General features: G+C 44.6%; 7 protein-coding genes across 13 annotated transcripts in view; 2 read left to right on the top strand and 5 right to left on the bottom strand.

The window, feature by feature from the left end:
* LOC115146893 (G protein-coupled receptor kinase 3) overlaps window positions 1-13,108 on the bottom strand; it is a 74,376-nt gene extending 61,268 nt beyond the window's left edge. Inside the window, exon 1 of the mRNA XM_065004723.1 lies at window positions 12,986-13,108. Within this exon, the coding sequence (XP_064860795.1) occupies window positions 12,986-13,098 (113 nt within the window). The 5' untranslated portion in view covers window positions 13,099-13,108. The remainder of the gene's footprint in view (window positions 1-12,985) is intronic.
* A 3,025-nt stretch (window positions 13,109-16,133) lies between these two features.
* Window positions 16,134-19,544, bottom strand: LOC115101051 (beta-crystallin A4-like). Its single transcript, XM_029620217.2, has 6 exons — window positions 19,485-19,544; window positions 17,884-17,930; window positions 17,131-17,249; window positions 16,811-16,952; window positions 16,548-16,690; window positions 16,134-16,352 (listed from the first exon to the last, which is right to left on the bottom strand). Exons 2-6 carry the CDS (start codon window positions 17,920-17,922, stop codon window positions 16,205-16,207), a joined length of 591 nt encoding a protein of 196 aa, XP_029476077.1. The 5' UTR covers window positions 17,923-17,930; window positions 19,485-19,544; the 3' UTR covers window positions 16,134-16,204.
* A 5,671-nt stretch (window positions 19,545-25,215) lies between these two features.
* LOC115101049 (beta-crystallin B1-like) lies at window positions 25,216-28,598 on the top strand. Its single transcript, XM_029620213.2, has 6 exons — window positions 25,216-25,290; window positions 26,092-26,233; window positions 26,752-26,870; window positions 27,222-27,354; window positions 27,565-27,707; window positions 28,195-28,598. The coding sequence occupies exons 2-6, from the start codon at window positions 26,111-26,113 to the stop codon at window positions 28,370-28,372; spliced, it is 696 nt and encodes a 231-aa protein (XP_029476073.1). The 5' UTR covers window positions 25,216-25,290; window positions 26,092-26,110; the 3' UTR covers window positions 28,373-28,598.
* A 979-nt stretch (window positions 28,599-29,577) lies between these two features.
* On the top strand, window positions 29,578-74,098 carry LOC115101047 (putative golgin subfamily A member 6-like protein 3). Of its 7 annotated transcripts, none has more exons than XR_010459894.1 (5): window positions 29,604-29,668; window positions 30,132-30,253; window positions 30,744-32,121; window positions 60,712-60,901; window positions 61,011-74,098. XR_010459894.1 is itself a non-coding variant. In XM_065004722.1 (4 exons), the coding sequence occupies exon 4, from the start codon at window positions 66,795-66,797 to the stop codon at window positions 67,275-67,277; it is 483 nt and encodes a 160-aa protein (XP_064860794.1). In that variant the 5' UTR covers window positions 29,675-30,253; window positions 30,744-32,121; window positions 60,712-60,901; window positions 61,011-66,794; the 3' UTR covers window positions 67,278-74,098. The 7 variants fall into 7 exon arrangements, 1 of the variants encoding a protein (XP_064860794.1); XR_010459896.1 differs by lacking the exon at window positions 29,604-29,668 and having other exon boundaries at window positions 29,675-30,253; window positions 30,744-30,898; window positions 31,101-32,121; XR_010459897.1 differs by lacking the exon at window positions 29,604-29,668 and having other exon boundaries at window positions 29,675-30,253; window positions 30,744-31,217; window positions 32,025-32,121.
* Window positions 32,116-33,695, bottom strand: LOC135562387 (jeltraxin-like). Its single transcript, XM_065004721.1, has 2 exons — window positions 33,303-33,695; window positions 32,116-33,061 (listed from the first exon to the last, which is right to left on the bottom strand). Exons 1-2 carry the CDS (start codon window positions 33,561-33,563, stop codon window positions 32,903-32,905), a joined length of 420 nt encoding a protein of 139 aa, XP_064860793.1. The 5' UTR covers window positions 33,564-33,695; the 3' UTR covers window positions 32,116-32,902.
* Window positions 74,099-78,146: 4,048 nt separating the features above from the next.
* LOC115101045 (uncharacterized) lies at window positions 78,147-82,008 on the bottom strand. The gene is made up of 4 exons (XM_065004720.1): window positions 81,841-82,008; window positions 81,350-81,548; window positions 80,520-81,279; window positions 78,147-79,092 (listed from the first exon to the last, which is right to left on the bottom strand). Exons 1-4 carry the CDS (start codon window positions 81,935-81,937, stop codon window positions 78,754-78,756), a joined length of 1,395 nt encoding a protein of 464 aa, XP_064860792.1. The 5' UTR covers window positions 81,938-82,008; the 3' UTR covers window positions 78,147-78,753.
* A 15,714-nt stretch (window positions 82,009-97,722) lies between these two features.
* LOC115101044 (claudin-4-like) lies at window positions 97,723-99,472 on the bottom strand. The gene has a single exon (XM_065004719.1). The coding sequence runs from the start codon at window positions 99,201-99,203 to the stop codon at window positions 98,556-98,558; it is 648 nt and encodes a 215-aa protein (XP_064860791.1). The 5' UTR covers window positions 99,204-99,472; the 3' UTR covers window positions 97,723-98,555.
* Between the last annotated feature and the right edge of the window lie 44,707 nt (window positions 99,473-144,179).

The raw sequence follows: 144,179 nt of genomic DNA, 5'->3' as shown, positions 1-144,179 counted from the left end.
CACACACACAGGAGAGGAAAGTTACCACACACACACACAGGAGAGGAAAGTTACCACACACACAGCTGCAGGAGAGTAGAGCACGTTCCACATGGCAGCACATTGGCCAGACCGACACCTTGCCTGAGAGAGGGAGAGATCTTAGATGTGTCTATTACTGCCAGTGAGCCAGTGGCACGGGCGTGAGAGAGAGAGAGGGGGCGAGAGAGAGAGGCAGGGTAGGCGAGAGAGAGAGAGAGAGGGAGGGTAGGCGAGAGAGAGAGAGAGAGAGGGTAGGAGAGAGAGAGAGTAGGCGAGAGAGAGAGGGTAGGAGAGAGAGAGAGTAGGCGAGAGAGAGAGAGAGAGAGAGAGGGTAGGAGAGAGAGAGAGGGTAGGCGAGAGAGAGAGAGAGGGTAGGCGAGAGAGAGAGAGAGAGGGTAGGCGAGAGAGAGAGAGGGTAGGCGAGAGAGAGAGAGAGGGTAGGCGAGAGAGAGAGAGGGTAGGCGAGAGAGAGAGAGGAGAGGGTAGGCGAGAGAGAGAGAGGAGAGGGTAGGCGAGAGAGAGAGGAGAGGGTAGGCGAGAGAGAGAGAGGAGAGGGTAGGCGAGAGAGAGAGAGAGGGGGCGAGAGAGAGAGGCAGGGTAGGCGAGAGAGAGAGAGAGGGTAGAGAGAGAGAGAGGGTAGGTGAGAGGGTGAGAGAGAGAGAGAGAGAGAGAGAGAGGGTAGGCGAGAGAGAGAGGGTAGGCGAGAGAGAGAGAGAGAGAGGGTAGGCGAGAGAGAGAGAGAGAGAGGGAGGGTAGGCGAGAGAGAGAGAGTAGGCGAGAGAGAGAGAGAGGCGAGAGAGAGAGAGAGGGTAGGCGAGAGAGAGAGAGGCGAGAGAGAGAGAGAGAGGGTAGGCGAGAGAGAGAGGGTAGGCGAGAGAGAGAGAGAGAGGCGAGAGAGAGAGAGAGAGAGAGGGTAGGCGAGAGAGAGAGAGAGAGAGGTAGGCGAGAGAGAGAGAGAGAGAGAGGGTAGGCTAGAGAGAGAGAGAGAGAGAGAGAGAGAGAGGGTAGGTGAGAGAGCAGGAGAGACGGGGGGGGGGGGTGAGAGAGAGGGGGGCGAGAGAGAGAGGGAGGGTAGGCGAGAGAGAGACAAACCGTTTAGAGACAACCAGCTTCTGTTGTTTATTGTATTGATTAATTCAATGGGATTTATTTTGTTCTCTCAGAAAAGCACTTCAATTGCAGACCTACTAGAGTTGGGCAGGAGGCCAGGCGCGCACGCACACACACACACACACACACACACACACACACCACAGCTTATTCGAGATTCTCTCGTGGATCGTTGTTTCCCTGACATCATTAGTGTGGTGTGAATGGTTCTGCTGTATTGGGCTGGACCAGACCTGGCAGGTTCAGATAACACTGAATAACAACAGAAAGGATAACACTAGAAGACGCTAACTAGCGTGGCATACGCCAAGTTTAACAGTGGTTGATAATAGTGGAGACGCTAACTAATAGCTCGTTTTTAACACAGCGGGCAGATGCTAACTAAACCTATAGTAAAATAGTGGCTGATGCTTAGCTAGAGAAAATGCTAACTGCTAGTTCATAACATACTGGTTGATGCTAGCACCAATGCTAACTGCTAGTTTATAACATACTGTTTGATGCTAGCACCAATGCTAACTAACCTGTAGTAAAAGTGTCTGAGGCGCGCGAAGACGCAAACTACCAGTTTAAAACCCGGCGGCTGATGCCAGTACAGCACCAATAAACCCGAAGTAAAACCAGGGTAGGAATTAAACAAATAGTAGCAGCAGTAACAGCGCTGGTCCTGGATCTGCCTACGGAGGGCCAAACTGTACCCAGTCCAGTGTCAGTAATAGCTCTCCTCTGCTCTGTCTAACTGAGCCACAGGAACCAGGATACAGGAAGTAGACTCTTCCTCATTCACTGGGGGCCCAGGGGTGAGTCATAGGCCTGCTTGACTGCTGCAGAAACAACAAGCCAGCGAATCCCTGGTGGACATGACTTGGATACATCTGAATGGGTAAATAAGCAACTTGGAGCCGATTCCTGAGCAGCCAAATCAGGTGAAAAAAGGCGGAGCTGCTACGATTCCGTAACAATCCAACCATTTCAGATGCATGAAGCACCTCGGCCGTAGGGAGGAGCGGCCGTTTCTAGACAGAGCCACGGAGAGGCTGTATTCCAGGCTGTCTCACAACCGGGCCGTGATCTGGAGTCCCCATAGGGCGGCGGACAACTGGGCCAGCGTCGTCCGGGATTGGCCGGTGTAGGCTGTCATTGTAAATAAGAATTTGTTCTTAATAACTGACTTGCCTGGTTAAATAAAGCTAACATTGAAAAAGGCTTTATTTTTTTAAAGACAACACACCGGCCAATCAGAATCCACTCTCTGATACAATAGCCAATAACAATCCACCAACTCCACTTACTAATAGTTGAATAATTCCCATCAAGGATTGAAACGGATAGGACTTGTATACTTCAGATCATTGAGAGATGGAGAGGAGACGAGGAGAGGAAGCTTCACACTCCCCACAGCCCCCATTTGAATCTGCCTCCTGCAACTACCCCCCCCCCCCCAAGTCATTCCTTCCAGTTGACACAACACACATCATCTCTCGTCTCTCCCTGATCCCGCTCAAACAATACAGCGCCCCCCCCCCCTCTATCCTGGACTCCTCTCTATAGCTTCCAGTGCTGCCGTCAACATCCCACCCCTGTCCAACAGGCGAAGCCTGGAGAATGTAGCAGCACTGCGCTCTCTACAACGTCACACACACACACTACCCTAAATACACACCTCGAGAAACACACAAACAACTCTTAAGACGACATACAGTGCCTTGCGAAAGTATTCGGCCCCCTTGAACTTTGCGACCTTTTGCCACATTTCAGGCTTCAAACATAAAGATATAAAACTGTATTTTTTTGTGAAGAATCAACAACAAGTGGGACACAATCATGAAGTGGAATGACATTTATTGTATATTTCAAACTTTTTTAACAAATCAAAAACTGAAAAATTGGGTGTGCAAAATTATTCAGCCCCTTTACTTTCAGTGCAGCAAACTCTCTCCAGAAGTTCAGTGAGGATCTCTGAATGATCCAATGTTGACCTAAATGACTAATGATGATAAATACAATCCACCTGTGTGTAATCAAGTCTCCGTATAAATGCACCTGCACTGTGATAGTCTCAGAGGTCCGTTAAAAGCGCAGAGAGCATCATGAAGAACAAGGAACACACCAGGCAGGTCCGAGATACTGTTGTGAAGAAGTTTAAAGCCGGATTTGGATACAAAAAGATTTCCCAAGCTTTAAACATCCCAAGGAGCACTGTGAAAGCGATAATATTGAAATGGAAGGAGTATCAGACCACTGCAAATCTACCAAGACCTGGCCGTCCCTCTAAACTTTCAGCTCATACAAGGAGAAGACTGATCAGAGATGCAGCCAAGAGGCCCATGATCACTCTGGATGAACTGCAGAGATCTACAGCTGAGGTGGGAGACTTGCAACAATGCAAAACGTTATGTTTGGCGTAAAAGCAACACAGCTCATCACCCTGAACACACCATCCCCACCGTCAAACATGGTGGTGGCAGCATCATGGTTTGGGCCTGCTTTTCTTCAGCAGGGACAGGGAAGATGGTTAAAATTGATGGGAAGATGGATGGACCCAAATACAGGACCATTCTGGAAGAAAACCTGATGGAGTCTGCAAAAGACCTGAGACTGGGACGGAGATTTGTCTTCCAACAAGACAATGATCCAAAACATAAAGCAAAATCTACAATGGAATGGTTCAAAAATAAACATATCCAGGTGTTAGAATGGCCAAGTCAAAGTCCAGACCTGAATCCAATCGAGAATCTGTGGAAAGAACTGAAAACTGCTGTTCACAAATGCTCTCCATCCAACTTCACTGAGCTCGAGCTGTTTTGCAAGGAGGAATGGGAAAAAATGTCAGTCTCTCAATGTGCAAGCGACTTACAGCTGTAATCGCAGCAAAAGGTGGCGCTACAAAGTATTATCTTAAGGGGGCTGAATAATTTTGCACGCCCAATTTTTCAGTTTTTGATTTGTTAATAAAGTTTGAAATATCCAATAAATGTCGTTCCACTTCATGATTGTGTCCCACTTGTTGTTGATTCTTCACAAAAAAAATACAGTTTTATATCTTTATGTTTGAAGCCTGAAATGTGGCAAAAGGTCGCAAAGTTCAAGGGGGCCGAATACTTTCGCAAGGCACTGTATATGCACAGCCCCAAGCGTGCGCGCACACACACACAGAGCTGAAACAAACAAATCCACACACACACACACACACACACACACAGCAAGCTCAAAATACAAACGGCTCTATTTACTTGCCTCACGGTTTCAGAACTGCCTTTACAAGACATTTAAAAGCTCACATCAACGCTGGCTCTCAGCACGCTTCCTCTTTCCCCCTCTACATCTCCCTCTCGGTAACTCCCTCTAGTCGGATTGTCATCATAGCCAATTCCAGGAGAGCACACACATTATCCCAGTGATAATCTTTTAAATCCATATCAAATTAAAAACAAATCATTTTCATAAAGCCGGCCAGGGATCAGACGGGTCAGATCTAGTAAGTGTTTCTGGGACGGCGGCGGGGTGGCACTGTAGGCTAAAACAGTCACTATGTCCACTTGAGCCGCTTATGTTTGGAAGGACTAGCCTATGTCACAGCCCACTACAGTAGCGATGTTGCTGACCCTGGCCCGATGGTATTAGTGCTTTCTCTCAATCTGCTCTATTAATTCCCGCTGTGCTGTATGGTAATCCTGGCTTTAGTACACACACCGAGACAGAGAGAGAGACAGACAGAGAGAGACAGAGCGACAGCGAGAGAGACAGACAGAGCGACAGCGAGAGAGACAGACAGAGCGACAGCGAGAGAGACAGACAGAGCGACAGCGAGAGAGACAGACAGCGAGAGAGCGAGAGACAGACAGCGAGAGAGCGACAGCGAGAGAGAGACAGCGAGAGAGACAGACAGAGAGAGAGACAGAGCGACAGCGAGAGAGGCAGACAGAGCGACAGCGAGAGAGACAGACAGAGCGACAGCGAGAGAGACAGACAGAGCGACAGCGAGAGAGACAGACAGAGCGACAGCGAGAGAGACAGACAGAGAGAGAGACAGAGCGACAGCGAGAGAGACAGACAGAGCGACAGAGAGAGACAGACAGCGAGAGACAGCGACAGCGAGAGAGAGACAGCGAGAGAGACAGACAGAGAGAGAGACAGACAGAGCGACAGCGAGAGACAGACAGAGCGACAGCGAGAGAGACAGACAGAGCGACAGCGAGAGAGACAGACAGAGCGACAGCGAGAGAGACAGACAGAGCGACAGCGAGAGAGACAGACAGAGCGAGAGAGACAGACAGAGAGAGACAGACAGAGCGACAGCGAGAGACAGACAGAGACAGACAGAGCGACAGCGAGAGAGACAGACAGAGCGACAGCGAGAGAGACAGACAGAGCGACAGCGAGAGAGACAGACAGAGCGACAGCGAGAGAGACAGACAGAGCGACAGCGAGAGAGACAGACAGAGCGACAGCGAGAGAGACAGACAGAGCGACAGCGAGAGAGACTAATGTAGCGTAAATCATAAAGAGCAGGCCATGTATAGCTTACTACTTCAGCCGGAGTTAAAGCAAACCCCACTATCACATGTTCTTTTATTACAGAAGAATAGCATCTTATCTCTTATGCCCTGTAAACAAATACCTAACGGATGATTAGCAATACAATTCCCATCTACACCTAAGCTCAATGCACACAGATACAACACACAACCACACACCTGCCTAGAAAGCAATAGGCTAAATCCAGAGATTGGCCTCTGAAGAGCAACCTCTTCCAAAGCTTATTAGATGAGGCAATCTTTTCCAGTCAAGATTGACACCCGCACACTTCTCCTGACGTGTGTAGTGGGATCGACGCTACGAGGGACAAAGGAGGAGTCAAACCATCTGAATACCGATCCCTTCGGAAGTAAACAGGACCTTCAATGTTGGGGCAGGAAACGTGCTCTCCACAGGGGGGGAGGGGACAGCAGGCCTACTCCGTTTCACTTTCACAACGCAGCTCGTTAACTAGCTCGGAGCCTGTCAGAGCTGGGACTGTGAGAGGATGAGGAAGTCACAGAAGCCTGACTATGACTGGATAGAGCACACATAGGCACTTTCGGAGAAGTTGCCTCGCTAAATTGTAAACACCGACACTCACAGAATTAGCTAGCTAATCGTTTCTCAGTGCCAGAACGTCTTTTTATCTGAATAGCTAAGCACCCGATTCTACTAATCAAAGCCGTGGTTGAAGACTGATGACATAATACTAATCCGGTGCGTTTACTGCTCTGCTGGAGCAAAAGCCTGCACCGCCCACAGTGGAAAAGACTCTGGTTTCAATATGAGACCAGTGTAGAAAAGTAAAGAACAACAGTCTAAATTTGGTCTAGGTTGTAGTCTGGACCTGTTCATTTACAACATTTATAGCAAACAACAAATGAACAAGGGGCTTTTGCCAAATGGCCATGGTCAGTCCAGCCTGCCCTGAACACACACAGTGGGGTTTCTGTCAGCACAATAGCATCCATTTGTAGGCCAACTTTGGCCCGGTTCGTGATTTGATTTCATCAATAGATGTGACTAAACGCATCACGTATTGAATTTCACAACAAAAAAAAGGGATGTTACGGATATTATTTTTTTGACTCTGTATCGTATCGGTGTTGACGTTAAATCACAGTCGTGTTTTTGCACTAGTTTGCTGGGCCTGCACCAACACGCTTCCTTCATGGCTCTGTTCTCCATCTCTAGAGCCAATTTGTTTTCAGCACTTTTTTTCCGTCCATGGCTGAAACGCGTGTCCTCGTGGCTCTCTCGTCCCTTCTGCAGCAGACACACGGCCAGAAATGTGTTTTTTCCGTCCATGGCTGAAACGCGTGTCCTCGTGGCTCTCTCGTCCCTTCTGCAGCAGACACACGGCCAGAAATGTGTTTGGGACATCAGTGCAAAGGCTTATAGAATCGTGAGAATCGCTAAAACATATCGCATCGGCACCGAAGTATCATGATAATATTGTATCGTGGCAATTCCCAGCCCTAGTGTTTTAATCATAATAAATGACCGAAGGTTCAAGCATAATAGGTTTCTGGGGTGTTCCATGCTCAGTCAAGTACAATGTACCCCCTTGGATATTTGAGTCTCCCTTTCCAGGCAGGAGATTTCTGTGCTACCAGTCTCCTCGCTAGCACTTGCGGCACACTCGAACGGACGCTGAACAGCAACCTAGCGTGTGAACAAAACGACGTGAATAGCCAAGAAGCACCAGGACAAAGTCTCACTTTAGGAGACTTTCTGGTAAATGCATGTGCAGTGGGCTTCTAAATAATTAATTTTTCAGCACTTCACTTATACATCCCCATCTGCACTACAGCTCCCGTCAGTCAGTGTTGAGGTCTGTCTGCACTACAGATCCCGTCAGTCAGTGTTGAGGTCTGTCTGCACTACAGCTCCCGTCAGTCAGTGTTGAGGTCTGTCTGCACTACAGCTCCCGCCAGTCAGTGGTGAGGAGGTCTGTCAGTCTCCCGTCAGTCAGTGGTGAGGAGGTCTGTCTGCACTCCCGTCAGCTGTCCACTACAGCTCCCGTCAGTCAGTGGTGAGGAGGTCTGTCTGCACTACAGCTCCCGTCAGTCAGTGGTGAGGAGGTCTGTCTGCACTACAGCTCCCGTCAGTCAGTGGTGAGGAGGTCTGTCTGCACTACAGCTCCCGTCAGTCAGTGGTGAGGAGGTCTGTCTGCACTACAGCTGCAGTCAGTGGTGAGGAGCTGTCCACTACAGCTCAGTCAGTGGTGAGGAGGTCTGTCTGCACTGTCTGCACTACAGCTCCCACTGTCTGCACTACAGCTCCCGTCAGTCAGTGGTGAGGAGGTCTGTCTGCACTACAGCTCCCGTCAGTCAGTGGTGAGGAGGTCTGTCTGCACTACAGCTCCCGTCAGTCAGCTGTCTGCACCCCTCAGTCAGTGGTGAGGAGGTCTGTCTGCACTACAGCTCCCGTCTGCACTGTCTGCACAGCTCCCGTCAGTCAGTGGTGAGTGGTGAGGTCTGTCTGCACTACAGCTCCCGTCAGTCAGTGGTGAGGAGGTCTGTCTGCACTACAGCTCCCATCAGGCAGTGGTGAGGAGGTCTGTCTGCACTACAGCTCCCATCAGGCAGTGGTGAGGAGGTCTGTCTGCACTACAGCTCCCATCAGGCAGTGGTGAGGAGGTCTGTCTGCACTACAGCTCCCATCAGGCAGTGGTGAGGAGGTCTGTCTGCACTACAGCTCCCATCAGGCAGTGGTGAGGAGGTCTGTCTGCACTACAGCTCCCATCAGGCAGTGGTGAGGAGGTCTGTCTGCACTACAGCTCCCATCAGGCAGTGGTGAGGAGGTCTGTCTGCACTACAGCTCCCATCAGGCAGTGGTGAGGTCTGTCTGCACTACAGCTCCCATCAGGCAGTAGGGCGCTGCTGCACAAAACACCAGGGGTGTGTTCGAGCCTCGCAACGGAAACAATTGACTGTTTAAAGAACCAAAATGGAAGTAACAGACCTCCCCGTTTTCGTTCCGTTTGCCTCCTATTGGTTCCTAGAGTAAATGGTGTCTGTTGCAAGATGTTTCCGCAAAACACAAAACATTTTGCAACGGAATCCGTCTAATGAATTCACCCCAGGGTTGCAAAACCTTCAGATAGAAATATATAATGGACAGACATCTAGCCCATCTCCAACTTCTAGAATAGGCAATAGGTCTAAAGCTCTTTTCATGACAGTTATATCTGCAACGTTACAGAAAGCTCACATATAGAGACAGTATTTGGTAGAATAGAAATGACCTGTGTCAGGTAGAGTAGTGAATCATGTCAGCTCGATACTTAAAGTCTCTAAGCTAGTTGATGAACAACAGGCTACCTGCCATTTGGTAAAACGTTCAGCACATCAGCAAGGCTCACTCGGATTAATGCAAACGTATCACATTATTAGAAACAACTTTGAGGAAGACATTGGATCTATGTTCGTGGCTCGCCACCACGCTACATATTACAACCGCGAAAAGTCCATCAAGCAATAGACGGAGACAGCATAACATGCTGTGCTTCTGAAGCTTTGAGGCTTAAGCTTGGGAAGGGATTTTACAGCCATGAGCCTAGGCTACAGACACTTCTTAACATTTTATCCCACGTTCAGCATGTCCATCCTCTTTTAGCTCTTCAATTCACATTTGACATAAACACCCTGAGAAACTGACGTTGAGAATGCCACCGATGTCCACTCCTCACCAACAAAAGACATGGCCACCAAACCCTCCACCAGATCATTCTTCCCCGTGTAGTCTTGACTTCCTACTGTAACAGACGAGACACTCAAACCCTGACTAGAATTTAAATGTACAGCTAATAAGCTAAACTGGTGTGTGTGGGTTTGGCAGAGGAAGGTGTAGCCAAATCTGAAAAGGTCAAATTGGTTTTCTGTTATAGTAAGGCATTTTATTTGTATTTTTCTCAAATATCATAACTTGGTGGGAGCTCATATTAATCCTGTTTCACAAGTGTGTACTACTGCGCATGCGATTTTGATTTTTTTTGCATATCCCAACTCTCCCTCAGACACCCTCGAGGAGTGGGTCACGGCCAGGGTCATACCCAAAGTGCTTATAGCAAACAGTTTAGCATGAATCGTATCTAAAGGTCACAGACAACAGGACCTTTCCACACTACTATACACCTAACGGGAGATAACATCTTTGTCTGGGCTGCACAGCAGTTAGCGCCAACAATAATAGCTGACAGAATGTGTTGCTATGGCGGCATCAATGGCCTCGCAAACACCACACACTCCAAAACGCAACATTTCCATCGCCTCGCATTTGCCTACAACATCCCAATGGTAGCTGCCTGCCTGTAAGCCTGTATTTGTTATTCAAAACCTGTGTGTTGATAAATAGTTCTCTTAAAACACCAGTGATTGAGTGGGCAGTCAGGCAATTGAAGGGGAGAGATACACAGAGGTGAACGAATGGATGTAGTCTGATCAAATCAGGCTGTAATACACAAGTAATTGTTATACACAGCCTGAAACTAATCCCTGCCAAATAGTGTAAATGTTGCTTACATGCCAGAATGGTTTAATAAAATTATATTTAAAAGATGCACTACGCAGAAATCGCTTTGCCATTTCCTGGTTGCTAAAATCGTAATAGTTTGCCTAATTTCACTTTATGTGACCAAGCAAGTATAGTGTAGAGAATCATTGCACCATCTAAACCGCTGTGAAATATATTTTCCAAAACTATATTTTCAGCTGTTTGAAGCTGGTGCATGAAACTGAAAGAAGCAAAAAAACAACAACATAAGAATAGGAGGCATAGAAATAATGCACATAGTACAGATGTACAGCTTCTTAGACTTGCTTTTAATGAGTGACATATCTATAACTCATATTTCTATATGAATTTGGTCAGGTCGCCCCAAAAAAGTGACATATTGCCGCTTTAAAAGCTTACTCTGATTGTCTGTGCGGTTTGTCCTTCAGCTGTTCTGGAGACAAAATAACCACAGGAAAGAATCATTTTCCCAACTTTTTAGAGAGCCAGTAGGTATATGGTTCTGTTCGTCAACAAGGTAAAATTAGTTTAATATTGGATATGATTTTTTTTATCTCGTCAATAGCTATTGAATCAAGCATGCAATGACAATGGTATATTCTGAATCAGGGGAAGATGAGGAACAACTGACACCTTTTTTTGTGCGACGTTTCTTTCTCCTCATTTCCAAGAAATCTAAAGTAAACTAAGCATCCGTGTGGATTGTTCTCCATCCTCCTGATTTGAAATTGAACATTTTCATTGTCACGGCACCCTTGGTTGAATAGCTATTGACGGGAGAAAAACAAATACATCCAATGTAAAACTAACTTTACCTTGGTGTCGAACAGAACCATATACCTGCCTCTCAAAACGTTGGGTAAAACAGCTCAGAAAACCAGAAGAGTACGTTTAAATGACATTTTATTCAACACTCTAGCTTGTACGGTGCATTTACATGATTTTGAAGACATTTGTTTCAGACAGGTAAACACATATATATATATGTTTTAACTGGGACAGTCAGTTAATTAAGAACAAATTCTTATTTACAATGACGGCCTAGGAACAGTGGGTTAAATGCCTTGTTCAGGGGCAGAACGACAGATTTAGCTTGTCAGCTCGGGGATTTGATCCACCAACCTTTCGGTTACTGGTTCAATGCTCTAACCACTAGGCTACCTGCCCCCTCCCCCCGGTTCATTGTGTATAACTGCCAGAGATGGGCAGGATTTATTTGACATGAACACAAAATATCTATTTCAATCACTTCGGAGTATTTACTAATTTCTCTTACACTGGGCTGAAGTACACACCAATGTATTTTGCAACAAGAGACTTTCAAGGAGCTGTAATTTATGGTTTCACATGTATTTATTTTTTGCACGCCATATTTTGTCACACCCTTTCACCCTGCATTGGTATCTGAAGCCTGATTGCACTACGGTGTGATAAAAGTGTATGCTAACATGAACTAAATATAAAACGGATATTTCAAAATGTACAATTGCAAAGCACGCGGAGTATAATTCTAATGAGCTCTGCCCCGAAACAAGGCCAATAATAACACCCAGTCAGCCCTTTCGTATTGTTATCTTTAATGATTTCTTATTGGTGTTACATTGTCGGGAAGGAACCTGCAAGTGCGCATTCCATTGGACAGTGTATATCAGATATCGTAGAAGTAATGAAAAGGTATGATCTGCTGTTCCGTCTTGGTGGGATCATTTTCACATAGAAACGTGGCTTTCTTGCAGACGCTTTCTTGCTCAACTAAGGTAGATAAACAACAACATATTAGTCGTAGCAAGAAAAGGTTTCTGTGAGCGTCACTAAGATGCTGTCGCTGTTCGGCCCGGATACTTGCAAATGTATCCTTAAATACAAAATACATGCATTTGAATTAAATACATTCCAAAATAAAAGTACTTTGTTGTTTATTTTTCGACACGTTGACCTTGGTGGTATTTAGCTATTCCCTGATTAATCAGGCTAGGGTGGATGCAGAAGACCCCTCCATCGATTGAGCTCTTCTACTCTTTCACCACATCATTCCACCATAAACAGATAGGCCTAACAGATTCATGTAGCAAATTTTATTTGTCACATACCCATGGTTAGCAGATGTTAATGCGAGTGTAGCGAAATGCTTGATGAACTGCATACTATTTATATTCAAAGCAACAAACAAAATAAATTAATAAATAGCTTCTGCCAACAGATGGTGGTGTTCGCAGGGTGGTAAAAATCTACTTTTTGGTCCACCAGCCGCAGCGGCCGCAATTTTACCGGCCACTTAAATGTCTGAAATATAATTAGAATTAAGATGAATCACAGAAAAGACTGTACAAATCACAGAATAGTGTACACCCCAACCTGCTTGCAGCACTTTAGCATTCAGATTCTCTCTTCCAGAGCTGACACACTCAAATATATATATCATTTATTTTTACCTCAGCTTTGGATAAAATAAACTGCTCCCAAATGCAATGCAGCTGGTAAGAATGGCCATTTTACCAGACAACGCCAAAATCTACCCGCATTGATAGATGACTCTTGGTCTGGTCTTCAGAACCCATCGTTAATAAGCATCATTAAAATGATATCATTCTAGGATGGCATTATGTCAGATGCTAATTGAACTAAAAGTGGATTTGAGGGATGGGGCCTCAGATGGTAGGGACCCTGAAGCCAGAGACAGCTGACGAATTGTTTCCTTTAGCGAGCTACTGCAACTGACTTGACACATTTGAATTAGGTTGGGTTTATCTCCCTACACAGACAGACGCACACCAATGACCGAGGCACAATATAAGGAGGATGAGCAATTATGTACCTGGGTTCAGGCAGTATGATTTTCTTGCTCGCCCGGGCCGCTGGAGTAGATTTGCTCTTCTCCATCGCCATCAAATAGCTGACATCGGCGAGAACTGCTTCGAGGTCCGCCATCTTCAACCTTGGGTGGACACCACACCTGCCGTGGGAACGTTTTTTTATTTTTTATTTAAGGAAAAGACGAAGCGAATGTCCACTGAATCTAGCTAGATCCAACCAGGGCGACCAAGACAGCTATGCGGATGACAGGAGCGACCATCCGAATGGAGCGTGTCGTTTTCTTCCTCTAGGTCTGACAAACACGGTCTCTCAAAACACAACCATTGTGACAGAAAAACAAACACACACAAAAAAAAAAAAATGTAGAGGAGATTGATAGCTCAATAGATGACTCGTTTATTGAGAGTTCACTCATCTGGGTGCGTGTTGTCTTCTTCCCATCAATAAGGTTCCGTTATGTGCAAAACGTGTGTTGCGGTTTCATGGACTCCGAATAGAAGCAGTTCAAAATAACAGCAGACAAGATTGATGAGATTTTCGTTTCTGCCTCTCCCCCACCACCACCACCACCACCACATTCAGAGCGCCTCACTTATTTAGATGGGCCACCTGCTAGATTTGGCTAACTAGCAAGCCAGCTAGTTAGCTAATAACTGTCAAAGCCCAATGATCCTGGATGATTGGTTTTTTATCTTCTTGGCAAGCTAAAAAATCATGTCAACCTTGCGGTATGTGCGAAGCTTTCAAGCTTCCTAACGGCGCCTTGTCGCCTATGCTTTTAACATAAAACAAAACATTAAGCGTCTACGAAGATGCTGCATAAAATCTATCGAAATGGCATCCGATGAAGACATCCCGTGAAAATGATGACAAGGGGAGAGAGCTAAAACAACAAGAGGAAGCCAGCTTCGCCTGTAATCACACAACAACAACAAATCGGACCACGAATGAATAGTCCAGATGCCGTATAAGGTAGGTTCACATGTATTCACCAAAACGAAGACTCGGGACAACAACGTACTTCTTCATCAGGAGGACATTTGTCGCAGAACACGTCGCCATATAGATGCAGGTTGCTAGCTGAATATCCAGGCCAGCGTGCAGAAAAAAACAACAATCAGCTAGATATCCGACTAAAAATCCCTCTAGCTAACAAGAAAACAACTATATGTTATTGGCGCTACGGTAACTATATATGCAATATTTAAACAAATCATGCCACGAAAAATCAGCCAGTTCACGTTAGTTAAATGTAGAATCTAGGGAGACAGGGTTGTCTACGACCAAACCGCTGTGCAAAACGTCGCTACTTCGGTAGCGAGTCGCTTACAGCCGCTTAGCAAGTAGCTAAACCCCGTGCTGTGAGCCAGTTCAATTTAAACTAACCCGCTAACATTAGATAATATACTGACTCGGCTAGCGCAGGTAGCTAGCTAACAGCCGCTTTGGTCGCGCCGACGCGAAACCCACTCGTGCAGTTAGCGATCTCGGCTAACGAATCCCGATCCTCGGGCAAACGCATCTCGTTTAAAAAAAAAAGACGGACCAAACCGCACACCATTTGCCGTAATCATTGCTTTTGCCCAGTGTCGTGGGCTCTGGCACGGAGACACCAGTGGCTAGCTAGCTGTTATGATGGGGGGAGGGGGCGTTGGAAGGAGGAAATTGGCTAGCTAACGTTAGCTCGGTGCGCCGTCCGCGGTCTCTCGCCACTGGGAGTTGAGTCTTTTCCCGGGCGACCAAACAACTTGCTAGCTAAACCAACGGGCAATGGGAGATAAGCTAACAACCTAAGTGCATGTCATTTCGTCTTCCAATATCAGCTGCCTGTCAGTGTCTTCCTCGGTCAAGTGTTGTGACCATACGTTTCTTTTCCTCCTCGTTGCGCGAGACACGTTCCTCTTGCTACAGTAGCCCGAATGGGATCCGGTACGAGATCCGCTGAGATCGGTGCATTCGGTAGAATCCGACGCCGAATGAGAACGTCCGATATCCTGTTTGTTTGCGTTCCTCAGAGGCACAGAAATTCTTCCTGTTATCCCTGGTGAGTCCGAGTAGAGACCGTTGGCTGAGTCTCCCGTGTGCAGCTGTGTGGTGGGTTTGTGTCTCCCCCCCCACCCAGTGTATTCTGTGTTCTCAGAAACGAGCGAGCTCAGCTACTGTGAAAGCCCCACTTCCTCACGCTGCGACCGAGAAGCCCGGAAAACATGTCATGGAGCCGGATCGCTCATGGACGGGGAACTAGGTGATTATAAATGCCATGTTACGAGTTTATTAAAATAAATACAATTATTTAAAATGAGCACTAGTCTGTTTAACTAAAAAAGAAAATGCATTATTTGTAACAGTGTTCAAAGAGGGCGGTAGGCACTGGGCACTCAGTATGGGCATCTTTTTTTAAATGACTAAAACATGAATAATAGATGGTTGACACATCTGGGAGATAACTAGCCGGATCAATCCAACGGACCATTCCTTGAATCATTAGACAACCCATTTGTGTATCTCCAAAACACTTTATTGTAGGCGTATGTTGGAGACCTGTTTAATCAGATTTTGAAGCATATATACACACGCATATTTAATTGGGACGTTTGATTTTCCTAAAATGCAGTAGGCATATGAATTGGCCAGTAGGCCTTAAATTATATGCTGCACTGTTAATAAAATACTAATTGCTGACGCATTTTGTTGGGCTTTACAACCTATACAACAGTGATTTATTTTTGGACAAGTATTTTACAAATGGGAAGCAAACATCTGATGAAAGCACTGCAAAATTGGGCTCCAATGCCCATCCCAAATGGTATGGGGGTCAGCCGAGCTTCCTCCAACCCACCTGACCCTTATCATAGCCTGTCTTCAAAGGCCACTTTGTCTCATAATTCTATTTAACAATGTACGTCATCACACTGTTATATTTGATTTAACCAAGCAATATTTTATTATTATATTTTGTCAATAGATTGATCTTTTTTTGTTGTTGTGTGTGATTACTGTCATGGAGACGTAGCGCCACCTGCTGGCCAGTAAATGTAATGTTTTCAGAAGCGCTCCAGCCTAAAATGTCTCAATAGCCATGTGGTTGTTTATTTGTTTGTTTGCCTTTAGCTATATTCAGAGAGGCACAAGCATGGACGGTAGGTCAGTGAGGTTTTATAAAGACAGTTTATTCAGCATTGGGTAACAGTGGGGTTAAGCTTGGGATAACGGTGAGAGGTTACTGCTGAATGCGGCGGATGGACTGGATCTGAGGGGTCTGGGAGTGGGAGCCGAACTCCCTGAAGTGCTTGTACTCGCCACAGTGACGGTCACACTCCATGATGTACTGGTAGCCACGGTATCCGGGGTACTGGTAGCACACGAAACTGGTAGGTAGAGAGACAGAAAGAGATTTCAGAGTCAGTTGGCGATAATGGATACTAATGAGGCTAAGGGAGTAGTCAAACAATTAGATTGGAGAGAGGATGAAAGCGATTTGAGAGAGGATGAAAGAGAGAGAGAGAAAGTGAGTGAAGTAGAGGGAGAGAGAGGTTGACTGTGGTAAGGGCCCGGCTACTCACGCTCCGGACTGGACCCTGAGGGAGCCGACCTCATTGTTGCACCAGCCCATGGCCTGGAGGGAGGGGTAGTCGTCGCTCAGCTCGCCCTTACGACCAAGGAAGTTCTCACGCTCATAAATGGTCATACGACACTCCCTGTGGTTCTGGAGGGGAGAAGACGGAGGGGGAGGGGGGGGGGAGTTGTCAGTCAAGAGGAAGAGTGTGGAATAGGTCGTGATAGAAGCAGATAGGAGTAGATAGAGAGCGGTAGTTTAGTTACTCACAGCGCAGGCAATGGGCCTGAAGGAGGTCATTCTCTCGATGTGGTAGGCATTGCTTCCTCCGAAGGCATCGCACTGGGGGTACTCTCCTCTCTCCAGCACAAACTGCTGGCCCTGGTAGGAAGCATGCTCGTAGCCAACCCAACTATAGGAGCGAGAGGGAGAAAGGGGGAAAAGTAAGACATCACATTGAGATCTCTCATTTTCCCATCAGCTTCTCTGAGCAATAGTTCTACAGACTGAAACCAGCGAGTGGATGGTCTGCTTTGAGTGTTTCTGCGGGTTGGGGATTTTTAAGTGTGGATTTGTGTGTAAGTACTCACGCTCCACTCTCCACCCTGAGGGAGCGCACAGTCTCGAACCCGAACTCCATCACATTGCAGCACTCGGAGGTGAACTCGTGCCGACGACCCTGGAAGCACTCCTCGTCGAAGACAATGATCTGAGAGAGAGAGACATGAGTTACATACTGTATCCGGTCTATTTACCTGGACAGGCTGCTGTAGGGGAGGACGGCTCATAATAATGTCTGGAATGGAATAAATGGAATGGTATCAAACAGGTGGAAACCGTGGGCTTGTCGTGTTCGACATGTTCCATTCATTCCGTTCCAGACGTGACTGTTAGCCCGTCCTCCCCAATTAAAGGTGCCACCAGCCGCCTGTGGTGTGCAGCCGGAAGTGTCTCTCCAGCTCTTTAGAGTTAATATGGTCTGTGATTCGTCTAACGCGGGATCAGAAAGAGTGTGCCTAGACCCGACCCTGCTGTCGACCAAACAGGCCCCTGTGACAAACGGTTTGTTCCTGAACTCAGGTTGTCACATTGATCCCAGACACCTGTTTCTCCCGCATCTCTCTGGTTTAAAGAGCTTTCCTGGACCACACAGACTGAGCTCAAATACTTGACAAAAATCCTTCTTTCCCCGCTTCCTTCCTTGAGGTAATCACTGATCTGCCACGGTTGGAGAGGTGGAGGTCAGAATTCCACTGCATTGCTTTTAGGTCACGGACGGATGTATTTTAAACATGTCCAGGGCCTTTGATATAATGCACACTCAGTCACCCAGTCTCACATACCTTCCAGTGGCCGGAGAACTTGGTGCAATGGTGAGTCATCTTGTTGTCTGGAATGAGAGAGGACAGATAGCAGGGTTGTTATAAACAATAGTACTTTTTACAACGAGCAGAATGTGACATTTGGACAATGTGCAACTCGGGATGCTAATTAGACCACTGAACGTTTCTTTCCCACCCATTCATACTCGCATTATACACACACACACACACACACACACACACACACACACACACACACACACACACACACACACACACACACACACTCTCTCCCTCACACACACACACACACACACACACACTCTCCCTCACACACACACACACACACACACACACACACACACACACACACACACACACACATACTCTCTCCCTCACACACACACACTCTTTCTTCTCATATAAACACACACACTGCCCCAGACACGCAACAAAGTTCGGCAACAAAGTTTGCCCATATCAAAAATACTGCCCATCAAACAAATTTTCAGGTCAAATATATATATATATAAATATATATAACAGAGCAAAGTAGCTGGTGGAGGGAGAAAATGGAGAGGCATTGTGTTTCATCCCCTATAATAGAGTCCAGTGGCGGGTTAGTACAGCAGGACTCCCTCCCTGTGTCATAAACTATTCATATTGTACCACCGCATCAATGCTAATCTACGCCCCATGGCCTGCTTTTATGTACTGAAAAGGCCCGTACAGCTCGAATGCTCTAGAATGTGAAAAGGCTGGTTTAACTCTGTATGCAGGGCTAAAATGCTTGGTTTAGCTATGTGTTGTTCAGGGCTAAAAGGCTTGGTTTAGCTATGTGTTGTTCAGGGCTAAAAGGCTTGGTTTAGCTATGTGTTGTTCAGGGCTAAAAGGCTTGGTTTAACTATGTGTTGTTCAGGGCTAAAAGGCTTGGTTTAGCTATGTGTTGTTCAGGGCTAAAAGGCTTGGTTTAGCTATGTGTTGTTCAGGGCTAAAAGGCTTGGTTTAGCTATGTGTTGTTCAGGGCTAAAAGGCTTGGTTTAACTATGTGTTGTTCAGGGCTAAAAGGCTTGGTTTAGCTATGTGTTGTTCAGGGCTAAAAGGCTTGGTTTAGCTATGTGTTGTTCAGGGCTAAAAGGCCTGTGAGGATAGTGTCCCAGCGAAGCCCAAAGCAGGCGCTGTGGAGTGACTGGCCTGAATAGCAGGACCATTGTGTGATGCTGGATTGAAAGCGTCAGCAGCTATTTACAGACCCTGTACTGGAATGAGGAAAGTCCAACAGACCAGGGGCCACATCTAGGATATTCCCCTTTAGGTCTCCTTTTCCTATATTCTTTTTTTTTCTGCCACTCTTTTTCGATTTTTCTCTCTATTTTCCCCCTTTTTTCTTCCGATTGTTCTCTCTCCATCCCTTGTCGGCCCCTGGTCCTTGTTCCCGGGGCCCAGAGTTATGCCCCTGGGCCTGCCTGGCTGCGGTGTGAAGTGGTGGCGGGCAGACCGAGTCATTATGGGGCCTGCTACCCTACCCTAGGCACTCTGCCCTGCTCTGTCTTCCTGCCTGCCTGGCTGGGTGGATGATCAGGCTGGTGCTATGGTTCTCTGGGTGGGACAGAGAGACTCACCTTGCTTTGATGCCCTTGGCTGTCCCGGAATGAGAGTGAGAGGACTCACGCGCCCCCACCCTTTTAAAGCCTCCCCTGGCAAAGGGCCACACTGAAAGCCCCAGCTCAGCAGCGGGGAGGAGCCTCTCTTTGTCCCTCCGACAAAAGCAGGGGTTAATCTATAGAGGGACTGAAGTGCAGACGCCACACTATCACCCAGGGCAGGGACCAGGGGTAGGGAGGAGAGAAGAGACAAGTGCAGGGTACTTGGAATGTCAAGGGGTGATGAGAGGAGGGGGATTCCCTCCAAAAGCCACGTACAGTAGCCTACACTTGATTTCTCTCTCTCTCTCTCTCTCTCTCTCTCTCTCTCTCTCTGCCTCTCTCTACCTCTTCCTCACTATCTCCTCCTTTCATTTCTTCTTTATTTCTATCGTTCACAATCACATCTCATGGGTTCTTGTGGGTCTCAGCTAACGAGCTGTATCCCAAGAGCCCTCATGGATGACCCTGTCCTCTCTGTTGACAAGCATGTCATGTCCTTTACTCACCTGTAGGGAGAGACCTGTCTGTCTCTCTGTCTGTCTCACTCTGGTTCACCTCACCTCACCTGCTTCGTTGCAATCCCTGCCCCCTATTTCCTCCCAAAGGACCGATAAAGTATTCTGTCTGTCTGTCTGTCTGTCTGTCTGTCTGTCTCTGTCTGTCTGTCTGTCTGTCTGTCTGCTGACTGACTTAATTGTTATTATGTCATCACTAATGCCTTTGGTCGATTGTCACGGTAAAAGGTTGACAGGACTGAAACCGAACATCTTCAAAATAAACGTACAAGTTCAACTTGTGCACGGTTGACTTTTTGAGACTGTTGATGACTGAGGCGCCGTCATTCCGTTAGCACCACCATGAGACACGGCATGCAGCATCGAAGGTGCGCATCTTATTTCGCCCTGTCAATTATTCATAGTTCATCTGCAGCATGATCAGGGCATGCGCCCCATGTTTCATAACACAGAGCAGCAGGAGGCTCCATTTGGTGCTGGAATGTGGACATCTCGTCTGGCAGATAGAGAGAGAAACATAAACATAGAGAGAGAAAGAGAGTGAATAAGCCGAGCCAAGAAATGAGACCGAGGACCAAGTTGGAAGAGGGTCAGCAGTAGGCAGGAAACCCTCAGACGGGTTACACGTCAACAGTGGAACGGACCACTTCGAAGAAAGAGAAATGGTGGTTATGAACTATTACAGTTGGTTAACCATTAGGCTTAACCAAATGGCTATTGTCATTTGTACTTAGGCTGTGTGTCCTTTTTATCCCGAAGGGAATATTCTTGTATTTCATTAACTTTCAGAAATATGTTTCAAAAAAAATGTTAGCCATCACAAATGAATCAATTCCAAAGTATAAATCGTGCCTTTTACATATGCATTCATTTCATTTGATGTTTAACAAACTGTTGTTCTAATGAGGTCTGTGTGTTGCTGGTGTAGAGGAGTCAGGCGCAGGACAGCAGATATGCGTGAATAAACGTATTTTACTCAAAATAGACAAAAATACAATGAAAGCATGCCCACATAACAGACCATATTACATACAAATAAACATGGGGGAACAGAGGGTTAAATAATGAACAAGTCATTGGGGAATTGAAACCAGGTGTGTAAGACAAAAGACCAAACAAATGGAAAATGAAAAGTGGATCCGTGATGGCTGGAAGGCCGGTGACGTCAACCGCCGAACGCCGCCCAAACAAGGAGAGGGACCGACTTCGGCGGAAGTCGTGACGGTTGTAGTGTTGTAGGTCAGTACAAAAAGAAGAAAATAATTACTCAAAAAAACAGCACTAAAAGAAGGTTGCTTACAATCATTTATTCATTCATGAACACATGTTGTTTTGACATGTTTTGACAAACTCTGTTATAATGCGTAAGCTGTTTATAACGCATTAGCCATAGCTGTAGTATTGGACATGGCTTTTGCATTAGCCATAGCTTTAGCATAGCCATGGCTTTGGTGTTAGCCATAGCTTTAGCATAGCCATGGCTTTGGTCCTAGCCATATCTTTAGCATAGCCATGGCTTTGGTGTTAGCCATAGCTTTAGCATAGCCATGGTTTTTGCATTCGCCATAGCTTTAGCATAGCCACAGCTTTAGCATAGCCATGGCTTTGGTGTTAGCGAGCACAGCGCTGCGCTGGCTGTTATGACAGCAGAGTGACGACCCAGTCAACCATTAGTCAACAGAGAAAGGAGCAGAGACTAGACTGGTACTAGCCTCCCTCTCTCTGACTGGATCCTGTGGAAAGATGGTATCTACGGCTGTATGGCTGCCTTTACACAGCCAGCTCAATTCTAAAAAAAAAAATCACTAATTGGTCATTTGACCAATCAGATCAGCTCCTTTTCCCAATAAAAATATCAGAATTGGACTGCCTTTGTAAACACAGCCTATGTTTCCGATTCTACACTGGCCTGCTAAGAATGATAAGATAACATAACAGAAGAATGACTCTGAATTACAAATAATACAGAGATAGATTTCCTAGACATTGATAGGTGCCCAGGTTTCCATGTAAAATTGGTCTAATGTATTTTTGCATTTTATCTGTTGAGATCATCATTTGCCATTATTTTATACACTTTTTTTTTGTACCCTTACTCAACCAACCTTTACTCAACTAACTTTTACTCAACCAACCTTTACTCAACCAACCTTTACTCAACCAACCTTTACTCAACTAACTTTTACTCAACCAACCTTTACTCTACCAACCTTTACTCTTCCAACCTTTACTCTTCCAACCTTTACTCTACCAACCTTTACTCTTCCAACCTTTACTCTTCCAACCTTTACTCTACCAACCTTTAATCTACCAACCTTTACTCTACCAACCTTTAATCTACCAACCTTTACTCTACCAACCTTTACTCTACCAACCTTTACTCTTCCAACCTTTACTCTTCCAACCTTTACTCTTCCAACCTTTACCAACCTTTACTCTTCCAACCTTTACTCTACCAACCTTTAATCTACCAACCTTTAATCTACCAACCTTTACTCTTCCAACCTTTACTCTTCCAACCTTTACTCTACCAACCTTTAATCTACCAACCTTTACTCTACCAACCTTTACTCTACCAACCTTTACTCTTCCAACCTTTAATCTACCAACCTTTACTCTACCAACCTTTAATCTACCAACCTTTACTCTACCAACCTTTAATCTACCAACCTTTTACTCTACCGACCTTTTACTCCAACCTTTACTCTTCCAACCTTTACTCTACCAACCTTTAATCTACCAACCTTTACTCTACCAACCTTTAATCTACCAACCTTTACTCTACCAACCTTTAATCTACCAACCTTTACTCTTCCAACCTTTAATCTTCCAACCTTTACTCTTCCAACCTTTACTCTACCAACCTTTTACTCTACCGACCTTTACTCTACCAACCTTTTACTCTACCAACCTTTTACTCTACCAACCTTTTACTCTACCAACCTTTTACTCTACCAACCTTTTACTCTACCGACCTTTTACTCTACCGACCTTTTACTCTACCGACCTTTTACTCTACCAACCTTTACTCTACCAACCTTTTACTCTACCAAATAGTTTTGGACTCATTATGCCCTAGTAGTGGATTGTCATCACAGCTATATACTTGACATTCTATGACACACAAACAAAACCCAGCCCCTCCTCCCCGTGGCTGCCTGAACACTTCACTTTATACAGTGACACTTCCCACAAGGCCTCATGTTGTCACTAGGCAGGAACCTGCAACTCTGCCTCAGGCTCTGGGCCACACATAGGTCACTATACATCATGCTAATGTATTGCTGCTCTATGTCTTGCTGCTCTTGCTGCTCTATGTCTTGCTGCTCTATGTCTTGCTGCTCTATGTCTTGCTGCTCTATGTCTTGCTTCAGCCTACACATATAGGTTTATATCTTAGATAGATATAGGTGATGAACAATCAATCGATCACGGATTGCGATGCACACGTCAACATTTTAAAAGTCATCCAGCGATATGACCAGTGATATTGACCTACAGTACACAGTGGAGACCTGCACTTGATTGGACAATGGACGGAGAAGACGAACATTGTCAAAAAGACCTGTGGTGGGGGGTGGGGGGTGGAGAGGGTAGATGGAGATGGGGTCGAGAGAGATGGAAGGAGAGAGTAGAGAGACTAAAGGGTTTGACATTCTCCTCCAGGTTATTTCTACTCTATTATTCCGCCTCTCTCTTCCATGTCGCCATCACCCTCCTTTGCCACACTTCTAGGTGCTTTTTAATGCTGTGGTGCTGTCTGTGTGTTAGCGTCATGTCTATGTGAAACGTGTGTGTGCTGTCTGTGTGTTAGCGTCATGTCTATGTGAAACGTGTGTGCTGTCTGTGTGTTAGCGTCATGTCTATGTGAAACGTGTGTGTGTGCTGTCTGTGTTTGGGAGACAAAAAAAGACAGTCTGTGTGAGATATTATCAGGTCTTTTACATGTTCTTTCATAATAATATTACATCATTTTACCTTTATTTAACAAGGCAAGTCAGTTAAGAACAAATTCTTATTTTCAATGATGGCCTAGGAACAGTGGGTTAACTGCCTTGTTCAGGGGCAGAACGACAGATTTGTACCTTGTCAACTCGGGGATTTGATCTTGCAACCTTTCAGTTACTAGTCCAACGCTCTAACGCTCTAACCACTAGGCTACCTGCTGGTTACTAGTCCAACGCTCTAACCACTAGGCTACCTGCTGGTTACTAGTCCAACGCTCTAACCACTAGGCTACCTGCTGGTTACTAGTCCAACGCTCTAACCACTAGGCTACCTGCTGGTTACTAGTCCAACGCTCTAACCACTAGGCTACCTGCTGGTTACTAGTCCAACGCTCTAACCACTAGGCTACCTGCTGGTTACTAGTCCAACGCTCTAACCACTAGGCTACCTGCTGGTTACTAGTCCAACGCTCTAACCACTAGGCTACCTGCTGGTTACTAGTCCAACGCTCTAACCACTAGGCTACCTGCTGGTTACTAGTCCAACGCTCTAACCACTAGGCTACCTGCTGGTTACTAGTCCAACGCTCTAACCACTAGGCTACCTGCTGGTTACTAGTCCAACGCTCTAACCACTAGGCTACCTGCTGGTTACTAGTCCAACGCTCTAACCACTAGGCTACCTGCTGGTTACTAGTCCAACGCTCTAACCACTATGATCCTTCTCATTTGAAAAATACGAATAGGGAGCAGAACTTTATTTTATTGATTGCTCTCAACTAACCAGATGAAGAAGAAGAAGATCAGTCCGGACAAAACGTACGTGAATGGAAATAAATTACAATCCCCCTTTTCTTAATCAACTTTTCCCACTTCAAAATCAAATGTTTTGCCATTTTGAATCATAAATCTTTTGTCTTTTCGAAGCTAAGCTAAGTGCTGGTGCAGTTTCACCTGTTAGAGTTAGAGAAAGATACAGAGTGTGTGTGTGTGTGTTAACTCCTTGCTCCCTCCAGGTCTATGCATTCCTGTGCCCTATATGCTACTGTAGCTTACAGGCCCAGCTCACTAACAGAGAGGGAAAGTGCCATTGTCAGGGCTTTCCATTGACAGTAAAGTGCCTACGGGCAGCGGGGGGTTCTGGTTGTTGCGATGACCCAGGGGGCTTTGGTCCAGACCAACTCTGATGACGCTGGTGCTTCTATTGTCCACCGAGCCCTTGCGTTCAGCCTTTGCCAGGGTATAAAAGCTAGGGTTCTGCACTGAGATGGCCAGCACGATCCAGCCTACCCCACACGGCACAGCAAGCTGTACACGCAGGTAAGGACACACCCCACACCAACTGAAAACAGCAGTCGATCCACAGCAGCAAACAGCGCACAGGGGCCCACTCCTCTCAGCCTACCATGCCCGGGTGTGTCACCCCCAGGCGGGGCTGAGCCCCTAACAGAGGCTCGGCCTCAGGGCCTACATGAGGCACTCAGACCCCAGGCTGGATTGGTACAACGGATGGTTATTTTCTCCTTGGAGATTCTGATCCATCCTATGGAAGTGTTTGGCCGCTGTTTCCTGCCTCAGTTAGTTACAAGACTAAGAAACAGATACACGAACAAAACACATTCAACTCTGTAGTGAGAACACACCTTTAGCTGATCTGTGTTTTGATCTTTTTTTCTCTCCCTGTCCCTCTCCCTGTCCCTCTTTCTCTGTCCCTCTCCCTGTCCCTCTTTCTCTGTCCCTCTCTCCCTGTCCCTCTTTCTCTGTCCCTCTCTCCCTGTCCCTCTTTCTCTGTCCCTGTCCCTCTCTCCCTGTCCCTCTTTCTCTCTCCCTGTCCCTCTCTCCCTGTCCCTCTCTCCCTGTCCCTCTTTCTCTGTCCCTGTCCCTCTCTCCCTGTCCCTCTTTCTCTCAATCGATCTCTCCATCTCCCACACTATTCTCCCTTTCCCTTTCTGCTCTCTCTCGCCCTCTTTCCCTTCTTACTCTCTTTTACTCTCTCTGCCTTCCCCATCTTCTTTCCTCTGACATGCCTCTCCTCTCCCCATCCTCTCTCATCTCTCCATTCTCCCTCCCTCCCTCTAACCCCTCTCCCTCAATCCATCCCCCCCCCACGCTCTCCGTCAGAATCTCCTGATTCCTCACCATGTCTCAGACCGCCAAGTCCGCCTCCAGCCAGGGCACTGATGTCAAGGACAAGGGAGCCCCTGCCCCTGCTGCCACTAGCAAGGCCACTAAGACCGGAGAACCCAGCGTCGGAAACTTCCGAGTGAGTCGCACACGTCCATTTAAAAATACACCACAACCCACTTGAGAGTAAAGTCCACCCGTTGTGTGAGCAGCAAACAGTTTAACGTTAGCCATTCTCTTTGAACTTTTCATCTGAGCCGGGCTAATTGACTACGGATAGAACATCGTTCGTTGTGGTTGGTAAATGTTGCTACTTAAGTCGGCGTGTCTTAAGATGACCCCAGAGATCTTGCAGCCGTCACAGCAGTACGGGTCGGCTTTGGGTTTTATAGTGGAAGGCGGTACAGGTAGTCCGAGGACAGGAAGAACGTCAGAGCTTTCTAACGGATCGACAAACTGAATGGCACAAACGGTAAAGGGCTCTGAGACCTCGTTACATACCTGCAGTAGTAAAAGGCACCAAATGCGCTCTAATTCTATGGCAAAAGGGTCAACATAGAAAAAACAATATTTGCGGACGACGGACAGTATCTCACCCTTGACCTCTTCCAGGGATAAATGGCATCTAACCTCTGACCACTCACTGCCCCCCTGTAGATCATGCTGTTCGACCAGGAGAACTTCCAGGGCCGAATGATGGAGGTCCAGAACGAGTGCATGAACGTGTGTGAACGCGGCATGGACAGAGTGCGCAGTATCATCGTCGAGAGCGGCCCGTAAGTGGACACACACACCTACAGGGCAAGATCACACACACACACACACACACACACACACACACACACACAGTCACACACACACACAGTCACACACATCCACAGGACACAATCAATCATCTCTACATGCTAGTCCAACACATAGGAAGACAAACTCAGACTGAGCCCAAAACATTTGAGCCCAAACACTGATGCTGTCATTTTTCGTGGCCTTTTCACGCACATTTAATTTTGACCTGTCTTCTAATCCCTCTCCCCCCTCTCCCCCTTGTCCCCGGCGGCCACCCCTCTCCCCCTTGTCCCCGGTGGCCCCCCCTCTCCCCCTTGTCCCCGGCGGCCCCCCCTCTCCAGCTTTGTTGCCTTTGAGCAGACTAACTTCCGTGGGGAGATGTTCATCCTGGAGAAGGGAGAGTACCCTCGCTGGGATACCTGGAGCAACTCTTACCGTAGCGACTGCCTCATGTCCCTCAGGCCCATCCGCATGGTGAGGAACACACACATTCCCGAAACACACACTGTCACATTTTCCTATATACGCTCTCTCACACACATTCCAAACATGACAGTGACGAACGAGTTCGCCGGAGCGTAAAAACAGCCGGTAACCAGGGCTAATACAGTAGCTAGTGAAGAGACCTTCCAGCCTTTTCCCTGACCCCCCCCCCCCCCGTCTCCCCTTCCCTCCACACCACAGGACAGCCTGGAGCACAAGATCTGTCTGTTTGAGCTCTCCGACTTCAAGGGCAATAAGATGGAGATCCAGGAGGATGACGTGCCCACCCTCTGGGCGCACGGCTTCACCGACAGAGTGGGCAGCGTGAGGGTGCCCGGCGGAGTGTGAGTGTACACACACACACTCGTACTTACGCACACACACCAGAAATCTATTTGCATGGATACTGGGACCGAAAAACCCTCACCTATATCGAAAATAAAAAAAAATGTAAAAAACATATCTGTAGGCTGAAGCAAGACATAGAGCAGCAAGACATAGAGCAGCAATACATTAGCATGATGTATAGTGACCTATGTGTGGCCCAGAGCCCGAGGCAGAGTTGCAGGTTCCTGCCGAGTGACAACACGAGGCCTTGTGGGAAGTGTCACTGTATAAAGTGAAGTGTTCAGGCAGCCACGGGGGAGGAGGGGCTGGGTTTTGTTTGTGTGTCATAGAATGTCACGGGTACATTCATAACTGTTGCACACTTTAAAGTGGAAACGCAGAACTCCAATGTGACTCATGTTGTCTCTAAAAAAACAGCCTAAAAATGACTATCAATCTAAATGTAACAAAACATGACCTTGTCTCCTTTCCTCCTCTCTCCAGGTGGGTGGGTTACCAGTACCCCGGATACAGAGGCTACCAGTACCTATTTGAGTGTGGTGACTACAGACACTACAACGAGTTCTGTGCCTTCCAGCCTCAGATCCAGTCCATGCGTCGCGTCAGGGACATGCAGTTCCACCAGCGTGGATGCTTCAACCTCACCTCCGCCAGCAAGTGAGCGACCTCTGGTGGATGCACGCTGTAACTGCAGCCAGCCAGCCCTCCCTCACTCAACCCGCCCATCGGGCGCTTTTTATTTCTCCAATCCTATTCCTCCTTTCCTTCCCTTCACCCACCTTCACCCCTCCATCCTAAAGGGATGGAACGGCAGCATCGTACCGAACGGAACAACCTAAATGACTTTTTATGATGCCAAATAATAAACATGTTTTGAAAAACTAGAATTCCTTTCGCCCTGGACTACTTTATTCAAAGCCTTGTGTTCACTGTGACAACATTTTGTGACAACATTTTGTGCCTCATTGTCCCTTTCTCTCTGTTTGATATTCCTTGTTTCTTTCTCTCTCTTTCCCTTTTTGTCTGTCCAACTGTATTCTCCCTATATGTCTTCCTTCTGTTCTTCTCTCTTCCATCTGTTGGACTGAGAAAGGACCATCTGATTAGTGAGGGGTTAAAGGCTGAACACAGCCCCTCTCACCCGCTGACAGACAGTCCTGGGCTCTCAGTAGATCTAACAGTAGAAATGATTATTGCCTAACAATGAGGATGCATGTAGATAAAGCTTTGTATAACGTTAATCAACGTCACCTTGACTCGGCTCGCGAGTGGCGCAGTGGTCTAAGGCACTGCATCTCAGTGCTAGAGATATCACTACAGACCCTGGTTCGATTCCAGGCTGTATCACAACCGGCCGTGCTTGGGAATCCCATAGGGCGGCGCACAATTGGCCCAGTGTCGTTAGGTTTTGTCCGGGGTAGGCCGTCATTGTAAATAAGATCTTGTTCTTAACCGACTTGCCTGGTTAAATAAAGGTTACATAAAAATGATAAAACATCTCTGAAGGTTCCGAGAGACCACGTTCTCCTCCAAAGCTGTTGTTAAGTCATAATTGACGCTTCCGCGTTGTGCTGTTTTATTTCCGATCGTTTTCAAAACCTCTGAAGATACACAGCAAGTGAAAGCAGATCTGCAATTTGTTGAAAGCACAACGGTACAGGCTTGGATGCACATCATGCTAATCAATAAAAACTTTTACATTTGCTGCTGTGTTTTGCTTGTTTACAGCGCCGCTTCATTTCATAGGGAAATTGTTGCGATGCGCTCGATTGTATCACCAAACATGTTATACTTGTCTGAATTCTATATGGGTCTGGTCTGCTTAGTTCATTGACTGTATATGAACCAGAACAAAAAATAGGGAGTGGGATGTCTCGCGTCCTCTTCCGTCTCTGTATGATTGCACAAGCAGCAGACTGAGCAGTCAACATGGCAGCACTTTTCAAAGCTAGAAAAGGTCCGTATTACAATCAATGCACAAACTATTGACGTGCTCATTTGTCTCTCAAATTTACAACGGGGTTTTTGTACTTGCTCTATTGGTGTGTTGACCCTTCGACAATAAAATAGACTTGGGACAGTCATTTTGTCGGGGTGATAAGCTCATTGGTCTATCTGTGCTAACACTAATGCGAAGTAACGACCGCCAGCTGCATATTTGAGTGTGTGGTTAGCTTCTAACCCATCTCTAAAATAAACCCAGTTATGCATTGCTAGAATTCAGATTTTTATAGGGGCGGTCAATAATAACTTCCAAGGCAACGTGAATGGGGTTCATGATCGCAGTCGTAACGTAAGCATCATTGACATAGCTTATCGTTCACAGAAACCCTGTTTGCGCTTGGCTGCTTACGTGGTTATCGATGTCGCAAATACACACGATTGGTATTGCACCGTAGTGAATATATTCACATTTCTAGTTTTCTGGTGTCACCTCAAGTCTTCACTCGAGCAGGCGCGTTCTCAATGGGACACGTTAAGGACGCGGTGGACGGATGATGACCTTTCACCTCGTTTACCGCTGTGCGGGTCAGCTAACCGGGTATGAAGATTATTATCTCCATTATTTAGATCCTGTATGTGTTCAGTATATCGCATTACATATTCCTGAGGGAATTTGCAGAGGTGAATGACTGTTCAGTAGCAAATGACTATTCTTTGTAGTTTGCGAGACACACAGCCTACATCCATCAGTCAATCCTTAGATTAAGAGAGCAAGGGCCTCAATCAAGGTTGCTATATAATAACTTCATCATCGGTAGGTCATTTTTCATGTCCACTTTTCAACCCTTACCCCAGAGGCAGGGAGTTGTGGGTGGGTGGGTGGGTGGGTTGGGTCCATTTATGATCATTGGTTGGGTGTCACACAGAATCGACCTGGACAGTTGGATTCACACAGGTGTAATGCAACACTGATAACTCTGTCTAACAATAGTGTCACGATGTTGTAAATTCATGCTAGACATGAGCAGGTCCTACAGTACTGAAGTCTCTCTCTCTCTCCCCATCCCCCAGCCATCTCTTTCTCCCAGCCCTTGGCCTGTGTGGCTGTAGATCTCTGTCCTCGCTAGCTGAGCTACCAGAGATGCATCAGATGATGAGACAGACCTGTAGAGACTATGCAGACAGAGAACTGGCTCCTATAGCTGGCAAATTAGACAAGGAGCACCTCTTTCCCGCCCAACAGGTACTCACACCACTAAACAGGAGGTACACACACACTCTAACACAGTGGTAATCAAATTTTATCAGCAGGGACCCCCAAATCTAATGACATAACAAATACCCCCAAATCCATTACATTTTCATCTCTCTTATCAAAATGAAAATAAACTAATACTCTACGTTTTTATTTGTCAAAATTTAACAATGCATTTCTCCTCCATCAGCCGAAGATGTAACGTGCGCTTCCCAAAACATCACGCAAAGAGAACGTTCGCTAAGTGTGTCGTTGATGCATGTGCGGATACTGATTGGATCGAAAGAGACAGCGCTGCTCTCGGGAGGTTGGATGATCTTTCTCCATTGAAATCTTACCTTAATTAACATTAGAATGATTCCACAATACTGATGACGGATCAGCTGCTAAAAAGATATCATCACTTTTATGGCAGCAACTATTGAGTCGGGTTATTCTAATGCTTACCCTATAATGCAATAAATCAAGATGTGTGCACATCATTGCGCACATGTTGATACACACCGTGAAAAATAGAGGCAAAATGACAGACGGTAGCATACAATTAGCAAAATAGAACTCAATTGAATGAACGTGACATCTATTTAAATATTATTGAAATATATAGGCCTGTCGCCTATACTGTAGACTAATTATCTTTTTAATGCAGTCATTAAGTGATTCACAAGTATCAACCAAGGCGCATCAATAAGTACATATTCTAATCTAAAGTAAGGGTTAGTGGCAATCAGTGGCGACCTGTCATTCAGGGCAGGTGGGGCTGTTTTGAGCCCCACATTTTTAGCCCCAAAAAATATATATACAGGCTTGCCTGTTTTTCATGTTATTTTGGCATTCATACAAGTCACATAGCAGTTTCCAAAATGCAGGTGTTTCAGCCTCGCTCAGTGCTTTCTGTGGTGGTGGGGCAAGCCAGCAGAAAATACAGAGCGATGCGCCGCGAAAACTTGACTTCAGTGAGTTCATGACAACTGGGAAGTCGGGAATAAAGGAGCTCGGTCTGGGAAAATACCTTTTGAACAGTCATCCAACTCGGAATTGTAAATCCAGCCTCTTTCTAGAGCTACGAAGGTCAATGACGTTCTCATGATTCAACCTTGTTTTTTTTTCCAAGTTCCCAGTTGTTTTGAAAGCACCATAAATCCAGAGATTGACAGACTTTGATGACAAAATTTGCCAACAAAGACCCGCCGTGAAAACAGCATAACAAGGTGAGTCCAAAAATGTATTTGCTGCTGCATAAATGATGTAATATACCAGGGAGATATGTACACTGTAGCTAAGAAAGTAATACTAAGTGTATGTTGTGTAGTAAGCTGTTAGTAGCCCATGTACCTCACTCTAATAATTTGGTCTATTTACACCTCTTAATTTCGCCTACTGTTCTGACTTGGTGGTGTTCATGTAGTCTATAACCTGTTTTAGAGAAATGTAATCATTGAATATTGTAAGAGCTTTCATTGTCTGCTTATATGCCTCCTTTATCTTTCCTATGGTTCTGACTTGGTGTACAGGTAAAACACTAAGAACGGCCCATGTTCTGAATTCTGTCGCTACTACATTTCAAAAGTTCTAAACAAATAGTTATATTGACTACATCTGTCCTAGCTTGCTATTGTCTTCGTCGAAATTACGGATTGCCTCTGATCCGCTTATGTAGGCCGTTTGTGGGCACCGTTTGTCACTGTTATAGCGCAATTAATGTATTGTTTAGTGTTGTGGATTTGCTGGCATGCATCCCACTTTTGTTATTTTTTGACCCACCAAGATTCACATGTTAAAATCGCCACTGGTGGCAATCACTACTCTCCCCTACAGCCATGCCCTCTGTCTCTGCTCTGCATTCTCACTCTTCCTCCATTCAAACTTTCTCTTTGTCTTCCTTTTAATTGGTCCTGGGCGCTGGTCGTGGCCACTGATAGGCTGATGGTCAGAGTTGTAGGGGTTTCTCTCCAGGTGAACCTCACCATTGGTGGAGTAGATGGCCTTGGACTAGGTCAGCACATTACCAGGGGTGTAGGACCAGTAGGACTGCCACCCAGACATGTAGGCCAGTATCCAGCTTGGGGAGAGGACTCTGTCCCACACTTCCACGTCAGTTACCTGCCCCTCAAACGTAAACACTTTCAAGACAGGAGGCCCATTGGTCACCTACACACGCACACAAAGAAATACAAATTAAAGTATTGCATAATTAGAATACATCATATCTACTAAAGAAAAACACTAATCTACATTATGCTGAATTACTTCATTAAACTCAGGAGTTAATAGATTGTTTCAGTAGCTCTCAAAAGTTGACAATCTCAAGTCATGTTGAGAGGCACTGGGTCAGCAGCGGTGCCCCACCTACCCCCCCACTACTCTCCTAACCCGCTTTCTCTCCTCTCACCCGGCCAAACACCCTCTTCCTGACGCTGACTGTCCCGCCTCTCCACACCTGGGCCATGCCTGTCTTTTTCTCCCAGGTAACACACAGGCTGGTCCAGGGGTGTGCCTCTCTGACAGCCCTGAACAGCTTATAGGAGCTAAAGTCCTGGGAGGAATCGATGGAGAGGTGGTGCGTCCCCCAATTATACCTTTTCAGTAAAAGGTTCCAGTTGTTCCCCTGAGTGAGGCTGAAGAAAGTCAATTCTTCTCCCTCCTCGGCCATGTAACGCAGACACACAGTCAGAGGAGAGGGAGAGGGGCTGGTGTAGGGATATGAGGTGGAGGATGGAGAAGGAGAAGGGGAGGGAGAGGAGTAGGGGAAACGGGAGGGTGAGGGAGCGATGTTTACAGTGACAAATGGAGGGGAACTCACCATGGTGAGTTCCCCTCCATTTGTCACTGTAAACATCTGACCACACAGGTTTAAGGTGGAGGGGCCTGAGGCAGAGAATCAACAAATCCATCAACCAATGTTATGTGTGTAGCACTATAATAAGTGATTTGTCACTAAACACTTCAAAGAACCCACACCTAACACAGTATCTGTGTGTGTGTTTGAATGCGCTACCTGATGGCGTTATTCGATATCTTGCCCCAGTTAGGCCCAACACCTACATCAGCACAAGAGCGTTAAGCAGCACCGAAACCATCTTCTTTTGTGAGCTTCGGCAGTGTGAGAAGATTTCGAGCATTAAGATCCTTACACCCGTCCTCAACAGCGTGTGCAAAAACAAAACAAAAAAAAGCTCTCAGATAGGTGTAGGTTCCGTTTCCCAGCAAGGCTTGCGAAAGAGTTTCGTTTCTGCAATGTCACGCAATTGCAGACGAACCACATTGACTCGTCTTTTCGTTTTTTTGGGGGGGGGGGTAACAAAACCAGGAATAGAATAGTGAGAAATCAAATAATGACCGAAACTTTGTTTTATAATTTATTTTAATTTTAAAATGTTGGTTTAATTGGAAGTAAACAGACCTCAGAACCCATAAGCTCCGCCCATTGGGCGTGGTGAGGCGAGTGTTTTTCCACAAGGCTGCTGTCAGTAAAAGCTTCATGTTTATTAGTTGTGTGCCCTCAAAATACTTCAAACTTAACCCTTGGAGAATAAACAGGTGCATTCTATACATTTGATATTTTATACCATACTCAAGGTGTTAGGGGACTAAATGAAACTTTGGTTCTAGTGTTATACCATGTATTCCATGTTATAAAAAGGACCCCCACGAACACAGAACACTTCATTTCATGAGGATAGAGATTTACCATTGCTGAGATATCGTATTATTGTAAAAGGTTGTGGACAGGTCCATGTTAATCCCTAGTTAATAATGGCACCAAATCACCTGTCTGAATTCTTAAATTCAACAATTTTGTCCAATATCTCAAGATAGGGTGGTAATATTGTTACAACATTTCCAGGGCTGATGTAGAATATACAAATAAAATGTGTGAAATTAAAATGCTATATTATTCAAATGAAGGAACTTAATATTCAAAGTAGGTACTACGGAATACATCGTTACAGTAAGTTAACCAAATAGCTACCCGGACTATCTGCGTTGACCCTTTTTGCACAAACTTTTTTAGAGTCACTTTATTCCTAGTTATATGTACATATCTACCTCAATTACCTCGTACCTCAACTCGGTACTGGTACCCCGTGTATACAGCCAAGTTATCCTTACTCATTGTGTATTTATTATTACTTGTGTTATTACTTTTCTACGATTTATCTACTTTCTTTCTCTCTGCATTGTTGGGAAGGGACTGTAAGTAAGCATTTCACCGTTGGTCTACACCTGTTGTTTAAAAGCATGTGACGAATACAATTTTATTTGATAATTTAAGCCCAATAATTTAAGGTACGATTGTCATATTATTAACAAATCTTCATGCAAAGCTGAGTTTGTAACAATTTATGAAATTAGAATACAACTTTGTATACTGTTTTATGCAAGTTAGATACTTAATATTCTAATTTGTCTGTACGTGAATTAAAATAATACAGCATGTTAAGCCCATTAATTAAAAGTAAGGTTGTCATATTGTTAACATATATTGATGAGTAAGGTGCCGCCAGTGTTGTAGTACTCGAGTCTGGTCTCGAGACACTCAATATTGTCTTGTCGTTGTTGGATACATTTGTACTCGGTCTTGACTCGGTCTCAGACAGAGAGGTCTGGCCGAAACCAGCAGAGTAAAAAAACTCACAATTATCAGCTTCCATTCAGTCAGCGCATAAAAAAGCTTCGCCAGGCCAAATATATACACTCCTTTCTTGAAACATTAATACAGTATATTAACATTCTTAATATCTATTATAGACATGTTGGCGAACCTATAGGCAGACCTTCAGTGTGTGACAGGTTCGTGATTATGAAAGGACAGTAACCGTAATGCGCTTTTTGTAAAACGCAAAGGGCCAGTGGTGTAGTGGAGGGTATACGCAGGTAATAAACCGTATATACACCCCCAGTGGGTATTGCGTATACTCCTTAATCCCTACTGATGCATATCAAAGTAGTGTCGTGGAGTTATATGACTGATCAAGTATGTGGTACAATAGAGAAATCATGCACAAAGTAGCCTACATAATCGCAAAGTACGTCAAATATATTCACATGCGCGCCGCACACAGCGCCTAGTTTCAGCGGGATATCATCTGCAGACAGCAAGAGTGTGCAGCTCTCAACTGGTTTTGGCTTGGAGACATGGATGGGTGGACAGAGGCCCACCCACTGGGGAGCCAGGCCCTGACCGCTCCACCCAATTAGATTGTTGTGGACTTAGACCGTCACATTTTTGTATATATTTTTTTTCAATTAAAAAAAGTGTTATTTTGAGAGTGAAAATCGGACAAAAAATAATAATAAAAAGCATAGGAAAACATATACTTTTTCACGCAGGGTGCCTTTACCCTCTCTGTCTCATCTCCCTTTACCCTCTCTGTCTTTCCTTTGCTGGTTGTTTGGGAACTTCTGGGAAAAATTTGAGTTACACCCACTTCTCCAGGCACCACTACACCACTGCATAGGGCCGATGGAAAGACAGCAGTCACACACAGCATGATGTTAGAGCACCACTACACCACTACATAGGGCTGATGGAAAGACAGCAGTCACACACAGCATGATGTTAGAGCACCACTACACCACTACATAGGGCTGATGGAAAGACAGCAGTCACACACAGCATGATGTTAGAGCACCACTACACCACTACATAGGGCTGATAGAAAGACAGCAGTCACACACAACATGATGTTAAAGCACCACTACACCACTGCATAGCGCTGATAGAAAGACAGCAGTCACACACAACATGATGTTAAAGCACCACTACACCACTGCATAGGGCTGATGGAAAGACAGCAGTCACACACAACATGATGTTAAAGCACCACTACACCACTGTATAGGGCTGATGGAAAGACAGCAGTCACACACAACATGATGTTAAAGCACCACTACACCACTGCATAGCGCTGATCTAAAGACAGCAGTCACACACAGCATGATGTTAGAGCACCACTACACCACTGCATAGGGCTGATGGAAAGACAGCAGTCACACACAGCATGATGTTAAAGGATAAGCAGTCTGACATAATAAGCCAGTAGGTCCCAATCATCAGAATACAAAAACACAACTATTAAGCATTTCCCAATCGAAATGTACAAGTATTACTTCCAATTGCAAAAAGAAAAAACATTTCAAATTTAGCACACAAAGTAACCGGTGACCTAAAGTTTAAAGTGGAACTGACAGCCTTTTAACTCATTTGCAGATATGAAACCAACAGACAATCATACAATATCAGTAAAAAATATCAAATTGCCAGTTAATGCTACAAAACCAACTTTATAAGAGGTTTTAAAAATAGGTTATATTTTACTCAGAGTTCCATGACGAACACTGAGGCATTGTTGGCAGTATAGATGGATGCAGTTCAATGCATGATTCGTATAATTCACTAGTACATTTCTTGGTAGTCCCAAAAATATGTACCAGCTGACCTGGTACATAGTTTGCTGCCTGCATTTGGGATGCACTGTTTCAGTTTCAATGACTCAATATTCTGGACAAAAACAGAAATGTAACTCAGGCTGGGAATGTCAATACAATCAAACTAGCAAGAGAAATGATCACAAGTCAGTCATAACATGGCTAATAGGCTAGCATATCTATTTATGTAGCAAGATGAAAACACAGAGCCTAACATTAGCTAGCTGCTAGGAGGATGTCATGCCATTGGAGGAGTGAGTGACTGACTTTTCCCCCTCATATTGTTTTTTCGGTGGCTACACACAGCTAGAGATACAGGTGTCATTTGGTTAGCTAGCAAGAACTTAAACGACTGTTATCCAGTTAGCGTACAGTATCTCTTGCATTTTCAAATTCACTATCTACTCAGAGCACTCTTGTCTGAGTGTGCCAGAGTGCAGAATAACTGATGAATTTACGAATGCGTAACACCCTCTGTATATGACCGGTGTCAGTTAACGTATACAAAAAAAGTAATAGTTAGTCAAGAAAGCTCTAGATAACATGTAAACAGCCTAACCAGCTCTGCTACTGTCACACCCTGACCTTAGTATTCTTTGTTTTCCTTGTTATTTTGGTTAGGTCAGGGTGTGACATGGGTGATGTATGTGTTTTTGACTTGTCTAGGGGTTTTGTATGTTTATGGGGCTGGACCCTTTCTAGGTATATTGTATGTCTATGGTTGCCTATATTGGTTCTCAATTTGAGGCAGCTGTCTATCGTTGTCTCTGATTGGGAACCATATTTAGGTAGCCATATTCTGTGGGTACTTTGTGGGTGATTGTTTCCGTGTTTGTTTCACCACACGGTACTGTTCTTTTTTTTTTTTTTCACGGTTCGTTTATTGTTTTGTACTGTTTCGGTTTATTCATTAAAATCCACTATGGACACTTACCACACTGCATTTTGGTCCGATCCTTGCTACACCTCTTTTTCAGACGAAGAGGTGGAATTCAGCCGTGACAGCTACAGTGAAAATGTTGTTCTCTCATTTGTCTAGAAGCAGCTAGCAAGCTAGCCAACTTTAGCCAGTTAGCTCGGGTGCTTGGTTGGGACGAGCATGCATTGGTAGGCAAGCTGCAGAAGGACGAGGAGGCTACAATTCCCCATTGTTTATCAGTTCAATTTTGACGGCCAAGTAGCTGAAAAAGTTTGAGAAGGTTTATCTAATGTTCCTTCTTTAGATTTTAACTAATCTTGCTCTGGCTAGCATTAGTTGTTGATCTTGTTGATGTTCATAACTGAGGGAGAGGGAGCCTACCTTTTTCATAGTTGTTTGATCAATAGGACTGTAAAGTTCCCAAATGTAAGAGGACTCCCGTGGTGTTTCCATATTGACAGTAATCCATTCAGGTGTATTTGGTGGGTTTTTGGTGAATTTTGTGTAATGATCTAAAGTCACGCTGTTCCAACTGCCTGTAAAAACACAGTGTATGTGGCAAACGGCCTGTTTGTAATAAAACGCTGATACACATTCTGACTGAGTGATAGGACACTTGGCTGCCCGCTGCAAATGGAGGACACCCAAAACCACTGCTCGCTGCTCCCAATCTGCAGCTGTGAGAATGTGCAGGGGAGGTATTTGCCCAAATCTATTTCGGCATATTAAAACACGTCAGTTTTTTTTCTAATCACGAGTATCATCCGATCCGACAATCAACTGTCAATTTACGGATACGATTACGAATATGTGTATGGCCATGTCGGCACACTACTAGTATATATTACAGCCATGTTGTATTCAGTAGCCCAACTGAGTGCCAAATAATGCACCCATCACTGTGCCCGTGCTGCCTGCATTCACACAGACACCACACAACCCACACGCACAGCATCCGCACACACAGCCTAACGCAGACACACAAACACACTTCTAAGCATCCCCACACTCACACACAGCCTAACACAGACACACACTTCTCACTAAGTCTGAAGTCTAGTAACGTAGCTTCCTTCCAAGATAGGCCTACACCTGAGATGGGTTCAATTGTAATGTTATTATTGGTGTTGATGAGTTACTCTGGTGATGGGAGGATAAACTGCACCGTTTCCAGAAAATAGATGGGACACATTTTAAATTCGCTGGTATTTATCTATGTTTTTATCGATTGGAGGGCTGTAGCCACAGAATTCTGGTAGTTTTTACTAGAAAGAATAAAACTATCCATCACAAAATTCGCAGCTGGCACAGTACAGCCAATGCCACGAAGCGCTGTCTCCCGCCCGGCTCGTTGCCTCGGAGAATGGCACACAGCTAGCAAACTAGCGCCTCTCATGAACGACGCATGACGTATGGGTGACGACACATGCATTTGGACCAATCCCTGACAACCCATACACCGAAACGTAACTACGAAGCTACCTTGTAACCTGTTATGTTTTCTTTCATTTCTGAATGACAGAAGCGAAGAAAAAGCGGGTTCGCTTATATTTCAGTCAAAAGATGCCTTATGACCGTGAAACACCTTCAGAACTGTCCCATACTTCTTGGCAATACAATGTCACATCGGTCTTTTTCTCATAGGTTGAGGAATACCCATCGCAAAGAGCAAATGTGAACACACCGATTTCGTGGGTTTCACTAAAAAGGCTGTCCCACAGATATGAACGTTCTTAGCACGGCACTTGCTTTTACATCTGGGCTCGCGTAAATATCACAACGTACACTATCGGGATTTTTAGACATGGCTAACAACTGTCACATTGTTTTCAAATGATTTATTATGTATTTTGTTTGACGACAACATTATTGACATTTAGTGACAGCAGATTTGTTTACAGCATTTTGTTGTTGTAGAATTCATGCATAGCTTCCATTGTTTATCCCGTCACCTACCGTACTGCAGTTGTATCACACTGCTAGATAAATAGCCAGGTGAAATTCGGCTGTGCCTGCTAGCTAGCATACAGACTATCAGGTGTTGTAAGGAAACAGCTATGGAGCCAGGCCACCTGGAACTCTAGCATTGTTATAGTTCGGTAGTTGGCTGTTGTGATATCGGAGAGGAGATAGCTAGCTACATGGAATTTGACCAGGTATCTGAAGATGTGTATGTCTGTGTGTGTGTGTGTTGTGTGCACATTCACATGTTGGTCTGTCTGTCGGTCTGTAAGTTGCCCAGAAGGCAGAATAACAGGGCAGAGTCAGTTTGAAGTATTTTGAGGGCACATTCAACTAATAAACATAAAATCAAATTTAAAATCACAACACACTTTACAGTAAAATATAAAATAATGGAGATAAAAGAAAACAAGCAAAAATAATTAAGGAAATTAAATCAAGGAACATAAAATAGACAGCAGCAATGTAAAAGTAAAAATAACATTTTTACCAGCTGCATTAAGTACTGCAGTGCATCTCCTCCTCATGGACTGCACCAGATTTGCCAGTTCTTGCTGTGAGATGTTACCCAACTCTTCCGCCAAGGCACCTGCAAGTTCCAAGACATTTCTGGAGGGAATGGCCCTAGCCCTCACCCTCCAATCCAACAGGTCCCAGATTTACATTTACATTTAAGTCATTTAGCAGACGCTCTTATCCAGTGCGACTTACAAATTGGTGCGTTCACCTTAAGACATCCAGTGGAACAGCCACTTTACAATAGTGCATCTAAATCTTTTAAGGGGTGGGGGGGGGGTGAGAAGGATTACTTTATCCTATCCTAGGTATTCCTTAAAGAGGTGGGGTTTCAGGTGTCTCCGGAAGGTGGTGATTGACTCCGCTGTCCTGGCGTCGTGAAGGAGTTTGTTCCACCATTGGGGGGCCAGAGCAGCGAACAGTTTTGACTGGGCTGCGCGGGAACTGTACTTCCTCAGTGGTAGGGAGGCGAGCAGGCCAGAGGTGGATGAACGCAGTGCCCTTGTTTGGGTGTAGGGCCTGATCAGAGCCTGGAGGTACTGAGGTGCCGTTCCCCTCACAGCTCCGTAGGCAAGCACCATGGTCTTGTAGCGGATGCGAGCTTCAACTGGAAGCCAGTGGAGAGAGCGGAGGAGCGGGGTGACGTGAGAGAACTTGGGAAGGTTGAACACCAGACGGGCTGCGGCGTTCTGGATGAGTTGTAGGGGTTTAATGGCACAGGCAGGGAGCCCAGCCAACAGCGAGTTGCAGTAATCCAGACGGGAGATGACAAGTGCCTGGATTAGGACCTGCGCCGCTTCCTGTGTGAGGCAGGGTCGTACTCTGCGGATGTTGTAGAGCATGAACCTACAGGAACGGGCCACCGCCTTGATGTTAGTTGAGAACGACAGGGTGTTGTCCAGGATCACGCCAAGGTTCTTAGCGCTCTGGGAGGAGGACACAATGGAGTTGTCAACCGTGATGGCGAGATCATGGAACGGGCAGTCCTTCCCGGGAGGAAGAGCAGCTCCGTCTTGCCGAGGTTCAGCTTGAGGTGGTGATCCGTCATCCACACTGATATGTCTGCCAGACATGCAGAGATGCGATTCGCCACCTGGTCATCAGAAGGGGGAAAGGAGAAGATTAATTGTGTGTCGTCTGCATAGCAATGATAGGAGAGACCATGTGAGGTTATGACAGAGCCAAGTGACTTGGTGTATAGCGAGAATAGGAGAGGGCCTAGAACAGAGCCCTGGGGGACGCCAGTGGTGAGAGCGCGTGGTGAGGAGACAGATTCTCGCCACGCCACCTGGTAGGAGCGACCTGTCAGGTAGGACGCAATCCAAGCGTGGGCCGCGCCGGAGATGCCCAACTCGGAGAGGGTGGAGAGGAGGATCTGATGGTTCACAGTATCGAAGGCAGCCGATAGGTCTAGAAGGATGAGAGCAGAGGAGAGAGAGTTAGCTTTAGCAGTGCGGAGCGCCTCCGTGATACAGAGAAGAGCAGTCTTCTTGGATCAAGAAGGTCATTCTGAGAGAGATAGCGGGAGAGCTGGCCAAGGACGGCACGTTCAAGAGTTTTGGAGAGAAAAGAAAGAAGGGATACTGGTCTGTAGTTGTTGACATCGGAGGGATCGAGTGTAGGTTTTTTCAGAAGGGGTGCAACTCTCGCTCTCTTGAAGACGGAAGGGACGTAGCCAGCGGTCAGGGATGAGTTGATGAGCGAGGTGAGGTAAGGGAGAAGGTCTCCGGAAATGGTCTGGAGAAGAGAGGAGGGGATAGGGTCAAGCGGGCAGGTTGTTGGGCGGCCGGCCGTCACAAGACGCGAGATTTCATCTGGAGAGAGAGGGGAGAAAGAGGTCAGAGCACAGGGTAGGGCAGTGTGAGCAGAACCAGCGGTGTCGTTTGACTTAGCAAACGAGGATCGGATGTCGTCGACCTTCTTTTCAAAATGGTTGACGAAGTCATCTGCAGAGAGGGAGGGGGGGGGGAGGAGGATTCAGGAGGGAGGAGAAGGTGGCAAAGAGCTTCCTAGGGTTAGAGGCAGATGCTTGGAATTTAGAGTGGTAGAAAGTGGCTTTAGCAGCAGAGACAGAAGAGGAAAATGTAGAGAGGAGGGAATGAAAGGATGCCAGGTCCGCAGGGGAGGCGAGTTTTCCTCCATTTCCGCTCGGCTGCCCGGAGCCCTGTTCTGTGAGCTCGCAATGAGTCGTCGAGCCACGGAGCGGGAGGGGAGGACCGAGCCGGCCTGGAGGATAGGGGACATAGAGAGTCAAAGGATGCAGAAAGGGAGGAGAGGAGGGTTGAGGAGGCAGAATCAGGAGATAGGTTGGAGAAGGTTTGAGCAGAGGGAAGAGATGATAGGATGGAAGAGGAGAGAGTAGCGGGGGAGAGAGAGCGAAGGTTGGGACGGCGCGATACCATCCGAGTAGGGGCAGTGTGGGAAGTGTTGGATGAGAGCGAGAGGGAAAAGGATACAAGGTAGTGGTCGGAGACTTGGAGGGGAGTTGCAGTGAGGTTAGTGGAAGAACAGCATCTAGTAAAGATGAGGTCGAGCGTATTTCCTGCCTTGTGAGTAGGGGGAAGGTGAGAGGGTGAGGTCAAAAGAGGAGAGGAGTGGAAAGAAGGAGGCAGAGAGGAATGAGTCAAAGGTAGACGTGGGGAGGTTAAAGTCGCCCAGAACTGTGAGAGGTGAGCCGTCCTCAGGAAAGGAGCTTATCAAGGCATCAAGCTCATTGATGAACTCTCCGAGGAACCTGGAGGGCGATAAATGATAAGGATGTTAAGCTTGAAAGGGCTGGTAACTGTGACAGCATGGAATTCAAAGGAGGCGATAGACAGATGGGTAAGGGGAGAAAGAGAGAATGACCACTTGGGAGAGATGAGGATCCCGGTGCCACCACCCCGCTGACCAGAAGCTCTCGGGGTGTGCGAGAACACGTGGGCGGACGAAGAGAGAGCAGTAGGAGTAGCAGTGTTATCTGTGGTGATCCATGTTTCCGTCAGTGCCAAGAAGTCGAGGGACTGGAGGGAGGCATAGGCTGAGATGAACTCTGCCTTGTTGGCCGCAGATCGGCAGTTCCAGAGGCTACCGGAGACCTGGAACTCCACGTGGGTCGTGCGCTGGGACCACCAGATTAGGGTGGCCGCGGCCACGCGGTGTGGAGCGTTTGTATGGTCTGTGCAGAGAGGAGAGAACAGGGATAGACAGACACATAGTTGACAGGCTACAGAAGAGGCTACGCTAATGCAAAGGAGATTGGAATGACAAGTGGACTACACGTCTTGAATGTTCAGAAAGTTAAGCTTACGTAGCAAGAATCTTATTGACTAAAATGATTAAAATGATACAGTACTGCTGAAGTAGGCTAGCTGGCAGTGGCTGCGTTGTTGACTTTGTAGGCTAGCTGGCAGTGGCTGCGTTGTTGGCACTACACTAATCAAGTCGTTCCGTTGAGTGTGATAGTTTCTACAGTGCTGCTATTCGGGGGCTAGCTGGCTAGCAAGCAGTGTTGATTACGTTACGTTGCGTTAAGAGAACGACAATAGCTGGCTAGCTAACCTAGAAAATCGCTCTAGACTACACAATTATCTTTGATACAAAGACGGCTATGTAGCTAGCTATGTAGCTAGCTACGATCAAACAAATCAAACCGTTGTACTGTAATGAAATGAAATGAAAATGTGATACTACCTGTGGAGCGAAGCGGAATGCGACCGGGTTGTTGAGTGAGGAAGTTCTATTCGGTAGACGTTGGCTAGCTGTTGACTAGCTAGCAGTGTCTCCTACGTTAAGGACGACAAATAGCTGGCTAGCTAACCTCGGTAAATTAAGATAATCACTCTAAGACTACACACTCTAAACTACACAATTATCTTGGATACGAAGACAGCAAAGACAACTATGTAGCTAGCTAACACTACACTAATCAAGTCGTTCAGTTGAGTGTAATAGTTTTTACAGTGCTGCTATTCGGAAGACGGTGGACGTTTGCTAGCTGGCTAGCTGGCTAGCTGCTGGGCAGATAGCAGTGTGGACTACGTTAGGACGACGAAATACGATAATTACGCAATTATCTTTGATACAAAGACGACTATGTAGCTAGCTAAGAAGAAATTGCTAAGATTAGACAAATCAAACCGTTGTACTATAATGAAATGTAATGAAATGTAATGAAAAGTTATACTACCTGCGGACCGAAGCGCTCGGATGCGACCGCTCGCTCCAACCCGGAAGTCTTAAAACCACTCAGTCAGATACTTAGATACTTGTATGCTCAGTCAGATTATATGCAACGCAGGACACGCTAGATAATATCTAGTAATATCATCAACCATGTGTAGTTAACTAGTGATTATGATTGATTGTTTTTTTATAAGTTTAATGCTAGCTAGCAACTTACCTTGGCTTACTGCATTCGCGTAACAGGCAGTCTCCTTGTGGAGTGCAACGAGAGAGAGGCAGGTCGTTATTGCATTGGACTAGTTAACTGTAAGGTTGCAAGATTAGATCCCCTGAGCTGACACGGTGAAAATCTGTCGTTCTGCCCCTGAACGAGGCAGTTAACCCACCGTTCCTAGACCGTCATTGAAAATAAGAATGTGTTCTTAACGGACTTGCCTAGTTAAATAAAAGGTAAGAAAAAATATATATTCGGCAAATCGGCGCCCAAAAATGCTGATTTCCGATTGTTATGAAAACTTGAAATCGGCCCTAATTAATCGGCCATTCTGATGAATCGGTCGACCTCTAGAGGAAAGTCACAGCTTTCTGGGAGTATATCATGCATTTCTCACCTCTTAATATTGAGTTCACGGCACCCATTTACAACTGGAGTAGGCTGTAGTTAGTATCGTTTTGATGCCCAGCAGTGTTGCAGTTCTTGACACACAAACCGGTGCGCCTGGCACCTACTACCATACCCAGTTCAAATGGCACTTCAATATGTGTGTCTTGCCCCTTCACCATCTGAATGGCACACATACACAATCCATGTCTAAATAGTCTCAAGGCTTAAAAATCCTTATTTAACCTGTCCCCTTCATCTACACTGATTTGAAGTGGATTTAACAGGTGACATCAATAAGGGATCATAGATTGATCAGGTGAAAGCTATCTCATAGAAAGAGCAGGTGTTCATAATGTTTTGTACACTCAGTGTAGCTTATAGGCCAATATGCACAAAGATGCCAAAAAGAAGTCTGCTAATTCTGGATCCAATTTTGACAGGTTGCACATCAAAATATAATCATGTATTTCCTGGATATGTTCGATGAAATAGCTTCATTTTTTAAAATCATAGACCACCATTAAAGGTCTCGGGCTCTGCCGCTAAGTAACTGTCCATTAAAACATTATCATTGTATTTGTTGTTATCGAGCAAAAACAGTTCTATGACTTTTTGTCCATATCGCCCAGCTGTAGCACCTCCCCAAAAAATAATTGATCGTAATTTATAGCAGATTTATCATTATCGCAAATAATTGTCAATTTATCACGGTCTGGATTTTTGTCATCATCAACTTTGTCACCATGGAGCATTGTCATTATCATCTATGATATACAGCCAAGATAGTGTGTGCGTGTGTAGTGGGCAGAGTAAAGCAGAGTGTGGGGTCCTACCTCAGGTTTGGGGATGAAGGCCCGTCCTGGGATAGTGAAGCAGCTCTTTACAGTACAGAGGTACTGGGCCATGATGGACAGACGACTCCTCTGTCTGCTGGCTGTGCTGGCTGTCAACCTCTGGAGAGGAGAACCCAACATATTTGGTCTGTATAATTTATACCCCTGAACAGTAGATCATTGCTGAATAATACAAATGGAAATTCAGGAAAACCGACTGAGAATAAACAGTACTGGACAGCACACATACTTCTGCCACCTCTTTCTGGAAGGTAAGGGTCAGTCTGGTCCGGCCGTAAACAAAGGGTCCAGTTCTGTTGGATATGTTCTCCAGCCACTTGATGATAAGAGGAGTGGACACACTGAAGGGAAGGTTCCCTATGATATGCAGGTCCGGTGGATCATCCTCCGGGATTGAGATCCGGGCTCTTCGCTGGCCATGGCAGAACACTAACATTCCTGTCTTGCAGGAAATCACGCACAGAACGAGCAGTATGGCATTGTCATGTCAGGATGAGCCTGCAGGAAGGGTACCACATGAGGGATGGGGATGTTTTCCCTGTAACGCACAGTGTTGAGATTGCCTGCAATGACAACAAGCTCAGTCCGATGATGCTGTGACTCACCGCCCCAGACCATGACAGACCCTCCACCTACAAATCTATCCCGCTCCAGAGTACAGTCGTCGGTGTAACTCTCAATCCTTTGACGATAAACGTGAATCCTATAATCACCCCTGGTGAGACAAAACCGCGACTTGTCAGTGAAGTGCCCTTTTTGCCAGTCCTGTCTGGTCCAGCGACGGTGGGTTTGTGCCCATTGGCAACGTTGTTGCCAGTGATGTCTGGTGAGGACCTGCCTTATAACAGGTCTACAAGCCCTCAGTCCAGCCTCTCTCAGCCTATTGCAGACAGTCTGAGCACTGATGGAGGGATTGTGCGTTCCTGGTGTAACTCGGGCAGTTGTTGCCATCCTGTACCTGTCCCGCAGGTGTGATGTTCGGATGTACCGATCCTGTGCAGTTGTTGTTACACGCGGTCTGCCACTGTGAGGACGATCAACTGTCTGTCCTGTCTCCCTGTACCACTGTCTTAGGCGTCTCACAGTACGGACATGGACATTTATTGCCCTGGCCACATCTGATCTGCACAGAATCTCAAACCATGTACTTGAATGTAATCTCAACCGACGACTTGACGTCACGACAACTAGAAGACGTCACGACGACTTGCGGGCAATGGGTTCAGAACAATAATAAATCACTGGCTCAGAACAACAATGACAAAACCTTCTACAATGAAAATATATAATATTACCACCACCCAAAAGGCCACTTGGCGAGTGGGAGGGCGAAGGGGCATGTGCTGGGCACAGGTTGACCCCTGTCTGTGCATGTGCCTGGTCTGCCCTTCTTACATGACAGGGCAAGTCGTTCCACAGCTGTGGGGCTCTGATAGAGAATGCTCCGCTGCTAGCCTTGGTTCTACACCTAGGTATTGTTCATAGGCCAGTACATTGGGAGCAGAGCACTCTCCCGGGTTGTATGTCTGTCAGATAAGAGGGAGCAAGGCAGTTAGTTACAAGTCAAATCTTAATATCGGACCGATACTTTACGGGGCAGCCAGTGCAGTGAGGTGCTCGTACCTTCTAGTGTTGGTTAAAATGTGGGCAGCAGTGTTCTGTACAAGTTGCAGGGTTTTAATTTAGGAACTAGAGCAACTAGACAGGAGGGCATTACAGTAGTCTAACCGTGTTGGGACAAATAAATGGACCAGTTTTTCAGCATCCTATTGTGAAATAAAGTGTTTGGAAAGAAACGTTAATTAGGTGGAAGTACGTTGTCTTGGAAATGCTTTTTTATGTGATCAATGGGTGAAGAGGTTCCATATCATATATCTTTTCATGTTTGGAGTTTTGTGGATGTGCACCATATACTGACACTCTGAATCCAGATGAGTCTTTTAGACATATATGATATTGGGATTACTCCGAATATCACACATGGACATTTCCTGTGGTCGGATATGGACTCATATGATATCCTGAGATATGTGACATCCTATTTTCTCTAATGTTTAAAAATACTGACTGTATACATTTTATATCTGTGGTTTCTCCACACATTCAAGATAGGAAGTTATATTGAGTCCAGATATGTATATAAGGGCACAAGGCGAGACCCAAATGCAGACACAGGAGGCAGATGGTAGAGCTCCGATATTTATTATAACAAAGGGTGTAGGCAAAGGCGGGTCGGGGACAGGCGAGAGTTCATAAACCAGGTCAGAGTCCAAACAGAACCAGACGATAGGCAGTTTCGAGGTCAGACCAGGCAGGGGTCAGAAGCCAGATCCGAGTCCAAAACAGTACAAGGGGATGGGCAGGCTGGTAGTCAGAACAGGCAGGCAGGCGGGTTCAGAGTCAGGATAGGCAAGGGTCAAAACCAAGAGGACTAGAAACAAACAGAGACTGGGACAAATAGGAGCAAGGAAAAACTACTGGTTGACTTGGAAAACTAGACGAACTGGCACAGAGAGACAGGAAACACAGGGATATATACACCGGGGATAATAAGCGACACCTGGAGGGATGGAGACAATCACAAGGACAGGTGAACCAGATCAGGGTGTGACAATGTATCTCTTGGCTGAGGTCCATGTCCGGATTTTGACATGCTTTTTAATATGCTGAAAATAAGGACGAGTTTTCAGCACATGCTCAATAATTTGACAAATATTAACCTCTAAAAGTCTAAGCATTTATTTGACAGAATATTTCATTTGGCCTTTACTGCTATAGGCCATAGAAACGCATTGAAAAACACGTTCATAAATATCAGAGACAGTCCAAAAATAAATAATAAGGAATAAAGTTTTCAAGGGGGGGGGGCAAAAAAAAGTCTTATTAGTTTGTAGCCCAAATGGTTCGGACGCTACAGATTGAAGTTGGCACATCGGTGGTACCGCCTTCAGACGAGTCCCGTGACACCTGTGAGGGTTGTAGAACAAAACAGAGAACACCAACTTGTTCGTGAGAGTCTCATATTTCCATGGAGTTGTCATATTAGCTCGGACCGAGGTTTTTGTGTGAAGAGCAATTTTCTGGATATCTCCTGGTCTGACAAACAGCACTGTAACTAAGCCACTTTCCGCCACAGATGTAGAAGGCCAACACAGGCCGATGCGGTAATTTGAGCCCATACAAAAAACAGATACTGTATCTCTATCTTAAACAGACTGGTTTTGGTGGGGATTATTGTTTATTATCAAAAAAATGTTTTATATTTTGGTATTTTACCACCTTTTTCTTGTCTCATCGCTGCAACTCCACAATGGGCAGGCGAAGGTTGAGTCATGCATCCATCGAAACATGACCCGCCAAACCACGCTTCTTAACACCCGACCGCTTAACCCGGAGGCCAGCCTCACAAATGTGTCGGAGGAAACGCCATTCACCTGACTACCGAGGTCAGCCTGCAGGCTCCCTGCCCGCCACAAGGAGTCCCTAGAGCATGATGAGCCAAGTAAAGCCCTCCTGGCCAAACCCTCCTCTAACCCGGATGACGCTGGGCCAATTGTGAGCTGCCCGATGGGACTCCCGATCACGCCCGGTTGTGATACAGCCTGGGATCGAACCTGGGTCTGTAGTGATGCCTCTAGCACTGCGACGCGGTGCCTTAGACCGCTGTGCCACTCGGGAGGCCAATGGGGATTTTTTTATTTTGTTAATTTGATTGACGTACGGGTGATCTAGGGTTAATTAAAGATATGTTGTATTTATCTGAGTAACTACAATCGAGAACTTTAGGTAATTTGGCCCATACCAGTAGGGCTAGCTACCTAACTAGGCTTGATAGGAAGTAAAAGCTAGCTTGTAGCCTAGCTAGTGTTTTAAAACCTCAAGGTGACAGCTAACATTTTATATAAGCTAACTAGCTAGCAAGCTAACTAACTACCTAGCAACTTGGCTTGCTAGCTAGTTCCAGTAAGTTTTATCTTCATGAATAAAGCAGCTAGAGTAGATACCTTATGGTATGGTAATGTGATATGACAATAACTTCTTGCAATATTGACGCAATTTGGATGAATGATTTATCCATTGACAGTTTGGAGTGAATCATAGACCGACACTCTACTAACACCTTGGGTCTGGACTAGAGGTCGACTGATTAATCGGAATGGCCGATTTCAAGTTTTCATAACAATCCGTAATCTGCATTTTTGGACACCGATTGTGGCCGATTACAATCCACGAAGCCAAGGTGTTGTTGCTAGCTAGCATTAAACTTATCTTATAAAAAACAATCAATCTTAACATAATCACTAGTTAAACTAGTAATATCATCAACCATGTGTAGTTATCTAGCATGTCCTGCGTTGCGTTGCGTTGTATATAATCAATGCGGTGCCTGTTAATTTCTCATCCAATCACAGCCTACTTCGCCAAACAGGTGATGATTTAACAAGCGCATTCGCGAAAAAGCACTGTCGTTGAACCAATGTGTACCTAACCATAAACATCAATGCCTTTCTTTAAAATCAATACACAAGTATATATTTTTAAACCTGCATATTAAGTTAATATTGCATGCTAACATGAATTTCTTTTAATTAGGGAAATTGTGCCACTTCTCTTGCGATCCGTGCAAGCAGTCAAGTTATATGCAGCAGTTTGGGCCGCCTGGCTTGTTGCGAACTGTGTGAAGACCATTTATTCCTAACAAAGACCGTAATTAATTTGCCAGAATTGTACATAATGTAACAGCAATATTTAGACTTAGGGATGCCACCCGTTAGATAAAATACGGAACGGTTCCGTATTTCACTGAAAGAATAAACGTTTTGTTTTTGAAATGATAGTTTCCGGATTTGACCATATTAATGACCTAAGGCTCGTATTTCTGTGTGTTATTATGTTATAATTAAGTATAAGGTTTGATAGAGCAGTCTGAGCGGTGGTAGGCAGCAGCAGGCTCGTAAGCATTCATTCAAACAGCACTTTCGTGAATTTGCCAGCAGCTCTTCGCTGTGCTTCAAGCATTGAGCTGTTAATGACTTCAAGCCTATCAACTCCCGAGATTAGGCTGGTGTTACCAATGTGAAATGGCTAGCTAATAGCGTTTCAATCGGTGATGTCACTCGCTCCGAGACCTTGAAGTAGTTGTTCCCCTTGCTCTGCAAGGGCCGCGGCTTTTGTGGAGCGATGGGTAACGATGCTTTGAGGTTGGCTGTTGTCGATGTGTTCCTGGTTCGAGCCCAGGTAGGGGCGAGGAGAGGGACGGAAGCTATACTGTTACACTGGCAATATTATAGTGCCTATAAGAACATCCAATAGTCAAAGGTATATGAAATACAAATCGTATAGAGAGAAATAGTCCTATAATTCCTAAAGTAACTACAACCTAAAACTTCTTACCTTGGAATATTGAAGTGTCATGTTAAAAAGAACCCCCAGCTTTCATTTGTCCTCATGTTCTGAGCAAGGAACTTTTAAACGTTAGAGTTTTTACATGGCACATATTGCACTTTTACTTTCTTCTCCAACACTTTGTTTATGCATTATTTAACCAAAGTTATTTATTTGAGGTTAAATTGATTTTATTGATTTATTATAATAAGTTAAAATAGGTGTTCATTCAGTATTATTGTAATTGTCATTGACATATTTTCTCTGAAGATGTTTACCTGACACCCAGAATGCTTTGAATGGTGTCAACAAACATGGCTCCACACATAACCGGCAAATAGCTTAGCATTAGGGCTACCGAGTGGCGCAGCGGTCTAAGGCACTGCATTTAGTGCTAGAGGCATCACTACAGACCCTGGTTTGATTCCAGGCTGTATCACAACCAGCCGTGATTGGGAGTCCCATATGGCGGCACACAATTGGCCCAGCGTCGTTCGGGTTAGGGTTTGGCTGGTGTAGGCCGTCATTGTAAATACGAATTTGTTCTTAACTGACTTGTCTAATTAAATAAAGGTAAAATAAATAAAAAATTGCTCATCATAATCAGTACAAGCTTCCAAAAAGTATTTTACACACATAAGTTGTGTCCATTACAATCTATGTAATAATCGGAATGCATGATTTGCTACCAGTACTTGAAAACGTACAAATTAACAGTAAGTAAAATGAACACCAAGGCATTCTCTGATAGTGACTTATTGATACAAGTAGCCCGTGCCGGTGTTATAATACTGATCATTTGTCGCCACATGTGGTTTGTTTACGTTTTTACTGTTGTGGCCACATGGAGTAGCTAGGCCTATAACAGTTCTATCTAGTGGTCTTGTTTGGGGATAACAGTTGTTGACAACTGTAGCATTGTAGCTAAGCCTAACCCTTTTCCTAACCTTAACCTCATTCTCTTAACCTCCTACTTTAGTTCACATATTCTGCTGTGTTAGTTCTCCTAACCTTCCACGTTAATTATCCTAACCTGCCATGTGGACAATCCACCTGTGGAGACAAATGATCAGTATCACCATGCCGGCAGCCAATCGTGTCACCTCTGACACTCACTTGTAGCCCTTCAGTGTTATTGTTTATGTATGTAGCTTAGCTATTGGGGCTAAGTTGTAACATTAGCAATGTCTTTCAAAATGAGGCAACTCACAAATGCAGAAATTCTGGAGATTTTTGTAAATTCTGACAATGATTCTGAGTATGCCAGTGAGGAATCTGACAGTGACAGTGAGGAGCTGCCCCCAACCTTGTGGCCATTGAGAACCCTTAAGCTGAGGACACCTTGCCCACATACAAAGTCCTAGGTCCCTCTGACGATGCTGGTGGTGATGGAGGCACACCAACAGTGGTGTGAAATACAGGAGGTCTGTTGTAGCTGGAAGGCCTCCAGCCATTTCACCCCTCCTGGTCCTGCTGTTGGCTTTGATGAGTCCCAGTCTGGAGTGCAAAGCCCCTTGCCATATCCCTCTGAGGCAGAGTACTTCAAGCTGTTTCTGACAGGGGAGCTGGTGGGAAACATAGTGGAGGAGACCAATCGCTGTGCCTTGGAGCTACAGGAGAAGAGAGAGCCACAGGGAAGGTGGACCACCTGACGGTAGAGAGAAAGATCAAACCAGACTGTGTGCTTGACTATAATTGCAAAATGGGGGCAGTGGCTAAGGTGGATATGATAAACAGCTTTGTGGCTTGCGCTCGGAAAACCACCAAGTGGTATAAGAATGTATGTTTCCATCTGATCGACACCGCTGTCCTCAATGGCCACATAGTTCACCGCCACCTAACAGGTGAGATGATTCCTGAACCAGGTTTTTTGTAATTGGACATACAGTTCACATACAAGTCAAATATAGTTCCATAATGCAATTATATCGACAATATCTCACTCACCTTCCCACTCCCTCATCATCCTCATCATCCTCTTCACTCCCTCATCATCCCTACTCCCTCATCATCCTCTTCACTCCCTCATCCTCCCTACTTCCTCATCATCCTCTTCACTCCCTTATCCTCCCTACTCCCTCATCATCCTCTTCACTCCCTCATCCTCCCTACTCCCTCATCCTCCTCTTCACTCCCTCATCCTCCCTACTCCCTCATCCTCCTCTTCACTCCCTCATCCTCCCTACTCCCTCATCCTTCTCTTCACTCCCCCATCCTCCCTACTCCCTCTCCAAACAGTATGTTGCTAGCAAACAAAAGCTGTCCTCAATATTTGGCATGAACGATGTCCAGTTCCACTCATGATGTTGACAAGTTATGTTCAATATTGTGTGTGTGTGGTTTCTGAAAGTACAGAATGAAGAGGAATTATTAGTACTATAAAATATCAGCATAGCAATAAAACAATATTACAAGTAACGTAATAACTGAAGAACTCCACAAGGGCTCCACAAGGGCAATGAAGTTCCCCAAAGACACAGTGGCTGCCATCATTCTTAAAAGGAAGAAGTTTGGAACCACCAACACTATTCCTAGAGCTAGCCGCCCGGCCAAACTGAGCAATCGGGGGAGAATGGCCTTGGTCAGCGAGGTGACCAAGAACCCGATGGTCACTCTGACAGAGCTCCAGAGTTCCTCTGTGGAGATGGGAGAACCTTCCAGAAGGACAACCATCTCTACAGCATTCCACCAATCAGGCCTTTATGGTAGAGTGGCCAGACGGAAGCCACTCCTCAGTAAAAGGTACATGACAGCCCGTTTGGAGTTTGCCAAAAGGCGCCTAAAGGTCTCTCAGACCACGAGAAACAAGATTCTTGGATTGAATGCCAAGTGTCACGTCTGGAGGAAACCTGGTACTATCCCTATGGTGAAGCATGGTGGTGGCAGAGTCATGCTGTGGGGATGTTTTTCTGCGGCAGGGACTGGGAGACTAGTCAGGGTTGAGGGAAAGATGAACGGAGCAAAGTACAGAGAGATCCTTGATGAAAATCTGCTTCAGAGGGCTCAAGACCTCGGACTGGGGCGAAGGTTCACCTTCCAACAGGACAATGACTCTAAGCACACAGCCAAGACAATGCAGGAGTGATTTCAGGACAAGTTTCTGAATGTCCTTGAGTGGTCCATTCAGAGCCCGGACTTGAACCCGATCGAACATCTCTGCAGAGACCTGAAAATAGCTGTGCAGCAACACTCCCCATCCGTGGCTTGAGAGGAACTGCAGAGATGAATGTGAGAAACTCCCCAAATACAGGTGTGCCAAGCTTGTAGCATCATACCCATGAACAAACAAGGCTGTAATCACTGCCAAAGGTGCTTCAACAAAGTACTGAGCAAAGGGTCTGAATACTTATGTAAATATATCTTTCTTTCTTTTTTTTTTTAATAATAAATTAGGCAAAAACGTCTAAACCTGTTTTTGCTTTGTCATTATGGGATATTGTGTGTAGATTGATGAGGGGAAAAAAACCATTTATTCCATTTTAGAATAAGGCTGTAACGTAACAAAATGTGCAAAAAGTGAAGGGGTCTGAATACTTTCAGAATGCACTGTAGTTCCAGATAGTACACTCTGCATAGTGTTTTGAGGGTGGACTGACTGTATTATTTGGCATTAATAGTCTGGTTTTACTCTCAATTTTCTTTCCGTGCTAGGGGAGAGTGCGAGGACGACTCATGTCATGCAGGTTCAGATAGCCTATTCAGGGCAATTGTATATTCAAAAATAAATAACTTGATAGCTGTTTAGTATGCTGTTGCATTGAACATTTATTGTACAATTATCAATGTTGAAATTTCCAACTTTAATTACTGAACAATGGCAGCATTGCGACACTGTGTATAGCTTTGTGAAATGTTAGGCTTAACATGATCAAACAGGCCTACCAATAAACATTTATCCATAAGCTAAAGCAAAGCTAGACCGTGGCACCACAGAAAGCCTATCATCGATTCGATAGGCATTCGGCATCATAGACATGTCGCAATTTCAGCACCATGGTCAGCGATCGGTAGTCTCCGACCTTGCGGAGGTCCAGAGAAACTGCGTTACGCCAGTGACTGTGTCAAGACTACTTCAGGAGAACTTCAGGAGAACGGCCCGCCATAGTGCCCTCCCGCCGGTCTCAGACAATTCCGCAGGTGAAGAAGCCGGATGTGGAGGTACTGGGCTGGCGTGGTTACACTTGGTCTGCGGTTGTAAGGCCAGTTGAACATACTGCCAAATTCTCTAAAATTCTGTTGGCGGCGGCATATGGTAGAGAAATTAACATTAAATTAGTTGGAAACAGCTCTGGTGGACATTCCTGCAGTCAGCATGCCAATTGCACGCTCCCTCAAAAATGGAGACATCTGTGGCATTGTGTTGTGTGATAAAACTGCACATTTTAGACAGGCCTTTTATAGTCTGCAGCATTTATTGGCAAAGAAGAAATGCTCACTAACAGGGATGTAAACAAATTTGTGCATAACATTTGAGAGAAAAACACTTTTTGTGCATACAGTGGGGCAAAAAAGTATTTAGTCAGCCACCAATTGTGCAAGTTCTCCCACTTAAAAAGATGAGAGAGGCCTGTAATTTTCATCATAGGTACACTTCAACTATGACAGACAAAATGAGAAAAAAATTCCATAAAATCACATTGTAGGATTTTTAATGAATTTATTTGCAAATTATGGTGGAAAATAAGTATTTGGTCACCTACAAACAAGCAAGATTTCTGGCTCTCACAGACCTGTAACTTCTTCTTTAAGAGGATCCTCTGTCCTCCACTCGTTACCTGTATTAATGCACCTGTTTGAACTTGTTATCAGTATAAAAGACACCTGTCCACAACCTCAAACATTCACACTCCAAACTCCACTATGGCCAAGACCAAAGAGCTGTCAAAGGACACCAGAAACAAAATTGTAGACCTGCACCTGGCTGGGAAGACTGAATCTGCAATAGGTAAGCAGCTTGGTTTGAAGAAATCAACTGTGGGAGCAATTATTAGGAAATGGAAGACATACAAGACCACAGATAATCTCCCTCGATCTGGGGCTCCACGCAAGATCTCACCCCGTGGGGTCAAAATGATCACAAGAACGGTGAGCAAAAATCCCAGAACCCCACGGGGGGCCCTAGTGAATGACATGCAGAGAGCTGGGACCAAAGTAACAAAGCCTACCATCCGTAACACACTACGCCGCCAGGGACTCAAATCCTGGAGTGTCAGACGTGTCCCCCTGCTTAAGCCAGTACATGTCCAGGCCCGTCTGAAGTTTGCTAGAGAGCATTTGGATGATCCAGAAGAAGATTGGGAGAATGTCATATGGTCAGATGAAACCAAAATAGAACTCAACTTGTCGTGTTTGGAGGACAAAGAATGCTTAGTTGCATCCAAAGAACACCATACCTACTGTGAAGCATGGGGGTGGAAACATCATGCTTTTGGGCTGTTTTTCTGCAAAGGGACCAGGACGACTGATCCGTGTAAAGTAAAGAATCTTATCTTGTATATATTTGATCTTGTGTTGCGTGTATATTATGTATTTGAAAAAAGTTTTAGTTAGCTAGCTAGGTTAGCCCGGCTAACTAACAGCAAGCGTGAGCTGCCACTAATGTTACCTAACCAATGCAAGAAGGACGAAGGTAATTAATTATCTTATTACTATTGCCTATTGTCACTGAATGTAGCTAACTAACTACTATCCTAATGTTATAAAGCACAAGTAAGGTTAGCTACATAATGCTAGCTACATAAATGGCGTCAGTTGACTAGCTAACATTAATGTTAGTTTGGATAGTCCTAGCTGATCAGCTAGGTAGTTAATGTTCTAGCCAATGGTAGCTAGCTAGTTAACGTCAAATAGCAAGCCATTTGGCTACAAATTAAGCAAGCGTTAACGTTAGCTATCAAACTAGTATTGGAATAGACAAAAGTTATCATACTTGTTGTCATTGGGTTGTGTTAATGCTAATGGAATTTTGTTGGCGCAGTTGTAGCTAACAATAGCTAGCTAGCACACACTATTTGCATTTTATAGGGCGTTCACTCACTGCTGTACAATGCAGAGAAAAACGTGGCAATTCAAGAGGGTGCTACGAAATGGTCAAAATTGAGTTTGGTTTGCCCTCTGTCATTATAAATGACATATAATTAATCATTAGATTGTTCTCTACAATACTATAACCTGAATATACTGTACTTGCCTAACACTGTAAGGTCATATTTTAGCTTGTCATGTTGGCAATAGAGTAAGCTGATGCCCATCTGACCCAGATTGGGATTTAAAATGGACCGATTTTGTGTAAACGACAACAGTGTGATGGTAGGGATGCGGGGCTGTGTTCCAGTGCGAGCATTACATTCACATTTGCAAACAAAAATAGAGTAAAAAGTCACATGACCGAGCAAAGAAGAAAGCTACCTGGGCGGAGGAGACATCTAATTATGAGACGGATCGTAATGAAAGAAAAAAACAACGCATCCAGGAAAAAAATGGAACCCTCATACTTTCGAGACTATCAAAGTCATGGTAATATCGGTAATCTATATAACTAGCAGTTAACGTTACAGTGCCCTAGCAGGTCACGTTGAACTTATGTTTTAGGCTCTGTTTGTACCTGTCTTAGTGGTGCTAAATTAGGAACTTTCAAATGAAGCGTGACATATATTAGATGTCTCTTACTGTTAACCTGTGATTTAATTTAGTCTGTCAGAACTTTCTGGAAGACCATCCCTTAGCAAAGGGAAAGGGCTTACAGTAACTTGATAGTATTTAAAAACATCGAAAAAGTGGACCCTATTTTGAAAAAGTGGACCCTATTTTGTCGGGTCATACTTGAGTCTGTATTTTCAATTGAAGTGTGACATTCGATGCTTATTGATATAAACATGTGATTAATTTTGGTCTCGAGGACATCAGTCCACCCAGCCATAGTGCAACACAGTCCCACTGCAGAGGGTTAATGGCTTACAGTAACTTCGGAATGTTTAAAAACATTGAAGCAATTCACATCAAAACAATAGACCTTATTTTGTTCTGTCGTAGGACCAATCCCTATGCACTTGTGGAGATCTGAGATGATTTGTTGGGCCATAACAATACGGTGAAACTTACATCTGGCCTATCATAGGGTAAATTGTAATGATCACCAAATGGAGTTGAGATTGGGCCATACTTTTGGACCAGAACTTGCAAATGAACACTGGCATGTGACACACTGTAGATGAGACATCTGTTATTATTAACGTGATTCATTTAGTCTCACAGACATTTCTTCAACAAGCGTACCTGCAAGAGTGTCAAGGAGCAGAGGTAAATAAATGGCTTACAGTACATTGGTATTAAAAAACATTGAAGTAATGTATATTGAAACAATGGACCTTATTTTGTGGTGTCATACTTTGCAGCCTGAACTATGTCTTGTGGTTTTGGGGTAGAAGCTGTTTAGATCTAGGCTTGGCGCTCCGGTACTGCTTGCCGTGTGGTAGCAGAGAGAACAGTCTATGATTAGGGTGGCAGGAATCTTTGAAATTTTTTAGGGCCTTCCTCTGGATGGCAGGAAGCTTGGCCTCAATGATGTACTGGGCCGTACGCACTATCCTCTGTAGTGCCTTGCGGTCGGAAGCCGAGCAGTTGACATACCAGGCAGTGATGCAACCAGTCAGGATGCTCTCAATGGTGCAGCTGTAGAACCTTTTGAGAATCTGAGGAACCATGCCAAATCTTTTCAGTCTCCTGAGGGAGAATAGGTTTTGTCTTGCCCTCTTCATGACTGTCTTGGTGTGCTTGGAATATGATAGTTTGTTGATGATGTGGACACCAAGGAACTTGAAGCTCTCAACCTGCTCCACTACAGCCCCGTCAATGAGAATGGGGGCGTGCTCGGTCCTCTTTTTCCTGTAGTCCACAATCATCTCCTTTGTCTTGATCACGTTGAGGGAGAGGATGTTGTCATGGCACCACACCACGGTTTCTGACCTCCTCCCTATAGGCTGTCTCATCGTTGTCGGTGATCAGGCCGACCACTGTTGTGTCATCGGCAAACTTAATGATGGTGTTGGAGTCGTGCCTGGCCATGCAGTCATGGGTGTGACAGTTTCTAATGTTAACGTGATTAATTTTGTGTCAAAGACATCTCTCCACCCAACAGTAAAGCAACACAGTCCCAAAGTTTCTCCACTCGTTCCGCAGTCTCTCCACCCGGAAGCGGAGGACATGTCCTCTGTGATAGTAAATAAACACTGAAGAATACATATTGAGTAAAATGATAATGTTCCATGCTTTGAGGATATACCGTGTTTCTTTAGATTTACATTGTTTACAAACATTTGAGTAAAATGAACTTATATTTTGCGTTCTGGTGGGGTACGACAGTTGAACTAAGCTCATGAGGCATTTATAAGGTAAATTCTTCAATAATCAATGGGTATACATCATTAATTCACAAGTTCAAAAATGGATGTAGCAACTAAGGTGTCACGCCCTGGCCTTAGTTGATTTTTTATGTCTCTATTTTGGTTTGGTCGGGGGGTGAGTTGGGGTGGGCATTCTATGTTGTTTTTCTATGTTTTCTTTTCTATGCGTTTGGCCTGGTATGGTTCCCAATCAGAGGCAGCTGTCTATTGTTGTCTCTGATTGAGAACCATACTTAGGTAGCCTTTTCCCACCTGGTGTTTGTGAGTAGTTGTTTCCTGTGTTTTGGTCCGATCCTTCCTCATTCGATGAAGACGAAGATCGTTACATAAGGATTCTAGCTTTAATCTTAAGAGTTGCTACGTGTTTTTAGGTTATGACGTACTGAATAAAAGTATCATGGACATTATTTACTTGGATAATCACAGATTTAGAGGCAACTTTCATAGTGCATTTTGACAAGGGTGTGTGGATGTTATGGTAAGATTATTCACTAAGCATTGAAACATATTTAAATTAAGTTGACTTAACTGTACCCTTCATACTCGACTTAAATCTATTGCAGGATTCCAAACAACCATGCTGATGAAGCTGGAAACAATTATCGAGAACCAGGTGGAACTGGCAATTCAGAGACAGCCGCTGGAGCGCAAGACCTGCCAGACGATGTCCTGCATAGACCTTGTAGGACCAAGGAGGAGTTGGAGGACCTCTGCAGGAGTCTGAAGGAGGCCACCACAAGATGGAAAGAGATGGTATGTATCTTAGTCTTTGAAAATGTTCCCAGAACTTCCCACAACAATCTGTTGTACATCACAGTATTCGGGATGATGGGATAACTGCCACTCAATTTTGTCATTTTAGATCCATTACTTCCGTTACCTGGGGGGACCTCAACACCATGGTGCACAAGGTCATCTGCAAAATTTCTACCAATGATGTCCTCAAACACTACAGCTTGAGGGAGTAGGGAGAAGTGGTCCTTTCAGGACCTGGTGATTTGCGGGTTAATAACCTCAGAACAGTCTCAATTTGTCAGCTTTCCACAGGGTTGCTGGCACATGTTGACTCAATGCTTCCTTCCCACGGTTGTGTCAAGTCGGCTGGATGTCCTTTGGGTGGTGGACTATTCTTGATACACACGGGGAACTGTTGAGCGTGAGAACCCGAGCAGCGTAGCAGTTCTCGCGACAAACTGGTGCGTCTGGGACCATACCCCGCTCAAAGGCACTTCAATATTTTGTCTTGTCCATTCACCCTCTGAAGGACACACATACAAACTCCATGTCTCAATTGTCTCAAGGCTTAAAATTCCTTCTTTAACTTCTTTAAGTGGATTTAACAAATGACATCAATAAGGGATCGTAGTTTTCATCTGGATTCACCTGGTCAGTCTGTCATGGAAAGAGCAGGTGTTCATAATGTTTTGTGCACTGTGTGTATACGTTGCAAAATTCCAGGAACTTTGAATCATTTCCCTTGTTTTCCTGAAATCCCGGTTGGACGATTCCTGGAATCAGTTGGGGAAAAAGCAGGAAATCCAGAAGCCTCCAACCAGGATTTCTGGGAAACCAGGGAATTTATAGATTATGTTTTTTGCAACCTTATGTCTGTCTGGATCTTTAGTACCCGTGCTAAATTCTTAGTAGCAAAATGTCTTAATACACTACAAGGATATGTTTCAGCTTGCGCCTTCCTCAGTGTGTCTCCAGTTCTTACTCTTGCTTCCTGTGTGTCAACAACACCAGCTGTTTGCTGGTTAGCAAGAGCGTTGCTATTGGTTTGGTTGAGAGGCAGGCAGCAACGATCCTATGAGGAGCCAGAACAGATCCCTCTTCTTGTAGAAAGGTGATGTACTCCTTGAGCGTTTCCTTTCTTTTGTACACTGCTCAGTAAATGAAATTAGGAGGTTGCCGATTTCACAGAACAAAGCAGCAAGGATTGTGCTTTGTGGAGATATGGTTATTCTGTTGTAGTCATGCGCAATGCTCTTGGTTGGTCATCAATCAACAAGTTAATCGAGAGAAAAAACACATTTTATTTCCTAACATACACCATTTAAAACTCTATTCACAACAGTATTCAGTTGGTAAGAGACAGTCATTCAGTCAATACTAGGAATAGATTGTCCACCATCTGTGTTATCCAGACAGAAAAGAGAAATAGGCTAAATAACATTTAGATTTAGAGCAATAAATAAATTGAATAATTGACTGAGCAAACCAGAAACCTTTCAATATATAAATTCAAATAATACTTTGGAAACCATTTAAATATAATACATAGGAAAGTTGTGCTGGACTATGGTAGATGAATCAATCTTTTTAGACTATTTTATTATATTATATATTAAATACTATTAGTATTTATCTGGTCAATATGTGTCACGTTTGCTGGAATAAATGTCAGACCAAGGCGCAGCGGATGTTGAGTTCCACATTATTTATTAGAAAGTGAAACTAAGCAAAGACAAAAAGAAACAAACTAACAACGAACCGTGACAACAGCGATGCTACGTGCACTAACTCAAAAACAATATCCCATAAACACAGGTGGGGGAAAAACAGTTACTTAAATATGATCCCCAATTACAGACAACAGCTGCCTCTAATTGGGAATCATACAAATCACCAACATAGAAAATAAACTTAGAACACCACATAGAAATAAATGAACTAGATCACACCCAGTCACACCCTGACCCACTTCACCATAGAGAAACAATGGCTGTCTATGGTCAGGGCGTGACAATATGTTAGTGTATTATGTCTGTAACAGTGTGTTATATGTGATCGTATTATGAATTGTATTTGAATGTTTAAGGACTCTTGGAAGATCAGTCCAAATGAGGATAAAAAAATATCCTAATAAAATAAAATCCATGTGAGTGACCATCTTCACATATCAAACTAGATACATGGGGGGTATTTTCAGTTAGAGTTAGGAGCGTTTGACTTATGGGGTCTAAGAGGGACCTGAATCTACTGGTATCAAGGGCTCTGACAGATATATGGTTGAGCCTGAACATTTCTTGGGGTCTGATTTTCCTGGCTAAATTCCCAATCTGGCCCTCAAACCATCACAGTCACCTAATAATCCCCAGTTTACAATTGGCTCATTCATCCCCCTCCTCTACCCTGTAACTATTCCCCAGGTCGTTGCTGCAAATGAGAACGTGTTCTCAGTCAACTTACCTGGTAAAATAACGGATAAATAAAATTGAGACATGGGCCAGGGTCTGGATGAGGATTAATATTGTCCTTCGTCCTCCTGTGTGTACTGTGTATCCTATCCTTAGGTTGCACGTTCGGTGTGTACATGGAACGAGAGTTTGGGTTTTGTTTTAGCGTTCAGATTTTTTCGTTGAGTCCATCCTAGTGGGAGCTCTCACGTCACTCCTCTCCTCACTGCTTTTAAACATGGAGGGCACCAGTGTTGGTAGATATTTGATGTCCAGTTCAAGCTGCCTACTTTTCCTTTCTGTTTGTTTTCTCCCTCTTATTCCTTCAACACACGTTTCTCCTCAAGAACAGGCGCACGCCATCCCTGCCTTTATCACCGTGAGTGCAGAGACTTATGATGATGCAGGATGAAGGCTTCCTCCTCCTCCATCTTTTGATTGCAGAATTAGACGCACTGCCATCACAACCAATGTCACTGCTACACCGGAAGTAATCATTCTCGGTGCGCTTTCTGAGCTGCACAGTGTTCTTAAATCCCGACCACATACTGCCAAAATGTCTCTTACAAAGTACTCCAACAGTCAGTGACACTACTTTGGCCCAGGTGGTGACCGTCTTTCCCCATCAGGTTTCTGCTGAGGTTCTGCTCCCAGTCTGCTCTCTGACCAATACAGCATTCTCTCTCTCTCTTCACCTTTGTGTGTATGTGACGTGATTTGTGTTATGTCCCGGTTCTCTACCTCAGGGGTTCAGCTCGGGACCCAAATTAGGAATTCACTGTCCTCCAACAACCCAAACGAATAAGACATATTATTATATTTGATTCTAAATGTATCAACTTGCGACCCACCTCTCACATACCCAGGGCCCACTTTGGGTCCTGACCCATAGTTTGAGAAACCCTGCTTTACCTCCCTAAGTGTGCAACAATGGCAACCTTCATTAAAGCATTGGATTGAGTCATGTTTTGTTTTTCCATTTGGATTTAAAACCTAGCAAATGCATATGATTTCAGGTTTTTCTGGTCAAAGCACAGATATGATTTTTTTTTTAAATAAGTTAAATACCAATGAACTACCAATGCACATTGCTAAACTTTTGGGAAAGACACAATATCCTTAAGAACCCGGATAGTAGTATTTAACTCATTGAGAACTCCTTGTTTTACAGGTTGCAGAGAGGGTTGTGGAGTGAGCCCTTGACTCCCCTGTACCATAGACGGTGTTCAGACAAGACAATTGTGTGTGTGTGTGTGTGTGCCAATCAGAATTCAGATTTTTTGAATTGTTCACTAAAATGATTGCGTTAACTGTTAAAATGTTTTGGTTCTTTTACTGAAGATTCCGAAGCACACTTATAATAAACGGAACAGATTGATTTAATGTTCTCCGTAGCACATTACATTAGACTATTCTCTACAGTGTCTTCAGCCCAACTCTCTAATACATCATTGAACTTTTACCGTCCTTCCATCTCGTAATCAAATCACTTCAATGCAGGAATGGGAACCCCATTGTCATTTGTTAATTCAAATAACTCAACCCAAATACAAGTATGCCCAAATAGAGAAGGAGGCCTTAGGGATCATATTTGGGGTAATGAAATGCCATGACTACCTATATGGTCGTAAGTTTACATTGCTGACAGACCATCAGCGACTTGTGAAAATACTAGGACCAAAAACAAGAGTTCCAGCTCTAGCAGCAGCCAGACTCCAGAGGTGGGTGTTAATACTAGTTGCATATCAGTATTTTATACAATACAAGTCCTCTCAGCGGCATGCTAATGCAGATGGGTTATCTAGGCTTCCCATGAAGAGGGGGCAGAGAGCAATCCAAACTATCGAGTGTCATTTTTAGATGTACTTCCCATTTTAACGAAGGACATAGCCAGGGAAACTACCAAGGACAAGGGTTTGGCTAAGGTGAAGCACTTCACACTTACAGGGTGGCCTAACCATGTTACTGATCCTGAACTAAAGCCTTATTGGGTGAGAATGGGATGAGCTCACTGTAGAAAGTGACTGTGTTATGGGGTGTGAGAGCGGTGGTGCCCTCTACAGAGGGAGCTACATCAAAACCACTGGGGCATGGTCAAAATGAAAGCTCTTGCATATGGAGCCACTTTTGGTGGCCCAGGTTAGACTCAGACAGAAGACATGGTGAAGAGATGCCAGGTGTGTCAGTCTAATAGATATAGGCCGAACCTTGCACCAGTGCATCCTTGGAAATGGCCTGAGAGGCCCTAGCAGCGTATCCATATAGATTTTGCTCTAAAGGGAAAGCACCGGTTGGTAGAGACACTCCGGGGAATGTTCTCAGCCTACGGGTTAGTTGAGGAGTGGGTTTCAGACAATTGGCCGCAGCTGGTGTCAAAAAAGTTGGAGACATCCTTCCAGTTGAATGGGGTGAAACACATCGAGTCGGCTCCGTACGTGCCATGCAGCTTCAAATGGCGCAGCAGAGCGACTTGTACAGAATCTAAAACGGCCACTAGAGAAGGACAAGTGATCAGGATGGTCTGTACAGCATAGTGTGGACAACGTTCTGTTCGCCTACAGGAATACGCCGCATGCCACAACTGGAAAAACTCCAGCAGAGTTGTTCATAAAAAGACAGTTTAGAACAAGGTTATCATTGGTTAAACCCAGGTTTTCAGCCCGGTTTTCAGCAAGCTATTCATTTTTTTCAGTCTGAACAAACAGCGCTTTCCGAGATTACCGGGGAGGAGAGGAAAAATGGCTACCTGGGATTGGAAACTCGGTACTTGCATGTAGTGCAGCCTGAGGGAAAATTGTGTAAGAAGCATGTGGATCAAAGGGCCTTCCGCGTGGCGCAGTGGTTAAGGGCGCTATGCGGCAGCGCCAGCTGTTGGTTGGATGCGCGCTGTGTTAAGAAGCAGTGCGGCTTGGTTGGGTTGTGCATCGGAGGACGCATTACTTTCAACCTTCGTCTCTCCCGAGCCCATACGGGAGTTGTAGCGATGAGACAAGATAGTAGCTACTAACAATTGGATACCACGAAATTGGGGATATAAAAAGGGGGTATAAAATATAATTTAAAAAAAGAAGCATGTGAATCAAATGATGATGCAACACAATCAAAGAGAAGACCTGAATGTGTCAGAGTGGAACATTTCTGATTGGGACTTGGGAACTACGACTGTGACAGTCACGCATACAGAGACACAGATTGTGCGAGGCCGTGAGCCTGAGGGCCCAGAGCGTCATGCGAGGCCAGAGACACAGATTGTGCCAGGCCGTGAGCCTGAGGGCCCAGAGCGTCATGCGAGGCCAGAGACACAGATTGTGCCAGGCCGTGAGCCTGAGGGCCCAGAGCGTCATGCGAGGCCAGAGACACAGATTGTGCCAGGCCGTGAGCCTGAGGGCCCAGAGCGTCATGCGAGGCAGTGAGCCTGAGGGCCCAGAGCGTCATGCGAGGCCCTGAGCCTGAGGGCCCAGAGCGTCATGCGAGGCCAGAGACACAGATTGTGCCAGGCCGTGAGCCTGAGGGCCCAGAGCGTCATGCGAGGCCAGAGACACAGATTGTGCCAGGCCGTGAGCCTGAGGGCCCAGAGCGTCATGCGAGGCCAGAGACACAGATTGTGCCAGGCCGTGAGCCTGAGGGCCCAGAGCGTCATGCGAGGCCAGATACACAGATTGTGCCAGGCCGTGAGCCTGAGGGCCCAGAGCGTCATGCGAGGCCAGAGACACAGATTGTGCCAGGCCGTGAGCCTGAGGGCCCAGAGCGTCATGCGAGGCCAGAGACACAGATTGTGCCAGGCCGTGAGCGTCATGCGAGGCCAGAGACACAGATTGTGCCAGGCCGTGAGCCTGAGGGCCCAGAGCGTCATGCGAGGCCAAAAAGGGTCAGAAGGCCTCCGGACCGATTGGATCTGTAAACAGGTTGTATATGAGTTGATAAGTGAAACTGTTTTGGAAAACCCATGATGTTCATCAAGGATGTTTTCAGAGGAAGTGAGAATTTCCGGGGAGAAGTGTGGTGTGTTGAGAATTGTATTTTGTGTTGATGAGTTTAGATGTAAAAAATGGTTGCAAATAGCCAATGGGATTTGTATGCAGGGTTGAGTTATTTGAATTAACAAATGACAATGGGGTTTCCGGTCTTGCAATGAAGTGATTGGAAAACGATTCACTGTAAGGTCTGTTGTATACGGTACCGGAGCACCAAGTCGAGGTCCAAAAGGCTTCTTAACAGCTTCTACCCCCAAGCTGTAAGACTCCTGAACAGCTCATCAATGGGCTACCCAGACCCCTCTTTTACGTTGCTGCTACTCTGTTTATAATCTATGCATAGTCACTTTAACTCTCCCTACGGTGCCCCCGGTTCGTTTGATTTGATTTGATTTTAAATGTGTCTTGTGTCTTTCCTTACTACCCCACGACTCACGTTAAGAGGCTCAAGGCCAGCTGTGGTGCAATTACAGTGCTATCAGAAACTCACACCCCTTGACTTTTTCCATCATTTGTTGTGTTACAGCTTGAATTTTACATTGATTAAATTAAATGTTTGTGCCACTGATCTACACACACAATACCCCACAATGCCACAATGTCAAAGTGGATTTTTTGTTGTTGACATTTTCACAAATTAATAAAACATTTTAAACTGAAATGTTTTCAAATCAAATTAAATCTAATCTAATTTTATTGTTCACATACACATGGTTAGCAGATGTTAATGCGACTGTCGCGAAATGCGACGGCGCAGTAATATCTAACAAATAATCAAACAATTCCCCAACAACTACCTTATACACACAAGTGTAAAGGGATGAATTAGAATATGTACATATAAATATATGGATGAGCGATGGCCGTGCGACATAGGCAAGATGCAGTAGATGGTATAGAGTACAGTATATACTGTACATATGAGATGAGTAGTGTATGGTATGTAAACATGATATAAAGTGACATTGTTTAAAGTGACTAGTGATACAGTTATTACATCCAATTATTAATTATTAAAGTGGCTAGAGATTTGAGTCAGTATGTTGGCAGCAGCCACTCAATGTTAGTGGTGGCTGTTTAACAGTCTGATGGCCTTGAGATGGAAGCTGTTTTTCAGTCTCTCGGTCTCAGCTTTGATGCACCTGTACTGACCTCGCCTTCTGGATGATAGAGGGGTGAACAGGCAGTGGTGGTTGTTGTCCTTGATGATCTTTTTGGCATCCCTGTGATGTAGGTGTCCTGGGGGGCAGGTAGTTTGCCACCGATGATGCGTTGTGCAGACCGCACTACCCTCTGGAGAGCCTTACGGTTGTAGGTGGAGCAGTTGCCATATCAGGCAGTGATACAGCCCGACAGGATGCTCTCAATTGTTCATCTGTAAAAGTTTGTGAGTGTTTTCGGTGACAAGACAAAATTCTTCAGCTTCCTGAGGTTGAAGAGGCGCTGCTGCGCCTTCTTCACGATGCTGTCTGTGTGGGTGGAACATTTCACTTTGTCCGTGATGTGTACACCGAGGAACTTAAAACTTTCCACCTTCTCCACTACTGTCCCATCGATGTGGATAGGGGGGCGCTCCCTCTGCTGTTTCCTGAAGTCACCCCGCTATCATCCAAGTATTCAACCCCCTTGTTATGGCCTAAATACATTCAGGAGTAAACATTTGCTTAACAAGTCATACAATAAGTTGTATGGACTCTGTGTGCGATGATATTGGTTAACATGACTTTAAAACAGTTTCAGAGTTTAATGCCTGTGATAGGAGAAACTGAGGATGGATTAACATTGTAGTCTGTACAGAATCTGAAGGAAGTCTACAGAAAATAAATTATTCCAAAACATGCATCCTGTTTGCAATGAGGCACTAAAATAATACTGCAAAAAAATGTGGCAAAGAAATATACTATATGTCCTGAATACCAAGCATTATGTTTGGGGAAAATCCATAACAACACATTACATCATATTTTTAAGCTCGGTGGTGGCTGCATGATGTTATGGGTATGCTTGTCATCGGTAAGGACTAGGGAGTTTTTTGTGGGGATACAAATAAATGGAATAGAGCTAAGCACAGGTAAAATCCTAGCAGGAAACCTGGTACAGTCTGCTTTTCAATAGACCCTGAGAGACAAATTAATCTTTTAGCATGATAATAACCTAAAATTCAATGCCAAATATACACTGGAGTTGCTTACCATAACTACATTGAATGTTTCTGAGTGGCATAGTTACAGTTTTGACTTAAATCAGCCTGAAAATCTATGTCAAGACTTGAAAATGGCTGTCTAGCAATGATCAATAACCAACTTGACAGATCTTGAAGATTTAAAAAAAAAAGCAAATATTGTACAATTCAGGTGTGCAAAACTCTTAGAGATTTATCCAAAAAGACTGTAATCGCTGCCAAAGGTCATTCTAACATGTATTGACTCAGGGGGTTGAATACTTATCTAATTAAGATATATTAGTGTTTTATTTTTCATTAATCTTCAAAAAATATAATAATTTTTCTTCCACTTTGACATATTTTGTTTACATCATTGAAAAAAAAGACAATTACATCCATTTGAATCCCAATTTGTAACTCAACAAAATGTGGAAAAAGTCAAGGGTGTGAATACCTTTTGAAGGCAGTGTATATCACCCTCTCTCTCCCCTATCCTCCCCCACTCTCCTTTCCCAGTCTCCCCCTCTATGTTGTCTCCCCACTCTCCCCTCTTACCTGTCCAAGCACTCTCTTCCTAACGCTGACAGTCCCGCCCCTCCACACCTGGGCCACACCCGTCTCTGCTTCCCAAGTAACACACAGATTGGTCCAAGGGCGGTGGTCTATGTCTGTGATGTACTTTGATAACAGCCTATAGGAGCGGAAGGACTGAGAGGAGGAATGGGTGGAGAGGTAGTCCATCCCACTGTTCCTTTCCAGTAACAGGTTCCAGTAGTTCCCCTGAGTGAGGCTGAAGAGAGTCAAGTCTTTTCCCTCCTCAGCCATGTAACGCAGACACACAGTCAGAGCAGAGAGAGAGGGAGAGGGGGTGGTGTAGGGATATGAGGTGTATGGAGAGGAGGGAGAAGAAGTGGGAGAGACCGCGTCTGTGTACATGATAAATCCCCCGTCGTTCGACACTGTAAACATTCGACCACGCAGGTCTGTGGTGGGAACTGGGGGCAGAGAATCAATCAATCAACAATCTGTCAGACAATCCATCAATCAATCCAATATTATGTATAGCACTACTATATAAGTAATTTGTCACGGAACACTTCAAAGAACCCAGACCTAACGTCTTGTGTGTGTGGGTGTGTGCGTTCAGGTGCCCAGATAACAGCAAACGTTCCCACAACATTAGAGAACGTTCCCTTAAGAGTCGCATTAGGTCATTTACTAATGTTTTCATGTTATGTTTCTAAGATATTGTTCCCGTAATGTCAAATATAACCTACCCAGAACGTGGTTACCATGTTCTCAGAACATAAGGTACTAATGTTCTAGACACGTTTCATGGGAACATTGCAAGAACATTGAAATGTCTAGTTTTCTGTGGGTTAGGAGAATATTCCATCAACGTCCCACCAAGCATACACAGAACATGGCAACCATGTTCTCAAAACATTAGATATTAATGTTCTAGACATGTTTCATGGGAATGTGGCAAAAACATTCATGTGTAGGGTTAGGAGAATATTCCATCAACTTACATACAAAGAACATGGTCTTAGAATATAATATATTTTTGGTTCTAGACTAGTTTCCTGAGAATGTCGCAAGTGTATTCAGGTGTGTTTGCCGCGTCCACTAATTGGCCACACCTGATCTTAATGAGTCCTTTGAAATACGGTATGATTGAATAGACTAAACATGGTTTGCATCTCACTGACGCCATGCAACAATATAAAAGAAATGTGTTTGCATGATTAATGTCCAATCAAATACATTTCCATGTGTCCTATCTGTGCTTGGAGTTCGAAACGAGTAAACTAAGCTAACAGAGTTATTGAGTCTTATTGGAACGTGTTCTCAGAACGTTATTTAATTACCTTCAAATAACCAATCATTTTCATTATCAGAATGTCAATAAAACCTCAGAGGAAAACTTTCAGGGAAACATAGAAAAACATTCTCTGAACCTCCCTGCAACCTAAAAATGTAAGTTCCCTAATGTTCTCAGAATGTTAATTTTACGGTAACGGTCTGGAAACTTATGGCTTCGTTCTCAGAACCAATGGGAAACCAAAAACCTATGTTCCCACAACTTCCAAGGAATCACATGTGCTACCTGGAGTGTGTGGGCATATTTGAAGATGATGTTGTTTGGTATCTTGCCCCAGTTCGGCCCAATGCCAACAGCAGCACGAGAGCATTAACCTCTTGCCTCTTCTTGGGACGCTTGTGTCCCAACTAGAGCCCTGGAAATGCAAATGCGCTACGCTAAATGCTAATAGTATTAGTTAAAACTCAAAAGTTCATTAAAATACACATGCAGGGTATCAAATTAAAGCTACACTCGTTGTGAATCCAGGCAACAAGTCAGATTTTTAAAATGCTTTTCGGCGACAGCATGAGAAGCTATTATCTGATAGCATGCACCAATACACTACAACAGAAAAGCACAGCAGGGGACGTAAACAAAATAATTAGCATTTCGGCGTTACACAAACCGCACAATAAAATAGAAAACAGTCATTACCTTTCACCATCTTCTTTGTTGGCACTCCTAGATGTCCCATAAACACTATTGGGTCTTTATTTCGATTAAATCGGGCCATATAAAGCCAAGATATCGTTATATGTAGACTGTGTGATAAACGAAAAAAACAGCGATTTCACAACGTAACGTCATTTTTTAAAATGCAAAAAGTAGACGATAAACTTTCACAAAACACTTCGAAATACGTTTGTAATGCTACTTTAGGTATTAGTAAACGTTAATAAGCGATAAAAATCATCCATAGGCGATGTAGAAATCATTAGCTGTCGTCTTGGAAAAAATTTCAGGAGAGAGCTCTTCCGGAATGATCTGGGCGGAGACCGGAGGTAAGTCGTGCCCCTCTTTCGGTTCAACCAAGAATCAAAGATGATTCAATTCACAAGACTCTAGACAACATGGGGATGCTGTGGGAGTTGAATGCTCGGTCTTATCTAATTCGGCTCACTGTTAACAATTGCTGGAAGTGGCGCAAGGATATTTATTTCCATTTTCTGTGATCAGGTTTTCCTGCGCTTTCCGATGTAACGCACGTTATGTAATAGCCACAGTCGTGATTTAACCCGTTTTAAAAACGTCCGAGGGTTTCCTATCCACACATTCTAACCATATGAACGTACTATATTCCTGGCATGAGTAGCAGGGCGCTGAAATGTTGCGCGATTTTTAACAAAATGTTCAAAAAAGTAGTGGGTCGACTGAAGAGGTTAAGAAGATTGGAAATCATCTTCTCGAGCCAGACACAGTGTGAGGAGTATTAGAGAAGTAAAATCATAAGAGTGAGAATGGTGTGGTGTCATTTTTCTGCTTTACCAAATGAGGAGAGTTACAAACTACACACCAGTCAGAGTTATACTTAAACTACATCTTTAATCATAATTAAGCTTTGCAATAGCCTTTGACTTTCAATGATGCGCTATCTCTAATGAACCATTGAAAAGTGCCACCAGAAAAGTATAAAGATCTTTTATAGCCAAGATACACCCCTCTCAACCTACATGACGAACCACAGATCTTAGGAACTCTTCACAAAGGGACTTTTACTTGAGAAAGGAGTAACCCTTAGCCAGATAGCATTCGCTATAAATTATCGCTCAGTTTGGTCTCTAAAACGAGGTTCTAATCTCGTTCCTGGTACTTCATAGTACAAAAACATTACCTCATCCAAGGCATAACTCAATTGTCAACTCTAGATACTCCCATTCTCAAGTAAACTCCCTCTCGACCCCACTCCTGGACAAGCTAACTGAGGGGAGTGAGCCTCTAGGACATATACTATCCCAGGATAAGTGCACAGACATTGTGGAGACAAGTAATTGGTTCCCCATTAATCACACCATTCCTTCACATGGTTTAGAATAGGTAAAGACACATTCACATATGAAGACAATGTTTCCTCCTGTCCTCTTCCCTTTCTGATATTCTGCATAGCACCAGGGACATGTGAAAGGCAAACCTGACCTCTCCCCTCTCTGGGCCCCAAGTGACTGAGCCCTAGCTGAGGGAGAAGTGCAACTGCCAACACTATAGTCGAAAATGATACATTCTAATGACAAGTATCTCACATAAGCATATTATGCAAATAAAACATCGTAATTATCTATGTTACCTAACTAATTCTGATTCATCCGCCACAACGGCCCCAATAGCAAATATGTAGGCCTATGGGTTTAATTTCCCATTTACTGAAGAGTTTCAGTTCTGCAGAAATGTCACTCTTACAGTATGTTTTAGGCCGGCTGAATTAGCCCCGTAGTCATACAGCAACAATACAGTAGGCTAATAGGGCTAACTGTCACACTCTGATCTGTTTCACCTGTCCTTGTGATTGTCTCCTCTCCCCCCAGGTGTCACTTGTTTTCCCCAGTGTATTTATCCCTGTGTTTCCTGTCTCTTTGTGCCAGTTCGTCTTTTATGTCCAAGTCAACCAGTGTGTTTTTCCTGTGCGCCTGCCTTCTCTATTCTCTTTTTGCTAGTCCTCCTGGTTTTGACCCTTGCCTGTTTTTGGACTCTGAACTGGTTTTGACCTTTTGCCTGTCCACGACCATTCTCTTCCCTACCCCCTTTTATTTCAATAAACATCTCAGACTCCAACCATCTGCCTCCTGTGTCTGCATCTGAAGTCTCGCCTTGTGCCCTGATACTAACAACATACAAACCACCAAGATTACATTTATATCATATTATGAAAACAAAAAATGCACACACTGTAGACCTACACAATGTTATTGACCAGCTGTTTTGAAAGGTCTACTTTCACCTACCTTACTTTATTTTACAACACACACACACACACAACATAATTCCCTCCCATTCCTGTGACCGAGTCACTGAAGCACACAGATAGAAATATATTGTGTAGAACTGACATACCTCTTTGACATGTGTAGTAAGGCATCATTTCAACTCTATTCATCGCACTTATATCTGCAATATCCAGTATGCGGCTGAACTCTCCTGAACACGACCCTGTTGTCTGTGTGAGGTGCAGTGCCTATTCAAGACACTCGAGGGCAGTGTAGTGTCTTGACTATTCACCTGCGTACTGTAGTGGGCTAACTTCGTATCCAGGCTGGTGGATGAGACTTGTAGCTATTATCCCATTGGAATGATTATGTCAAGCAGGAGGGAGAGATGCATTTTCAAGTCACACACACCTCAAAACCTTCCTGCCTGCCTGGGCTGTTGCTGTTCTCCAGGGTATACATAGAAACAATACATAATGTGTTATTATGGGACTGTCATGGAAATTAAACAACTGGGAAGTTGTGTTAATGGTTTAACATGTTTTTGTCTCTATGGCCGTGTAACGGCTGTCCTCTTCGTCTGATGATGAGGAATAGGAATCATCGGACCAACACGCAGCGTGGTAAGTGTTCATTGTCAATTTTATTAAATAAACTGAACACTGAATGACAAAAAAAACAACAAAGCGAGTGAACGACATGAAACAGTCTCTGTAAGGTGAAAAAACACAAAACAGGAAACAACGACCCATAAACACAGGTGGGAACACACAAACACTCACCCACGTACACACATGCACACAGACACACACATATTAGTGTGCCCTGCTCACGCAACCCATGTGGAATTCCTAGTCTCCGGCAGCGTTTGGACCTTCTGCTCTGCGGTCGTTAGGTTCTGAGTTCCTCTCATCATGCAGTGCATACGGAAAGTATTCAGACCTCACAGCCTTATTCTAAATTGGATTAAATCGTTTTTTTCCCGCTCATCAATCTACACACAATACCCCATAATGACAAAGGAAAAACAGGGTTTTTGATTTTTTTTTCTTCTGCAAATGTATTAAAATTAGAAACTGAAATATCACATTTACATAAGTATTCAGACCCTTTACTCAGTACTTTGTTGAAGCAACTTTGGCAGCGATTACATCAAGTTTTCTTGGGTATGATGCTACAAGCTTGGCACACCTGTATTTGGGGAGTTTCTCCCATTCTTCTCTGCAGATCCTCTCAAGCTCTGTCAGGTTGGATGGGGAGTGTCGGTGCACAGCTATTTTCAGGTCTCTCCAGAGATGTTAGAACGGGTTCAAGTCCGGGCTCTGGCTGGGCCACGCAAGGACATTCAAAGACTTGTCCCAAAGCCACTGCTGCATTGTCTTGGCTGTGTGCTTAGGGTCGTTGTTCTGTAGGAAGGTGACCCTTTGCCCCCACTCAGGTCCTGAGCCCTCTGGAGCAGGTTTTCATCAAGGATCTCTCTGTACTTTGCTCCGTTCATCTTTCCCTCGATCCTGACTAGTCTCCCAGTCCTTGCCGCTTAAAAACATTCCCACAGCATGATGCTGCCACCCCCATGCTTCACCGTAGAGATGGTGCCAGATTTTCTCCACACGTGATTCAGGCCAAAGAGTTCAATCTTGGTGTCATCAGACCAGAAAATCTTGTTTCTCATGGTCAGAATCCTTTAGGAAAGGCACTTTGGCAAACTCCAAGTGGGCTGTCATGTGCCTTTTTTATTGAGGAGTGGCTTCCGGCTGGCCACTCTACCATAAAAGCCTGATTGGTGGAGTGCTGCAGAGATGGTTGTTCTTCTGGATGGTTCTTCCATCTCGCCATAGGAACTCTGGAGCTGTGTCAGAGTGACCACCGTGTTCTTGGTCACCTCCCTGACCATGGCCCTTCTCCCCCGATTGTGCTTCCGAAATTCTTCCATTTAAGAACGATGGAGGACATTGTGTTCTTGGGGACCTTCAATGCTGAAGAAATGTTTTGGTACCCTTCCCCAGACCTGTGCCTCAACACAATCCTGTCTCAGAGCTCTATGGACAATTCCTTCAACCTCATGGCTTGACACCTCGATAAGCTAATTTCCCAATGATGGATCACCACTCATCGTACTGGGCAACTTTAACTTCTTAAGGTATAGGGGGAAGCATTTTCACTTTTGGATAAATACCGTGCCCAATTTCAACTTCCTGCTACTCTTGCCAAGAATATAAGATATGCATATTATTAGTAGATGTGGATAGAAAACACTCTGAAGTTTCTAAAACTGTTTGAATCATGTCTGTCAGTATAACAGAACTTATGTAGCAGGCAAAACCCCCAAGGACTAACAGTTCAGAATTTTTTTTCTATCTGTTCAGTGAGATCTCATTGGGAAACAATATCACTTGTTTTCAGTTCCACCCCTTCCACTGGATGTCACCAGTCTTTGGAATTTGGTTGAGGTTATTCCTTTGTGCAATGAAGAAGTACGGCCATCTTGGAAAAAGGTAACGCTGTTGAGAGTGCGCAAGACTTGAAAAGTAGCGTTAGTTTCCTCTCGTCCTCTATTGAAAACAGATAGACCCGTCTTCAATTTGATTGATTATTAACGTTTAAAAATACCTAAAGTTGTATTACAAAAGTAGTTTGAAATGTTTTGCCAAAGTTTACAGGCAACTTTTGAGATATTTTGTTGCGCAATTTGGAAGCTGTTTTTTTCTGGATCAAACGCGCCAAATAAATTGACATTTTGGATATATATGGACGGAATTAATCGAACAAAAGGACCAATTGTGATGCTTATGGGACATATTGGAGTGCCAACAAAAGAAGCTTGTCAAAGGTAAGGCATGTTTTATATTTTATTTCTACGTTTTGTGTAGCGCCTGCAGGGTATATACACAAGTTCAAATCTTAAGCTACGCCTTGCTCAGACAGTCTGTGTTTTTCCACTACACAGACACATTGTTTCTTTATTCTGTAACATGTTTCATAATGGTTCTGCAAGCCTAACAGTTTCTCCCCTCCACGGGTGGAGACAGAATGTCCTGTAAGGAACACAGTAGTACAACTTGTCTGTCGATAGCTCCTCTTATCATTTGTTTCACACTTTCACCCTGCTTTCATACTAAAAAGGAACAAACGGTCATTGTTCTAATTCTGACTAAAGCTACACACATCATCAGATTATAGTTTTATGATTCTAATAAATGTCATACATTATACAGTGACAGGGTGGAATACTTTTAGTCATGATCTTACCATTACCTTAAACATATGAATCATTTAGTCATGATCTTACCATTACCTTAAACATATGAATCATGTAGTCATGATCTTACCATTACCTTAAACATATGAATCATGTAGTCATGATCTTACCATTACCTTAAACATATGAATCATTTAGTCATGATCTTACCATTACCATAAACATATGAATCATTTAGTCATGATCTTACCATTACCTTACATATGAATCATTTAGTCATGATCTTACCATTACCTTAAACATATGAATCATGTAGTCATGATCTTACCATTACCTTAAACATATGAATCATGTAGTCATGATCTTACCATTACCTTAAACATATGAATCATGTAGTCATGATCTTACCATTACCTTAAACATATAAATCATTTAGTCATGATCTTACCATTACCTTAAACATATAAATAATTTAGTCATGATCTTACCATTACCATAAACATATGAATAATTTAGTCATGATCTTACCATTACCTTAAACATATGAATCATTTAGTCATGATCTTACCATTACCTTACATATGAATCATTTAGTCATGATCTTACCATTACCTTAAACATATGAATCATGTGAATTTCTATTATATCAGTTTCACAGACCGAGGTTAAGCCTATTGCAATAAATATAACACACACGTTTCTCACCAATGACTTTTAATTTGCCACGTGCTTCATTTTAACAATCTTTTAAATCATCTAGCAATCATTAAAATGATTTAACAATACACAAAATCCTATAACAATCATTTAAAGCTGCAGTATGTAACTTAAGTTACTTGTGGTCATCCAATGTGATGCAACAGTAACAATATTGTGCTTCTAGCCTGCCTGAGAACTGCTGATTTCATTGGTTTTCATTTTGCCTGCTGGGTCAGATTTCCCCGGCAGGTTATGTGCTGAGCATAAAGTGTGATGTGTTTTCCGTCAGGGAGGAGGTGGTGCCACAGCTCTAACGGTTAGCAGTATCATAGCTAGCGAGGTGAGCTCACGTCCACACTTGGCTAGCGGAGATACTTAGCTGACAGACATGGAAGACGCAAGGGGCAAACGACCTGAACATCAGCCAGAGTAGCACTTAATTTGACCCTGGGGACCATCAGGGCAAACATGGGAAATCACAGAATCATAATTTGAGCAGACATTCATCCAGAGTGATTCACAAGTAAGGAGCATTGCTGGGTCATACATGAAGATGGAACATACTGTACATCTTAGTAAGGGTTAATGGCAATCACTACTCTCCCCTACGGCCGTGTTCTCGCTATCTGCTCTGCCCTCGCTCTCTTCTTCCATTCACATTTCCTCATTTTCTTCCTTCTCATTGGTCTTGGGTGCTGGCGCTGGCCTCTGATAGGCTGATGGTCAGAGTTGTAGGTGTTTCTCTCCAGGAGAACCTCACCATTGGTGGAGTAGATGGCCTTGGACCAGGTCAGCACATTACCAGGGGTGTAGGACCAGTAGGACTGCCACCCAGACATGTAGGACATTATCCAGCTTGGGGAGAGGACGCTGTCCCACACTTCCACGTCAGTTACCTGCCCCTCAAACTTATACACTTTCAAGACAGGAGGCCCATTAGTCACCTACACACACACACACACACACACACACACACACACACCATTTAATTAGAAAACATGATAATACAGTGCCTTTATACCCCTTGACTTATTCCACATTTTGTTGTGTTACAGCCTGAATAAAACATGTATTAAATATATATTTGTCTCACCCACCTACACACAATACCCCATAATGACAAAGTGAAAAGAAAACAAGTTATTACAAATGTTTCCAAATTTATAGAAAAATAATTACATAAATATCTAATTTGCATAAGTATTCATACCCCTGAATTAATACTTTGTAGAAGCACCTTTGGCAGTGATTACAGCCGCAAGTCTCTTTGGTAAGTCTATAAGAGCTTTCCACACCTGGATTGTGCAACATTTGCCCATTATACTTTTCAAAATGCTTCAATCTCTGTCAAATTGGTTGATCATTGCTCGACAACCATTTTCAGGTCTTGCCATAGATTTGGAAGTAGATTTAAATCAGAACTGTAATTCGGCCACTCAGGAAAATACACTGTCTTCTTGGTAAGTAACTCCAGGGTAGATGTTTTAGGTTATTGTGCTGCTGAAAGGTGAATTAATCTCCCATTGTCTGATGGAAAGCAGACTGAACCAAGTTTTCCTCTAGGATTTTGCCTGCGCTTAGCTCCATTCCCTTTCCAACACTATTATTACACACAGAGTGAGTCCATGATACATATTATGTGACTTGTTAAGCACATCTTTACTCCTGAACTTGGCTTGCCTTAACTAAGCGGTTGAATACGTATTGACCCCAAATCATTTCAGCTTTTCATTTTTAATAATTTGCAAATATTTTTTTTTACATCACACAATACCCCATAATGTCAAAGTTGAGTTTAGGCCAGTCACCAAACAAATCTCAATTTAATAAATGTTAAGTTCAGGCTGTAACACAACAAAATGTGGAAAAGGAAATGTGTTTGAATACTTTCTGAAGGCACGCTATATAATAAACCATTTTTTGTTTGTTTTGGCTCTGTACTCCAGCACTTTGGATTTGAAATGATACATGACTATGAGAGTGTAGGCTGTTAGCATTAAGTTGAGAGTATTTTTATCCATATCGGGTGAAATGTTTAGAAATTACAGAACTTTTTATACATAGTTCCCCCATTTTAGGGGACCAAAAGTATTGGGACAAATTTACTTAAGTGTATGTGTAATAAAGTACTAAAAATGTCAGTATTTGGTCCCATATTCATAGTACCCAATGACTACATCAAGCTTGAAATGCATTTGCCATTTTGTATCGTATCAAAACCCAAGTGCTGGAGTACAGAGCCAAAACAACAACAACATGTGTCACTGTCCCAATGCTTTTGGAGCTCACCCTCTCTCTCACCTATTCCCCCACCCCCTCAACCTGTCTCTTCCTCCCTCTCCCTCATCTTCACCACTTTATTTCCTCTTACCTGGCCAAACACCCTCTTCCTGATACTGACAGTCCTGCCCCTCCACACCTGGGCTACACCCGTGTTTTTCTCCCAGGTAACGCACAGGCTGGTCCATGGGCGTGGCTCAGTGATGGACCACAGCAGCCTATAGGAGCGGAAGGACTGAGAGGAGGAATGGGTGGAGAGGTAGTCCATCCCACTGTTCCTTTCCAGTAACAGGTTCCAGTAGTTCCCCTGAGTGAGGCTGAAGAGAGTCAAGTCTTTTCCCTCCTCAGCCATGTAACGCAGACACACAGTCAGAGCAGAGAGAGAGGGAGAGGGGGTGGTGTAGGGATATGAGGTATATGGAGAGGAGGGAGAAGAAGAGGTGGAAGGAGAAGGAGAAGAGTAGGGAGAGGAGGGAGAAGGAGAGGTGGAAGGAGAAGGAGAGTTGGAAGGAGAAGAGTAGGGAGAGGAGGGAGAAGGAGAACGAGAGGGGTAGGTGGTGGTGGAGGGCGAGGGAGAGGGAGAGGAGGAGGGAGAAGGAGAGGGGTAGGTGGTGGGAGAGGGGGAGGTGCTTGGGAAGGGAGAGGAGGAGGAAGGAGAGGGGTAGGGAGACGGATAGGCAGAGGAGGAGGAAAGAGAAGTGGAAGGAGAAGGGTAGGGAGAGGAGTAGGCAGAGGAGGAGGAAGGGGAGGTGGTGGGGGAGGGAGAGGAGTAGGCAGAGGAGGAGGAAGGGGAGGTGGTGGGGTAGGGAGAGGAGTAGGCAGAGGAGGATGAAGGGGAGGAGGAAGTAGAGGTGGAAGGAGAAGGGTAGGGAGGAGAGGAGGGGAGGAAGGGAGGTGGGAGAGGGGGGAGGGGGAGAGGAGGAGGAAGGAGAAGGGTAGGGAGAGGAGGAGGAAGGAGAGGGGTAGGGAGAGGAGTAGGCAGAGGAAGAGGAAGGAGAAGGGTAGACGGTGGGGGAAGGAGAGGGAAAGATTGCGTCTGTGTACATGGTGAAACCTATACTATACGAATATGACACTGTAAACATCTGACCACGCAGGTCTGAGGTGAAGGGGCCTGTGCCTGGGGGCAGAGAATCAATCACTAATGAATCCCTCCATCAGCAATCAATCAATCAATCAAATATTATCTGTAAAAAGTGATTTGTTGCTGTACACTTCAAAGAACCCAGACCAAATGCAGTGTAACGAACGGTGGGGCAACGAAGCGAACCCCGGTCACTGACATGAAAGAAAAACACCCTACACATCGTGCCAATAGCATTGACGCACTTGGTGGGAATTGTAACGTGCCTCATATAGAGGATCGCTACAATACAACCTGTGTCTGTATGTGTGTATGTGAAAAACGGTACCTGAAGGGGTTGTATTGGGCGATGATGTTCTTGCCCCAGTTCGTCCCAACACCGACAGCAGTGCGAGAGCGTTGAACAGCACGGAAATCATATCCATCTTCTCGCGTCAGACGCTTTGGCAGTGTGGGGCGTTTAAGAGAGATCCTGAGTGAGAGCGGCCCGATCAACATGTGGCTTTATGGGTTTCGTTTCCCACTTACTAAAGAGTTTCGTTTCTGCAAAAATGTCACATGTTTGTAAAGGAACTTGGCTATAGTTTATTTTAGACTGGTTGCAGTAGCCCTACAATCATACAGCAATGAAGACAATAGCCTAATAGGTCTTACAAACAAATCACCAAGATTCTGAAAAGAAATTAACAGGTATAAGGCCAGCCAGGTCAGCTATTTTTGAAGGGTTTACTTGCAATGATCTTAATATGTTATTGTTTCACTTACCTCACCTTAATTTGTTGTATAGCCCAGTAACTGTCTGCTTCTCCAAGGCCTGATAAGCCTGTTGGCTCTGACAGACTGTATCAGGGCTCATTCAGGAGACCAGGCACAATAATGTCTTCCTCGTCCCTGTGACTGGGTCACTGGAGCAGACGTCGATCTTGTGTGTGTTCTTTTCTGTATATTCCGGTTTGGGAGTGTGTGTTCAATGGCTATGTGTGTGTTCAATGGCTATGTGTGTGTACAATGGCTATGTGTGTGTTCAATGGCTATGTGTGTGTTCAATGGCTATGTGTGTGTACAATGGCTATGTGTGTGTTCAATGGCTATGTGTGTGTTCAATGGCTATGTGTGTGTTCAATGGCTATGTGTGTGTTCAATGGCTATGTGTGTGTTCAATGGCTATGTGTGTGTTCAATGGCTATGTGTGTGTACAATGGCTATGTGTGTGTACAATGGCTATGTGTGTGTACAATGGCTATGTGTGTGTTCAATGGCTATGTGTGTGTACAATGGCTATGTGTGTGTTCAATGGCTATGTGTGTGTTCAATGGCTATGTGTGTGTTCAATGGCTATGTGTGTGTACAATGGCTATGTGTGTGTTCAATGGCTATGTGTGTGTTCAATGGCTATGTGTGTGTTCAATGGCTATGTGTGTGTACAATGGCTATGTGTGTGTGCTCCATTGACTCTGTGACTGGCCCATGTCCAAATTAGGCCATGGCCAGTCTGCCTGACCCTGGTGGCCTAATGATGCTGCTGATCCTGATGATGATAACAGATATTGTGGATTACAGTGTGTATGGTATGTGTCTCAGTATGTGTGTTTAATGCGTATTGTTTGTTCAGTCAGCTCCAGTCTCCCAGCAGAGACAACCAACAGACATTTCCCTCTGAAGCCCTGATTCCATTTCTGTGTATGTGTGTGTGTGTTTTTTTTTCTTTTGGATCTGAAAGTGCATCATTTTCATTCCATATTTCCCCTGAAATCTACTTAATAATGGGTATTATTTCAGTTCTCACAATCCTCTGAATCCAAATATAGCACCATTTGTCCAACAAATGTAAAAGAAATGGTTCAGATAAATACAGTCAAATGTAATCTGCATACAACAATATCACGTTGTTCTCCATCAAGCTCTATTCCCTGGATTGAGCGACGAGTTCTAATTTATGATGCTAGGGGTTCTGTGGCTAAAGCAAATAAATAACTGTACAGAGGGCATCCCTGTCTTACCCCTCAGGATAACTTAAATGAATCAGAGATTTGTCTATTTGTTCTTATAGCTGTTTTGGGGGGTTTTATACAATTGCTCAATCCAGGAAATTAACTTTTTTTTAGACAGCCACCTAATATGCCTATGCCAAATATGCCTATAAAATAACAAAGTGAAATACAGACACAGAAAACAAACACCCCACAACCAAAATGGGGAAAACAGGCTACCTAAGTATGATTCTCAATCAGAGACAAAGAACGACACCTGCCTCTGATTGAGAACCATACTAGGCCAAACACATAGAAATATGACAACATAGAAAAAAGAACATAGACTACCCACCCCAACTCACGCCCTGACCTAACACAAAGACATAAAAAAGGAACTAAGGTCAGAACGTGACAGTATTGAGATATGAGGTAAACACCTTATCTCCCATTAACATTGTGTTGAATTCGCCATGTCAATGTCATTGGCATAGGAGTTTGAGCTTAAAAGTGAAGGACTATGATCAAATCAAATCAAAGTTTATTTGTCACGTGCGCCGAATACAACAGATGTAGACCTTACAGTGAAATGCTTACTTTCAGGCTCTAACAAATAGTGCAAAAAAGGTATTGGTGAACAATGGGTAAGTAAAGAAATAAAAACAACAGTAAAAAGAGAGTGAAAAATAACAGTAGCGAGGCTATATACAGTAGCGAGGCTACATACAGACACCGGTTAGTCAGGCTGATTGAGGTAGTATGTACATGTAGATATTCTAGGAATTTACATTAAGGAACAAAGTTAATTAAAGAAAAGTTTACAATAAAAAGTATGTTTTTTAAGTCAGATTTGCTATACGGTTTAAATTTGGGCCGTCTTCATTTGGGCAATAGCAATTCAGTTATCCCATCATTGTGTCACAGGTCAGGGTTTTCTCCCTTCAGTGTACTTCCTGAGGTTGCCACTGGAGAGCACCCGTGGGTTACTTCTAGTATCCAGGTGACCCTGATTAGGCTTATTGGGATCACCTGCTGGATGACTATTTAGGTTCCTCTGTGGACTGGGCCAGTTGCTCAGGTCTCATGTTTTGGTCAGTGTTCTCGTGTGCCCCTTGCATTATTGTTTTGCTATGGAGACCTTAAGTAAATATTCTGGATTTACCCTAACCTCTGCCTGTTGTGTTTCTATGCACCTGGGTCTGAGTTCGTACTAATGTCACCCAGCAGAGATTTCTCCATCGTCCGAGGGACACTCCAAGCTCCACCATTTACGGTCGGCTCTCACTCACCATGGAACAGTGATTGGTCGCCATGAGGCGTGGCTGAAGACATTGTCGGAGGATTTAGGAACTCTTGTGTTCACTCTACAGACGGGAGACACTGCTGCTGCACCTGTGGTTTTCACTTACACGCACACTTTCTACACTTTTATTACCCTCGGGTGAACACCATGTATTATAAATGTCTGGGGGTGGCACTCAATGACAATGTGTTATTTTACATGTTCTACACAAAAATAATGAATCTATGAATGTTTGTCATTTCTCTTTGTTTCATAGTGTAGATTTCATTCCTGTGCTGTTTGTAACTACCCTAGTGGGTTGACTAATAACCTGAACCAGGTTGCAGGCACTGGTTACAGTTTGAAGCTTTAGGTGAGGCAGATGAACCTGTAGCTGTATTACTTCAACAGTATTTAACATTAGATCCTCTCTAAGCTTTACAGGAATGTGGCTCTGAATATAAACAGCAACACCTCCACCACTGGCATTTCTGTCTTTTCTGTAGATGTTATAACCTTGTATTGCCACCACTGCATCATCAAATGCATTATCTAAGTGAGTTTCAGAGATATTAATGTAATCTGTTACTAGCAAGTTATTCATTTCATGAACCTTGTTTCTTAAGCTACATATGTTAATGCGTGCTATTTTGAGCACTTTTCTGGGATGCTTTCTTGTTTTCATTGCTTTACTGGGAAGCTTAGCAGAAGTAGACATGCTCAGGTTATTTATGTTAGCGCAGGATGAGCTGAACACAGTGGACTTCCAGCTAGGGTACACCACCTCAGTGCTAACAGCATAAATCTGGTTCATATGCACATCATTGCTGCATACAATAGCTGTAGGATCAGCAGAGGCATTCAGGGACCTAAATTAGGTTACTTACATTGTGTCTACCAACGCCCCTGATATGATGTATATTTGCTAAAGCATTATGACAACTCAGCGACACAATGGTAGGGATTATCTGAGCTGGGCTTGGGTCATTGATCAGTCATTGTCTCAACACAGTCTTATAATGTTGTGAAAGAATACAGAAAGCCAAATGATTTGGGTGGATCCCATCCACCTTATAAAACGTGCTTTGTTTTCAATGGTATTGAAATTGTCAACAAAAGTTACACCCATTGAGCTGCAATAATCATGTAGCCAGTTGTGAAGAGAAAGAATCCTGCTAAAGTGTTCAATGCTACAATTCAGAGAGGGCACAGGGCCAGATATGATGGGTTAGACGTTAGTGTCTAGCAGAGAGTCAATCGGCTCTTTAAAATCCAGCTGTTCCGAGCTTCCCTTCATAATGTCATTAAAACCCACATGGACATATCCTGATGTAGTACATTTGTTAGCATCTTATTAATGTAATTTACTCAAGCTCTGGGATGGGACATTGTTTTTGCACCTGGAACAGTCACATTTCTTATCATGGAGCTAACTAAATTCACAGCTGGAGAGAAGGATGAGAAAATCCTCCCACTCTTCACATGATTCGGAGAACCCTTTAAGGATGGGTGAGCGGCAGGATAACTTGAGTCCTTAGCTCCCAGTGCCTGGTGCAGGCCTCCGACAAATGGAGGAGCCCCGCTCAATCCAGGGTTGGAAGGTTGCCGACCTCGACTTCGAAATCGTAGTGGAAGGAGTAGGAGTAGGCACAGCGGCCGCAGACACAGGTACACCCAGCAACAAAGGTGCAGGAAGATCAGGTTCCAGGGTGGAAAAAAGATTTGTTGTTTGTATCCACTCCGGCCCTCTCGTTGGGAGTGTAGACTCCTTCGCGGAAGGCCACTGTGACATCCACTGCTTGGGACGTGCAACCACGCTTATCTTGCTGTGCTCCTTTGACTCCGCTATCAGATGGGGGAAGAGAGGTAGGAGATGGCTCCCCTGGCGAACAAACTCCGGGAAACAGCGGCCAGTCGGATAACGACAAACGACAAGGCAGAGATGCATCCAACAAGCGCAAACGCTGTCCAGCCACCGGCGTAGGAAAGGTCAACATTCCACTCTGCGTTTTCCCCAGTTTTTTACATTGGCTGTTGACCTGTGTGATCAAGGAAGCCACCTCAAGACAAAAATCCTCAGCGAGCAAACAATCGTAGCTTTGGAACTCTAAATGATCCAGTTTGTCCCGAAACAAAGCGCAGTAGCTACAGCTCCTACAGTGCTGGAACCTTTCATTCACTCTCCAGACAAAGTGGGCTCCATTGCAAAACTCATCTGTGACTAAATTCGCTAGCTTGATGGCTAGCAGTTTAGCTGGGTCAAGCAGGCTTCAACCTGTCAGTTAAGCGGGATTCCGGGACAAGGAATAGCGGCCCTAGCCATTAAATAGCGTCCCTAGCCGCTAACTGCGGCACGGAATCCATGCAAAAACAAGTCCGGTATTTATATTTAACAAAGATTGGTTATGTTTTAGTAAAAAATAACAAATTGAGTGTTTCCAGCATACAGTGTTCAGCTGCGCACTCTGATGACGTATGTGTTCACTCACTCAGGCAGGGGAGAGGCTACGGTGGGGAGAGGGGGCTACACCTCTCACTCAGGCAGGGGAGAGGCTATGGTGGGGAGAGGGGGCTACACCTCTCACTCAGGCAGGGGAGAGGCTACGGTGGGGAGAGGGGGCTACACCTCTCACTCAGGCAGGGGAGAGGCTACGGTGGGGAGAGGGGCTACACCTCTCACTCAGGCAGGAGGCTAGGCTACGGTGGGGAGAGGGGGCTACACCTCTCACTCAGGCAGGGGAGAGGCTACGGTGGGGAGAGGGGGCTACACCTCTCACTCAGGCAGGGGAGAGGCTACGGTGGGGAGAGGGGGCTACACCTCTCACTCAGGCAGGGGAGAGGCTACGGTGGGGAGAGGGGCTACACCTCTCACTCAGGCAGGGGAGGCTACAGTGGGGAGAGGGGGCTACACCTCTCACTCAGGCAGGGGAGAGGCTACGGTGGGGAGAGGGGGCTACACCTCTCACTCAGGCAGGGGAGAGGCTACGGTGGGGAGAGGGTGCTACACCTCTCACTCAGGCAGGGGAGAGGCTACAGTGGGGAGAGTGGGCTACACCTCTGGCTACGCATTTCGCTGATTGAAATACACAAATGAATAGAGGAACAACTTAAATTCAACAAGTCCATTTTTATTTAACTTTGCTGTCAGCTGGCAGCTACTTTTTAAGTTTTCATATGCATTTCTATTCGAAATTTTGCAGATTTTGGTCGGAATTGGATTCCGTGCGTCTACCCATACACATTTATGCCACTCTAAAGGTAAACCACACAGGTGTCACAATACCAAACCATAAAAGGCTTTCAATATACATTACCAGTCAAAAGTTTGGAGACACCTACTCATTCCAGGGTTTTTCTTTATTTTGACTATTTATATCTACACTCTAGAACAAAAGTGAAGACAACACAAGTATGAAATAACACATATTGAGTCATGTAGTAACCAAAAAACGATACACATTTATATTTGAGACTGTTCAAAGTAGCTACCCTTTGCCTTGATGACAGCTTTGAACACTCTTGGCATTCTTTCAAACAACTTCATGAGGTGGTCACCTGAAAAGCATTTCAATTATAAGGTGTGCCTTGTTAAATGTTAATTTGTGGAATTTCTTTCCTTCTTAACAACACTGTCATCTCAGATTTTCAAAATATGCTTCTCAACCATAGCAAAACAAGCATTTGTGTAACAGTATTGATAGCTAGCGTAGCATTTATCGTAGCATTTAGCGTTAGCATTCAGCAGGCAACATTTTCACAAAAACCAGAAAAGCATTCAAATAAAATAATTTACCTTTGAAGAACTTCGGATGTTTTCAATGAGGAGACTCTCAGTTAGCAAATGTTCAGTTTTTCCTGAAAGATTATTTGTTTAGGACAAATCGCTCCATTTTCTGCGTCACGTTTAGCTACGAAAAAAACCTGTATCCAGGATTGTGTAAATCTATCCGTAAGCTCATTAGCATAACGCAACGTTAACTATTCATGAAAATCGCAAATGAAATGAAATAAATCTATTTGCTCTCTAGCTTAGCCTTTTGTTAACAACACTGTCATCTCAGATTTTCAAAATATGCTTTTGAACCATAGCTAAACAAGCATTTGTGTAACAGTATTGATAGCCTAGCATAGGATTATGCCTGGCATTCAGCATGCAACATTTTCACAAAAAACAGAAAAGCATTCAAATAAAATCATTTACCTTTGAAGAACTTCAGATGTTTTCAATGAGGAGACTCTCAGTTAGATAGCAAATGTTCAGTTTTTACAAAAAGATTATTTGTGTTGACAAATCGCTCCGTTTTCTTCATCACGTTTGGGTAAGAAAAAAAAAAAAAAAAAAAGTAATTAAGTCATTAAAATGCGAACTTTTTTCCAAATTAACTCCATAATATCGACAGAAACATGGCAAACGATGTTTAGAATCAATCCTCAAGGTGTTTTTCACATATCTATCGATGATAAATCCTTCGTGGCAGTTGACTTTCTCTTCTGAAGAAATGAAACGCGCATGGAGCTGGAGATTACACAATAATTTCGACACAGGACACCGGGCGGACACCTGGTAAATGTAGTCTCTTATGGTCAATCTTCCAATGATATGCCTACAAATACGTCACAATGCTGCAGACACCTTGGAGAAACGACAGAAAGGGCAGGCTCATTCCTGGCGCATTCACAGCCATATAAGGAGACATTGGAACACAGCGCCTTCAGAATCTGGGGCATTTCCTGTATGAAACTTCATCTTGGTTTCGCCTGTAGCATTAGTTCTGGGGCACTCACAGATAATATCTTTGCAGTTTTGGAAACGTCAGAGTTTTTTCTTTCCAAAGCTGTCAATTACATGCATAGTCGAGCATCTTTTCGTGACAAAATATCTTGTTTAAAACGGGAAAGTTTTTTATCCAAAAATTAAAAGAGCATCCCCTATCTCGAAGATGTTAATGCATTTGAGCCAATCAGTTGTGTTGTGACAATGTAGGTGTGGTATACAGAAAACCCTATTTATGGCAAGAGCAGCTCAAATAAGCAAAGAGAAATGACAGTCCATCGTTACTTTAAGGCATGAAGGTGAGTCAATCTGGAAAATGTCAAGGAGTTACCTCAGCTGCAGAGGATAAGTTCATTAGAGTTACCAGCCTCAGAGATTTTTGGGTCCAACCGCCGTGTCTTTGTGAGACACAGAGTAGGTGAACAGATGATCCCCCCATGTGTGGTTCCCACTGTGAATCATGGAGGAGTAGGTGTGATGGTGTGGGGGTGCTTTGCTGTGATTTATTTAGAATTCAAGGCAGACTTGACTAGCATGGCTACCACAGCATTCTGTAGTTGTATAACAACACAAGGCGAGACCCAGATGCAGACACGGGTTTGAGCTCTGATATTTATTATAGTCAAAGGGGTAGGCAAAAGGCAGGTCGGGGACAGGCAAGAGTTCATAACCAGATCAGAGTCCAAAATGGTACAGGGTGTCAGGCAGGCTCGAGGTCAGGGGCAGGCAGAATGGTCAGGCAGGTGGGCTCAGAGTCAGGACAGGCAAGTGTATGAACCAGGAGGACAAGAAAAACAGAGACCGGGAAAAACATTAGCTAAGAGAAAACCGCTGGTTGACTTGGCAAACAAGATGAACTGGCACAGACAGACAGAAAACACTGGGGATAATGGGGAAGATTGGCGACACCTGGAGGGGCGTGGAGGCAAGCACAATGACAAGTGAAACAGATCAGGGTGTGACAAGTTGATTCCATATGCGACTCACCATCTGATTCGGTCTTATGTAGAACATTTTTTTTTTACATTGGATAAAAGTAGAGACTCAGAGCTACAAAGTAGTATATCATACACTGCATTTGAGGAACAATGGGAAAGTAATTCTGCTTTGAACTTGTAAACTCACTTCTGAGAAAATCGCCTTTGAATGTTTTGGTATCCAGTGAAGAGCTCTTCTTTGTCTACACCCATTCAGCATCGTTCACACCCTCTTAAGCTTTTGTCCCACCCATCTCGTTTCGCTCTCGGAGCGCACACTTGACGCTCTGGCCGATGATTTGTTTATGCATAACGGGTGTTGTACACACGTCACGTAATGTTAGCTAATGAGCCAGGTGCTCACTACGAGTCAGCCAGTTAGCTACTTAAAACATTTTACAGCTAGGGGTTCCGCTAGCGGAACGTTTCGACAACATAACTTTCATACATTCACAACAAATTAAAGCTTAATTTATTGTTAATCTAGCCACCGTGTCAGATTTCAAAAAGGCGAAAGCAAACCATGCTATTATCTGAGGACAGCACCTCATCAAACAAAGACAGACAATCATATTTCACCCCGCCAGGCGTGACACAAAACTCAGCAATAACGATATAATTCATGCCTTACCTTTGAAGATCTTCTTCTGTTGGCACTCCATAAACATCATAAATGGTCCCTTTGTTCGATTAATTGCGACGTTTATAGCTACAAAATGTCAATTTATTTGGCGCGTTTGATGAAAAAAAACACTGGTTCCAACTCGTGCAAAATGACTACAAAATATCTAAAAGGTTACCTGTAATCTTGATCCAAACATTTCAAACAACTTTCCTAATACATCTTTAGGTATTTTTTTACATAAATAATCGATCAAATTTAAGACGGGATAAACTGTGTTCAATAGAGGATAAAAACAAAGTGGTGCGATCTTTCAGGTCACGTGCCCCAACCACAACGGTACACTTCACTCGACCCTCGTTCTGAACTGCCCTACTTCTTAATTTCTCAAAGGAAAAACATCAACCAATTTCTAAAGACTGATGACATCCAGTGGAAGCGATAGGAACTGCAAGCAAGTGCCTTAGAAATCTAGATCCCCATAGAGAGAGTGACCTCAAAAACAGAATTGTCCTAAATAAGTTCTGTTATACTCACAGACATAATTTTAACAGTTTTAGAAACTTTAGAGTGTTTTCTATCCAAATCTACAAATGATATGCATATCCAAGCTTCTGGGCCTGAGTAGCAGGGAGTTTTCTTTGGGCACGCTTTTCATCCAGACGTGAAAATACCGCCCCCTATCCCAAACCGGTTTAACAACAATGAACAGTGCCAACAATGCCACAGAGCTAACCAACCAGGTTCAATGTTAGCTAGTAAACATTAGGCTCTAACTAGAAAAGCAAACAGCTCCGGGATATGACTAATGACGTCAGCTAGCTAACAGTACACTTTAGCTTGAAATTAAACCCCTTTCTGTCCAAATTAGATACTAGCTGCATCTAAAAATGTAGCTAGCTAACGCTAGACTATCTTACCTGTATACATCATCATGCATGATGGACGGGTCTCCCTGTCAGGAATGCATTACCACAGTTGCACTTAGTTTGAAGATGTAATCGGGCGACAGGTGTTTTCTCCATCTCTTTTTATTTGATTTATTTACTCTTTATTTTACCAGGTAAATTGACTGAGAACATGTTCTCATTTACAGCAACAGCCTGGGGAATAGTTACAGGGGAGAGGAGGGGGATGAATGTTAGTTAGTTATCATACTCTAATTCCACTGATTTCAAAACTTGATCCTCCAGAAAGTGGAGAGCAACACTTATGCAGCTCCACTACACAATACATTTGACAAAAGTTCAACAGGATTTTCAACACAGACTGACGAGCTCAAATAAACAGAAGCCTTCTATATGGCAGACCAATCCGAACTCATCGCTGCCCAGCCCACTCATTATCTCAGCCAATCATGGCTAGTTGGAAGGTTGCTGGCGTTTTCTGTGGCTAACCAACAAGGCTGGCCATTTAACAATTTGTTTCACATTTACAGATGGCATACAAGTTTGTTATTAAGGCACATGAAAGTTCACATGTTCCAGAAGGCATTTCTACCCCCCAAAATTGTTATACGTCCAAACGGCTCTCCTGTAAAGACATGACTTGCAACATACGCCTAGTTTCCGGAATTGGGTCACGTGTTATTTCATAGTTTTGATGTCTTATTCTACAATGTAGAAAATAGTAAAAATAAAGAAAAACCCTTGAATGAGTAGGTGTGTCCAAACGACATATTTTCCATAGTAATAATACATTTTCTTCACAAAAATGGCTCTTACACACGTCTACAGGTAACTGTTGAGGAGCAATTGCTCTGACTGTGGAAAGTAGTTATCCGACAAAATACTATTTGAGCTAACATAGGCTAATGCGATTAGCATGAGGTTGTAAGTAACAAGAACATTTCCCAGGACATAGACACATCTGATACTGTCAGAAAGCTTAAATTCTTGGTAATTTAACTGCACTGTCCAATTTGCAGTAGCTATTACAGTGCAAGAATACCATGCTATTGTTTGAGGAGAGTGCACAGTTTTGAACATCAAAAGTTATTAAGGCACACCAGTGATCTTACACAGGAGAAAACAATACAGTTGCTCAGACTGTGGGAAGAGTTTAGCCCAGCGTGATGAGACACCAGATGGTTCACACAGGAGAGAGACCTCATGAGTGCCCCTGCTGTGGGAAATGCTGTTTCTGATTAAATGCTCTGATAATGCACATGAGTATTCACACTGGAGAGAAACACTACATTTACTCAAATCAAATCAAATTGTATTAGTCACATGCGTCTGTAACGGTACTCGTCCTCGTCTGATGACGAGTATGAAAGATCGGACCAATGCGCAGCGTGGTAAGTGTCCATTTTAATGAAATATGACTGAACACTGAAATACAAAAGAACAAGAGAAATAAATGAAAACCGAAACAGTTGTGTATGGTCAGACACAGAAAACAACTACCCACAACCCATAGTGGGAAAACAGGCTGCCTAAGTATGGTTCTCAATCAGAGACAACGATCGACAGCTGCAGGCCAAACGCAGAAATACAAAACATAGAATGCCCACCCCAACTCAAGCCCTGACCAAACTAAAACAGAGACATAAATAAGGAACTAAGGTCAGGACGTGACAGCGCCGAATACAACAGGTGTAGACCTTACAGTGAAATGCTTACTTACGAGACCCTAACCAACAATGCAGTTAAAAAAAGAATAATAATAAGAAATAAAAGTAACAAGTAATTAAATAGCAGCAGTAAAATAATATTAGTGAGACTATATACAGGGTACCAGTACAGGGTCAATGTGTGGGGGCACCAGTTAGTCAAGGTAATTGAGGTAATATGTACATGTAGGTAGAGTTATTAAAGTGACTATGCATAGATGATAACAGTAAAAGGGGGGTGCAATGCAAATAGTCTGGGTAGACATTAGATTGGATGTTCAGGAGTCTTATGGCTTGGAGGTAGAAGCTGTTGAGAAGTCTCTTGGACCTAGACTTGGTGCTCGGGTACTGCTTGCCGTGTGTTAGCAGAGAGAACAGTCTATGACTAGGGTGCTGGAGTCTTTGACAATTTTTAGGGCCTTCCTCTGACACCGCTGGTATAGAGGTCCTGGATGGCAGGAGGCTTGGCCCCAGTGATGTACTGGGCCATAGGCACTACCCTCTGTACTGCCTTGTGGTCAGAGGCCGAGCAGTTGCCATACCAGGCAGTGATGCAACCAGTCAGGATGCTCTCGATGTTGCAACTGTATAACCTTTTGAGGATCTGAGGACCCATGACAAATCTTTTCAGTCTCCTGAGGGGGAATAGGTCTTGTCGTGCCCTCTTCACGACTGTCTTGGTGTGCTTGGACCATGTCAGTTTGTTACTGATGTGGATACCAAGGAACTTGAAGCTCTCAACCTGCTCCACTACAGCCCTGTTGATGAGAATGGGGGCCTGCTCGGTCCTCATTTTCCTGTAGTCCACAATTAGCTCCTTTGTCTTGATCACGTTGAGGGAGAGGTTGTTGTCCTGGCACCACATGACCAGTTCTCTGACCTCCTCCCTATATGCTGTCTCATCTTTGTCGGTGATCTGCAAATGGTGGTGTTGGAGTCGTGCCTGGCCGTGCAGTCATGAGTGAACAAGAAGTACAGGAGGGGACTGAGCACGCACCCCTGAGGGGGCCCTGTGTTGAGGATCAGCGTGGCAGATGTGTTGTTACCTACCTGTACCACCTGGGGGCGGTCCATCAGGATGTTCATGATCCAGTTGCAGAGGGAGGTGTTTAGTCCCAGGGTCCTTAGCTTAGTGATGAGCTTTGAGGGCGCTATGGTGTTGAACGCTGAGCTGTAGTCACTGAATATAATTCTCACATAGGTGTTCCTTTTGCACAGGTGGGAAAGGGCAGTGTGGAGTGCAACAGAGATTGCATCATCTGTGGATCTGTTGGGGCAGATTGCAAATTTGGAGTGGGTCTGGGGTTTCTGGGATAATGGTGTTGATCTGAGCCATGACCAGCCTTTGAAAGCACTTCATGGCTACACACGTGAGTGCTATGGGTCAGTAGTCATTTAGGCAGGTTACCTTAGTCTTCTTGGGCACAGGGACTATGGTGGTCTGCTTAAAACATGTTGGTATTACAGACTCTGACAGGGAGAGGTTGAAAATGTTAGTGAAGACACTTGCCAGTTGGTCAGTGCATGCTCGGAGTATACATCTTGGTAATCCGTCTGGCACTGCGGCCTTGTGAATAGAGTTAATGATCTTAATCACATCGGCTGCTAAGAGCGTGATCACACAGTCATCCGGAACAGCTGGTGGTCTCATTCATGTTTCAGTGTTATTTGCCTCCAAGTAAATAGTGCATCTGGTAGGCTCGTGTCACTGGGCAGCTCTCGGCTGTGCTTCCTTTTGTAGTCTGTAATTGTTTGCTAGCCCTGCCACATCCGTCGAGGGTCAGAGCCGGTGTAGTACAATTCGATCTTAGTCCTGTATTGTCGCTTTGCCTGTTTTATGGTTCGTCGGAGGGAATAGCGGGATTTCTTATAAGCTTCCGGGTTAGAGTCCCGCTCCTTGAAAGCGGCAGCTCTAGCCTTTAGCTCAGTGTGGATATTGCCTGTAATCCATGGCTTCTGGTTGGGGTTTGTACATACTGTCACTGTGTGGACAACATCATCAATACACTTATTGATGAAGCCAATGACTGATGTGATGTACTCCTCCATGACATCGGAGGAATCTGTGCTAGCAAAACAGTCCTGTAGCTTAGCATCTGCTTCATCTGACCACTTTTATATTGATTGAGTCACTAGTGCTTCCTGCTTTAATTTGGCTTGTAAGCAGGACTCAGGAGACTAGAATTATGGTCAGATTTGCAAATGGAGGGCGAGCTTTGTACGCGTCTCTGTGTGTCGAGTAAAGGTGTTCCAGAGTTTTTTTCCCCTCTGGTTGCACATTTAACATGCTGATAGAAATTTGGTAAGACAAATTTAAGTTTCCCTGCATTAAAGTCCCCGGCCACTAGGAGCGCCGCCTCTGGGTGAACGTTTTCCTGTTTGCTTATGGCGGAATACAGCTCATTGGGTGCGCTCTTAGTGCCAGCATCGGTCTATGGTGGTATGTAGACAGCTACGAAAAATACTCTCTAGGTAGACAGTGTGGTCTACAGCTTATCATAAGATACTCTACATCAGGCGAGCACAACCTTGAGACTTCCTGAGATATCGTGCACCAGCTACCGCCCCTTGTGTTACCAGACGCCGCTGTTCTATCCTGCCGTTACAGCGTATTAACAGCCAGCTGTATGTTGATAATGTCATCGTTCAGCCACGACTCCGTGAAGTATAAGATATTGCAGTTTTGAATGTCCCATTGGTAGTTTAATCTTCCGGCGTAGGTCATCAATTTTATTTTCCAAAGACAGCACGTTTGCTAGCAGAATGGAAGGCGGTGGTGGTTTATTTGATTGCCTACGAATTCTCAGAAGGCACCCCGACCTCCGGACCCTTTTTCTCTGCCTTGTCTTCACGCAAATGATGGGGATCTGGGCCTGTTCCTCGGGGAAGCAGTATGTCATTCACGTCGGGCTCGTCGGACTCGTTAAAGGAAAAAAAGGATTCTGCCAGTTCATGGTGAGTAATCGCAGTTATGATGTCCTGAAGATCTTTTTGGTTATAAGAGACAGTAGCAGCAACATTAGGTACAAAATAAGTTTAAAAAAATAAGTTACAAACAATGTAAAGGAGCAAACAAAAAAACACAATCAGTTAGGGACACGTAAAATGTCTGCCTTCTTCTCCGGCTCCATCTCTGAGTGCGGGAAGTGGTTCTCCCAAGATAGCGACTGGAAACGACACCAGATAAGACACCACCCTAACCTCTGACCTTCCGACACAGGCAGCTTCAGTAGAGGCACACACCCAATCCCAAATCCACCCTCTGCCCCTCCCTTCCTAGCTAATATCCCCTAGCCACTATACCAGGGGGTGTCAATCTCAATTCCCAGAGGGTAGAATGTCTAATGGTTTTTATTGTTTGCTTTCAATTTGTGTCCAATTAACACCTAGACAACCAGGAGAGGGGAGTTCCTAATCAATTACAAGGGAGGAGCGAAAACCCGCACAGTGTCATTTGAGATTTGCTGTACTGTGTTCAGAGAACAGTCCTGTAGGCCTACTGTAGTTCTCCCTTTCTGTTAGACTCACACACGCTGCTCTCCAAGTAAATATGACACATTTTTGGGCCAAAGCGTTTTTTTGTGATCCGTTCTGTTATTAGCTTGTGTTTTTACATTCAGTCACTTTGGGTCACATTCATCCATCAGTGCTTGTTTATGTCATTGTGAACCAGAAGGTGATAGCTGGTGTGTGCTGAATTGGCTGTGGTTAGGATTACACACATTCCCTCTATGTTTGTGTAAGGCTTTGGTGTGTGTGTGTGTGTGTGTGTGTGTGTGTGTGTGTGTGTGTGTGTGTGTGTGTGTGTGTGTGTGTGTGGTAAAAGGACAATGTAGAGACACTTCAGTAGTTCAACTGAAACTGTATTGTGAACTTTACTTGATAAAGATATTCAGTCAGATATTCAGTCATAATATTATAATAAAAGTAGCCTAATGCACAATAATACTACTACACAGAAACACAAGGAAGATTGTGAATTGGGATTTCCTTTTTTTATTAAAGAACAACAATTGCCCAGTACTTTAAAGAGGGCTCGGACAAAAGATAGATAACCACTCAGCCATGCAGTAAAATACAACAGCATTCAAACGCAAATAAGCTCCTTTGATCATGGTATGAGTGAACATTTGTCTGAGTAGCATTCACTGTGTTACAAAGGAGGAGTCCAGTGTGGGAACCTAAACATGTTAACTATTACCAGTCTCTGCAAAGATGTACATTATGTGGTTATTTAAAACTTCCAAGCAGACACAGTAAAGCCAGTGGAGAACAATGAGCTTTATTCAGACCGTGACAACAGACTCTGGCGAGACAATAGACTAGTGTCAACCGATAACAACATGAACATGAACATTTTTACAGAAAGCCTATATAATACCTGATGTAAAAGAATCATATGCAAATACAAGATTTAAGTCTTGAAAATGTTACGCAATAGATAGACTACACCACAAGTGTTTCAACTTCTTGGTCAGTCTTGAGCTACGATCTCGGCGCGTATAGGGTTCCATTCCTTTGGCAAAAAAAAATGAATTTTTCCTTTTCTGTTCATCAGACCCATGAACCCATGGCCAGACCCCTAAACAAAGTTGTAGCCTACAACACATAAAAAATACATTTTGGTGAAGTCGCCATGCCAATCAAAGCAAAGGAGGGAAAAAAAGGATCCTGATATCATCTCGCCTACACATAATGTCCCTTATCGAAGCTTCCGTTCTAGCAAACAGTAGGCTAAGTAGACAACTTGTCCGTCCAGGTCCTGTGCCAAGTTTTGATGTGAGTAAAACTCTCCTCTCCTCACCTACACATAATGTTTCTTGTCGAAGTCTCCATTGGCCGAGATGGTCTTGGTGGGTGCATATTTGATGGGGTAGGCGCTCTTGGCTCCCTGGGGACAGGAGCAGCACAGCAGGGTTCCCCCCAGAAGGAGCAGGGCTGTGGCCGCCCAGCCAATGTAGATGGCTGCTCCTATCTCCCTCTTCTTGGACGAGGACACATCTGGGTTGTAGAAGTCTACTATGATGTTGTTGGCCATCCAACAGAGGGGAACCAGCACCAATAGACCGCTGATGATGTAGACCACCCCACCTGCGTTCACCACTTTGGCTTTCACCGATTCGGTCTTGATGCAGTTGGTGCACTGAGCTCCAGCGATGGTCACCACCAGCCCTGCCACCCCCAGCACCGCTGATATCACCGTGAGGGCGCGCGCCGTCTGCAGGTCCTGGCTGAGCGCAAGCATCGAGTCGTGCATTTTGCACTGCATCTGACCCGTGCTCTGCACCACGCACGACATCCAGAGCCCGTCCCAGATGGTCTGCGCAACCACGATATTCATATCGATGAACGCCGTCACCTTCCACATGGGCAGCCCGCACGCGACCATGACCAGGAGCGAGCCCAGTAGGCACAACCCCATCCCAAGGACCTCCAGACACGCAGAGAGCATGGTGAGCCTTTTTCTTCTTTAAAACAGAGAGAGGAGAGTGAACACAAATGTCGTTTAATATCCACTCGAGTATCAGAAGAATCTCTTTCTCCTATTCGCTCTAGAAATGTTAGGCTTGTAATAGATGATCAAAGAGAGGCTAGGAGAAGAACCTGTTTAATAAGGTATATAGGCTCTCTGGCAGGTCTGAATCCACTCTGTGCCAGAAGAGGGTGCAGCCTTTGTCATTTATGGGACCGTTATTCGCACGCTAACGTCCAGTGTGACAGTTGCACACATATGTCAAAACAAAGCGGATAAACTTTGAGCCAACCAGTGACAAGCGCATCTCCGCATCAGCCAATGAGTAGGCAGAATTCGGATGCGGAGAGACAAAAGAGTTCAATGAGGAGAGAGAGAGAGAGACAGAGACAGAGAGAGAGAGGGGAACAGAGAGAGAGAGAGAGAGAGAGAGAGAGAGAGAGAGAGAGAGAGAGAGTGTGTGCATGGCAGTAACAGAAAAAGGAACACAACAGGTTAACTGTCTTCCTGGAATTGATCCTGAGGAAGAAACAAAAAATAACAATGATGTGAGGTCAGAAGACCAGAAACAGAAATGGTCAACTATTTATGATAATAGACATGATTTAGATTAGGAGAAAACTGATTTAATTAGTTGTTATACAATATATGCAAACCATAGTGTGTGTGTGTATTTATACAACAGGCGGGTCTAATCCTGGATGTGGATAGGTTGAAACCGCATTCCAGTCGGTGTCTACTTAGGCAATAAGGCCCGAGGGGGTGTGGTATATGGCCAATATACCATAGCTAAGGGCTGTTCTTAAGCGCAACGCAACACAAAGTACCTGGGTACAGCCCTTAGCCGTGGTATATTGGCCATATACCACAAAACACCTGAGGGGCCTTATTGCTATTATAAACTGGTTACCAGCGTGAGGACAGTAAACAAGTAATTTTGTGTCATACTCATACTATATTGTCTGATATTCCACAGCTTCCAGCCAATCAGCATCCAGGACCCAAACTACTTGGTTTATAATTCACAAGTTACCACTGGCTAAAGCTATGACATTGAAATGCCTGTTTGCTGTTCAATTTCACGGTGCATTCTGTCTCATCAGCCCAGCCAGAACCAGGTGATTCGAAAAATGTACCTCCAATGTAAAAAAGCATCTAGAGGCCTCCCGGGTAGCGCAGTGGTTAAGGGCGCTGTACTGCAGCCCCAGCTGTACTATCAGAGACTGGGTTCGTGCCCAGGCTCTGTCGGTTTGGCCCGGTAGGGATGTCCTTGTCTCATCGCGCACCAGCAACTCCTGTGGCGGGCCGGGCGCAGTGCGAGCTAACCAAGGTTGCCAGGTGCACGTTATTTCCTCTGACACATTGGTGCGGCTGGCTTCCGGGTTGGATGCGCGCTGTGTAAAGAAGCAGTGCGGCTTGGTTGGGTTGTGTATCGGAGGACGCATGACTTTCAACCTTCATCTCTCCCGAGCCCGTACGGGAGTTGTAGCGATGAGACAAGATAGTAGCTACTAAAAAACTATTGGATACCACGAAATTCGGGAGATAAAGGGGTAAAAAAAAAGAAGCACACATTATTTCCCCTTTCTTTTAGACAAGCATTTGGTTTTCAACAGAGATTTGAAAAAAACTTGCTGCCCGTCTCTCTGACATTTTCAATATTGTTGAATAATACCGAAGACATCAAAACTGTGAAATAACACATATGGAATCATGTAATAACCAAAAAAAGTGTTAAACAAATCAAAATATATGTTATATTTTAGATTATTCAAAGTAGCCAAACTTTGCCTTGATGACAGCTTCGCACACGTTTGGCATTCTCTCAACCAGTTTGACCTGGAATGCTTTTCCAACAGTGGTGAAGGAGTTCTCACATATGCTGAGCACTTGTTGGCTGCTTTTCCTTCACTCATCCCAAACCATCTCAACTGGGTTGAGGTCAGGTGACTCTGGAGGCCAGGTCATCTGATGCAGCACTCTATCACTCTCCTTCTTGGTCAAATAGCCCTTACACAGCCTGGAGGTGTGTTGGGTCATTTTCCTGTTAAAAAGCAAATGATAGTCCCACTAAGCGCAAACCAGATGGGATGACGTATTACTGCAGAATGCTGTGGTAGCCATGCTGGTTAAGTGTACCTTGAATTATAAATAAATCACTGACAATGTCACCAGCAAAGCACTCCCACACCATCACACCTACTCCATGCTTCACGGCAGGAACCATACATGCAGAGATCATTCGTTCACCTACTCTGCATCTCACAAAGACATGGTGGTTGGAACCAAAAATCTCAAATTTGGACTCATCTGACCAAAGGACAGATTTTTCCCCGAGCTAATGTCCATTGCTTGTGTTTCTTGGCCCAAGCACATCTCTTCTTCTTATTGGTGTCCTTTAGTAGTTTCTTTGCAGCAATTCGACCATGAAGGCCTGATTACAACAGTTTATGTTGAGATGTGTCTGTTACTTGAACTCTGTGAAGCATTTATTTGGGCTGCAATTTCTGAGTCTGGTAACTCTAATGAACTTATCCTCTGCAGCAGAGGTAACTCTGGGTCTTTCTTTCCTGTGGTGGTCCTCATGAGAGCCAGTTTCATCAAGGCGCTTGATGGTTTTTGCGACTGCATTTGAAGAAACTTATAAAGTTCTTGAAATTTTCAGGTTTGACTGACCTTCATGTCTTCAAGTAATGATCGACTGTCGTTTCTCTTTGCTTATTTGAGCTGTTCTTGCCATAATATGGACTTGGTCTTTTACCAAATAGGGCTATCTTCTGTATACCACCCCTACCTTGTCACAACACAACTGATTGGCTCAAACGCATTAAGAAAGAAAGTAATCCCACAAATGAACTTTTAACAATGCACACCTGTTAATTGAAATGCATTCCAGGAGACTACCTCATGAAGGTGTTTGAGAGCATGCCAAGAGTGTGCAAAGCTGTCATCAAGGCCAAAGGTGGCTACTTTGAAGAATCTCAAATCTCAAATATACTTTGTTTAACTTCTTGCGTCGAGCCAACCCGGATCCGGGATCATGACTACAGCCTCAAACCAATTACCATAACGCAATGTTAACTATTCATGAAAATCGCTAATGAAATGAAATCAATATGCTAGCTCTCATGCTTAGCCTTTTGTTAACAACACTGTCATCTCAGATTTTCAAAAATATGCTTCTCTACCATAGCAAAACTAGAATTTAGCATTAGCATTTAGCGTTAGCATCACCAGGCAACATTTTCACAAAGACCAGCAAAAACATTCAATAAATCATTTACCTTTGAAGAACTTCGGATGTTTTCAATGAGGAGACTCTCAGTTAGATAGCAAATGTTCAGTTTTCCTGAAAGAATATTTGTGCAGGAGAAATCGGTCCGTTTTCTGCGTCATGTTTGGCTACAAAAAAAAACGAAAATTCAGTTATAAAAACGCCAAACTTTTTCCAAAATAACTCCATAATATCGAATGACACATGGCAAACGTTGTTTAGAATCAATCCTCAAGGTGTTTTTCTACATATCTCTTCAATGATGTATCGTTCCTGGAAGTGTGCTTCTGCTTCTGTATCCCATGGTAAAATGAGTGTTACTGGCAATTGCGCACCAATTTAGACAAAGGACACCGGACGGCCCCCTGGCAAATGTAGTCTCTTATGGCCAATCTTCCATGGGTATGCCTACAAATACGTCACAATACTGCAGACATCTTGGACGAACGGCAGAGCGCATAAGCTCGTTCACAGCATATTCACAGCCATATAAGGAGACCATAGTAAAACAGAGCGTCAAAAATCCTGCTCATTTCCTGTTTGAAGTTTCGTCTTGGTTTCGCCTGTAAGATCAGTTCTGGGGCACTCACAGATAATATCTTTGCAGTTTTGAAAACGTCAGAGTGTTTTCTTTCCAAAGCTGGCAATTATATGCATAGTCGAGCATCTTTTCGTGACAAAATATTGCGCTTAAAACGGGCACGTTTTTTAATCCAATAATGACATAGCGCCCCCATAGGTTGAAGAGGTTAACACTTTTTTGGTTACTACATGATTCCATATGTGTTATTTCATAATTTTGATGTATTCACTATTATTCTACATTGTAGAAAATAGTGAAAATAAAGAAAATCCCTGGAATGAGTAGATGTGTCCAAACGTTTGACTGGTAATGTGTGTAATATATATATATATTGTAAGGCAGCCTGATTGGGTGGGTAAGTGTTTAATCTGGCAGGACCTCTGCCCAGCCAGGCCCTGCCTCAGCTTTACCGCTGAGAAAAACTATTAAGAAAACTAGTATCACTTAAGTGTGTGTGTTTGTGTGTGCATGTTCCCCACAAGCCAATGTCAGACAAAGTCTGTTTCTCTTTCCTTTCCCTGTTTGTGTCCTCGCCGTCTTTCCTGAGACCTCTTGCCTGCCAGATGGCATTCTGGGAAATACATAAACAGGATGTGTTGTCCGCTGTGTCATTCTCTGGCCTATCGCTGGACACAGCTGCTAGGAGAGAGAAGGATGGAAAGAGTGGTGGAAGGGGGTGGATGGTTAGAGGGATGGAGAAGGAATCAAATCAAATTTATTTATATAGCCCTTCGTACATCAGCTGATATCTCAAAGTGCTGTACAGAAACCCAGCCTAAAACCCCAATCAGCAAGCAATGCAGGTGTAGAAGCACTGTGGCTAGGAAAAACTCCCTAGAAAGGCCAAAACCTAGGAAGAAACCTAGAGAGGAACCAGGCTATGTGGGGTGGCCAGTCCTCTTCTGGCTGTGCCGGGTGAATGACGGTAAGGATTAATGCAAACATTGGAAAGACAATGGAGAGACCAAGAGTTTTGAAACTATTATATCTTTATACAGTGCCTTTCGATAGTATTCACATTCAGGACCGAGCTCGCCCCCATTCTCATCGACAGGGCTGTAGTGGAGCAGGTTGAGAGATTCAAGTTCCTTGGTGACCACGTCAACAACAAGCTAGAATGGTCCAAACACACCAAGACAGTCGTGAAGACGGCACGACAAAGTCTATTCCCCCTCAGGAAACTAAAAAGATTTGTCATGTGTCCTGAGATCCTCAAAATGTTCTACAGCTGCAACATTGAGAGCATCCTGCCTGGTAAGGCAATTGCTCGGCCTCTGACCACAAGGCACTACAGAGGATAGTGCGTACGGCCCAGTACATCACTAGGGCTAAGCGGCCTTCCATCCAGGACCTCTACACCAGGCGGTGTCAGAGGAAGGCCCTAAAAATGGTCAAAGACCCCAGCCACCCCAGTCATAGACTGTTCTCTCTACTACCGCATGGCAAGCGGTACAGGAGTGCCAAGTCTAGGACAAATAGGCTTCTCAACAGTTTTTACCCCCAAGCCATAAGACTCCTGAGCAGGTCATCAAATGGCTTCCCAGACTATTTGCATTGTGTCCCCCCCAACCCCTCTTTTACGCTACTGCTACTCTCTGTTCATCATATATCCATAGTCACTTTAACCATATCTACATGTACATACTACCTCAATCAGCCTGACTAACCGGTGTCTGTATGTAGCCTCGCTACTTTTATAGCCTTGCTACTGTATATAGCCTGTCTTTTTACCGTTGTTTTATATCTTTACCTACCTATTGTTCATCTAATACCTTTTTTTGCACTATTGGTTAGAGCCTGAAGTAACCATTTCGCTGTAAGGTGTTGTATTCGGCGCAAGTGACAAACTTTGATTTGATTTGATAGAGGTAGCCAGAATACTCTCCATAGGGCTCTGTTGGTTCTCACTATTGTGTTCCCACAAGGTTGACAAATGTTCTCTCAATGTTCTTTTATTATTGTCTGGTCTCACTAAACTTACAGTAAGTGACTGGTTAGTCTAAGTAACAATCACACTGACTCGCGATGTTTGTGTGTGTTACACATTGTGAGAAGATGCACACTCATCACTCTCTGTGTGTGTGTGATGGGTAATGTGGGCCCACAGTGTTTACTGCTGAGGGAAGTGATGCGTGTTGATAACGATGTGGACCCCTCCTAATTACTAAATCAACATGTGGCAAAACTAAATACTCTTAACCACACCAATGCCTCCACAGTGGCACGATGGCCAAAAAACACACACACAGTCACACACAATCACACACACACAGTCACACACACACAGTCACACACACACAGTCACACACACACAGTCACACACACAGTCACACACACAGTCACACACACAGTCACACACACACACACACACACACACACACACACACACACACACACACACACACACACACACACACACACACACACACACACACACACACACACACACACACACACACACACACACACACACAGAGAGACACAGAGACAGACAGTCACACAGACAGACAGGGATGGAGGAGGGAAGCCTGGGACTCCCAGATAACAACTCTGTCCTAAACAGGAGAAAGAATCACAAAACAAGACATGAAGTTTGTGTTTTGTCGTGGATGTTTTGTAGGTTGAGGATACTTAACGCCTGCGTGAGAATTCATTCAAATAATAATATATTTGCTTATAATCAACTTCCCCTTCCTTATATAACCCCCCCCCAGTCTGATATCCATGAAGTTTACTACATGAAGGGTGAATGGGTTTTAAGTTAAATGTGTTAGAGCAACATTCACAGATGCACTAGATGTTTGTTGTTGTCGACATGCTGACAAACAACATTCCATTCATATGACAATCAGCTCTTATCCGTATCGAAATGTCATTAGTGAAGTATGCACAAACACACACACACACACACACACACACACACACACACACACACACACACACACACACACACACACACACACACACACACACACACACACAGTGTATGATGTCAGGCACTGGGTGAGGGGTCACGGATGTCCACTAGCTATCTATACAATGGTCTCTGGCCCAGACATGAAATCACTGCTTGGTGTTTGTGTGTGTGTGTGTTGTATTAGCATCCTGGCCAGATGTTTCCTCTGCTCGGCTATGGTGTGTGTGTTGCATGCCGATGTGTGTATTACTTGAGCACCAGGTGTCTCTGACTTAGCTTTCTGGGCCTCATAATCTACATCAGAGCCTGGGATGCAGGTAGTTGGCTGTGCACAGACAAACACACCTCAAGGATGGGAGGCCTAGTAAGAAGCTGGGGGATGGACAAGAGGACAGGGGGGCAAAGGTAATAGGACAAAAGAGAACGAGTGGGTGATGTATCCACCGGGGCTGGGCTAAAAACGACTGAAACACACTGTTATATGCTTCTCACTTGTTGAAGACTCTTGGAGCCATTTCAAGCAGTAATGTGGAAAGTGAGGAGGGGATGATCACTGGTACCAGAGAACCATCGGTTCAGGGGAAACGGTAGGACAGAGACAGGACATCTTAACTGCTACAACAAGTTGTGTATGTGGGTGGAGGAATAAAGCACAGGAGCAACCAAGGGGGTCAGAGTGACAGCTTCTCCAGGCAGGGAAGGGGAGTGTGTTACTTATTGGGGGTCAGAGTGACAGCTTCTCCAGGCAGGGAAGGGGAGTGTGTTACTTATTGGGGTCAGAGTGACAGCTTCTCCAGGCAGGGAAGGGAGTGTGTTACTTATTGGGGGTCAGAGTGACAGCTTCTCCAGGCAGGGAAGGGGAGTGTGTTACTTATTGGGGGTCAGAGTGACAGCTTCTCCAGGCAGGGAAGGGGAGTGTGTTACTTATTGGGGTCAGAGTGACAGCTTCTCCAGGCAGGGAAGGGGAGTGTGTTACTTATTGGGGGTCAGAGTGACAGCTTCTCCAGGCAGGGAAGGGGAGTGTGTTACTTATTGGGGGTCAGAGTGACAGCTTCTCCAGGCAGGGAAGGGGAGTGTGTTACTTATTGGGGGTCAGAGTGACAGCTTCTCCAGGCAGGGAAGGGGAGTGTGTTACTTATTGGGGGTCAGAGTGACAGCTTCTCCAGGCAGGGAAGGGGAGTGTGTTACTTATTGGGGGTCAGAGTGACAGCTTCTCCAGGCAGGGAAGGGGAGTGTGTTACTTATTGGGGTCAGAGTGACAGCTTCTCCAGGCAGGGAAGGGAGTGTGTTACTTATTGGGGTCAGAGTGACCGCTTCTCCAGGCAGGGAAGGGGAGTGTGTTACTTATTGGGGGTCAGAGTGACAGCTTCTCCAGGCAGGGAATGGGAGTGTGTTACTTATTGGGGGTCAGCTGAGAGAGAGAGGAGGGAGTAGCAGTTAAGATGTCCTGTCTCTGATTACACACACACACACACACACACACACACACACACACACACACACACACACACACACACACACACACACACACACACACACACACACACACACACACACACACACACACACACACACACACACACACACACACACACACACACAGTGACATGTGTGGCACCTTACATTTTTATTTTATTTAACTAGGCAAGTCAGTTAAGAACAAATTCTTATTTCCAATGACAGCCTACCGGGGAACAGTGGATTAAATGCCTTGTTCAGATTTTGACCTTGTCAGCTCGGGGATTCGATCCAGAAACCTTTTGTTACTGGCACAACGCTCTAACCACTAGGCTACCTGCCTCCCCCTCTAACCACTAGGCTACCTGCCTCCCCCTCTAACCACTAGGCTACCTGCCTCCTCTACACTCTAACCACTAGGCTACCTGCCTCCTCTACACTCTAACCACTAGGCTACCTGCCTCCTCTACACTCTAACCACTAGGCTACCTGCCTCCTCTACACTCTAACCACTAGGCTACCTGCCTCCTCTACACTCTAACCACTAGGCTACCTGCCTCCTCTACACTCTAACCACTAGGCTACCTGCCTCCTCTACACTCTAACCACTAGGCTACCTGCCTCCTCTACACTCTAACCACTAGGCTACCTGCCTCCTCTACACTCTAACCACTAGGCTACCTGCCTCCTCTACACTCTAACCACTAGGCTACCTGCCTCCTCTACACTCTAACCACTAGGCTACCTGCCTCCTCTACACTCTAACCACTAGGCTACCTGCCTCCTCTACACTCTAACCACTAGGCTACCTGCCTCCCCCTCTAACCACTAGGCTACCTGCCTCCTCTACACTCTAACCACTAGGCTACCTGCCGCCTCTACACTCTAACCACTAGGCTACCTGCCGCCCCTGCTGAAACATCTCTTGGCGTGTATGTGTTTTGCATCCAGAAGTTGATCCGCGTGCGTGTTGGGTCTGACACTTGGTGCATGTATGTGTATTTGCATGTCTGAATTAGTGGTCACTTTGTTCTCTGTAGTTCTATTTCAGCATAGCAGAGTATCCAGTTGTATGACCACAGATAACCCAGGACCAGTGCTTCCCAAACACTGGGTTGGGTCCCAATGGTGGGCCAGATCGTAGCCAGTCCCTCTCAAGTCACTGCTAAACATTGGGTTGCAGCTAGCATGGTTTTGGGTGAGTAACAAGAACATTCCAAGGACTTTGGGCAGCCCCACAATGTCACAATGTTTCACAAACTTGCACTGCCTTTTATAATGAACTGTATGTCATATAAAATACCCCTCTCTTTCCTCATACAGTTCCCCATATCTCTCAGGGGGACATCCTCAGGACGATTTCTATTCTAGTTATGGGACGTTATGTCAATTGTTCCAAGAACAATAATGGGATGATTTTTTTTGGGGGGGGGGGATCATTCTCATGACATTCGGTCCACTTGAAAGTTATTCCATAAAGGACTAATGATGGTAACAATCCTAATGCTGCTAACTACGCTAATGATGCTTGAGATGCTAGCAGCAATCAGACTAATGCTGTGTGTTTCCTGTCAGGGCAATCACCGCGGTGACAGACATGTCACTGTTTACATCTACAGTGTATTGTCTGTTTACCGTCACGTTTAAACACTCTGACGACCACGATGCTATCTCATGGAAAAGTTTAGTCGGTCATCTTGATAGCGAGCCCAAGTGGTTCTCTAAGACCTAAGTGGCCAGTAGGCCTCTAGGGGGTTGCTATGATTGTCTTAATAGCAGGAGGCCTGTCCGGAGGGGTAAGACGAAGGCTGGGATTCCATCCAAGGTGCGTTGTAGAGCGCTGTTGACAATGCGCCTTTTAAAGGCAGCGTTCCCACATTCGAAGGAGATCGCATTCACTATTAACACGGCAGATGTCGGCTCAATCTGAAATGATCTTCACACGTGAAGTGCTCTACAACGAGCCTAACATTATTGCCAGTCAGAAAAAAGGCATGGGGTAAACCCACACTGTTGCGCTACACCAGGATGCGTTAAACCAGCTCACAGCTTAGTTTACCACCTGGCCTGACGGGCTTCTTTGGGCGTATTCGTCCCTGAGTTACAGTCATTACACAAACTGAATCATCTGTGAGCCACTATAGATAGTCTACTTTCTCCCGCTGGGTTCCACCATTATTTGAACAACCCCTCCCTGGTCTCCACTAGCTGTTACTCCTCATGTTCCTTGCCTGTTATGATTTTCTGGAGCCATTTTCCTCCCCTTCCTATCGTCCGATCAGCACATTTCCTCCTCGGAACGACACAGTTTCCAGGCCCCATTAAGAGCAATCAGAGAGATAACACAGTCACCAGACCCAGCTGCATTGCCGCATTTCTTTCTCTCTCTCTCTCTCTCTCTCTCTCTCTCTCTCTACCTCTCTCTACCCCTCTCTCTCTACCTCTCTCTCCCTTCCCCCTCCCTCTATCCTCTCTCCTGTACCCTCCCTCCTCTGAACACTCATATCAGATTAGTCATTTTGAGAAGACTATGTGAAGATTAAGATAGAGTTACGAATGAGTGTCACGCCCACTCCCCCTGTCCCACCCTCACCCTCTTATCTACTCTTTCTTGTTTACTCATACCAGACCGATAATAAGATCAATCTTTCAAAAACAAACAACTAACAGTTATGGTAAAAAAAAACTTAACCAGTGGGAGCAGAGTAACTCTCATCCTCTGGGTTTGGAGAAAAAAAGGAATGTACTGAGAGGAACACTGATTTTACCACCAGCACACCATTACTCATACTCCCTTTCCTATACATCAGTCTGCACAACAAAAATTACAACAGTAATGTTTTCCTCCTTGTTCTCTCTAACCCTGTCACACCCTGACCTTCGCATTCTTTGTTTTCTTTGTTATTTTGGTTAGGTCAGGGTGTGACAAGGGTGATGTATGTGTTTTCGACTTGTCTAGGGGTTTTGTATGTTTATGGGGTTTTGTATGTTTATGGGGTACCTATCTAGGTGTTTTTGTAAGTCTATGGTTGCCTAGATTGGTTCTCATTTAGAGACAGCTGTCTATCGTTGTCTCTGATTGGGAACCATATTTAGGCAGCCATATTCTTTGGGTAATTTGTGGGTGATTGTTCCTGTTTCCAGTGTTAGTGGGCATGTTACGGGACTGTTTCGGCGTCGTTAATTTTTGTCGGTTTTTTGTTCATTGTTTAAGTTTCCTATTAAATATGGATAATCATCACGCTGCATTTTGGTCCTCCTCTCTTTCACCCCAAGACAGTCTTGACAAACCCTTTTACCCTCGTCTTCCGCAATTGTTCCTCAGCTGTGGAGAACTAGCTTTTTGAGAACAATAAACGCTTCCTGCAGCGAGTTAGGCTGCTCTGCAGTGGGGCGCTGAATGGGAAAAAACATAAGGTACTTGATGGGCTACTGTATGCGTGTGTGGGCTAGAAAACTGGCTTTTCTGAGGTAACCCATTTCCCAGCTGAAGTCATTGTGTGACCCTGGGTTATAGCTCAATCTGTACGGAGGAAACACTCAGAGAATGTTCACTCACACTTACTGTACATAAGTGTATACACTACACACATGTGAGTATAACGCGCACATGCATGTGAGTAGGCTATGTGTTGTGTAACAGAGTAGGCTCCGTCTCTGTCCCGACCAATGCTGGAACCAGGGACCTTCTGAACTATAACACTTTACGTGACCAATTGAACACCAAAAATATCATACGCATCACAAAATATCAGGTTCCATGCTTCTTAGGGAAGGTGGGAGGCAAGTAGTGGTTAAGAGCGTTGGGCCAGTAACTGAAAGGTCGCTGGTTCAAAATCCCAGACCTGACTAGGTGAACAGAAATGTACGATGTACCCTTGAGCAAAGCTTTTCACCCTAATTGATCCTATAAGTCACATCTATTAGTGATAAGAGCACCTGCTAAATGACTCATGTAAATGTGATGTCATTGGGGAAAGTGACGACAATCTTACACTGTTAGAAAAAGGGCTCCAAAATGGTTCTTCGGCTGTCCCCATAGGATAGCACTTTTTGGTTCCAGAGGGTTCTACATGGAACCCAAAAGGGTTATACCTAAAACCAAAAAGGGTTCTTCAAAGGGTTCTCCTACGGGGATAGCCAAATAACCCTTTTAGGTTCTAGATAGCACCTTTTCTCTAAGGGTGTACTTCAGCTAAAATAAAACAGAGGAAGATTATAGTAGGTAGTACAATATCCTCACATTAAATTGAACAAACAAAAATAACCCTGTTGTTACTGGCAGACCACCACACTTCCTCTATGGCAGTGATGTAATTTCCTGTACCTGCTCATTATCAGCCTACTAATGGAATATAGAATATGGAATGTGAGGTCTGGTAGGAGGAATATGAAAGGTAGGGGAAAGGAGACTACATTTGCTTTGACCTACATGTCATATCCCAACGCGGACAGTAAGTAGCGGACAGTGGAGTAAGTTTAACCATTTTTTACATTCAGCATCACTCCGTCAACGGAAATATGGTATTCTATCTAACAAAGATATCGAAATATATTTCAGGATGTTTTCTATCTCCGGTAATAATGAGAATTCATGTCAACATTACAGTTTTGAAAACCTAGCTTGTCCCCCAAAAAAGTGGTCTCTTGTCACAACTTACGGAGTAAGTTGGAGTAAATTGTGCTGCTGGTCAGAATTAATCTTAAAGATCCGCCCCTTGTTTCCAAGTTTTGCCTAAAATGACATACCCAAATCTAGTTTAGGACCTGAAGCAAGGATATGCTTTGCCTTGGGGTAATTCTCTCCTTCTCTCTTTCTTTCTCTCTCTCGGAGGACCTGAGCCCTAGGACCATGCCCCAGGACTACCTGACATGATGACTCCTTGCTGTCCCCAGTCCACCTGGCCATGCTGCTGTTCCAGTTTCAACTGACCTGAGCCCTAGGACCATGCCCCAGGACTACCTGACATGATGACTCCTTGCTGTCCCCAGTCCACCTGGCCATGCTGCTGCTCCAGTTTCAACTGTTCTGCCTTATTATTATTCGACCATGCTGGTCATTTATGAACATTTGAACATCTTGGCCATGTTCTGTTATAATCTCCACCTGGCACAGCCAGAAGAGGACTGGCCACCCCACATAGCCTGGTTCCTCTCTAGGTTTCTTCCTAGGTTTTGGCCTTTGTAGGGAGTTTTTCCTAGCCACCGTGCTTCTACACCTGCATTGCTTGCTGTTTGGGGTTTTAGGCTGGGTTTCTGTACAGCACTTTGAGATATCAACTGATGTACGAAGGGCTATATAAATACATTTGATTTGATTTGATATGCATATTCTTGATACCATTTGAAAGGAAACACTTAAGTTTGTGGAATTGTGAAAGGAATGTAGGAGAATATAACAATATAATAATATAATATAGATCTGGGAAAAGATAATACGAAGAAAAAAACATGTTTTTTTGTATTTTTTTGTACCATCATCTTTGAAATGCAAGAGAAAGGCCATAATGTATTATTCCAGCCCAGGGGACATTTTGATTTAGGCCACTAGATGGCAGCAGTGTATATGCAAAGTTTTAGACTGATCCAACGAACCATTGAATTTCTGTTCAAAATGTTGCATCAAGACTGCCCATATGTGCCTTAATAACTTTTCAAGTTCATAACTGTGCACTCTCCTCAAACAATAGCATGGTATTCTTTCACTGTAATAGCTACTGGAAATTGGACAGTGCGGTTAGATTAACAAGAATTTAAGCTTTCTGCCAATATCAGATATGTCTATGTCCTGGGAAATGTTCTTGTTACTTACGACCTCATGCTAATCGCATTAGCCTACGTTAGCTCAACCATCCCATGGCAGACCCACCGATCCTGTAGAGGTCAGTCTCCTACAAATTTCTGTACCGAATTAAATATTACCACAACCTTTTTGAAACCATGTCTATCTTTATTTCCCAAACACAATCCAACACAGTCATAATCTCCGTTTTGTCTTTTAAACATATTTGAACACAGGCTTAACACCATACAAAGACTTTGTACTTTTTTCAACACTTTTAACATTGGCCAGGCCCTGTTGGAACCTCATAGCCCAGTGATAATGTCTTGCACTACACCTAGGAAGAAAGCACTTTAATTAATGGGGAGGCAGGGTAGCCTAGTGGTTAGAGCGTTGGACTCGTAACCGAAAGTTTGCATGTTCAAATCCCCGAGCTGACAAGGTACAAATCTGTCATTCTGCCCCTGAACAGGCAGTTAACCCACTGTTCCTAGGCCATCATTGAAAATAAGAATTTGTTCTTAACTGATAAAGGTCAAATAAAACTCAACTTACCATTGGCAGTATTTACCTCATGGCCAGTCTCAATTTACCCCAAGGCAAAATTATAACTATTTTAGCCCACATAGCTACAAGGATTCACTTTTATGCTAGGGTAAGGACCTCATATTGAAGCTTATAGAGACCCCAACTGATGTATAGGACAATCTTAAAATGATCTACTTTGGTTTAGATACAAGCATCATGAAACCACTAACACAATACATGAATTCAACTTTGTGAAAATCCGTTTTTTTGGACCTAACTTGCTTTCCACTTTTTCCTTGTGGGTTCTTCCATCACAGACTCCATTCAAGGATGACCACCTGCTAAATATTTGGTCAAATGATACATTTTGTGTTTCCTCGAATCAAAAGGTGGCTCAACTTACCCCACTCCAACTGTAGCACAAACTCATCCATACATAGCCTGCGCCCAAATGGCACCAGATTCCTTATATAGGGGCACTACTTTTGACCAGGGCCGCACTTACGCACGCATGCATACACACAGGTACTCACAGACACAGTTAATACATCCAGACAGGGGTGCCAGGCTCTCGTGTATGGTTTCCTATAAACAAGGGTGGATCAACTTACCCCTTTTGGCTCAACTTACCCCAAAGTGTGAATAAATGTTAAATAACACCATCAAACTGTAGGCTACTTTTCTTTCCCTCTGAGTTGTTTTGGGCTTTGAGAGGGGCTGAGTGAGATCCATCTCAGAGAGTAAAGGGCAACATTGCTCTAAGCACCCATGTCTTGTGTATTTGTGTATGTGTGTGCTTCATTGTGTCTGACCACCCCCACCCTGTAACCTGTTTGTGACCACAGGAAGTAATACTTTAGCACCCTGACCCCCCATCACTGCTCCCCTGCTGCCCATTCCTATAACCATTGTTGAATAGTGCAACACCAATGTAGTATAAATATATACCATGAAGCAAACACTCGTATCTTAATCGACTCACAGTACAGTGAGTGTTTACATTTTTGAATGGCTTCAGGGGGACTCAAACGCACAGCCCCAGCATTGGTAGCCCCATGTTCTTACCAACTGAGCCACACATGACAATCAAGACTTCTGTTAGCATTGTTGAAATGCAATGAAAGTTCCCTGATTCTGATTCTCAGCTATTTGTCAACCTCACATGAGTTGGGGACTGCTTGCCACTGCTGTGTTTCTGTATGTATTTGTTATTGACCACTGAGCTGTGACATCCACAAACTTTATACCAGTAAAACCACAACAAGACAAAGAAGTGCCAGCCATAGAGTTTGTGGTGCCAAGGCTTCGTGGTGGTGGTGGTGGGATGGATGGATGGATTTCACACCATGCCAGAAAAGGCACAGACATCAATCAGTTCAACGTCTAGTTTTGATTCACATTTGATTTCACTAATGTGGAATCAACAACAGAATTCACCATGTCATTGGATTTTAGTTTAACCCCCTAGCATCTGAATTCACTCCATCTGTCAATGTCGCGCATCTGCGGTGAAAGGTGGCAGAGCTAGAGCGGTATTTGTCAGATCATGATACATCCCGAAAATTCGGTCTTCTTACAAAATCATCTGTAACGTCTGAACTGCTTGGCCTAAAAACTATTATGGAAAGTTCTCCAACCCCAACAAGTGTCTTGGAACTCATCTGAAGTCGGTACAGCCGATCTGCCAACTTCTGTCTGTAGCATCCGGACAGTTTGGGCTACACACTAATACCCCTATGTGGAAAGGTGAGACTCATGGACACGTACATGTCCGTTGTTTTGCTCTAGGATGCTCACAAGACTTGCCTGAAGGTCCCCTGGTACCAGTTGAAAAAGATGAATGGAAGTTCAAATGGAGACAATTTGAACAAAATTAAGGAATTTAACAATATAGGTACAGCTTCATTTTTAGTCGCCATGGATGTGGCCTCTATACACCACCAATGAACATGAACAAAAGGAAAAACAACTCTAGACCACCTTTACTCCACACACAGAGACACGTACAAAGATATCCCTCGCCCTCCATGTGGAAAATCTGACCATAATTCTATCCTCCTGATTCCTGCTTACAAGCAAAAACTAAAGCAGGAAGCACCAGTGACTCGGTCAATTAAAAGGCATTCAGTTGAAGCAGATGCTAAGCTACAGGACTGTTTTGCTAGCACAGACTGGAAAATGTTCCGGGATTCTTCCGATGGCATTGAGGAGTACACCACATCAGTCACTGGCTTCATCAATAAGTGCATCGATGACGTCGTCCCCAACCAGAAGCCATGGATTACAGGCAACAACCGCACTGAGCTAAAGGGTAGAGCTGCCGCTTTCAAGGAGCGGGACTCTAACCCGGAAGTTTACAAGAAATCCTGCTATGCCCTCCGATGAACCATCAAACAGGCAAAGCATCAATACAGGACTAAGATTGAATTGTACTACACTGGCTCTGATGCTCGTAGGATGTGGCAGGGTTACAAACTATTACAGACTACAAAGGGAAGCACAGCAGCGAGCTGCCCAGTGACACAAGCCTACCAGATGAGCTAAATTACTTCTATGCTCGCTTCGAGGCAAGTAACACTGATACATGCATGAGAGCATCGGCTGTTCCGGACAACCGTGTGATCACACTCTCTGTAACCGATGAGAGTAAGACCTTTAAAAAGGTCAACCAGGACATGTACTCCGAGCATGTGCTGACCAACTGGCAAGTGTCTTCACTGACATTTTCAACCTCTCCCTGTCTGAGTCTGTCATACCAACATGTTTCAAGCAGAACACCATAGTCCCTGTGCCCAAGAACACTAAGGTAACCTGCATAATTGACTACTGACCCATAGCACTCACGTCTGTAGCCATGAAATGCTTTGAAAGGCTGGCCATGGCTCACATCAACACCATTATCCCAGAATTCCTAGACCCACTCCAATTTGCATACCGCAGCAACAAATCCACAGATGATGCAATCTCTGTTGCACTCCACAATGCCCTTTCACAACTGGACAAAAGGAACACCTATGTGAGAATGCTATTCATTGACTACAGCTCAGCATTCAACACCAGAGTGCCCTCAAAGCTCATCACTAAGCTAAGGACTCTGGGACTAAAAACCTCCATCTGCAACTGGGATCCTGGACTTCTTGACGCGCAGCCCCCAGGTGGTATGGGTAGGTAACAACACATCCGTCACGCTGATCCTCAACACGGGGATCCTCAGGGGTGCGTGCTCAGGCCCCTCCTGTACTCCCTGTTCACTCATGACTGCATGGTCAGGCACGACTCCAACACCATCATTAAGTTTGCTGATCACCGACAACGATGAGACAGCAAATAGGGAGGAGGTCAGAGACCTGGCCGTGTGGTTCCAGGACAACCTCTCTCTCAACGTGATCAAGACAAAGGAGCTGATTGTGGACGACAGGAAAATGAGGCCCGAGCAGGCCCCCATTCTCATCCATGTGGCTGTAGTCGAGCAGGTTGAGAGCTTCAAGTTCCTTGGTGTCCACATCACCAACACACTATCGTGGTCCAAGCATACCAAGACAGTCGTGAAGAGGGCACGACAATACCCATTCCCCATCAGGAGACTGAAAAGATTTGGCATGGGTCCTCAGATCCTCAAAAGTTCTACAGCAGGAGAATGGTTGGTTGCAGGAGAATGGTTGACTGGTTGCATCACTGCCTGGTATGGCAACTGCTCGGTCTCTGACCGCAAGGCACTACAGAAGGTAGTGCGAATGGCCCATCATTGGGGCCAAGCTTCCTTTCACCCGGGACCTCTATACCAGGTGATGTCAGAGGAAGGCCCTAAAAATGGTCAAAGACTCCAGTCACCCTAGTCATAGACTGTTCTCTCTGTTACCACATGGCAAGCGGTATCGGAGCACCAAGTCTAGGTCTGAAAGAATTCTCGACAGCTTCTACCCCCAAGCCATACGACTCTTGAATAGCTAATCAAATGGCAACCCAGAAAATGTTCATTGCCCACCCCCGTTTCACACTGCTGCTATACTCTGTTTATTATCTATGCATGGTCACTAACTCTACCGACATGTACACATTACTTCAATTACCTCAACTAATTGGTGCCCACGCACCTTGACTCCGTACTGGTAACCCCTGTTTATAGCTTCGCTATTGATATTTTTTAAATATTTGCATTCGGAGCATGTGACAAATACAATTTGATTTGATTTGTACAAGGATTGGCAGCTATCCACCATTTCTTGAGTACCCGGTCTGAGACTGAGATTCCTCCCACAGAATTGATTGTTTCACTGACCAAATGGACATACATTTGTGAGAAAAAGTATGGGAAACTCTAGGCTAATGACTTCTCCAAAAGCTAATTGGAGTCAGGAGTCAGCTAACCTGGAGACCAATTAATGAGACGAGATTGCTATGCACATGAAGAGTTGCCTGCTGTGAACCATGCCTCAAACAAAAGAGATCTCAGAAGACCTAAGATTAAGAATTGTTGACTTGCATAAAGCTGGAAAGGGTTTCAAAAGTATCTCTAAAAGCCTTTATCTTCATCAGTCCACGGTAAGACAAACTGTTGCTACTTTCCCTAGGAGTGGCTGTCCTGCAAAGATGACTGCAAGAGTACAGCGCGGAATGCTCAAATGAGGAAGAATCCTAGAGTGTCAGCTAAAGACTTAGCATGATCCAGAGATTTTTGTAACATCTCTGTTGACGAGTCTACGATAAGTAAAACACTAAACAAGAATGGTGTTCATGGGAGGACACCACGGAAGAAGCCACTGCTGTCCAAAATAAACATTGTTGCACGTCTGAAGTTCGCAAAAGAGCACCTGGATGTTCCACAGCGCTACTGGCAAAATATTCTGTGGACAGATGAAACTAAAGTTGTGTTGTTTGGAAGGAACACACAACACTATGTGTAGAAAAAAAAGGCACAGCACACCAACATCAAATCAAATCAAATTTTAGTGGTCACATACACATGGATAGCAGATGTTAATGCAAGTGTAGCGAAATGCTTGTGCTTCTAGTTCCGACCATGCAGTAATATCTAACAAGTAATCGAACAATTTCACAACCACCTTATACACACAAGTGTAATGGAATGAATAAGAATATGTACATATGAATATATGGATGAGCGATGGCCGAACGGCATAGGCAAGATGCAGTAGATGGTATAGTGTACAGTATATACATATGAGATGAGTAATGTATGGTATGCAAACATTATATAAAGTGGCATTGTTTAAAGTGACTTGTGATACATTTATTACATCCATTTTTTAATTATTAAGTGGCTAGAGATGAGTCAGTATGTTGGCAGCAGCCACTCAATGTTAGTGATGGCTGTTTAACAGTCCGATGGCCTTGAGATAGAAGCTGTTTTTCAGTCTCTCGGTCCCAGCATTGATGCACCTGTACTGACCTCGCCTTCTGGATGATAGCGGGGTGAACAGGCAGTGGCTCGGGTGGTTGTTGTCCTTGATAAACTTTTTGGCCTTCCTGTGACATCGGGTGGTGTAGGTGTCCTGGAGGTCAGGTAGTTTGCCCCCGGTGATGCGTTGTGCAGACATCACTACCCTCTGGAGAGCCGTGGGAGGAGCCGTTGCCGTACCAGGTGGTGATACAAGTTTGTGAGTGTTTTTGGTGACAAGCCAAATTTCTTCAGCCTCCTGAGGTTGAAGAGGCGCTGTTGCGCCTTCTTCACTACGCTGTCTGTGTGGGTGGACCATGTCAGTTTGTCCGTGATGTCTACGCCGAGGAACTTACAACTTTCCACCTTCTCCACTACTGTCCCATTGGTGGATAGGGGGGCGCTCCCTCTACTGTTTCCTGAAGTCCACAATCACGTCCTTTGTTTTGTTGACGTTGAGTGTGAGTTTATTTTCCTGACACCACACTCCGAGGGCCCTCACCTCCTCCCTGTAGGCCGTCTCGACGTTGTTGGTAATCAAGCCTACCACTGAAGTGTCGTCTGCAAACTTGATGATTGAGTTGGAGGTGTGCATGGCCACGTAGTCATGGGTGAACAGGGAGTACAGGAGAGGGCTGAGAACACACCCTTGTGGGGCCCAAGTGTTTAGGATCATGTTGTTTCCTACCATCACCACCTGGGTTGAGGTCCGTCAGAAAGTCCAGGACCCAGTTGCACAGGGCGGGGTCGAGACCCAGGGTCTCGAGCTTAATGATGAGTTTGGAGGGTACTATGGTGTTACATGCTGAGCTGTAGTCGATGAACAGCATTCTTACACAGGTATTCCTCTTGTCCAGATGGGTTAGGGCAGTGTGATTGTGATTGTGTCGTCTGTGGACCTATTGGGGCGGTAAGCAAATTGGAGTGGGTCTAGGGTGTCAGGTAGGGTGGAGGTGATATGATCCTTGACTAGTCTCTCAAAGCAAATCATGATGACGGAAGTGAGTGCTATGGGGCGATAGTCATTTAGCGCAGTTACCTTAGCTTTCTTGGGGACAGGAACAACGGTGGCCCTCATGAAGCATGTGGGACCAGCAGACTGGGATAGGGATTGATTGAATATGTTTGAGGATGCGGCTAGGGATGCCGTCTGGGCCGGAAGCCTTGCGAGACATCAATCAAAACCTCATCCCAACTGTAAAATATAGTGGATGGAGCATCATGGTTTGGGGCTGCTTTGCTGACTCAGGGCCTGGACAGCTTGCTATCAATGACAGAAAAATGAATTCCCATGTTTATCAAGACATTTTGCAGGAGAATGTAGAAGGCTATCTGTCCACCAATTGAAGCTCAACAGAAGTTGGGTGATGCAACAGGACAACAACCCAAAACACAGAAGTAAATCAACAACAGAATGGCTTCAACAGAAGAAAATACGCCTTCTGGAGTTGCCCAGTCAGAGTCCTGACCTCAACCCGATTGAGATGCTGTGGCATGACCTCGAGAGCGGTGCACACCAGACATCCCAAGAATATTGCTGAACTGACACAGTTTTGTAAAGAGGAATGGTCCAAAATTCCTCCTAACTGTTGTGCAGGTCTGATATGCAACTAAAGAAAACGTTTGTTTGAGGTTATTGCTGCCAAAGGAGGGTCAACCAGTTATTACATCCAAAGATTCACATACTTTTCCCACCCTGCACTGTGAATGTTTACACGGTGTGTTCAATGAACACATGAAAACGTATAATTGTTTGTGTGTTATTAGTTTTAGCAGACTGTGTTTGTCTATTGTTGTGACTATTTTTTGACCAATTTAGAAATCCAGGTCATTCCAAAGGGTTCGCATACTTTTTCTTGCCACTGTCACGCTCGCTATCCTCAAACTCCCGGTCATAAATTGACCAAGGCGCAGCGTGCATGTAGTTCCACATCTTTTAATGAAAGTGAAACCGAAACAACCAAAAAACAACCAGGTAAACAGCAAAGAACGTGACGCAACCGAGGTGCACACAAACACACACGAAAAAAAATATTACCCACAAAACACAGGTAAGAAAAGGCTACCTAAGTATGGTTCTCAATCAGAGATAACGACAGACAGCTGTCCCTGATTGAGAACCATACCCGGCCAAAAACAAAGAAATACAAAAACATAGAAAAAGAACATAGAATGCCCACCCTAGTCACACCCTGGCCTAACCAAAATAGAGAATAAAAAGCCTCTCTGTGGCCAGGGCGTGACAGCCACTGTATCTGTCTTTCAGGACTGCGTTTTTAAACAAGTAAAATAATGTGCCATGGGAGCTTGCTATAGCCCTTCATATGCTGGTTTGTACTTAGGTAAATGGGAAAATGACTTAATTACTTAATTTTGGATCCTTCTAAAAACAAGTTATTTGACCGGATTATATGGTGGGGACACGATAATGATGATGTTTTCCTGTTCTGGTCTGGCTCAGAAGATGAACTTATTTCCTTCCACCAATACCTTAACAACATTAACCCTAACATCAATCTAACTATGGAGTACAGCAAGGATAACATTCATTTTTTGGACCTTGACATCAGTAAAAATGACAAAGGTCATTTGCACACATCAATCTTTAGGAAGCCTACAGATGGGAATACCATTCTGAGGGCAGACAGCTTCCACCCCAAAAGGCTAAAAGAGAACATTCCATATGGCAAATTCCAAAGAGTTTGTGATCAGGAAACAGACGACAGTGTCAAATCTGCTGAATTGGGGAATCACTTCTTGAATCGAGGTTACAGAGCTCAGGTCCTGAAAGATGCAGGTATACGGGCCGGAAGACTTGTGATGCACCCAGAGAGAGTGTACTTGTTACAAAATACAACACTGGGCCTCCTGAGTGGCACAGCGGTCTAAGGCACTGCATCACAGTGCTAGAGGCGTCAATACAGACCCGGGTTAGATCCCGGGCTGTATCACAACTGGACGTGATTGGGAGTCACATAGGGCGGCGTACAATTGGCCCAGCATCGTCAGGGTTGGGGGAGGGTTTGGCCGGGGGCTTACCTTGGCATATTACGCTCTAGCAACTCCTGGGCGCCTGCAGGCTGACCCCGATCGTCAGGTATTGTATTTGTATTTATTATGGATCCCCATTAGCTGCCGCAAGACAGCAGCTATTCTTCCTGGGGTCCAACAAAATTAAGGCAGTTTATAACATTTTTAAAACATTACAATACATTCACAGATTTCTCTTCATGAGGTCCAGCACAATTAAGGAAGTTTATGCAATGTAAAAAACAATACAATACATTCACAGATTTCCCAACACACTGTGTGCCCTCAGGCCCCTACTCCACCACTACCACATATCTACAGTACTAAATCCATGTGTATATGTGTGTATAGTACGTATGTTATTGTGTGTGTGTATGCATGTGTCTGTGCCTGTTTGTGTTGCTTCACAGTCCCCACTGTTCCATAAGGTGTTTTGATCTGGGGGGTTTTTAAATCTAATTTGACTGATTGCATCAGTAACTTGATGTGGAATATAGTTCCACGTAGTCATGGCTCTATGTAGTACTGTGCGCCTCCCATAGTCTGTTCTGAACTTAGGGACCGTGAAGAGACCTCTTGTGGCATGTCCTGGGTGTCCGAGCTGTGTGCCAGTAGTTTAGACAGGTAGCTCGGGGCATTCAACATGTCAATACCTGTCATAAATACAAGTAGTCATGAAGTCAATCTCTCTTCCACTTTGAGCCAGGAGAGATTGACATGCATATGATTAATATTAGCTCTCTGTGTACATCCAAGGGCCAGGCATGCGCCCTGTTCTGAGCCAATTCCAATTGCAAAAGTCCTTTTTTGTGGCACCTGACTGACTGAACAGCAGTCAAGATGCGACAAAACTATCGCCTGTAGGATCTGCCTTGTTGATAGTGTTGTTAAGAAGGCAGAGCAGTGCTTTACATGGACATACTTCTCCCCGTCTTAGCTACTATTGTGTCAAGATGAACAGTGTTTCCTGACACATTGGTGCGGCTGGCTTCCGGGTGAAACAGGGGTGGGGGGTTAAGAAGTGCAGTTTGGCCCGAAATGACTCGATCTTCACCTCCCGAGCCTGTTGGGGAGTTGCAGCGATGATACAAGATCGAAATTGGGGAGAAAAAGGCTGTAAAATACCCCAAATATATTTAAAAAATGAATACAGCACTACATCCGGCGCAGACAGAGATGGCCGCCTCGCTTCGCGCTCTTAGGAAACTATGCAGTATTTTGTTTCTTTTAATGTATTATTTCTTACACTGTTACCCCAGGAAATCTTAAGTCTTATTACATTCAGTCGGGAAGAACTATTGAATATAATATTACGACCAGGAATATGACTTTCCTGAATCCTGAGTGGATCCCAGCAGGCGACCCAAAAGAAGGGGCAGACGGAGCGGTCTTCTGGTCAGGCTCCGTAGACGGGCACATCGCCCACCGCTCCCGAGTATACTACTCGCCAATGTCCAGTCTCTTGACAACAAGGTAGACGAAATCCGAACAAGGGTTGCCTTCCAGAGAGACATCAGAGATTGTAATATTCTCTGTTTCACGGTAACATGGCTCACTTGGGATACTTTATCAGAATCGGTTTCTGGTTTCTCCACGCATCGCGCCGACAGAAACAAACATCTCTCTGATAAGAAGAAGGGCGGGGGTGTATGCCTTATGATTAACGAGTTGTGGTGTGATCATAACAACATACAGGAACTCAAATCCTTTTGTTCACCTGACCTAGAATTCCTTACAATCAAATGCCGACCACATTATCTACCAAGAGAATTCTCTTCAATTATAATCACAGTTGTGTATATCTCCCCCAAGCAGACAACTCGACGGCCCTGAAAGAACTTAATTTGACTCTATGTAAACTGGAAACCACATATCATGAAGCTGCATTTATTGTAGCTGGGGATTTTAACCAGGCTAATCTGAAAACAAGTCTCCCTAAATTGTATCAGCATATCGAATGCGCAACCCGGGCTGGGAAAATTCTGGATCATTGTTACTCTAACTTCCACGAAGCATACAAAGCCCTCCCTCGCCCTCCTTTTGGAAAATATGACCACGACTCCATGTTGTTGCTCCCAGGCTATAGACAGAAACTAAAACAGGAAGCGCCCGTGCTCAGGTCTGTTCAACGCTGGTCTGACCAATCTGATTATACGCTTCAAGATTGCTTTGATCACGTGGACTGGGATATGTTCCGGATAGCCTCAGACAACAACATTGATGTGTACGCTGATTCGGTGAGCGAGTAATTAGCAAGTGCATCGGTGATGTTGTACCCTAAAACCTTCCCCAAACAGAAACTGTGGATTGATGGCTGTATTCACGCGAAACTGAAAGCGCAAACCACTGCTTTTAATCAGGGCAAGGAGACCGGAAACATGACTGAATACAAACGGTGTAGCTATTCCCTTCGCAAGGCAATCAAACAAGCTAAGCGTCAGTATAGAGACAAAGTAGAGTCACAATTCAATGGCTCAGACATGAGAGGTATGTGTCAGGGTCTTACAGCCAATCACTACAAAAAGAAAACCAGCCCCGTCGCGGACCCCGATGTCTTGCTCCCAGACAAACTAAACAATTTCTTTGCTTGCTTTGAGTACAATACAGTGCCACCCACTACCAAAACCTGAGGGCTCTCCTTCACCACAGCCAATGTGAGTAAAACATTTAAACGTGTTTACCCTCGCAAGGTGGCCGGCCCAGACTGCATCCCTAGCCGTGTCCTCAGAGCATGCGCAGACCAGCTGGATGGTGTGTTTACGGACATATTCAATCAATCCCTATCCCAGTCTGCTGTTCCCACATGCTTCAAGAGGGCCACCGTTGCTCCTGTTCCCAAGAAAGCTATGGTAACTGAGCTAAACGACTATCGCCCCATAGCACTCACTTATGTCATCTTGAAGTGCTTTGAGAGACTAGTCAAGGATCATATCACCTACACCCTACCTGACACCCTAGACCCACTCCAATTTGCTTACCGCTCCAATAGGTCCACAGACGACACAATTGCAATCACACTGCCCTAACCCACCCCCACAAGGGTGCGTTCTCAGCCCTCTCCTGTACTCCCTGTTCATCCATGACTGCGTGGCCACGCATGCCTCCAACTCAATCATCAAGTTTGCAGACGACACTACAGTGGTAGGCTTGATTACCAACAACGATGAGACGGCCTACAGGGAGGAGGTGTGGTGTCAGGAAAATAACCTCTCACCCAATGTCAACAAAACAAAGGAGATGATTGTGGACTGCAGGAAACAGCAGAGGGAGCACCCCCCTATCCACATCGACAGGACAGTAGTGGAGACGGTGGAAAGTTTTAAGTTCCTCGGCGTACCATCACGGACAAACTGACATGGTCCCCCCACACAGACAACGTGGTGAAGAAGGCACCACAGCACCTCTTCAACCTCAGGAGGCTGAAGAAATTCGGCTTGTCACCAAAAACACTCACAAACTTTTACAGATGCACAATTGAGAGCATCCTGTCGGGCTGTATCACCGCCTGGTACCGTAACTGCTCCGCCCACAACCGTAAGGCTCTCCAGAGGGTAGTGAGGTCTGCTCCGCCCACAAGCGTATTGCTCTCCAGAGGGTAGTGAGGTCTGCTCCGCCCATAACCGTAAGGCTCTCCAGAGGGTAGTGAGGTCTGCTCCGCCCACAACCGTAAGGCTCTCCAGAGGGTAGTGAGGTCTGCTCCGCCCACAACCGTAAGGCTTTCCAGAGGGTAGTGAGGTCTGCTCCGCCCACAACCGTAAGGTTCTCCAGAGGGTAGTGAGGTCTGCTCCGCCCACAACCGTAAGGCTCTCCAGAGGGTAGTGAGGTCTGCTCCGCCCACAACCGTAAGGCTCTCCAGAGGGTAGTGAGGTCTGCTCCGCCCACAACCGTAAGGCTCTCCAGAGGGTAGTGAGGTCTGCTCCGCCCACAAGCGTAAGGCTCTCCAGAGGGTAGTGAGGTCTGCTCCGCCCACAACCGTAAGGCTCTCCAGAGGGTAGTGAGGTCTGCTCCGCCCACAACCGTAAGGTTCTCCAGAGGGTAGTGAGGTCTGCTCCGCCCACAACTGTAAGGCTCTCCAGAGGGTAGTGAGGTCTGCTCCGCCCACAACCGTAAGGCTCTCCAGAGGGTAGTGAGGTCTGCTCCGCCCACAACCATAAGGCTCTCCAGAGGGTAGTGAGTTCTGCACAACGCATCACCGGGGGTAAACTACCTGACCTCCAGGACACCTACACCACCCGATGTCACAGGAAGGCCAAAAAGTTTATCAAGGACAACAACCACCCGAGCCACTGCCTGTTCACCCCACAATCATCCAGAAGGCGAGGTCAGTACAGGTGCATCAATGCTGGGACCGAGAGACTGAAAAACAGCTTCTATCTCAAGGCCATCAGACTGTTAAACAGCCATCACTAACATTGAGTGGCTGCTGCCAACATACTGACTCAAATCTCTAGCCACTTTAACAATTAAAAATTGGATGTAAGAAATGTATCACAAGTCACTTTAAACAATACCACTTTATATAATGTTTACATAACCTACATTACTCATCTCATATGTATATACTGTACTCTATACCATCTACTGCAACTTGCCTATGCCGTTCGGCCATCGCTCATCCATATATTCATATGAACATATTCTTATTCATTCCTTTACACTTGTGTGTATAAGGTAGTTGTTGTGAAATTGTTAGATTCCTTGTTAGATATTACTCCATGGTCGGAATTAGAAGCGCAAGCATTTCGCTACACTCGCATTAACATCTGCTAACCATGTGTATGTGACCAATGACATTTGATTTGATTTGAAGAAGAGAACATTTGAAAAAACCCTGAAAAAATGTGGGGAATCATTCAATGTGATACGCCAAGTCTTTCCTGAGCCACCAGTCATAAGCTTTAAGAGATGTCCTACCCTAAATGACAAATTAATCCACAGCTATCTTCCTGGTGACTCTAAAAAAAACTTGGCAAGACCACAAACCCAGGGGCTCGTTTAAATGCAACCAGTGCGACCACTGCAGAAATAGTGTTTTGCCGAAACAGCTTCTCAAATGGTCAAGCATTTCAATCACTGCAAAACCACTCATGTCATCTACAGATTGGAATGTCCACAAGTGTAAGACGTTCTAGTTTGGATGGACAAAGAGACGCCTTCCTGACTGCTTGGCAGAACATAAGTACGCCATACAGACAGGAAATGAAGACTACCCCATGGCAAGGCACTACAAGTCCTTTACACCATGGCGACCCTGTCTTCCTACAAGCTGTGGGTATCGATCATGTTCCGGTCTCAATTAGAAAAGGGGACCGTCTTAAACAGTTAAACCAAAGAGAACGTTTTTGGATTTACAAACTACAGGCCACTAAGTACCCTGGTTTAAATGAGGATATGGATTTACAAACTACAGGCCACTAAGTACCCTGGTTTAAATGAAGATATGGATTTACAAACTACAGGCCACTAAGTACCCTGGTTTAAATGAAGATATGGATTTACAAACTACAGGCCACTAAGTACCCTGGTTTAAATGAAGATATGGATTTACAAACTACAGGCCACTAAGTACCCTGGTTTAAATGAAGATATGGATTTACAAACTACAGGCCACTAAATACCCTGGTTTAAATGAGGATATGGATTTACAGACTACAGGCCACTAAATACCCTGGTTTAAATGAAGATATGGATGTACAAACTACAGGCCGCTAAATACCCTGGTTTAAATGAAGATATGGATTTACAAACTACAGGCCACTAAGTACCCTGGTTTAAATGAAGATATGGATTTACAAACTACAGGCCACTAAGTACCCTGGTTTAAATGAAGATATGGATTTACAAACTACAGGCCACTAAATACCCTGGTTTAAATGAAGATATGGATTTACAGACTACAGACCACTAAATACCCTGGTTTAAATGAAGATATGGATTTACAAACTACAGGCCACTAAATACCCTGGTTTAAATGAAGATATGGATTTACAGACTACAGACCACTAAATACCCTGGTTTAAATGAAGATATGGATTTACAAACTACAGGCCACTAAGTACCCTGGTTTAAATGAAGATATGGATTTACAAACTACAGGCCACTAAGTACCCTGGTTTAAATGAAGATATGGATTTACAGACTACAGGCCACTAAATACCCTGGTTTAAATGAAGATATGGATTTACAAACTACAGGCCACTAAGTACCCTGGTTTAAATGAAGATATGGATTTACAGACTACAGGCCACTAAATACCCTGGTTTAAATTAAGATATGGATTTACAAACTACAGGCCACTAAGTACCCTGGTTTAAATGAAGATATGGATTTACAAACTACAGGCCACTAAATACCCTGGTTTAAATGAAGATATGGATTTACAAACTACAGGCCACTAAGTACCCTGGTTTAAATGAAGATATGGATTTACAAACTACAGGCCACTAAGTACCCTGGTTTAAATGAAGATATGGATTTACAAACTACAGGCCACTAAGTACCCTGGTTTAAATGAAGATATGGATTTACAAACTACAGGCCACTAAATACCCTGGTTTAAATGAATATATGGATTTACAAACTACAGGCCACTAAATACCCTGGTTTAAATGAAGATATGGATTTACAAACTACAGGCCACTAAGTACCCTGGTTTAAATGAAGATATGGATTTACAAACTACAGGCCACTAAGTACCCTGGTTTAAATGAAGATATGGATTTACAAACTACAGGCCACTAAATACCCTGGTTTAAATTAAGATATGGATTTACAAACTACAGGCCACTAAGTACCCTGGTTTAAATGAAGATATGGATTTACAAACTACAGGCCACTAAGTACCCTGGTTTAAATGAAGATATGGATTTACAAACTACAGGCCACTAAATACCCTGGTTTAAATGAAGATATGGATTTACAAACTACAGGCCACTAAATACCCTGGTTTAAATGAAGATATGGATTTACAAACTACAGGACACTAAGTACCCTGGTTTAAATGAAGATATGGATTTACAAACTACAGGCCACTAAGTACCCTGGTTTAAATGAAGATATGGATTTACAAACTACAGGCCACTAAATACCCTGGTTTAAATTAAGATACGGATTTACAAACTACAGGCCACTAAGTACCCTGGTTTAAATGAAGATATGGATTTACAAACTACAGGCCACTAAATACCCTGGTTTAAATGAAGATATGGATTTACAGACTACAGGCCACTAAGTACCCTGGTTTAAATGAAGATATGGATTTACAAACTACAGGCCACTAAGTACCCTGGTTTAAATGAAGATATGGATTTACAGACTACAGGCCACTAAATACCCTGGTTTAAATGAAGATATGGATTTACAAACTACAGGCCACTAAATACCCTGGTTTAAATGAAGATATGGATTTACAAACTACAGGCCACTAAATACCCTGGTTTAAATGAAGATATGGATATACAAACTACAGGCCACTAAATACCCTGGTTTAAATGAAGATATGGATTTACAGACTACAGACCACTAAGTACCCTGGTTTAAATGAAGATATGGATTTACAAACTACAGGCCACTAAATACCCTGGTTTAAATGAAGATATGGATTTACAGACTACAGGCCACTAAGTACCCTGGTTTAAATGAAGATATGGATTTACAAACTACAGGCCACTAAGTACCCTGGTTTAAATGAAGATATGGATTTACAGACTACAGGCCACTAAATACCCTGGTTTAAATGAAGATATGGATTTACAAACTACAGGCCACTAAATACCCTGGTTTAAATGAAGATATGGATTTACAAACTACAGGCCACTAAATACCCTGGTTTAAATTAAGATATGGATATACAAACTACAGGCCACTAAATACCCTGGTTTAAATGAAGATATGGATTTACAGACTACAGACCACTAAATACCCTGGTTTAAATGAAGATATGGATATACAAGCTACAGGCCACTAAATACCCTGGTTTAAATGAAGATATGGATTTACAAACTACAGGCCACTAAATACCCTGGTTTAAATGAAAATATGGATTTCTCACCTTTCCTGTAGGGTCGTGAGAGGTCCCTTTGCTGTCATCTAGTGGACATATTGCTCTATTGCCCTCAGCTATGTTTAGACTGTTGTGGTCCATGTTTGCTGTGTTCTCGTGTACAATAAAATAGATGACTCTCCTATTCTTAACACTTTGCCCAGTCAAATTCTAGATTAGAACTACCTATCAAGGGGTTCTGATGCTTCTAGTCAAGATTAGAATTTTTGATAACATATCTACAGTATTTCACTTTTCAATGTGTATAGTATTGCTTGTTGTCTAATGAATTCTGTAACCAATCCCTCATCAAATCAGGGTTGATTGGAAAAAGCTGTTCAAAAGAGGACACTGTATTATCGTACATTTGTACTTCCTGACGAAGGCCATGCAGCCGAAACACTACACACATGATTCAAATGATCAAAGCTTGATGGTTAGTTGATTAATTTAACCAGCTGTGTAGTGATAGGGCAAAAACAAAAACAGAGAGAGAGAGAGAGAGAGAGAGAGAGAGAGAGAGAGAGAGAGAGAGAGAGAGAGAGAGAGAGAGAGAAAATCTATGTAGCTTATCGGTACAGTTCTAAGGCAAAGTCCCTTTGATGTTATTGTTGAAAACATTTATATCCGTTACCAGGGGAGAGTAGGGGCATTTCTGAGAGGCCAACTCTGAGTACCTGTCAAAACACTTCCTTTCTGTGTCACAACTAGAACAACAATAATGGCCTAACCTACATTCACTAGGTCTCAAAGAGCGTTTCATTGTAAGCACCGTGTGTGTTAAACACAGTGTGTTAAATTCTCTCTCTCTCTCTCAGCTCTTCCATAGTAAAGATACAGCCCCATCTACTGTAGCCTACCTGTCAACAATTAGTATCCAGAGCCATTCACCGTCTTGTTTAGGAGTGGTATTAGACTGCCAATCTTTGGCTTAACCATTAACTACACCTGACACAGTTCTGAGAAATTGAATTCACTGAGGTCTCAAGACGAACGAAACAAGGCTACTGTTTGTTTTGTACTCAACACTAATGTCAAATAAACGTAGAGATTGTTTGTTGTATAGCACTCTTCTTGTGTTTATTGTTACAATTAGTTCATTTTAGTATACTGTAAACAAATGGTATCCTTTCAGTTGAGCATACTCTGTCTACTGGAAGTTGATGCTGTTGCTAGGCAACTTCTTGCTAGCTTGTTAGCATAACAAATTACTAGCTAGACTCGGGTGTGTTTGTAAATTCAATCTGGAGTGCCAGAGCGCACACTGGACACTCTGGCCGAGGAGTAGGGTTGATCCGAGTGGTCTGACCTCGGCAGTCAAGCACCTTAGCAAACTGGCTAACGTTGGCTAACTGTACTGGCTAGCTCCTTCCAGACACAAATGAGAGAACACCTCACTCTGACCATTTTACTCACTGTAGCAGAGCTGGTTATGGCAGTTTTCATGTTATCCAGAGCAACGGTAACAGTAACTGTCCTGCTGGCAGCAACTTAATTAAAAATGCCTGCCGACATCTACTGACACCGGCTACATTCAACTGGTGTTGAGCGTTCATTAATTCATCCGTCATTCAGTCAGACGAGAGTGCTCTGAAATCAGAGTAGTTTACAAACACACCTGAACCACTATACCACTTAGCTAATCTATGAATGGCGAGAATAATCAAGTCAAAAAAACTTTGGGTAGTGAGATAGCATGACGTAAATATACTGGCAAGTTCAACGTATTAGTAGCCGACTAACGTTGCAGTAGGTAGCTAACATACCCGGTACACACTGTAATGATATGCTGTGCGGTTCGTAGCGTAGCTAACATACCCGGTACACACTGTAATGATATGCTATGCGGTTCGTAGCGTAGCTAACATACCCGGTACACACTGTAATGATATGCTATGCGGTTCGTAGCGTAGCTAACATACCCGGTACACACTGTAATGATATGCTATGCGGTTCGTAGCGTAGCTAACATACCCGGTACACACTGTAATGATATGCTATGCGGTTCGTAGCGTAGCTAACATACCCGGTACACACTGTAATGATATGCTATGCGGTTCGTAGCGTAGCTAACATACCCGGTACACACTGTAATGATATGCTATGCGGTTCGTAGCGTAGCTAACATACCCGGTACACACTGTAATGATATGCTATGCGGTTCGTAGCGTAGCTAACATACCCGGTACACACTGTAATGATATGCTGTGCGGTTCGTAGCATAGCTAACATACCCGGTACACACTGTAATGATATGCTATGCGGTTCGTAGCGTAGCTAACATACCCGGTACACACTGTAATGATATGCTATGCGGTTTGTAACGTAGCTAACATACCCGGTACACACTGTAATGATATGCTATGCGGTTCGTAGCGTAGCTAACATACCCGGTACACACTGTAATGATATGTTGTGCGGTTCGTAGCGTAGCTAACATACCCGGTACACACTAATGATATGCTGTGCGGTTCGTAGCGTAGCTAACATGCTATATGTTGTGCGTGTAACGTAACATATTTGAAAAGTCATGACTTTATTACATTGCTCAACATTTGTTAACATTTGTCATAATTAGTTAAAGCGACGCATTTGTATCTGCTCTCGTCGGACTTCAGCTGTGTATTTTCCACAATTTTATTCAAATCTGAAAACTTTGTGAAGCCACGCCCATTTTCGGAAGAATTGCATTATGGGCCCTGAAAGCACGGAAATAGTGTCCACTGCATGCATACTTCGTATTTTGGTAAATGTAGTACGACATCTGGGAACTTTAAGCACACTAACTATATCCATACTATGACTAATAAGCACACTACATACTCTATTTATAGTACGGTTAGTGCGGCCTGTATGAATATTCCAACACCAGCTAGAGACTGTGAGATCTGGTAGGTTTCGGCAGCCAAGATAACAAGCAACACCAGGCACAAGACCCGCTTGCTCAGATCAGGCACCACATTACTCCAGCGGATCGCCAATCATTCGAGAACTGAGACCCGAGTGACCGCTATAACCGTTTTATAACGGGCCTGTCGCCCCCATATGACTGCGGCCTGTCTGTGTTACGAGAAAAGTGCTGTTGAAATGTAATTATCTACTCGCATAAGTCATGTCTTCATTAGGCTACAATCTAAATGGTATTTCCACAGGTGAAAATATATTCAATAAGCGTTCTCTTCAATATGGGAAAGAGAGGAATATTTCGTCCTCTATGGCATCTTTGAAGAAAGTATTAGCTTTTATGGTTCCGCCCTGTTATGAATGATCACATTACGCCTGCATGGTGCCACTTATCCTTTCTGGTATCTTATCACAGCAGCAGGCGGAAGCAGCAGCCAATTGGGGCACTAAAGAAAAAAAGCAAAGACCATTTCCACTCCGTGACCCCAATTAGGACACTGGGAACCACAGCATTGTCTTATTTTATCACACACACACACACACACACACACACACACACACACACACACACACACACACACACACACACACACACACACACACACACACACACACACACACACACACACACACACACACACACACACACACACACACAGAGGTGTATCTATAGGTGTCTCTATCTTCGTGTGGGTAGCTGTCTATTTACAAGCTGCTGTCTGTGAAGGTGCTCACTGCTCATTTTCCAGCTCCCTCGTCTAGGGTTGGCCAACCTCCAAGCTCCCAGAGAAAGCTGGGTGTGCAGGATTTGAGGGCATTTTTTTACACGTCAAATTGGCCACAATAATTTTGAATGGTCGTTAGCTGTCGTCATAGCAACCCCTGTTAATGTGATTGTCTTTTCGGCACTGCCAGAGGAGATACAGCAGCTTGAAATGGCTGGGCTTTCGCTCTTCCAACCTCTCCCTTTCTATCCTTTCTTTTTCTCTCGGTCTCTCTTATTCTCTCACTATCCTCCCTCTCAGTTTGTCCTTTTCCCTATACTCTATCCTCCCACTCTCTGTTCCCCATCCCCCCGCCCACCTCCGACTCTCCTCCAGGCCTAGCCCCCCGCTGCTCTCCTAGGGAGTTGGTCTACTAATTCTAGACGCTTACCTACTGTTCAATACTGTAGACGTGGCACAACACTGCAGCACTCACTCACACTCCTCCACTCTGTCTCAAATAACTCTCTCTCTCTCTGTCCCTCCCTCTCTTCTTTTTTTTCACACAACATTTTCTCACGGGTTCTTTTAGCAGGATTTACAGGAGGCCCCCCTCCTATCTTCTCCTGCTTATCTCTGTGTTGTCTGACTGCAGCCAAGCCATTTAGCTATTTATTATTACCCCTCGGCCACATGATGCAGGCACTAGCTGTTCTGGACGACTGTGTGATCTCGCTCTCCATAGCCGATGCGAGGAAGACCTTTAAACGTCCACCTGGACAAAATGAATACCTATGTCAGAATGCTGTTCATTGACTACAGCTCAGCGTTCAACACCACAGTGCCCTCCAAGCTCATCACTACACTCAGGACCCTTGGACTGAACACCTCCCTCTGCAACTGGATACTGGACTATCTGACGGACCACCCCCCAGGTGATGAGGGTAGGCAACAACACATCCACCACGCTGACCATCAACATAGGGGCCCCTCAAGCCACACAGTTGTGAAGAAGGCACGACGATGCCTCATGCTCCTCAGGAGGCTGAAAGGATTTGGAATGGGCCCTCAAAGTTCTACAGCTGCACCATTGAGAACAGCTTGACTGGCTACATCATGGGTTCGTACGGCACCTGCAAGGCAACCGACCGCAAGGCGCTGCAGAGGGTGGTGAGTTCAGCCCAGTACATCACTGGGGCCAAGCTCCCTGCCATCCAGGCGGTGTCAGAGGACGACTCCAGCCACCCAAGCCATAGACTGTTCTCCCTGCTACCGCATGGCAAGCGGTACCGGTGCACCAAGTCTGGAACCAATAGGACCCTGAACAAAAGCCATAATAGTGTTCAAACAAGACGGCTAAATCAAATGGCAACCCTGCATTGACCCTTTTCTGCACTAACTCTCTATACACACACACACACACACACACACACACACACACACACACACACACACACACACACACACACACACACACACACACACACACACACACACACACACACACACACACACACACACACACACACACACACAGAGCTGTGCATAGATCACAGAGACAGGTGTATCTATAGGTGTCTCTATCTTCGTGTGGGTAGCTGTCTATTTACAAGCTGCTGTCTGTGAAGGTGCTCACTGCTCATTTTCCAGCTCCCTCGTCTAGGGTTGGCCAACCTCCAAGCTCCCAGAGAAAGCCTCTATATACATAGCTACCTCAATTATCTGATACCCCTGCACCTCGACTCAGTGCTGGTACTCCCTGTATATAGCCATGTTATTTTTATTCCTCATTGTTATTAATTATTCAGTGTGTATTTATTCCTCGTGTCACCATTTCAATTTGTATTTTATTTTTCATCTATTTGTTTTACTTTGCATTGTTGGAAGAGGATCCGTTAACAAGCATTTCACTATTAGTCTACACTTGTTGTTTCAGAAGCTTGTGACAAATAAAATGAGATTTTATTTGATGACGCAGGCCTTTATGCAACTCAGGAGTCAGAAGTACAGATGGTTTCACAGAGATCAATGTATGCTCCGATCTGGGGTCCTATTGTAGCGGAGAGCAGTCAAGTACGTATGCACACACACACACACACATACACATACACACACACACATACATGCACGCACACTTAAACACAGACACAGCGAGAGCAGGGCATCTAGTCTTTGTTCTGGAAGATTCCACAGTAGATGAGCTAATGAAGTTGATGGCTGCATCTCCTACAGTCCTGACAGCAGGAATCACCAATTCACTCTTTCAGCTCTCCCTCCAGCACAGTGTCAGTGTTAGTAGGGCATACGCAGAATTCCTCTCATGTTTTATTAAATCAGAGCAGTGAGGGGAGTGAGGGGAGAGAGACATGCCTTCAGGACTTGTAATGCAACAGGTTGACCTGCTTCTAACTATGTGTGTGTTTCCTCCAGGAGGAGGAGTATTTGGGTTTTGCCACCCTCCCCAACCAGGTCCACAGGAAGTCAGTGAAGAAGGGGTTTGACTTTACCCTCATGGTGTTAGGTAAGAGATGCATAATCACACTTACACAGTGTATGTGCTGATTGATGCTGCTGACTGATGCTTTTGTGTGTATGTGTGTGTTGTCTGGTTTGGGAAAGTCTACTACAGCCTTGTTCCACACAGACCTACACAAGTAAAGGAAACTAGTCAACGCTGAGTTGTTACTGTTCCTCTCGGAGCATATAGCCAGGTCACCCGTGATGCAAGTCAGTATTCCACGTCCATCCATGTCTGAGGACGTTGGGAGATGATGTGGAAACCGGCCACTAGGGGCAACGGTGAGCTCCGTTATCTTCAAGTAGGTTTCGGTTTTGCTAGGGCGTGGTGGACAGGGATGGCAGACGGCAATAAGCATCATCCTCTGATTCCAAAAGGTGCAAATCAAAGTTCAAATCAAACAATAGAAAGTTAGAAATAGAAAGTTGATTTTGATTTTTAAAATCAAGCCTATTCCAAACCTTCCCCCACATCTCAACCATATGGACTTAATGCCTAAACGTTCAACTTGAACACTAAACACATCTAAATTTGACATTTGGAACAACTTCGAAATGTGACATTTCAGAAGCATCAATGAACAAACTTCTAAATATGAAGCGAGCCTGTGAGAGCTGGTAGCGTATCAACACAGTGGAGATCACACAGTGGAGATCACACAGTGGAGATCACACAGTGGAGATCACTCAGTGGAGATCACATAGTGGACGTGTCAAAACAATTGTCACCATATATACTTCTTACACTCTCCTTCTCATCCCTCACGCTATCTCTCTCGCTATCTCTCTCTATCTCTTCTCTGTCTCGGTCTTTCCCTCATTCCAGAGTGTATCAGTCATTCCAGAGTGTATGAATTGTTAATTACAGTTAATTAATGACATTCAAATGATAATTAAATGTATGTGCTAATTATATAATAGCAGGGTATGTTCAGCTAATCAGATTGTAATCAGAATACAGATACTTTTGAAAATGTAGATGATTACTTCTGGGATTACTTTAAAATTCTGAAAGGATGTTGTGAAAAAATACATTGACATTCAATTCAGCATTAAAAAAAAGGTGAAGTTGAAGTTTGTTCCACCTATCATTTGTCCCTGAGAAACATGTTTGATGGGCCCTCTGTCTTTTTGGAGTATCTTTTAAAGGGAAAGTAATCTAAAAGTAACTGAAAGTAATCGGGTTATGTTACTGAGTTTGGGTAATCCACAAATTTACGTTATGGATGACAATTTTGTACAGGTAACAAGTAACTGTAATAGATTACATTTAGAAAGTAACCTAACCAACCCTGTATGATAGTGGTTTGCATTGATATAATGCTATAGACTGATGCATACTGGACACACATACATTGTGTTGGAAGAGTTTTTTTCTTTCCTATTTCACTCTCAATCCCTCTCTCTCTTTCTTCCTTCCCTCTTTCTCTCTCTGTAGTTGAGGAGGATGCAGGAGATGCTTCAGAAGATGCAACATGAGCAGGTCCTGTGAGCGCTGATCCTTCACCTTTCACCCCAGAGCTTCCACCTCGCTCCTCTCACCTAATGAGGAGTATCACAGGGTCAATCACATGCTGGCCAATCACACACTGCCACCTGACCACTGCCTCTTAATCGTAAACATTCGTTGGAGTTCTATACAGTACAGCATGTGAACTTTCTGTAATTGTTACTCCCTCTTCTGAATATGTTCATGTCTCCAATCACTAACAGAGAAACTGGACACGTGGTAAAACCAACACTAAACACTCACCAAACCGTGGACATTATAGGTCGGCCACACCCTACATTGGAGTTTGACTTTTAAACAGAGTCAAGCATTTTGTCAATGTTTTGTTGGTGTTGTGAAAAACCAAGAAACAACGTTCTGTTGGATACCGTTAGAAGCCAAGACTGTAGCCAAGCTTTGTAGCGCTGTAGTAGATTTGCACCTTAGATTGCAGTTGATGTCCGAGCCCCTTTTTGTGTATTCAAGGGAAGTAAGACTGTTTATGATTGGTTGAATAATCTACCTGATCACACAGTTAGAATGTTGGCCAGATTAATTTATTCTGTTTCTAACATTGTGTTCCATGTTATTTATTTTCATCGATGGCACCTTTGCATGAGTAAAAGGGAGCATGTGAAATTGTGAGTGTACGTGTGTGTGTGTTTATAGTTGTTGTGTGTGTGTGAGAGAAATAGAGAGAACGTGTCTCTATGTCAGAAACGTAGACCACAGTGTCATTTCCTGTCTGACAGAAGTTATGAAACGAAACAAAGTTTTAAACGAGACTAAATATGCAATTTCCTTTTAGTCCATTGACAGACTGAGGCTTTCTAAAGCACCACTTCTGTCTACGAGGGCTCTCTTACGGAACCGGGGCAAAGTGAGACAGCACAATCAATACTCTGACAGTCTACTTTAGATTACATTAGATAAAGAATCATTAGATCAAACTCAAATGAAAAACTTTATAGGATCAGAACCCATCCACTTGACAAGATTGCATTACACCCTTTAAGTGTGTGTGTGTGTGTGTGTGTGTGTGTGTGTGTGTGTGTGTGTGTGTGTGTGCCTGTGTGTGTGTGCCTGTGTGTGTGTGTGTGTGCCTGTGTGCCTGTGTGTGTGCCTGTGTGTGTGTGTGTACCTGTGTGTCAGTGGTGGTGAGGTTTAGCCTGTATGTTGGTCCATCCCATTGTTGTACGCTACATAGATGAGTACATATGATCAAGGTTGTGTCCACACAGACACAGTGATGTCTCACACTGGTGCTCGTCACAACATAAAAGCCCACCGTTGTACCTCTGATGCTCACTAATATTAATGTGTGTGTTTGGGTGTGTAGCTTAGCATCGGACAGTGTTTTACCCCTGATACATGGCTGTGCCGTGTGACACCTCGACAAATAGTCTCATCGTAGGTTACTGTACACTGTGAAAATGCAGTCCAGTCAGTTGTGTTCAGTGCTGGTTAATCTACTACGTCATCATAACACATAGTTTGGGACTTGTCACAGCTATTCGTACGCAGTCACATCCCCTCTGGATGAACTTTCTCATAGACACTCATCTAAGGTCAGCTTTATGTTTTCCCCCTCTAATGGGGTTAGGATTTGGTGAAGGTAAACTGACCCTAGATCTGTGCCTAAGGACAACTGCTTTGCCTGCCTGTGAGGATGAGACAAGGCCTGTCGTCCCCTATGACAGGTAAAAACATGATTCATGTATGGTTGATTATGTGCCAAAACACTAGGGAAATGCAACCAGTCTAGTTATTCTAGGGTTGGTATTCAGGGAGAAAATGTCCTTGTTCACTCTTATGTTATAGGTCCTGTGTATGGAATCTATTTTTTCCACTGTTCTTTCAGGCTAACACAGACCAAGACACTGGGACCTACACAGATTTACTGAAACCAAATCTTTGGGATTTTTATAACAAAACTCTGAGAAAAATGGAGGAAAAGTCTGAATCCAACTATGAAAGAGGTGAGTCCCTCAGTTACTTTCTCATTTAGCATACATGTACAACCAATTTAGTACACCAGTACAGCACCCTTTCCCATTGAGATGTATATACGATAAGTTCTGCAATACATACATTTTGTATAAGTCCTGTTGCTACTGTAAGGTTCTGTATTTATTTTCTTAGTCAACCTTGTGTTCTGTTTCGTTGTGTTCTTGAACGTAGCCCTGCCTTTCATTTTTGTTAATTGATTTCACCTGTGTTTGTTTCTCACCTGGTCTCATCAGCTCCTTATTTAGTTCAGTTCATTCTGTTTGTGCCTTTGTGAGGTATTGTTCGTTTTGACTCTAATAAGCCTGTTCCTAGCTCAATTGTGAGAACCAATTATAGCTTTCAGTCCTAGTTTTGATTCACCTCCCTGTTTGCCTACCTGTGTTTGACCACTGCCTTTGACCACAATCTGCGAAGGCGAAATAAACACCTGCCGCGCTCTGCACATGAATCCAGACCTTTTTCTCTCTGAGTATTCATTACAGCTACAGGGCAGTTACTGTTTTACAGTGTGTTAATCAGATTGAACTCCATGGAAGGCATTGGTTTTAAAGGAGAATACAATGTTTTGTCACGTTCTGACCTTAATTCTTTTGTTATGTCTTTGTTTTAGTATGGTCAGGGCGTGAGTTGGGTGGGTAGTCTATGTTCGTTTTTCTATGTTGTGTTTTGAGTTTGGCCTGGTATGGTTCTCAATCAGAGGCAGGTGTCGTTAGTTGTCTCTGATTGAGAATCATACTTTAGGTAGCCCTTTTCCACCTGTGTTTCGTGGGTGTTTATTTTCTGTTCTGTGTTTGTATTTCACCGTTCAGGACTGTTTTCGTTTCGTTCTCGTGTGTTTTGTTGTTTTCGTTCGAGTATTCGTTTTCATTAAAAGAGAATATGAATACTTACTGCGCTGCACCTTGGTCCTCCTCTCTTTCTCCCAATGACGAACGTTACATGTTTTGAAGTTTAGTTGGTTGCCATGTTTCCTAATGACATTAGAAAGTAATTGAAAACAACAACAACAAATGTTGTCACCTCTCACAGTTCTGGGCGACTTTAACCTCCCCACGTCTACCTTTGACTCATTCCTCTCTGCCTCCTTCTTTCCACTCCTCTCCTCTTTTGACCTCACCCTCTCACCTTCCCCCCCTACTCACAAGGCAGGCAATACGCTCGACCTCATCTTTACTAGATGCTGTTCCTCCACTAACCTCATTGCAACTCCCCTCCAAGTCTCCGACCACTACCTTGTATCCTTTTCCCTCTCGCTCTCATCCAACACTTCCCACACTGCCCCTACTCGGATGGTATCGCGCCGTCCCAACCTTCGCTCTCTCTCCCCCGCTACTCTCTCCTCTTCCATCCTATCATCTCTTCCCTCTGCTCAAACCTTCTCCAACCTATCTCCTGATTCTGCCTCCTCAACCCTCCTCTCCTCCCTTTTTGCATCCTTTGACTCTCTATGTCCCCTATCCTCCAGGCCGGCTCGGTCCTCCCCTCCCGCTCCGTGGCTCGACGACTCATTGCGAGCTCACAGAACAGGGCTCCGGGCAGCCGAGCGGAAATGGAGGAAAACTCGCCTCCCTGCGGACCTGGCATCCTTTCACTCCCTCCTCTCTACATTTTCCTCCTCTGTCTCTGCTGCTAAAGCCACTTTCTACCACTCTAAATTCCAAGCATCTGCCTCTAACCCTAGGAAGCTCTTTGCCACCTTCTCCTCCCTCTTGAATCCTCCTCCCCCTCCCCCTCCTCCCTCTCTGCAGATGACTTCGTCAACCATTTTGAAAAGAAGGTCGACGACATCCGATCCTCGTTTGCTAAGTCAAACGACACCGCTGGTTCTGCTCACACTGCCCTACCCTGTGCTCTGACCTCTTTCTCCCCTCTCTCTCCAGATGACATCTCGCGTCTTGTGACGGCCGGCCGCCCAACAACCTGCCCGCTTGACCCTATCCCCTCCTCTCTTCTCCAGACCATCTCCGGTGACCTTCTCCCTTACCTCACCTCGCTCATCAACTCATCCCTGACCGCTGGCTACGTCCCTCCCGTCTTCAAGAGAGCGAGAGTTGCACCCCTTCTGAAAAAACCTACACTCGATCCCTCCGATGTCAACAACTACAGACCAGTATCCCTTCTTTCTTTTCTCTCCAAAACTCTTGAACGTGCCGTCCTTGGCCAGCTCTCCCGCTATCTCTCTCAGAATGACCTTCTTGATCCAAATCAGTCAGGTTTCAAGACTAGTTATTCAACTGAGACTGCTCTTCTCTGTATCACGGAGGCGCTCCGCACTGCTAAAGCTAACTCTCTCTCCTCTGCTCTCATCCTTCTAGACCTATCGGCTGCCTTCGATACTGTGAACCATCAGATCCTCCTCTCCACCCTCTCCGAGTTGGGCATCTCCGGCGCGGCCCACGCTTGGATTGCGTCCTACCTGACAGGTCGCTCCTACCAGGTGGCGTGGCGAGAATCCGTCTCCTCACCACGTGCTCTCACCACTGGTGTCCCCAGGGCTCTGTTCTAGGCCCTCTCCTATTCTCGCTATACACCAAGTCACTTGGCTCTGTCATAACCTCACATGGTCTCTCCTATCATTGCTATGCAGACGACACACAATTAATCTTCTCCTTTCCCCCTTCTGACGACCAGGTGGCGAATCGCATCTCTGCATGTCTGGCAGACATATCAGTGTGGATGACGGATCATCACCTCAAGCTGAACCTCGGCAAGACGGAGCTGCTCTTCCTCCCGGGAAGGACTGCCCGTTCCATGATCTCGCCATCACGGTTGACAACTCCATTGTGTCCTCGTCCCAGAGCGCTAAGAACCTTGGCGTGATCCTGGACAACACCCTGTCGTTCTCAAATAACATCAAGGCGGTGGCCCGTTCCTGTAGGTTCATGCTCTACAACATCCGCAGAGTACGACCCTGCCTCACACAGGAAGCGGCGCAGGTCCTAATCCAGGCACTTGTCATCTCCCGTCTGGATTACTGCAACTCGCTATTGGCTGGGCTCCCTGCCTGTGCCATTAAACCCCTACAACTCATCCAGAACGCCGCAGCCCGTCTGGTGTTCAACCTTCCCAAGTTCTCTCACGTCACCCCGCTCCTCCGCTCTCTCCACTGGCTTCCAGTTGAAGCTCGCATCCGCTACAAGACCATGGTGCTTGCCTACGGAGCTGTGAGGGGAACGGCACCTCAGTACCTCCAGGCTCTGATCAGGCCCTACACCCAAACAAGGGCACTGCGTTCATCCACCTCTGGCCTGCTCGCCTCCCTACCACTGAGGAAGTACAGTTCCCGCTCAGCCCAGTCAAAACTGTTCGCTGCTCTGGCCCCCCAATGGTGGAACAAACTCCCTCACGACGCCAGGACAGCGGAGTCAATCACCACCTTCCGGAGACACCTGAAACCCCACCTCTTTAAGGAATACCTAGGATAGGATAAAGTAATCCTTCTCCCCCTTAAAAGACCTAGATGCACTATTGTAAAGTGGCTGTTCCACTGGATGTCATAAGGTGAAAGCACCAATTTGTAAGTCGCTCTGGATAAGAGCGTCTGCTAAATGACTTAAATGTAATGTAAATGTTCTCCCTTGCATACACATCTCCGCTCTCATTCCCTCATGATTTTTTCTCTCGCCCTCATCCTCCTTCACCTTCTTCCTCCCCCTCTACCTCTCCATCACCCTCCCTCTCTTGTCTTTCTCTGCCCTTTTCCTCCTCCACTCACTTTCTATCTCTCAGAGCTGAGAGTGCTGATTGTAGGGCCACAAAGGTCTGTGAGGCACTCTGTTGGAAACACAATCCTGGGTAGAGAGGCCTTTCAGGCTGGGGGAATCACTGCCCAGTGTGAGAAGAGAGGTGGAGGAGTGAGAGGGGAAGAAGCTCACTCTGGTCAAAGCTCCTGGCTGGTGGAGGAAATATTGTTTAGGTGACACACCAGAGTTGGTTAAGAGAGAACTTATAAGCAGTACATCTCTTTGCCACCCTGGACCCCATGCTTTCATACTTGTGGTTGAGGCTGAGTGTCGGTTAACAGAAGCAAGCAGGAAATCAGTAGAGGAACACCTGGATCTTCTCAGTGAGAGAGTCTGGGGTTACACTATTGTGCTGTTCGCCTATGGGGAAGGTCTGGGAGACACAACAACCATTGAGCAGCACATTAAGAATGAAGGGAAGGCATTCCAGTGGCTCATTGAGAGATGTGGGAGCAGGTACTACGTCTTTGACAGTAAAGGTAAAGCCACTGGCACTGAGGTCACAGAGCTGCTGGAATAGATAGAGGAGATGGGGGGGAAGGGAACAATGGGAGCCACTTTTGGAGTTGAGGGTGCA

Source organism: Oncorhynchus nerka, linkage group LG19 (assembly GCF_034236695.1).
Source record: "Oncorhynchus nerka isolate Pitt River linkage group LG19, Oner_Uvic_2.0, whole genome shotgun sequence".
In the NCBI taxonomy this organism is placed as follows: domain Eukaryota; kingdom Metazoa; phylum Chordata; class Actinopteri; order Salmoniformes; family Salmonidae; genus Oncorhynchus; species Oncorhynchus nerka.
This window is presented reverse-complemented; position numbering and strand designations above follow the sequence as displayed.

Excerpts from the sequence above, each read along its gene's own strand:
- LOC115101049 (XM_029620213.2), top strand. The coding sequence starts at position 26,111 with ATGTCTCAGACCGCCAAGTCCGCCTCCAGCCAGGGCACTGATGTCAAG. Across the intron at positions 26,871-27,221 it reads ATCATCGTCGAGAGCGGCCC|CTTTGTTGCCTTTGAGCAGA; the intron begins GTAAGTGGACAC and ends CCCCCTCTCCAG. Across the intron at positions 27,355-27,564 it reads CCCTCAGGCCCATCCGCATG|GACAGCCTGGAGCACAAGAT; the intron begins GTGAGGAACACA and ends TCCACACCACAG.
- LOC115101044 (XM_065004719.1), bottom strand. The coding sequence starts at position 99,203 with ATGCTCTCTGCGTGTCTGGAGGTCCTTGGGATGGGGTTGTGCCTACTG.
- LOC115101045 (XM_065004720.1), bottom strand. The coding sequence starts at position 81,937 with ATGGATATGATTTCCGTGCTGTTCAACGCTCTCGCACTGCTGTCGGTG. Across the intron at positions 81,549-81,840 it reads GCCCAATACAACCCCTTCAG|GCACAGGCCCCTTCACCTCA; the intron begins GTACCGTTTTTC and ends CTCTGCCCCCAG. Across the intron at positions 79,093-80,519 it reads GGAAGAGGGTGTTTGGCCAG|GTGACTAATGGGCCTCCTGT; the intron begins GTAAGAGGAAAT and ends GTGTGTGTGTAG.
- LOC115101051 (XM_029620217.2), bottom strand. The coding sequence starts at position 17,922 with ATGACTCACCATTGCACCAAGTTCTCCGGCCACTGGAAG. Across the intron at positions 17,250-17,883 it reads AGTTCTCCGGCCACTGGAAG|ATCATTGTCTTCGACGAGGA; the intron begins GTATGTGAGACT and ends TCTCTCTCTCAG. Across the intron at positions 16,953-17,130 it reads CTCAGGGTGGAGAGTGGAGC|TTGGGTTGGCTACGAGCATG; the intron begins GTGAGTACTTAC and ends TCGCTCCTATAG.
- LOC115101047 (XM_065004722.1), top strand. The coding sequence starts at position 66,795 with ATGCGAGGCCAGAGACACAGATTGTGCCAGGCCGTGAGCCTGAGGGCC.
- LOC135562387 (XM_065004721.1), bottom strand. The coding sequence starts at position 33,563 with ATGGCCGAGGAGGGAGAAGAATTGACTTTCTTCAGCCTCACTCAGGGG. Across the intron at positions 33,062-33,302 it reads GGAAGAGGGTGTTTGGCCGG|GTGACCAATGGGCCTCCTGT; the intron begins GTGAGAGGAGAG and ends GTGCGTGTGTAG.